Below are 144,179 nucleotides of genomic sequence, written 5' to 3'. Positions count from 1 at the left end.
GACTTTGGGAGGGAAGGGGGAGGGAGGAATTGAAAAGGCTGGCGTATGCTTAAAACAGATGTTAGCCTTTTTCTGTGTGTGTGATACGGACGACTTCAAATCGCAAGCTGCATTTTTAACAGCATCATCCTACCTGGGCACGGCTCGAAGCAGAATTCAACATCACACCGCAACGTTGCGCCTATCTTAAAACATCCACCTGTCCATGTATAGAAAACAGCCTTATTACCTGCTGGAGGGGATCGAGAACCCCTGCTTACTCCTTCCAAACTCATTTTGGATATGAAAAGGTCTCGGGGGAAACTGTTTACTTTAGAATGTTTTTTCTCCAGGAAAACAAGGAAGAACTCGATTGATCTTCGATTTGCATAATCCATTTGCGATTTTACACGCCTCATTTTCACCTAGGGGTCTACTGTGGATCGTCAAACTTTGATATACCCAAAACCTGCAACTTATAAATATGTATCGAACTAACTGAGTCCAATTTCAAACAGGGAACATCTCATGGCATGTTGTGCAAGTTAGAAATGTAAGCATGTCTACCGGTAGATGCCAGAAATGACATTGAGGTCAATATTTATAATGTTAAGTGCATACATTCTGATTCCTCTAGGCCCTGTCTGTTGCGAGCAAATAAAGAAAATGACCAGATACTCTTCTATACACTACCGCCCATCCCTACACCCATCGGACTGCCATAAGCCTTTAACACAATGAAGACCTCTTCATAGTGCCAGAGACCCCTTACCGTCCACCACTTCACCTACATGCAGCTAGTCTTTTAGGGAGATTGAGTTCTCTCTGTGTGCATTAAGTGATGAAAGTCAGGTGCTGCCATATTAGTTGTCACTGAGGGATTCCGCAGGTGAGCCTTGAAGCCCTCCTCCTGCTTTGACCGGAGAGAAATAAGAGGAAGGGTAATGCCACTTTGGCAACACCAAGGCAGCGCAGGAGCTAAGATAGAGTGGGCGGCCTGAGGCATGACGCTGCATACAAGTCTATAGGCTGCATTTACACACAACACACACACACACACACACACATCCCGAAGAACCAAGCCCGTGGACACAAAGCGCTGTCTCCCAAATCATTTCTAATTACCGAACCCTGGAACGGTGGGCGCGAAGCGGGACTGGAATCGATACTAAAGACTAACACCAAGCTAATTAATATCAAGGTGATCCAAATAGATTTCCATAAACAGGTAGATGAGTTGGACAGACCTTTTGTGGGGTTGGCTTCATTGTCATTCTGCTGCTGGTGGCAGCTGGTGTTTGAGATTCCGCCATCGTGTCCCTTATGTAACGACTACAATGACATGACTAATACAGTGAAAATACTGAGAGAGAAGAAGAAAACTAACAGAACTCTGTGTAGAGGACTCCCGCATAGAGATTACACTACTTGAAGTAATACGTCAAATAAATAAAAGCTGAAGTGAAATGCTTGGAGGCGGAATGCATAATGCCGGGAGATTTGTCGGCAGAGTAAATAACACCACAAGGTTGGAGGGTTGGATGTACGGCGGCGAGGTGGCAGCAAACAAACCGCAAACAGCGTTTCACGCTGAGGAGCTGTCAAAGCCTGTTCGCAGAGGCTGACTTATTCAATAGGTTACAAGGGCTGACCAAACAAGAGGTTCACTTCGCATGCAGCCCTAACATTGGGCACTTACTGTTGCAGTGTTCTTGCTTATGATTGATCACGTGAGAAGAAAAAGTGTTTCACTTGGAGGCTGAGTGTATGCATGCATACAATCCAAAACATTTATCTTCATGTAGTCACTGGTTCCTTGTAAAGATGTCATGCATGTCATTTAAAAAACAAGGTTGAATGGCGTGCGGTGATGAACCGAAATGTGATCGAACGGACACGTGCTTGCATAAAAAGCAGCTCAGCATCCCTTCTAAAGGTTCTCCCTTCCATACGGTTATCAAAAGCCCTTTTCAAAATGTAACTGTCACACAACGGCTTATGTGGTGCACATCTCTGAACCGATCAAGTTATACATAAACATTCCCCTAGCAGACCTAGATAAGCTAAGCTATAGACATGCAGAGGGTGGAGGAGGAGAGGGAGAGTTATCAGGGGTCAGGTCGACCCTGTCCATTCAAACTCCCCTCTCCCTCGCTGGCATTTTATCCTAATTATAAGATTTACTCCGTAATCCTGAGCAAAGCCTAAATCTGTCATATCGAAAAAATATTTATACGCTGGCCAAAGGGGAAGCTCATAGACATTCTCTGCGCTTCATGGCTTCTGGTATCCTTTTTTACCCCCTGCTCCGCAGGAGGTCAGATACCTACGTGGCAACACAGACTTATGCAAATAGAGCCAGCACACCTGCAGTGTTTGTGTGTGAGGAGACGCACGTAGCATGGAATCATGATCCCCGCTGGGGGTCTAGAGACCACAATGGAAGTTTAGCTCCCAGCGGGGAGGGTTAAATACGTAAACCATTATGAAGGTCAGGCGTTCGGACTGTTTTGTTTTACTGGGGTTCACTGGATCTAGTACACCAAGGGTTGGCCTTGACATCAACAGAGCATGACTTAGCCCTAATGGACTTATCCTTCTTTGCAACACTTGATTGAACAGAAAACGCAGAACACAGTTTTTTTTATTTTTAAAAGGTCGTAATGAGTTGCTGATATTAGCTGAAAACCAGGAAATTAAGAATACCTCGAGGACTGGAACCACCAGCCAAAACATCACAGCTTTAGAAGCTTTGAGACGGCGGGGGGAGTCCTTCGGCAGTCACGCAGGGGTTAAACGCGGCGCCTCCTCTGACAGCCAAGGTTGGGGACCACCAGCTAATCGCGTGCCACTACAATTAGAGGTGACAGGGAGGAGGGTCCTGACTCCTGACCCCCATAAACCTTGTCTGCAGAGAGTTGTCAATCAGCTGCGAACCAGGGAGGCGAAGGGGGAGAGACCAGTGGCGTGGCCGTTATTGGCGTGATGGGCGACCGGGAGTCTGTCGGAGATATGAGGCAGTATCAGGGGGAGTGGGGAGATGGGGGGGGGGGGGGGGTCATTAAATGACAGCCATATCAGTTGAGGTCATGATGAGGGGGTTAATAGCTGGCATTCACACATAGGGGTCACACAGCTGTTTCCCATTGTCGTTATGCACGTGAGTGTCCTTATCCAGGATAAGGTCTCCAACAAGGGCTTTGTTCCACCATATATGTCATGTAAGACATTGTGAGAGAGAATGTTACTGTACATGTGGTTCCACACATTTCATAAACAGTAGCAGCAGTAGCAGTAGAAGTAGTAGTAGGTTTTAAATATACTTAAGTATCAAAAGTAAAAGTAATTTCAAAAATATACTTAAGTTTCAAAAGTAAAAGTATAAATAATTTCATTGCTTATATTAAGCAAACCAAAACAGTACATTTGATCAAAATTAAAAGTCTAAATCTAATCAAATTGCTTATATTAAGCAAATCAAAGGGCACAATTTATTTATAAAAATATTTTTACAGATGTTGGAGTGTGCCAGGGGCACAAACACTCAGACATAATTAACAAACAAAGCATTTGTGTTTAGTGAGTCCACCAGATCAGAGGCAGAGGATGACCAGGGATGTTCTCTTGATAAGTGCGGGAATTTGACCATTTTCCTGTCCTGCTAAGCATTCAAAATGGTATGGGTACTTTTGAGTGTTAGGATAAATGTATGGAGTAAAAAGTACATTATTTTCTTTAGGAATGTAGTGAAGTAAAAGTTGCTAAAAATATAAATAAAAGTAAAGTACAGATAAAAAAATACTTAAGTAGTACTTTAAAGTATTTTTACTTAAGTACTTTACACCACTGGCAGTAGCAGCAGTAGAAGCAGTAGCAGCAGTAGTAGTAGCAGTAGCAGAAATGCATGGTAGTAGTAACACGTTCAAATGTACAATTTGAAATGTATAAATGCTTGAAAGCAAAGCAACAAATCTCATATGTATGCATAAGGTACTACAGTGAGATCCTGTTTAGATTTCATCAAGATGGACTTTTCAATACAAGTGAATAGAAATTTAGTAAAGATAACGCTTCTGAAATACATAGGGACTCGCATGTTTGTTAATATTCTCCAAACAACAAGATTAAACAAAATATGAATGCTAACTACAGCAAATAAGTGGCAAAGGGTGTTCTGGTGAATACCTAATCACGCATATAGTTAAAATGGCAGTGAAAGGAAAAATAATAATTAGTTCCAATACCCCGAGGGCTGGGATTTTATGGCTGGGATGCAGAGGTGATCCCCAATTCCCACACAATATAAAATTCACATTTACCAAAAAGAAAAGGGCATTTTACGAGCTTTCAACAAGAACATGTTTTCCTTCGTCCCATTTTGCCTGAGAAGGAAGAGAGAGCGAGAGAGAGAAAGAGAGAGAGATGGAGAAACAGAGAAAGAAAGAGAGCAATGGCTGTATTTAGAACTCTGGGCTGCTAAAATAATATCACACTCATTGTTATCCCAGCCCGGCACCACATTTTTCTGTTGCTCTAATGCACTCAGACATACTGTTGTCCTGACAACACAGGCCGCCTCCCCCGCAATCCCCACTTCAGACAGATTTGGAGATACCTTGACACTGACGACAATACAGGCAATGTCATGACAACCTGTTAGTAGGGTAGAGTGTTTCCACATGGGGCGGGTGATGGAGTAATGATGGAGAGGGAGAAAGGTACCGAGAGACACACAGTCCTAGTCGCTGTTATTTTAGAGAGGGTGTGATGAAGTTAGTAGCACCAGCTAGTTTTGCCTTTAGCTCTTTGCTGGTGGCCTTGTTCCTCCTCCTAACCGTGCCTTCCCCTCAAAAGCCCAGCACAATACATCATCAGGAGCACCAGGCAGCAGCGCTGTAATAACTCTGCGATCTCTAGAGCAAACAACCAGTCCCACCGACCGCATTAGAAACTTTTTTATTTTTTCTTGTTATCAGCTGAATGCGTCAACGACACACCGGCAAGCGCCATGGAACAGAAAAGCTGCACGGGCTGAAGGAAGAGTGATACACAAACACACAACTAAATCACCAACTCAATACAGATTCAGCGAGAGAATAAAAAACAGAGGGAGAGAGAGAAAAAGGGAGAGTACAGACACGCTCTCAATCAGTAAATGATGCCCATTCAAATTTTGTTCCCTTCCATCACTTTAAGAATTAGTTATTTTATCACTACAGAAAGACCAATTGTCCCTAAAGCTGTATTTTACATTAGCGGAGTATGTGGAGAGCAAACGACTTTCAATAAGCTGACTGACTAGCTTTTATACTCAAAAGAGAGAGAGAGCGAGAGAGAGAGACAGACAGAGAGACAGAGAGCGAGAGACAGAGAGAGGGGTAAAGATGGATGTGAGGAGGGAATATCAGTTCACATGCACAATGGATACAATTCATCTTTGGCGGTGTAATTTCTTATTAGAAGATTATTTTGAGAAGGGGGCTGGTGAGATGGGAGGGAGGCTGAGGCTAAAGTGATAGATAGCGAGTGTTCGACACAGCTAGCAGAGGTAGGGTCTTCCACCAGCGGCGGGATGGAAGGAAACGGGACATTGCAGCAAATATTTCCCCCAACAATCACGGCCGATGACAGGCCGAATCAACTATGACATCCCCTAGTCAATATTTTAGACGGCTACAAATTGAGATGGTTGGGGATAAAAATACAGCCTGACAGCAGAACTAATATGCCTTTCTTGTGTTGTTTCTGCCTCTGGTATTTTTCTCTGACTGTGCTGTCGGGTTTGGAGGGTTGGCAGTACCAGCATGCCTTGACCTTGGTGCCTGATGCCCGTAGTTGTTGCTGCCTCACATTACTACAGTGATATAATAATATTATAATAATAATAATAATAATATATGCCATTTAGCAGACACTTTTATCCCAAGTGATTTACAGGCATGCCTGCAAACATACAGAAGAGGTAGGGAATCCGCTAACTTTAACGGGCCAAAACCTTTGAAATGTCCTCTCGAACGATCTGCATCACTGCATCTGTTTTCCAACTAAGACTTACTACTGTGAGAAGGCCTATATTCCCCTCATATAACCACAATATAATGCAGCATGGTCATGGCACCAGAGTTATCCTGCAAAACTTCATTATTAAACCTCAGGATGACAGAGCAATACCTTAAGTCTGGGTAGGGTGATACGGACAAACGACAAGCTATTATGGGAAGATGTGTTTGACATTTTAAGTCTGGGAGACTTGGAAAGGCATCACGTGCAGCATGGAGATCATTGCACCGTGGGTTCATTTCTGGTGGCTCACACGGCCACGATGAGCACTGTGTTAATCTCACCAGCCAGAAAAATCAACCCAGGCACAGCCCTGCTAATACCAAGCCCCTCTGGAACTGCTGGCTTTTTTTTTCTCTTCACTATGTTTCACCATCAATAAGAGATCAAGTACCCCTCGCTAATGATTCTGCCGCTAATATTGATGCCCTGTACTTAGAGGGAGGCCAAGCCTCCAAAATGTCAACAGTGGCATTTTTATGCACTAATGCCATATGGGTGCAGTGAGCTGGTAAAAAGCTTTTCCTCACATCGTGCCACGCTCAAATGCTAATACCTTCTGTGCTCGCAGGTCTTCGCTTCATTTTCAGGCGCCGTTCGGCTAGATTAGCCATCGGTGAGCGTGGGTCTCACGGTGAGCGGTCAGCCCTTGCTGTTACAAAGGAAGTTAGCGGCGGGGGGGGGGGGGGGGGGGGGTTATGACTCAAACCCAACAGATTGGTGTGGCGCTGAATGAGGACGCACAGTGCGTCGCCCAACCCGACGTCCCAGTATTCCTCTGGTTAAGGACCTTGCCACTCCAGCTCGCCATTAGAGAGAAGCGGGACAATAATATCCCCCAAAATTCCAGGGAATAACAGTCTTTGCATGGGCGCTATAATAGGTGACCGTGCATGACAGTGCTCAGAAAGTGTGACAAACAAAACAGTGGGAGATATCACTCAAGCCCATTTTAGGCTATCACTGTTATTCAAATGTGCTTTCTCTGTGTCCACAGCCCCATGCCCGCGGTGCTCATTTCTGTTTTTGCACCTTCACACCCTATTTTAGTTTTCTTTCACATCAGGGTTATTTTGAATAATCTTAGGCAAACTGCCATCCTACCAGGGGTCTCCAAATAGTATCCGGCAGCAAAAGCCTGTGCCGACAGGCAGGCCGAATCACGCATTGTGAATGGATTTACTTGGAAATCGAGAGGAGGGTTTTTTACTACAATATTTCCACTCGCACGTCAAAAAAGCAATTGCGGTTTTAAAAAATGAACATTTAATTGCCTAGGTATGCATAATCATTAAGATCTCTCAGGATCATTAGTTTATATTTCTCCTCAGAAATCACAGTAGTATGCGGTGAAAGATGCTGAATGTTTTCTAAGCTGGAGTCCAGGAGAGAGCATGGGGTTCCTTTCTCTGAGACAGACCGATACAACGCCATCCTCAATTTGACAGGCCTGCAGGCCACTCTCCTTCTCCCCCGCCACACTCCACAACCCACTCACTCCTCTCCCCCACAATGGCTGCCATTGCCTTCTTTTTTGCCTCGTCAACCAGACTCGCTCTAAATTATGTTTTTTTTTGTATCTCTCTGTACAGAAGGGGATAGGGAGAGAGAGACAGGGCTTTACTCACGGAACAGGTTTCAAAAATGAGGTAGATAACCTCTGGAGCGCTTCCCTCTCTTGCACACTTGTTACAACTCGCAGATGTTGCCACCCCTCCTCACCTCCTTTGCGGTGAAGCAGAGGCCTATACACTGGATGTTGGTACATTGCAAAAAAGCGCTGAGGCCAGGAGAACTGCAATGTTTATCTGTTGTGGAGATCTCGAGATGAGCTGACTTGATCTAAAGCAAGCAGGGCTCGGGGGGGGAAAAAGGAGATTTCTAATCCTAAACAAAGGAGAGGAGAGATGGGAGCCGCTTCACCTGATTTACATACACTGGCATCACAAGCACAAAGTGACGGGGTTGCAATCCTTGCAAAAATGTCACCCTCATTTGAGTGACCTCCATGACTGGCATAATCTGCCATTTAGATAGCAAGGAGTAATCCAAGAGATGTAGATTATTTGGCCTGCTGAGCCATTTAGGAGATAGTGTCACGATGCTGACCGAGCAATCCAAGATGATATGCACTGCCTGCGCATTTCCAAAGCATTGTGTTGAATCAAAGCTTTAACAGCGATGTATCGTCTATGGCATTTGTGTGCCCAACATCAACACCTCTTCCCCATCTCACCTGGAGCAAAGGAAATTGCTGATGCAGTTGCCAAAATCGGGTCTCTCAATCTATATGTGCATATCTTATTAGCCAGCTTATTGTTCCTAAGCAATTGGCTAGCTTCTCGCCCGTGTCTTGCTCTCCATTCAGCCAAAAAAAGCAATGCATAAAGGACAGCTTATGGGGGGGCTACTGCTCAAAGATTTTACATCTGCCTATTAAATGGCAAAGATGACCTCTGCGTAAAAACTCATTCTGGGCAACCAACCATATCTGCCCATTCAAAACTGTGCAAAAATAGTCTCATAATTCCCATTTCAAGCTCTCTATTGCGAAATTAATTATAAAATAACAGATCTATAATAAATTAATTAGCCGAAGCGAGGGAATGCATCAAACGCCGGGCCAACCGGCTCTGGAATCAGAGATAGTCTTTAATCATCTGTTGTTCTTCAATGGCGAACAGAATGAAAATGGTTCCTCAAATTAAAATGTCCGGTCATTTTTGGCCACCATTTGAAGCCAGCAGCTGTGGAACAAAAGGCCTAATGCGGTGTTCTTCCCAGTTTGTTGCCGGGTTCCTTGCTGCTTCCTCCCTATCATGCCGAGATAGACCGCTCTGGCTTTTCTCGGTGAACACACTTTCCCGCCAAGGGAACCCAATCTCCATGCAGAGATTAAATGCATGTCGATTTTAATAAGCATTTACAGGGGCACGTATCGATGTGTGCACACTTCCGCTATAAATAGATTATATTTAAACCAACAACGCAACGGTCTATATGCATGCATGTGTGGGGGAAAAAACGGGAGGATGAGACAATCCTGGTGAAATGTGATTTACCTTTAATAATGTACTGATATTCGGCTTGCTCGGGGGAGTGTGTGTGTGTGTGTGTGTTTGCATGTAGGACAGGACATTATCTCATGAAAACTGGCAGCCGCAGCAGTCAATTAATAAAAAATGGCAGGGAGCATTCACAAGAAGCTGGTCCATGAGATCGGCACTATTCTTGGGAAGCATAATCATTCCACCTCCCTCCGACTGTGCGTTCCTTCGCCACTGTGTGACGTCAGGCGCAGCAGTTATTGTAGGTAGGACAGGGGTGCTCCATTACAGCACAGACATCTGAAACACTACTGACACACATATCCCGGCCGTGCAATGTGGAGGAGGGGTTAGTGGGGCTAGGGGTAGAGAGCTCCACACACGACAATGGTACTGCAACGGTCGACATACCGCACCTGATGCTTACATTAGCAATTGTCCAAACGAGGGCAATTCTTTGATCCCCTCGTCTCAACCCCCTTGCTTTATTAAAACAAGCTGCAGAGAGCTTGCCATTTGCATGCTGGATGGTGGGTTGGCACCGGGCCCACACCACGAGACCCTGGCACAGGCCAACGTAGCGCCACGCGCCTGCCCAAAGCTGGCGCCAGCCTCTCCCTCTCAACCTACGTCCAGGGCCAGGCGTGACGTAAGCCAGAGATGGGGATATTTTGGGGCGATGGAGGCATACACGATCTCGCTGAACGTAGCAGGATAATTTTAGACAGATAGGCGAGATTCCTTCCTAGCACTACGCTTTATGAGGCAACAGCCCCAGTGGAAAGAAATACCACACAGGGGGAAAGAAAGACAGGAAATAGCTGACACCATTTACAGGCCAAAACACATCGTTGGCTGCTACACTGACTTTTGACCGTCTTCTAGTTACAGTCATGTGAATAGCATGCAGGCTTCTGGCAGGATGCCACGTCTAATTTAGTGTGCCTTATCATGACGATATGGAGCTAAAAACAGCAGTCCTGACATCTTTAGATGGTAACCTTGGTATTCAGACCTCATTTCGGGTATCCCATTAACTGAAACGCAGTCCTTTTGCTAGCCAAAGTCGTTTTCCAGTGATGTTGTTATGCCAGTGATATTCGTTTCAACAAACCCATGCAGTGAAAAATGTGTGGGGGTATATTCATGTAACGTCTTCAAAAATAAAACACTTTTGGAGGAAAGGTATTTTGCACAATGAAAGGACAACAAGGGTTTAAAAACCAAGTAAGCCATCTGAATTAAACAAGCAGCAGCTTCTCCGGGCTTAGAAAAGTGCTGCATCGCAAATAGTACAGCCGCAGCACTTTATCTTCGGTAATTCATATACATGTCTGCACAGATACTCATATTACATTGTCACTGCCTGGCCTCCCTGTGTGTATTTCCGTGTCCCAGATTCAGTGCACACCCTGCGCCTTTACATCATGTGCTCCGAAGAAATGAGAAATGCGAACATCCTTATAATAGTGGCGAACAAGGTGCTTTGACTGGGTACACAGGCTTCCGCTTTCCGGGCTTCCTGTTGCACAACTTTGTGTGGACGTTGCAATTTCCCTTTCCCAGGCCTAGTGTAAAGCGATACTACCATCTCTCAGAGCGGACCTCCGTTCCGGACAATCGTGAGTGATCCATTGCTCAGCGATGCCAAATGCACCCTTTTAAGTCCTCGTTCTTCTAGCCCTGGCAGCATCTCTCCTCGTGCTGACCAACAATCAGCAGTTTCATCCTGGCTGTGTTGCGCTCAACCAACGTCTCACACAACCCACGCACACACCTGGTAGAACAGGTCAATGCCTTGGAGCCTGTGATGTGTCTCCTTATTAATAGGCAAATAAAATGCTTGAGTACCCACTTTTTCTGTATGTTCCCTCTCAGTTCTATGCTCTTACAGTACAGTTGGATTTACCAGCATCCCATGGGCGCCCGAACCACATTTCAACAAAAACGGCACATGGTCACTAAAACTACAACAACTACTGGTATATTAGGTAGCAATTCCTCTTCTTAAAGGTTTCACTGGCAAGTACAATGGTAACACTAAAGTTCAGTGTTACCATTGTACTTGCCTGACTGAAGCACAAATAGTGTGACAATAGTTCCAGCAGCGGATTGACTATGAAATGCTGTTTCTAAACAACGCTCTAGGGTCACGTTCATTCTTCAGAATAATGTTTACAAATGGAGGCATTGCTCTACAGTGTTCCAGAAAACACTGCTTGAAGTCTGGGCCCAAAGGTGAAAGTCATTTTGTGCACATTCATACTACCCATTAAATTTCCTATATCTCCTTTGAATGACAGCATTGTAAAAGCAACTTTCCAGCCTGAGCTGTTCAGTGCATCTCACCTATTATAAAGAATGTCATTAAAAATGGGTAGGCAAATTAAACATACATTTTTTTTCTAAATTCCTATCAACTTGCCCTCCGGCTACACAGCACAAAGCCAGTAAAGCCTGATTGCATTCATGATGATTCCTACTCAGACGAAAGTAAATATGGCACACCTAGTTCACCATACCTTATGCAATAATTAGCTCCCGGAACAACCAATAAAAGAGGGAATGAATGTTTAGTAGCAAGGAAATACAAGTCATGAGTGGGAATGAGAGAGGGTAAAAGATGGGGGGGGGGTGAGACACAGCTGTGTGTAATCTCGGTGACATTGCGCTTGTTCAGCAATTAGCGGCCGGGGAGAGAACATACGAAGAAGTGACAAATGAGAACCCACTACCAGCTCTAAAAATAAAATCACACACAAGAAAAAAAGTATTGAAAATTACAAGGAAACAAAACGAGCAGATGTAAAATTACAAACAGTGTCGACATTCTTCTGGAGTGTCCGTGTGTTTAGTAGGTCTCCGACTGAGTGGTGAAAACTTGGCCCTTTCCACGGCTCGTTCCGCTAATCGCACGGAAACTCAGACTACTTACAGGAGCAATAATGAGAAAGTAATTTTTTTACTAATTTCTGCTGGCTCCGCTTCCATTCAGTTTGATTGTGTGAGCCTTCTGCATCATTACGGAAACATCTGCAGTGACTCACAGAGCATAAGCCACCGAGAAAAAGAGTTAAGATGGAGAAGAGAGAGAGGGAGGGATGGAGAAGAGACAGGGAGCGGGGCATTAGAGAGAGAAAAACCACAAGCCGGAGGGAAAAGATTGGGTTTTAATGCTGCTCGAACAGAACATGGCGTTACTTCATGTGCATACCGCCTCCTATTGTCCAGATTTCTGATATGGAAACAGACAAGAGCTTGGATACCATGGCCAACGATAGAGATGTTTCCAAACTTCCACCTCCAAGCAGCTGCTTGCTAATCTCCTCTACCAGAACACACTAAAAAGCTGACGACCCCGTAATCTGATCCCAGTGCAGTCATTAACTCTGGAGCCAAGAGTGGGTGTCTTCCCAATATGCAGTCGCGTAAACAAATGAAACCCGATTTATGTCCATTGTCTGTCATTCGACTGGGCCTTTCATGTAATCTCATTTGAATATGCTTGTTAGGCCAAATTCACTATCATTTCATCAAGCTGTCCCGCGGCTCGTTACATAGGCGGCTCAATGTTTACGCAGTCTGTCTGCTTGTGTGTGTGTTGTTATCCTTCTTCAGTATGAAATGGCTGGGCTATAGGGTTCAACTGTCTTGCTTGTTTATGTCGTGGTTTAAAAAAAATACAAAATAAACAAGTTCTATTTTAAAACTGCGACCTGGTCAAGATAAAGCAAAGCAGTGCGACACAAACAACAGCACAGAGTTACACATGGAATAAACAAACATACAGTCAATAATACAATAGAAAAAGTCTATATACAGTGTGTGCAAATGAGGTAAGATAAGGGAGGTAAGGCAATAAATAGGCCATAGTGGCGAAATAATTACAATATAGCAATTAAACACTGGAGTGATAGATGTGCAGAAGATGAGTGTGCAAGTAGCGGTACTGGGGTGCAAAGGAGCAAAATAAATCAAATAAATAACAGTATGGGGATGAGGTAGTTGGATGGGCTATGTACAGGTGCAGTGATCTGTGAGCTGCTCTGAGAGCTGGTGCGTAAAGCTAGTGAGGGAGATATGAGTCTCCAGCTTCAGTGATTTTGCAGTTCGTTCCAGTCATTGGCAGCAGAGAACTGGAAGGAAAGGCGGCCGAGGTAGGAATTGGCTTTGGAGTGACCAGTGAAATATACCTGCTGGAGCACATGCTACGGGTGGATGCTGCTATGGTGACCAGTGAGCTGAGATAAGGCGGGGCTTTAGCCAGTGGGTTTGGCGACGAATATGAAGCGAGTTCCAGCCAACGAGCGCATACAGGTCGCAGTGGTGGGTAGTATATGGGGCTTTGGTGACAAAACGGATGGCACTGTGATAGACTGCATCCAATTTGCTGAGTAGTGTTGGAGGCTATTTTGTAAATGACATCGCCAAAGTCAAGGATCGGTAGGATAGTCAGTTTTAAGAGGGTATGTTTGGCAGCATGAGTGAAGGATGCTTTGTTGCGAAATAAAATGCAGATTCTAGATTTAATTTGGGATTGGAGATGCTTAATGTGAGTCTGGAAGGAGAGTTTACAGTCTAACCAGACACCTAGGTATTTGTAGTTGTCCACATATTCTAAGTCAGAGCCGTCCAGAGTTTTGATGCTGGACGGGCGGGCAGGTGTGGTCAGCGATCGGTTGAATAGCATGCATTTAGTTTTACTTGCATTTAAGAGCAGTTGGAGGCCATGGAAGGAGAGTTGTATGGCATTGAAGCTCGTCTGGAGGTTAGTTAACACAGTGTCCAAAGAAGGGCCAGAAGTATACAGAATGGTGTCGTCTGCGTAGAGGTGGATCAGAGAATCACCAGCAGCAAGAGCAACATCATTAATGTATACAGAGAAAAGAGTTGACCCGAGGATTGAACCCTGTGGCACCCCTACTGAGACTGCCTGTCTGAGAAGTAGTTGGTGAACCAGGCGAGGCAGTCATTTGAGAAACAAAGGCTGTTGAGTCTGCCAATAAGAATGTGGTGACTGACAGAGTCAAAAGCCTTGGCCAGGTCGATGAATACAGCTGCACAGTATTGTCTCTTATCAATGGCAGTTATATCGTTTAGGACCTTGAGCGTGGCTGATGTGCACCCATGACCAGCTCGGAAACCAGATTGCATAGCGGAGAAGGTACGGTGGGATTCTAAATGGTCGGTGATCTGTTTGTTAACTTGGCTTTCGAAGACCTTAGAAAGACAGGGTAGGATAGATATAGGTCTGTAGCAGTTTGGGTCTAGAGTGTCTCCCCCTTTGAAGAGGGGGATGACCTCGGCAGCTTTCCAATCTTTGGGGATCTTAGACGATACGAAAGAGAGGTTGAACAGGCTAGTAATAGAGGTTGCAACAATTTCGGCGGATAATTTTAGAAAGAGAGGGTCCAGATTGTCTAGCCCGGCTGATTTATAGGGGTCCAGATTTTGCAGCTCTTTCAGAACATCAGCTATCTGATTGTTTCTCGCTCGGTCCAAACACCATCTTCTGTCTGCCTTTAAACACAGAGAGACACTCAAAACACACATACAGTGCCTTCAGAAAGTATTCATACCCCTGGACTTATTCCCCCTAGAAAATGTATAGCCTGAATTAAAAATAGATTAAAAATGTTTTTTTCCTCATCCATCTACACACAAAACCCCAATTAAAAACATGTTAAGAAATGCTTGCAAATGTATTGAAAATGAAACATATAAATCTCAATTACATCGGTCAAATCAAATTTTATTGGTCACATACACATATTTAGCAGATGTTATTGCGGGTGTAGCAAAATGCTTGTATTCACACCCCTGAGTCAAAACTTTGTAGAAGCACCTTTGGCAGCGATTACAGTTGTGAGTCTTTCTGGGTAAGTCTAAGAGCTTTCCACACCTGGATAGTGCAACATTTGCCCATTATTCTTTTCAAGATTCTTCAAGCTCTGTCAAAATGGTTGTTGATCATTGCTAGACAACCATTTTCAGGTCTTGACATAGATTTTCAAGTAGATTTAAGTCAAAACTGTAACTCGCCTACTCACTGTCTTCTTGGTAAGTAACTCCGGTGCAGATTTGGCCTTGGGTTTGTCCTGCTGAAAGGTGAATTCATCTCCCAGTGTCTGGTGGTAAGCAGACTGAACCTGGTTTTCCTTTAGGATTTTGCCTGTGCTTAGCTCCATTCCATTTATTTTTTATCCTGAAAAACTCCCCAGTCCTTGACGATTACAAGCATACCCATAACATGATGGAGCCACCACTATGCTTGAAAATATGGAGAGTGGTTCTCAGTAATGTGTTGTATTGTATTTGCCCCAAACACAACATGTAGTGTTCAAAACAAAAAGTGAATTGCTTTGTCACATTTTCTTCAGTGTTACTTTAGTGCCTTGTTGCAAACAGGATCCATATTTTGGAATATTTTTTATTCTGTACAGGCTTCCTTTTTTCCCACCTCTGTCAATTAGGTTAGTATTGTGGAGTAACTACAATGTCGTTGATCCATCCTCAGTTTTATCCTATCACAGACATTAAACTCTGTTTTAAAGTCACCATTGGCCTCATGGTGAAATCCCTGAGAGGTGTCCTTCCTCTCCGGCAATTGAGTTAGGAAGGACGCCTGTATCTTCGTAGAGACTGGGTGTATTGATACACCATCCAAAGTGTAATTAATATTTTCACCATGCTCAAAGGGATATTCAATGTCTGCTCTTTTTTTACCCATCTACCAATAGGTGCCCTTCTGGCATTGGAAAACCTCCCTGGTCTTTGTGGTTGAATACAGATTAAGATACGGTTTCAAATTCACTGCTTGACTGAGGGACCTTACAGATAATTGTATGTGTGGGGTACAGAGATGAGGTAGTCATTCAAAAATCATGTTCAACACTATTATCGCACAGAGTCCATGGTAGTTATTGTGTGACTTGTTGAGCACATTTGTACTCCTAAACTTATTTAGGCCTGCCATAACAAAGGGGTTGAATACTTATCAACTCATGACGTTTCAGCTTTTCATTTTTTATTCATTTGTAAAAATTTGAAATTAATTATGGGGTATTGTTTTAAGGCCAGTGACAAAAAAAATGTCAATTGAATCCATTTTAAATTCAGAATGTAACACAAAAAAATGTGAAACAGGTCAAGGGGTGAGAATACTTTCTGAAGGCACTGTACACACACATACACACTCTCAAATACATACAGAGACACTCAAATACATTCCAGCCATGACTCTGATACCCTACAACCGACCCCATCAACTTTCCAGTGGCCTTTGTGAATACAAGGCCAGGACAGTTGGGAGGGAGACTTCTGCTTGCTTTTATCATTTGGATCATGTCTGCACATTAAACTTACAGAAACCGAGCGGCCCCTTCAGATGGCAGCCGCGTCCGCCTCCTCCGTTTGCCAATCTGTCAGTGTGAACACGACTGCACATGTAATCAACGGTGAGCCCATCAGAGTAGAGAACGCCTTGCTTTTTTTTTTCCACGGCAGAGCTTCCTGGCTCGGTCCCAGTGGTTTTAGAAGAATGGGATTCGACTCCTCTCTCCCGCTGAACGTGGAGGAACAGGTGCCCGTGAAATTAAAGTTTGGCTGTTCAGACGTGTGGCAGGAAATATGAAAAAAAAAGAGCCAGCGTTGCAGACAGAAGATTACCTTGTGAGGGCGCGAGGGCCAAAAATGATAGCAGAAATGTCCATAGTCAGGGTTTCCACAGAGTGAAGACAACCCGTAACAGTACAGAGGCCAAGAAATCCCCTATGAATTGGGCAATAACGTCTGGATATTTTCTTCCTTCTCTCTTGGTTTGGTCTCCGGAGAAAAAAAACTGGACCTGCCCACAGAGCTTTGGCTGGGTCCCGACTGCTTGCTTCCAGCCTGAAGTGCTATCCAGAGATACTGTGGCATTCTATCTTTGTGCCCCTCTGCTTATTATAGATTGCATTAAGATGCCTCTAAATTGGACTTCTCTGGCAGCTTTCGAGCACCTTGTTTGTTTTAGTCTTCTTGACGCTGTGAGTCAGAGTTGTATTATTAAGCCTTTCAGAGATAAAGGATGAATTAAAGGGACAATCAAACAAAAGGCTTACTTCTATCACGTATTGCTTTTCTGTCAGCAAGACACAAATGCACTTAAATGCTAAATACTTAATGAAGACAAAATAACAGAGTGGACAACACTTCCTTGCCTTTTAAACAGTATGAGCTCATCTCTTGCTGGGGTACTATGAGGAACAACACCCCCCCCCCCCCCCCCACACACACACACACCCCCTGCCTCTGCAGAGGTCACTGTTCTAAAATACGAGCCAGTTTATTACCCCCATTTCCTGCATGATGTCTGTTGAAATGACGACTGTTGAGAGGCCATCTCCTTCACCAGCGCACTACACAAGGGTTCAGAAAACCGCCACACACAAAACAGAACTGAATAGGAAGGGATAGTGGTAGGACAATAATCTGCTGATTGTCTCCACAGTGCTCAATTCTACACTGTAAGACATTTTCCTCGGTTGGCTGGGGATGGAGCACAATGTAAATGAACGATTACATTTTGCTACATTATGAAGAGGTTCCCCTCTTAGGTTAGGCTGATTTGTGGGCCCATTTGGTTATATTTCCAACACAGCTCACTCCGTAATGGTTGTACCGGGCCTGGAATGGTTGTGTGGTGGAAGCAGTTCAATTAATACCGTGCCACCATAAAATAACTATTGAACTGACAAGCGGCTGAATGGATGAGCGTAGACGCCCCGGGCAAGGGGGGGATGTTTGACTGGTTGAAATGTACACCAGCAAAGCATGCACTTTTGGGGAAGATGTCTATCACTAAATATTAAACTCTCACTATCTCGTAGCAGAAGAGACAGGTGAAAGATGAGCCAGTTATTTCTCAAGGCATCGACAAAAAGTTGGCTCATTTGAATATGTATGTCCGCCACTAAGGCTCGTAAATGATCGCTGGTGATTAGGCCGCAGCCCTTCAGTGAGGCGATGAGATGGATCAACAATGGCAGCTGTGGAGGTGAGCCATATGAAGGTATGAAAAAGCTGCCAGAGGTGAGAGCATTCAGAGCTAACCCAATCTCCCAAACAGTGAGAGAAGAGGGGGAGAAGAAGCACAAGGAATCAGAACCACCTTTATGTACAGGAATTTGACTCTGAAATGGCGCTGCTACAGAGTTACAGACAGACAATAACAGACAGACAAACAGACTAAATATATAGGCGCAGAATATACACAATCCGTACACTATATGCACTGAAGCCAAAAATGACAGACTATAAACACTATAAGCTACATTATGTGTAAAGATGGAGGACTGAAAACAAATTAAAAGAGAACAATTTAACAGGATGATGTGCAATGGGGGAAATATATACAGTATGTGGGAGTCAGTCCACAGACAAAACGGATGCAGCAGGGAGAGAGGGAATCTGGGGGAGGCCGGAGAACACTCACACAGCAGTCAATAGGGAGAGAACTCCTGGCCGCACTCAAGCCCACAATGTTCCCTGCATGCTGATTAATCACTCGAGAGCGCGGATGACTAAGTCAGGTTCAGACAACTGCGGGGCACATGGGACTTTTTAATTGACACTTTTTCCACATCCAGGAAGTAGTCTTGTCTTAGTCACGGCTGCCATCTCTGATTGCAGTCCATCAGACTGAGATAAGTTTTGACTGTACTCACAGCAGGTGTTATTGCTCGTGATGGTGCCACAGTGAGTCGTGAGATTAACATTTCGCCGTGGTTGTCTACTTTTGCAGTTTCCAGGGAGGCTGAACTTTGACAACAGCTTTCATTAAAAAAGATGAGCTTCCAGGAGAAGGAAAGAAGTAAAAAACAGTACCAAGTAAATTCATTCAGATTGTTCGGGCATTAGAATAGTGACAGAACTCCTGAGAGCTGTCTTTTTTTATACACATCCCATGCAACAAAAAAAATGGTTGGTGTCATAACATGGTTCACATTAGATTCAATTAGCGTTTGTCTAAATGAATTAAGAGGCTTTAATGCTGTTGCTGTCTCAGTGGTGGTATTAACCTGGTGGCTCTCATTAGACACCCCTGGCTGATAAAGAGAGTAGGGAGCGGCAGTGCAGACAGACACCTCGCGCTGACAGGGGTGACAGAGTGGATCAAGCCAGCTCATGAATAGTAATGGCCGCCGCCATGTCCCCGCCGCTCTCCCTCATGTGAGGAGTGACTGACTCCGTGTCGACAGAGCCCAGGGCTGCGGGGAAAGGGAATGGCGACTCAGACTGAGAGACGTTGTGGAGACAAGGCGAGAGGGGAAGGAAAAGAAGAAGAAAAACACCAAGCCACCACGACATGAAGGCAACGTCATAACGTTCTTTGAGCTGTCAAAGTTGCTGCCGTCATCTCCTGGAGATAGGCAAATAAACACAGTAAGAAGGGAGGTCGGACTAGATTTCCGGTCTGTGCCCTTTGGGGGAATAGGGAAGGCACTGGAGCATCTCAATAAATCAGGCCGAGGTGCCGTTCTTAATGCACTCCCCAGAACTATCGATAAGGGAAGAGAAGGCAAACACTGCCATTCGGAGGAGTGATGTCACTGATAACCTGCCGTGCCCGTACTCTTCCCAGCTCGCCGGGCCTGGGCCAATCGATCGCGGCACAATGCTTCACTTGGCAAATGCATAGGTGAGCAGAATGTGAAATAAAGAGTGTAGAGAGGGAGTGGAACAAAGCCCCGCTCTTCAATAGATCTGGGTATGAGAGCTCACTGCAACATACAGTCCTGTATCGACAGACGCCAGGGCTGCTCTCCTGTTCTCCTACTGAGCAGAATGGACGTCACACTCCAGTCGACTTTAAAGCCTTGAAAGAGTGGAGCGAAAAGGAGCAGCACCTCCGCTCCCAATGTGTTTTAAATGTCTTGTCTGTTGTTCTCCTCTCTCCTGTTCCATTTATCTCAGGGAAGAGGATGACGACTAGAAGTGGAGAGCACAGCTGGATCCCTGAAATGTTCATTTGTTCCCAGTGAACCCCCCTGGCCCACGGAGAGATCTCGCTTACGGCCCTTCCTTTTAGCCCCAAAAAAGGTCATACTGCCAGCCAGCTCTTTCACGGGAACATGCAGTTCCTCTCATTTAAAAAAATCTGGACTGCCTCTAACAGCATCTCTCTCTCTCTCTTTCTCTCTCAGGCTTTTTTATTCAACTGTAATGGAACGTTATTTTCCTGCAATTTCTTGTTAAAGGTCAAATGCAGCTGTTTTTATCTCAATGTCAAATAATTTCTGGTTAACAATTAAGTGCCTTACTGTGATTGTTTTCAACTTTGCTAAGACTGTCTGGGAGTGGTCTGAGTTGGGAGGGGAGAACTCAAAATGTGCTGTTATACGCAGAGCGCTTTGGAACTGTCTTTCTTATTGGTCTACTAACTAATTTACTGCCTGACTGCCAACATTTCAGGGAGTCAGTCTTATGAAACAGCTCTTACACTTAAAAGGGCAATGTCATAATTTTCACAATTCCACAGTATTATTCCAACCTCACAGTGTGGAAATACATAAAACACAGGGAAATCACGTTTTGTACTGCACTGACCCTTTAAGGTGTGCTATGTGGCATCGAAAGCTAGGTGGGTGTCCAAATAGAAAGACACATGGTGGCAGGTGAAATCTAAAAGACACATGGTGGCAGGTGAAATCTGATTTGATGGAATGTTGTTGCTTAGATACAGGCTTCTACTGGCATATATGAGCAATTGGAGGGTGTATTATTTAATATGACTTAATTCTGACTAACAACAGAATAATAGGCTGCATGTTAGCACATTTACTGAGTCCTATGGCAATTCATTTTTCTATTTCAGCTAGTATACTAATACTAACTTTCAAAAAGGGTCAACACTCTGCTACTAGTAACGTGACCTTATGTACTTCATGCTGTTTCGCACTCTTTGGCATAACTGTGTTTGTTTCCTTCACTAGTTAATCCATTCAGTGGGTAGAGGTAAATGTTCCTTTGACTTCGACCTCACCTCAAGAAACTGAGAGTTAATGAGAGTTAATCTAAACTTTAAAGACCCACTTTCAAGCAGGCAGTAGGGCATTAACGAGACAGGTCGGGTATAATCACAAGCTTAATTCTTTGGGTGGCATAACTTTAGTTTCCTTTTTGTTCAATCGCAAAGTATTAGCTAAATGAATCATTCTGTTTTCATAGTGTTGGATCACAGAGGGGCACATTGAATGATGGGGAGGGGGGCAGGTTTCATTCATTATGGAGTCTGAGAAAGCTGAACATAATTTCCGGCATCCATTATTCACACAGCCTGTTTCTTTGATAGCGCTCCCATTGTCCCCTAAACGTCCCAAATCACCACAGAGTCGACGGGGAAGACTGAGTGCACACTCAGCAGGAAGTGAGGGGATAGGGTTTCCTATTGGTGGGAGCTGAACTGGAATCCAGGAAGTATCAAACTGTGGACCACCACCTACACAAGTTCATATATATTTAGTCATCTGTCACAACCAGAAAGATACCTAGCCTTTACCTAAATTAATCAGGAAAAAGGGGTCATTTTTTATTGAAAATTTGTGACGAGCAAAATCAATGCAGCCACTTCCTACCTCTACATTTTGGGGTATTTTCTGCTGTTGTGGAGCGCTATTCTCTGAAATCAACTAGATACTCTCTCCACTGAAGGTGAAAGATGCCATTTTCACTCATGAATATCTTTTCCCTGTGGACTAAGTCTCTAGGTGAAAATATGAAAATTAGGTATGTATTGACTTTCAGAGACAAACTTTATTCCTGCTGATAAATAACACATACAGTGGGGAGAAGAAGTATTTGATACACTGCCGATTTTTGCAGGTTTTCCTACTTACAAAGCATGTTGAGGTCTGTAATTTTTTTAATCATAGGTACACTTCAACTGTGAGAGACGGAATCTAAAACAAAAATCCAGAAAATCACATTGTATGATTTTTAAGTAATTAATTTGCATTTTATTGCATGACATAAGTATTTGATACATCAGAAAAGCAGAACTTAATATTTGGACCGATAACCTTTGTTTGCAATTACAGAGATCATACGTTTCCTGTAGTTCTTGACCAGGTTTGCACACACTGAAGCAGGGATTTTGGCCCACTCCTCCATACAGACCTTCTCCAGATCCTTCAGGTTCCGGGGCTGTCGCTGGGCAATACGGACTTTCAGCTCCCTCCAAAAATGTTCTATTGGGTTCAGGTCTGGAGACTGGCTAGGCCACTCCAGGACCTTGAGATGCTTCTTACGGAGCCACTCTTTAGATGCCCTGGCTGTGTGTTTCGGGTCATTGTCATGCTGGAAGACCCAGCCACGATCCATCTTCAATGCTCTTACTGAGGGAAGGAGGTTGTTGGCCAAGATCTCGCGATACATGGCCCCATCCATCCTCCCCTCAATACAGTGCAGTCGTCCTGTCCCCTTTGCAGAAAAGCATCCCCAAAGAATGATGTTTCCACCTCCATGCTTCACGGTTGGGATGGTGATCTTGGTGTTGTACTCATCCTTCTTCTTCCTCCAAACACGGCGAGTGGAGTTTAGACCAAAAAGCTCTATTTTTGTCTCATCAGACCACATGACCTTCTCCCATTCCTCCTCTGGATCATCCAGATGGTCATTGGCAAACTTCAGACGGGCCTGGACATGCGCTGGCTTGAGCAGGGGGACTTTGCGTGCGCTGCAGGATTTTAATCCATGACGGCGTAGTGTGTTACTAATGGTTTTCTTTGAGACTGTGGTCCCAGCTCTCTTCAGGTCATTGACCAGGTCCTGCCGTGTAGTTCTGGGCTGATCCCTCACCTTCCTCATGATCATTGATGCCCCACGAGGTGAGATCTTGCATGGAGCCCCAGACCGAGGGTGATTGACTGTCATCTTGAACTTCTTCCATTTTCTAATAATTGCGCCAACAGTTGTTGCCTTCTCACTAAGCTGCTTGCCTATTGTCCTGTAGCCCATCCCAGCCTTGTGCAGGTCTACAATTTTAGCCCTGATGTCCTTACACAGCTCTCTGGTCTTGGCCATTGTGGAGAGGTTGGAGTCTGTTTGATTGAGTGTGTGGACAGGTGTCTTTTATACAGGCAAAGAGTTCAAACAGGTGCAGTTAATACAGGTAATTGTAACGGGCTTCCTCCTTCTCCTCATCCGAAGAGGAGTAGCAAGGATTAGACCAAAATGCAGCGTTGGAGTTAGACATAATATTTATTTACAAGAACCAGACGAAGACGGAAAACTCTTGAACAAATTACAAAACAACAAACGAAGTAGACAGACCTGGACTACGAACTTACACGTAACGAAGAACGAACGAACAAGTACTGACTACAAACAAAACGAACTCACGATACAGTCCCGTATGGTGCAACAAACACTGACACAGGAAACAACCACCCACAAACCAACAGTGTGAAAACACCTACCTTAATATGGCTCTCAATCAGAGGAAATGAAAACCACCTGCCTCTAATTGAGAGCCATATCAGGTCACCCTTAAACCAACACAGAAACACATAACATAGACTACCCACCCAAACTCACGCCCTGACCGTCAAACACATACAAAACAACAGAAAACAGGTCAGGAACGTGACAGTAATGAGTGGAGAACAGGAGGGCTTCTTAAAGAAAAACTAACAGGTCTGTGAGAGCCGGAAGTCTTACTGGTTGGTAGGTGATCAAATACTTATGTCATGCAATAAAATGCTAATTAATTACTTAAAAATCATACAATGTGATTTTCTGGATTTTTGTTTTAGATTCCGTCTCTCACAGTTGAAGTGTACCTATGATACAAATTAAAGATCTCTACATGCTTTGTAAGTAGGAAAACCTGCAAAAATCAGCAGTGTATCAAATACTTGTTCTCCCCACTGTATATATTGTAAACCAATGTTGCTTCTTTTTGGCCCGCCAGCCATACATAAGTCCATGAAAATGCCCTCAGCCCTCAGGTTTGGGATGTACAGTATGTATTAAGGAGTACATTTTCTGAAGTAGAAAAATAGAAAGGTATTTCATTTTTATTAGACAACAAACATCATAGTGGAATAAGGCCTTCTCCAAAGGGAGCTAACTCGACAGCATCATCAATCCTTGAAAAAGTGGTTATTTTTTGGAGAGAGCACCATCATTCAGATAACAAAGGTTTGGTAAAGAGAAACAGCTTAATTACCGACTTCATGGGGTTCACTACATGAATCTAATAATGGCTGGAACTGTACGGTTTAATTATAGTATAATTACACTGTCATTACATTTTCATAGCCACTACAACAAATAATTCAATCAAATTTGGGTTACGAGCAGAACAACTGATGTTTATATCAAAAACACTTACAGTTTTCTCCTGCAGGAATCAACCATTTGCGATGTGTCACATTTAATTTCGTCCCCAGGTTTAGGGTAAACAAACACACGCTCATGGCCTTCTTAGAGGCTCCACCTCCGTTGGGAGTCAGACTGCTCCTTGTTAAGGATCAATTTGTCTGGACAGCCTTACAAATTGCACAAAGAGACAAAGTTGTCTTTGGCGTGAGCTACGTTGATGGATGTCCCCACACCTGGGTCGTAAATCCTCCCGACAGTGTGGAGACAAATCTCTAGCGTGCGTTCTCTCCCTGTCACGGCTCCCTCCCTCCCCCTCCCCTTTCACTTCCTCAACCCCCCGCCCCTCACCCAAACCGAGAAACACCATGCGGTTCAACGTTTTTAATAGATACCCAAAACACACCACTCGCATTTATTCCCCTTTATGTTTTGCATCAAAAATGTGGAAACTAGCACTGGCAATACAAAAATATGCTTATCAGACACTTTATATGTAAATTCGCAGTGAGCAGTGAGTGGCAGTGAGTTTATATTGTGAGGCTGTTACAAAAATTAAAAACGCCATCCTGGTGAATACCAGATGAAGTCATTCCACAATAGTTTTTTTTAATCATCCTTTTTTTTTGTCAGCTTACACGATATCATCGCTATGTGCGAGTGTGCGACGCACAAGAACAAGCAGCCGGCAGGCGCAGTGTTTAAACCCCCAAAGTTATCAGCAGTCGTAGATAAAACAACTTCTCCAGGGGGCTGCCTTGTGAGGGAGAAATCGCAGTCTTCCCAGGGGAGGCCACACCACTGTTTGTTTCTGCTGAAACACTACAGGCTCCATTTTAAAGCCCCCCCCCCCCCCCCCATAATCAAATGTGATCTGCTCACACCAGCCATTCATCCTCCCTCGGGAAGCCCTGTTCTGAAGGAAGTAAACTACATTTTCATGCAGTCCCCACGCACAAGACAAAGTTGTTGCGAGATAAAGAATTAATGAAGATTAAAGTCAATTAAAGAGTGAAAGGACTCTAACAATGCACAAAAAAAGCAGTTGGGAAGATTTGAGAAGAAAATTCTTAACTCTGTGTGGCTGTGAAAATGCAGCAATTCCAAAGATAAACTTAAGCCTGTGTGTAGGCCTATTTTCGAAGTCTATCTGGCTCTGTGTACATGTACGAGAGGGAGAGATGTACAGTATGTGTGTATATGAGAAAGTTTGCTGATCTTTGCGTGGGTATATTTCAGGCAGTGCTTCTGGTGTGTGTGTGTGTACTATGTATGTGTGCATTTCTGTGTGCGTAGGTGTCTGAGTGTGCAAGCAAGTACGAGACAAAATAAGCCATCTGTTCAGGATTCACCTGAGCACTGGCGCTCCACTGATTAACGTGACTTGACAGAGAAAAGGATTTGGAGAGAGCTGAAGTTTAAACTAGGCACACAGGGGGTGAATAGTAGATTTCCTCTGTAGTATGCATGTTAGTGTCCTCACGATTTTCATACCGTAAAGGATAGGTATAAATAATTAAGCAGGCTGTTCCCCCAAATAGCCGCAGAGCAAAAGAAAAGAGGGGGAAAAAAAGGAAGAGCCAGCCTGCTAGCAGGGTTTTAAAGTACCAACAACATCCTCATACAGTAATTAGGTCCTCTTTACAGGAACCGCCAGGAATTTCTTTGAATGCAAAAGAAAATGTAATACTTCCAGGACAAGTTTTTTCCAGTCTCTAGTAATTAAAAGGGAAACCTTGCTGTCATCTAAAATGGAAGGCGACGTCGCAGCACACTCCATATTCCCTGGCACTTTAATGAGAGCAATAAATGCTTTGCTCATTCTGGCTATTTATACATTTTTATGGCACAAATTGCGGCTTAAAGGGCATAAATCACAGGAATGACAGATGAAGGACAGCACAGAGGCCCTCCAATAAGCGATGCAAATGGAAAACTGTGGCCCTGGCAGTTAATTAGCCAAAGAGGGCCTAATCAGCGTTTTGGATGCCCGTCCCTCCCCAGGTGATGCGCTAATAGGAGACGCTTGAACAGGTACGTATGAACTACGGTGATGTGGAAAGGTGGCACCTCATAAGCCCAGTCTGACACCTCTCGAAGAAAGCCAATGGAGGCGAAAAGACCAAAATGTGGAAAACTAACAGACCCACATTTAATGTTGCTACTGTTCAAGGATGGCTAGTATCTAAGCGTTAACGTTGAGTCATTACATGCCATGGTGACAAATCACATACAATAAGATACTGTGAAGTTGGGAATAGGAGGTTGCTGGATCTGCTGTTCGCAATGCCTATAGTTGGGTCTGGCAGTAACCTCACAGAGTGGACAGGGGGCGCTGCAGAGTGCACTGTAGCCAGGAAGGCACAGTATGAGAGCCATCATTAGAGAGCAACAGCCAGCAGACCAGCAAAACACTCGCCGAGATAAAACACAAAACGCCCGCAGCGCTCTGAAGTCAACCAGAACAGTTCCCTATGCATTTCAAATAGACTCCCAAACAAAAACAGGAGGCTCAAGTTTCATAATCTACCACATAATCAGCCAGCAAGCAAAGCCTGCTCCACTGTGGACGAGAAAAGACGAAAGAGGGGGGGGATCAAAGTCAGGTTGTCCTGTGATGCTGTAAACAGGGAATCTTTTTTTCTCCACAATTAAAGAGTGGTGGTTATTGATTTCCAATGGGGTTCTTAGTTGACTCGCTGGCTGGCTGCTGTCACAATGAGTCTCGGGGTAAGGTGACCATGCTCTCCGCGCCTTGCTTCATGCTCCACCAGCCAGCATGATAAACCTCAGATGTCATCAGCCAGGTAGGACGCCCCCCCCCACCACCACACACTCACCGACCCCCCACTTGAACTTCCACTGGCACCGCAGCAGCATACACCCATGGGCTGGTGCCCCGTTGACACGGCCCACTTCATGAACTACTAAAGTCAGCTAGGAGTTACTGTAGCTAGCCTATGTTACATTTACATTTACATTTAAGTCATTTAGCAGACGCTCTTATCCAGAGCGACTTACAAATTGGTGCATTCACCTTATGATATCCAGTGGAACAACCACTTTACAATAGTGCATCTAACTCTTTTAAGGGGGGGGAGGGGGGGGTTAGAAGGATTAATTTATCCTATCCTAGGTATTCCTTAAAGAGGTGGGGTTTCAGGTGTCTCCGGAAGGTGGTGATTGACTCCGCTGACCTGGCGTCGTGAGGGAGTTTGTTCCACCATTGGGGTGCCAGAGCAGCGAACAGTTTTGACTGGGCTGAGCGGGAACTGTACTTCCTCAGAGGTAGGGAGGCGAGCAGGCCAGAGGTGGATGAACGCAGTGCCCTTGTTTGGGTGTAGGGCCTGATCAGAGCCTGAAGGTACGGAGGTGCCGTTCCCCTCACAGCTCCGTAGGCAAGCACCATGGTCTTGTAGCGGATGCGAGCTTCAACTGGAAGCCAGTGGTATGTTATAACCAGAAATGCTAAAGTCAATGTGAAGAGCTTATTATGTTGTCCAAGAAGACCCAGGTGGTTTAAAACACACAAATGAAACATACGTACGCTCACCATAAAACAGACCCTTGTTTCAGATCAAAAGGTGAAGTAATGCAATAAGAAGAGTAATGGAATAGCATGACAAGCATTATGTGAGCTGGCTGCAGCTACAGACAGAGATGAGCTTATGGGCCAACTCCTCTGGAAAACAACCATAAATCAGAGACAAGCCGTCAAGAGGAACAGATCCATCAGAACGGACCTGCAACAACCCCTGACATTGACCCGTGTCAAAGATAAATGGAGGGGGGGGGGGCTATGCAGATTGATTCAATGTTGAAATGAGCGCTCTGTTTGTCATGTTTATCGATCCCATGGATAATTTACTGATTCCAATGTTGTTTCTTCCCCAAGTAATGACTACACGTCAGGGTTGTAATAATTTGACAGGCTGCGGGGCACTAAGCACGGCAGCTGGTTTATGTGCACGACAGTGACCCGAGGCTATGGAGGAAGCATCATGCTCGACGCACATGTAGGAGCACACATTGTACATGTAAATATTGTTAGAGCCTTGATTTGTTCCATTTATTGTAAAGTAACTGATTCAAGGATTCAGCACTAAACATTCGCTGATCAGTAGGAGTATAATCTTGTATGGCTACAAGCTAAATCGCAGCATGATTAAAGTCTACAATTAAAGCTCTTGATGATGCACTGCAAACAGCATACACACGGCAAAATCCTTACACTGTCATTTGTCAGTGCAGATTGCTTTTCGCAAGGAGTATTGTACCCACATTCTGGCACAAAGTATTCATTATGGATTCTGCGCCTACTATTCCTATGGATAGACAATTTGTTTTCAGAGGATGAAATGTCACGGAGGCCAAATAAGCAGTTTTCCTGGACAGAACAACCCAGAACGGCCTGGAACAACAAAGCACATGTATTCATTACATCACCTTATAAACCTTGCTGCACTGAATGCACTAGGCCGTGATACAAATATGCTCGGCAATAGCGGTCAGCAAATGTATTCAACCCATCATTCTGACAGACAGAATGACATAACAGAGACAACATTAGCAGCCCATATCAATGTATAAAAACAAATGTATTGACTGTCAAGCCACTGGATGCCTGGGGCAGCTTGTTCTTGTCTTGGACTCTTGAACCCGTGCCACAGGCCAAGATTCCATGGTGTCGGAGACAGGTGGGGATGATATTACAGTGTCAAACGCAACCTTGTGTTCCCTGGGTCCCGTTAGGGGGACATGTCTGGGTGAAAGGGGTCATGGAAAGTTCTGTTGCCGAGCGGCGATAGGTGAGAAAGCCTGCAGAAGAACTTCCAGAGCAAAGAGAGGAAAGAGACTGAGAGAGCGTTTCCTTCCCTCAACGGTAAAATAGACACAATCTGGCTGCATGATGAGGGCAAAATTAAGTCCAAGGAGCGACTCTGATGAATAGAAGACGGAACCAGCATTAGTTACTCTGGAGAAGGAAAAGCAGAGCCCTTGGCTTGTTTACTACTTTGCCAGGAAACAACTTTTCATGATTGCTTTGTAATTATCTCCCTGATAATGTAAAACGCTTTTCTCGCGCTCTTTCCCTCTCTCACTCTCTGTTGGTAGTGGACCATGAAAATTAATAAAGGATTAGCCCAAATGTTTAACTTTTTATTGGATGGGGTGGGAGCTTGGTGGGCCGGTAAGGCGTGCCCCAGCAGATAATCGACTAATAACACTAAAATGCTTGTGCCAGGGCATGAGAACGATTGTACATAAGGATACCTATTGTTTTGTGCACCAGCAACCTTTCCCGTTCTTACGAGGTGCTACTTTGACCAAAAAGTCTATAACTCCCTCTATTGTGCGGCTTAACGAGACATTAGCCGTGCTAACAACCAGGCAGCCGATGTTGGACAGCTGAAACCCGAATGTGACTTTCTGTGTAAAAGGCGTTTTTTTTTAGACACTCACCACTCCCTGAGTGCAGGTTACAATGAAAAACAACTCTCTGGGTCGCCATCTCAACAGCTTGTGATGGCTTTTACAATGGGACCCCCAGGGGCTACGGAACACCATAAAATGTCTTGCTACCCTCAAATAGATCGGGTTAAATCTGCCTCTGTTGTTTGCCGTTGCTCCCAGATATAGAAAATGCAGAACAGCAGCCAATTTAATCTCCAAGCTTGTAATGCTGTTTTATAAAGATTACTGCCTAAAAAAGTAGTTTCCTGTTCTATGAGAGCCGCTATCTGTTTGTGTGGATAAGGATGATGGTGGATTAGCTGTTTGTTTGTACCTTCCTTTAGAACTAAGTTTAAAAAATGAAAATATATCTGTAGGGAACTACTTTTTCCAAATTCTAAAGGATGAAACATACATCAGAAATTATGCATGGCCACAGTAATTGTTAAAATTTGTATTTGTGTAGTTTCATACCAATCCCTATCCCTAGGGGCGGCAGGTAGCCTAGTGGTTAGAGTGTTGGACTAGTAACCGAAAGGTTGCAAGAGCAAATGCCCGAGCTGACAAGGTAAAACCCACTGTTCCTCGGCTGTCATTGAAAATAAGAATTTATTCTTAACTGACTTGCCTAGTTAAATAAAGGTTAAAAAAAAAAGTATGTATGTTTCACATATTCCCAATGCATTTAACAATTGTATTTCTTTTTGGTATGGGCGGGACAGGTTTGGGCTGTGTTGGAAGTTTGGGTCTCAGTGGCACAGCAGTGTTTGCAGAGAGAGAGAGGAAGTGACGTGGAGGGTCTACTCTGTGGAGGGCCCACTCCCCCGCCGGGCCTCCCATCTCAATTAGCTCAGCTCAGCCAGGCTTTCTGCTGATAGGGGAAAATCAGCAAGCTGAAGAGGGAGAGGGGGGCAACCCTCCTCACGCACATGTAATATACAGCCCAGGGAGTCTACTTGCCTCTCTCTCGCTCTGTGTCTGTGTGTGTAGCTCTCATCTCTCCACTCTGATGGATTGGAGCCCCATGGTACTTTCCTTAACAAGCACCTGGACTACACTAGGGCCGTACTTGCTGAAATGCCGAAAGTCCACTGATATTAATTGATGTGCATAGTCATAGTGAAAGTTAATAAGCACAAGAGAGACTTATGAAAAGGTGAAATTAGTTCATCTGTCTGCACTGTTGGCGCAGATACAACCGACTAGCGCTAGATAACACTACCTAGCAAAATGTGTGTATATATAATGACAATGGGAAAACAGGTTTTTAGAAATGTTAGCAAATGTATAAAAAATTAAAAACAGAAAAACCTTATTAACATTAGTATTCAGACCCTTTGCTATGAGACTCGAAATTGAGCTCATCCTGTTTCCATTGATCATCGTTGAGTTGTTTCTAAAACTTAGAGTACACCTGTGGTAAATTCAATTGATTGGACATGATTTGGAAAGGCACACACCTGTCTATATAAGGCCCCACAGTTAACAATGCATGCATTGCATGCATTTCTGCAGCATTGAAGGTCCCCAAGAACACAGTGGCCTCCATCATTCTTAAATGAAAGAAGTTTGGAACCACCAAGACTCTTCCTAGAGCTGGCAGCCCAGACAAACTGAGGAGGGCCTTGGTCAGGGAGGTGACCAAGAACCCGATGGTCACTCTGACAGAGCTCCAGAGTTCCTCTGTGGAGATGGTAGAACCTTCCAGAAGGACAACATCTCTGCAGCACTCAACCAATCACACCTTTATTGTAGAGTGACCAGACGGAAGCCACTCCTCAGTAAAAGGCACATGACAGCCCACTTGGAGTTAACCAAAAGGCACGTAAAGGACTCACAGACCATGAAAAACAATATTCAGAGCGCTCATGACCTCAGACTGGGACAAAGGTTCACCTTCCAAAAAGACAATGACCCTAAGCACACTGCCGAGACAACACAGGAGTGGATTCGGGACAAGTCTCTGAATGTCCTTGAGCTTGAAAGGATAAAAATGGGAGATATATAGGTAGGTGTACAGGTGTGCCAAACTTGTAGTGTCATACCCAAGAAGAATCGAGGCTGTAATCGCTACCAAAGGTGCTTCAACAAAGTACTGAGTAAAGGGTCTGAATACTTTCCGAATGCACTGTATGTATGTACAGCACCAGCCAAAAGTTTGGACACACCTACTCATTCATGGGTTTTTCTTTATTTCTACATTAAAGAATAGCGAAGACATCAAAACTATGAAATAACACATATGGAATCGTGTAGTAATCAAAAGTATTAAACAAATCAAAATATACAGTGGGGCAAAAAGTATTTAGTCAGCCACCAATTGTGCAAGTTCTCCCACTTAAAAAGATGAGAGAGGCCTGTAATTTTCATCATAGGTACACTTCAAATATGACAGACAAAATGAGGGGAAAAAAATCCAGAAAATCACATTGTAGGATTTTTTATGAATTTATTTGCAAATTATGGTGATTTTATTATGGTGATCAATTTATTGCCCTGGCCACATCTGCAGTCCTCATGCCTCCTTGCAGCATGCCTAAGGCACGTTCTCGCAGATGAGCAGGTACTTCCGGCGCCGACAGAGATGGCCACCTCGCTTCGCGTTCCTAGGATACTATGCAGTATTTTGTGTTTTTTATGTGTTATTTCTTACATTGTTACCCCAGGAAATCTTAGGTTTTATTACATACAGTCGGGAGTAACTGTTGGATATAAGAGCAACATCAACTCACCAACATTACGACCAGGAATATTACTTTCCCGAAGCGGATCCTCTGTTTGGTCCACCACCCAGGACAATGGATTGGATCCCAGCCGGCGACCCAAAACAACGGCGCCGCAGAAGGGGCTGACGGAGCGGTCTTCTGGTCAGGCTCCGTAGACGGGCACATCGCGCACCTCTCCCGAGCATACTACTCGCCAATGTCCAGTCTCTTGACAACAAGGTAGACGAAATCCGAGCAAGGGTTGCCTTCCAGAGAGACATTAGAGATTGTAACATTCTCTGTTTCCCGGAAACATGGCTCACTCGGGATACGTCATCAGAGTCGGTACAGCCACCTGGCTTCTTCACGCATCACGCCGACAGAAACAAACATCTCTCTGGTAAGAAGAAGGGCGGTGGTGTATGCCTTAAGATTAACGAGACGTGGTGTGATCATAACAACATACAGGAACTAAAGTCCTTTTGTTCACCTGACCTAGAATTCCTTACAATCAAATGCCGACCGCATTATCTACCAAGAGAATTCTCTTCAATCATAATCACAGTTGTGTATATCCACACCCAAGCAGACACATCGACAGCCCTGAAAGAACTTAATTGGAAACCACATATCCTGAGACTGCATTTATTGTAGCTGGGGATTTTAAAGGCTAATCTGAAAACAAGGCTCCCTAAATTTTTATCAGCATATCGAATGCGCGACCCGGGCTGGCAAAACCCTGGATCATTGTTATTCTAACTTCCGCGATGCATATAAAGCCCTCACCCGGCCTTCTCTCGGAAAATCTGACCACGACTCCATTGTGTTGCTCCCAGCCTATAGACAAAAACTAAAACAGGAAACGCCCGTGCTCAGGTCTGTTCAAAGCTGGTCCGACCAATCCGATTCCACGCTTCAAGATTGCTTCGATCACGTGGACTGGGATATGTAGCGTCGGACAATAACATTGATGAATACGCTGATTCGGTGAGCGAGTTAATTAGCAAGTGCATTGGTGATGTTGTACCCACAGCATCTATTAAAACATTCCCCAACCACAAACCGTGGATTGATGGGTACCTTTCGCGCAAAACTGAAAACGCGAACCACAGCTTTTAATCGGGGCAAGGTGACCGGTAACATGACTGAATACAAACAGTGTAGCTATTCCCTCTGCAAGGCAATCAAACAAGCTAAGCGTCATTATAGAGACAAAGTAGAGTCGCAATTCAACGGCTCAGACACGAGAGGTATGTGACAGGGTCTACAGTCAATCACGGACTACAAAGGAAAACCAGCCACGTCGCGGAACACGATGTCTTGCTCCCAGACAAACTAAACAACTTCTTTGCTCGCTTTGAGGACAATACAGTGCCACTGACACGGCCTGCTACCAAAACCTGCGGGCTCTTCTTCACTGCAGCCAACGTGAGTAAAACATTTAAACGTGTTAACCCTCGCAAGGCTGCCGGCCCAGACGGCATCCCCAGCCGCATCCTCAGAGCATGCGCAGACCAGCTGGCTGGTGTGTTTACAGACATATTCAATCAATCCTTATCCCAGTCTGCTGTTCCCACATGCTTCAAGAGGGCCACCATTGTTCCTGTTCCCAAGAAAGCGAAGGTAACTGAGCTAAATGACTATCGCCCCGTAGCACTCACTTCTGTCATCATGAAGTGCTTTGAGAGACTAGTCAAGGACCATATCACCTCCACCCTACCTGACACCCTAGACCCACTCCAATTTGCTTACCGCCCCAATAGGTCCACAGACGACGCAATCGCAATCACACTGCACACTGCCCCAACCCATCTGTACAAGAGGAATACCTATGTATGAATGCTGTTCATCGACTAAAGCTCAGCATTTAACACCATAGCACCCTCCAAACTCGTCATTAAGCTCGAGACCCTGGGTCTCGACCCCGCCCTGTGCAACTGGGTCCTGGACTTCCTGAGGGGCCGCTGCCAGGTGGTGAGGGTAGGTAACAACATCTCCACCCCGCTGATCCTCAACACTGGGGCCCCACAAGGTTGCGTTCTCAGCCCTCTCCTGTACTCCCTGTTCACCCATGACTGCGTGGCCATGCACACCAACTCAATCATCAAGTTTGCATTTGATTTGGAACCTGGGCATCTTTCTTTTGGTGTTTTTCAGAGTCAGTAGAAAGGCCTCTTTAGTGTTGTAAGTTTTCGTAACTGTGACCTTAATTGCCTACCGTCTGTAAGCTGTTAGTGTCTTAACGACCGTTCCACAGGTGCATGTTGCTTGTTCAATGAACCATAAACAATTAATCATGGGAAACAGTGTTTAAACCCTTTACAATGAAGATCTGTGAAGTTATTTGGATTTTTACGAATTATCTTTTAAAGATAGGGTCCTGAAAAAGGGACATTACTTTTTTGGCTGAGTTTATACACACACCACACACCACACACCACACACCACACACCACACACACACACACACACACACACACAGCCTTCAGAAAGTATTCAAACCCCTTGATGTTTCTTCTTTGTTATTTTTTTCTTTACAACACTATACTTGGAGTATCGATATAATATCATCCAAAATAATATTGTGATATGTAACTGTATCGATTTTTTTCTCCACCATCACTCTGTTCTGCTCTTGGATCATCATATGATACATACTACCCATTTTTTACTCTATGGGTCTTATATGCAGTTGGTGTGAAACCAGGGCCAAAAATAGGTTCCAAGCTATGGACTGGAATCTCCTGGCAGATAAAGAAAGTTCCAACAGCTCAGGCAGAAACTCTCAGCTAACAAGCCTTTTACATCTGATTATAGCATGACTTCAACTCCCACACAAAGTGAACAGCCAAACGGATGGGCTCAGCAGCACTGAGTCTCATACAAAAACACAAATTCAAACTTTTTTTCTACTTTCAAACCAACTCTCCGTCCTCCACTAGATGACTTTACGACAGGGCGGTCCAATCTGAAAGCAGGTGGTCCACATTTCAGATGCAGCGCATAAATCATTGAGATGGGCAGCGGTCAGACGTGCTTCCAGGATGTCCTAAAAAGTCCAAGGTCTGGGGAGGCGAGCCGTCGCCACGGTGCAGCCTCCCTCCCACCCACAGCAGGGGAGCAGTCCTATCAGGGGTAAGCACGATGCACATGCATGTTTGAAAGGCAAAGTGGAAGAAAAAAAAAGCTCACGGAGGAAGAAAGATGAAAAAGAGAGAAAGTGCTTGGGCAGCAGAACTCAAGGCCAAAATCTATTTAATCACAGAATAAGGACAGTTCAAGAAGTGGCAATGTAATAATCCACCGCCTCTCCCAGTGACCCTGCAGCCGGCGCGTTTTATGACAGTGAATACATTTATGTGCGAACCCGCGCCCACCAAGCTCATTTCATCCGGTCTAGAAACGGGCCTAGAAATTAATAAACCTTTTCAACCACACCCAGCCTAGGTGCTTGAACACCCAGCCCACCTCCTATGAAATTCAACCCAGCTGCCGCAGTGAGCAAAGTAACCGAATAAACAAACCAACTAAACTGATAATGACGATAAGTAATAACCCGGGCGAAATGAAAGGATGAAGGTCAGTAATTGCGAGGCGGTGAGAGATAGGAGGGTGGTGTGTTTTGTTTTTCTGCTGTGGCAGAGTGCGGCCAGGGGTCCCTGTGAGCATGTGCGGTGGGCTCCCGGGCGGTGTAGGAACACGTTTGCAGATGTTAAGAAAAGCAATTAATCGGCAGTTGAGATAATCAGAGAGAGAGAGAGAGAGAGATGGGTAAACACTTGTTTACAGCCCTGCAAGCACAATCAAAAGCTCAGAGGCTCAGTGCTGACACAGAGGCCCTCCTTTTCAGGTGAAATTGCCAACACTTCAGATGCACAGCTCAATGTTTGCTTGCTTACTTCCCAGTGAGAGAGCAAGCAAGCCTTACCTACCTTCAGCTGAACTTCCTTTCATCTCGACATTGCATAGAATATCACTGTATCACGAGTGGCAGGCGGCATTTCTCGCCACATATTTACCAATGGTCCGAGCGCCATTGATAACGAGTACAACATAAGTCGCTTTAGATTCCACCTCAGAGTACGAAAACAAACGTTGAATTTACATGACAATCATCAGCAGAACTGTGAGATAACTAGGTTATGTCAACGAACAACTATAATAACCCATTTGTGATGTACATAGAAGTGTAAACAAACAGAACCCCCTTACTGGGAAACTAACCCAAATTCTCTTTGAAAACCATGTTTGGGAGATTTTTTTTAAATTATCTGACAGCAACCCCCCCCCCCCCCCCCAAAAAAAACAGGCTAGTCTTTTCATTTGATCTTTGCAGACCAATTAAAGCAGGTAAGTTATCAGCTACATGTTCTTCTCTGGGTTCTGTTGCACTGCCAGGATTGTCAGTAATATCTTGTAAAAGATCTTCAGCGATACTTGTTATGTGTTCAGGCAAACGATGTTGCCTATACATAGCGAGGTATTAAAGGCAGACAGTCATTTAGCAGGCCAGTGTTGAGTAAGTAGCGTCACTTTCATTAAGTCTGATGAGATAATTATCCATCCATATCATGGCAATATGTTGCAAAGTAAAGAAGCGGTTAGCTCATTAAACCACTAACGTGCCTTATTCCTGTGGGCTTATATCAAAGGAAAGATACTGGGAAAGCACTATACTTATTGACAGAAATGGGTCTGCTAACTTACAATCTAGTAATAAGACAATTTAATTAAAGTGGGAATATTAGCAGGGACAGTTCTAGCTGAATTGCTAGACAATGCATCGCAATAATGAGGGAAAGCATGCACAGTTTGGACAGACATTCAAAAGTGAAACAAAAAGATTTTTGTGGGATATCTTTTTTTTCATGACATGTACTGAATGTAGGAAGAAATTCACAGCAGCTTAGCTATGATACTTCAACTACATGATATACGATAAGAGGGTCTGGTCTGTCTATCTCCAATCTTCCAGCAGTGTTATTAGCACTATGGGAATCAAATACTAACTGTCAAACCTATAGGTCCTTTCCAATACACCCCCGCCCCTAGATAATCATTTGATACACGCTGCACAGTACAAATGTACCTTTGCATGGAGTGAATAAGGTGGCATTTTAATTTAACTCAACTGCAGTGTAGCAACCCAACCTGAACCCACCTGTGATACAATATGCTGAAGGGGAAACAGGCTAAAAAATGCATGAGTCCTCAGAAACTACTCTGAGACCGGGGATGTGGTACCTGCAGGTTTTTGAAGCCTCTGAATGGTAGGCATCACGCTTTACAGCCCAGGCAGAGAGTGCTTGTGTGCTTTGTCAAGACAAACTGAATACATCGCTTTTGAAGAGCGAAGGGGCCAAACAGCGACCGAGTGTGGAATTTTTAAAGGCATGCAGCGCAAATGTCTGATGAAACTTTCAGCACCTTGGACAGCTGTCTGAAGAACCCCCAGACAAAGGGAGACATGTGTGCTGCTTTCTCTTCACATAGATAGACACAGGGACCATAGAGTTGATTTGGTAAATTAAGTGGACATGTCAACCCATTTTCCTCATGCAGCTCAGTGGTCTCGCTGTCTGCTCTTTTAGAATTGGAGGCAGTCACCCCACCACAACAGACACACACAAATAGCCTACCCTACACACACACTCTCTCTAACCCCCGGCAGGAGCCAGCGATTCCACAGTTTTCCCCAGGCCTCCGTGTCTCAGACTGAATAATGTAGAGCCTTTACCCAGTACTCAAGCATGAGTGGATAATCTAGCCACAAGGACAGAATGTGTCAACATTTCCTTTATTTATTTATTTATTTACCCCCACACCCCTACACCGGGAGCTGGGAAGGGAGAGGCAATGTTTTCATCTCAATATCAAATCATTTCTGGGTAACAATTAAATCCCTACTGTGATTGTTTTCAATTAAAATGGTCAAAAATAAGAAAAAAAATTGCCTTTTAGCAAATAGCAATTTCTCAAGCAAAAATTTTGCTAGGACGGTCTGGGAGTGGCCTGAGTGGGGAGGGGAAGACTGAAAACAAGCAGTTATTGGCAGAGAGGTTTGGAACTCTCTTTCTTATTGGTCTATTAACTAATTTACCACCTGGTTATTTGTGTTAGTATTTATTATGGATCCCCATTAGCTGCTACCAAGGCAGCAGTTACTCTTCGTGGGTTCCAGCAAAATTAAGGCAGATACAATTTTAAAAACATTACAATACATTCACAACAGATTTCACCACATATCTACAACACAAAATCCAAATAAAATCAAATTGTATTAAACACATGCGCCGAATATAACAGGTGTAGACCTTACAGTGAAATGCTTACTTACGAGCCCCTAACCAACAGTGCAGTTTAAAAAATATATAAGAATAAGATATAAAAGTAATTAAAGAGCAGCAGTAAAAAATAACAATATATACAGGGGGGTGCCGGTACAAGGTCAATGTGCGGAGGCACCGGTTAGTTGAGGTAGTATGTAGGGCGGCAGGTAGCCTAGTGGTTAGAGCATTGTACTAGTAACCGAAAGGTTGCAAGATCAAATCCCTGAGCTGACAAGGTAAAAATCTGTCGTTCTGCCCCTGAACAAGGCAGTTAACCCACTGTTCCTAGACCGTCATTGAAAATAAGAATTTGTTCTTAACGGACTTGCCTAGTTAAATAAAGGTAAAAATATAAATGTAGGTAGAGTTATTAAAGTGACTATACATAGATGAGTGGGGAATGCATGTTTCTGTGCCTATGTTTGTGTTGCTTCACTGTTCCATAAGGTGTATTTTTAATCCGTTTTTTTTTTTTTAATCAAATTTTACTGCTGGCATGAGTTACTTGATGTGGAATAGAGTTCCACGTAGTCATGGCTCTATGTAGTACTGTGTACCTCCCATAGTCTGTTCCATGTCACCAGCAGGCCAAAACGCTATCCCATCAAAACAGGCTGAAATTTCAGGGGGCCTTTTCAAACAGCTCTTACACAAAAAAAGGGGCATTATCATCCTTTTCACAGTATTATTCCAACCTCAGTGTAGAAATATACACTGATTGTACAAAACATCAAGAACACCTGCTCTTTCCATGACATAAACTGACCAGGTGAATCCAAGTGAAAGCTATGGTCCCTTACTGATGTCACTTGTTAAATCCACTTCAATCAGTATAGATCACAGGTCTCATTCCACGGATGGCCAAGTGGCTGAGGGTTTTCGCTCCTGCCTTGTACTTGATTGATGAATTAAGATCACTAATTAGTAAGGAATTCCCTACACCTGGTTGTCTAGGTCTGAATTGAAAGGAAAAAACAAAACCTGCATACCCTCCATGGAATGAGTTTGACACCCCTGGTGTAGATGAAGGGGAGAAGACAGGTTAAAGAAGGATTTTCAAGCCTTGAAACAATTGAGACATGGATTGTGTATATGACATTCGGAGGGTGAATGGGCAAGACAAAATATTTAAGTGCCTTTGAACAGTGTTGCCAGGCGCACCGGTTTATGTCAAGAACTGCAACGCTGCTGCGTTTTTCACGATCAACAGTTTCCCGTGTGTATCAAGAATGGTCCACCACTCATGGGACATCCATCCATTACGTGCAGGCCAGTGACCAAAAAAAATCGAATTTTCAATTTAATCCATTTTATATTCAGGATGTAACACAAAAAAATTTGGAAAACGTCACGAGGTGTGAATACTTTCTGAAGGCACTGTACATATTCCCACAGTATCCATATCAGTCTTTTTTTGTTCTCATAATAACATTTTCTTCCTCATTTTGTATCCTTTGGATATTTTTTGTGCTTGTAATAATTTATGTCATATGGCTTCAAATTGTGCAATTTTGTTTCTCTCTGTAGCCCACATTTTTTTTTAAATATTTGAATAAAGCATTTGATTCATCCACTGTCTTAACGATGGAGGATCATTTGATTTCAAGTAAAATGTTTTTTCAAATGATTAATGAGAAAAGTATGGTCCAACCCATTGGGTATCTCACCGCACCCCCATATGCCATGTCTTGAAATATGTAGACAGACAGATTAAAAAGAAATGTACATTGTAAAATGTAGGATAGCCAACTTTCTAAATCCCTTTGAAAACAGGCTATCTGGCATCGATTCTAAACAGTTATTCTAGTGTAAAAAATTGACTACAAAGTGCAAATAGGATCATTTTGGTCATAAAGTCAGTCCCATCTAAAATGGAGTTTGGAAGGTTTGGTTTTGATTTGACCATGTACATTTCACACACTTAACTGTGGGTGAACAGCTGCTGTGATTGCGCTCTATACAATAGCATAGACAGTGAGACAGACCTGCCCAGAAGGTCTGACTTCTTTTTAATGAGACAACACCTTGCACATTTTTGAACTTGAGAAATACAGCACCACACACTTTAGTTAGATGTAAAATTACACAACTAAAACATCCTCGGCAAAAACGTCAAAATTAAATCCACATTTCTTAAATGATCTTAGATTCATTCTGGTTACTGAGGAAGTGAAATAGGCTTGGGGGACAAACATCATTAACCAAATGGAATCGGTCAAGAAACACACGTTTTTGGTACCCTTCCTCAGATCTGTGCCTCGACACAATCCCGTCTCTGAGCTCTATGGACAATTCCTTCGACCTCATGGCTTGGTTTTTGATCTGACATGCACTGTCAACTGTGGAGCCTTATATAGACAGGTGTGTGCCTTTCCAAATCATGTCCAATCAATTGAATTTACCACAGGTGGACTCCAATCAAGTTGTAGAAACATCTCAAGGATGATCAATGGAAACAGGATGCACCTGAGCCCAATATCGAGTCTCATTGCAAATGGTCTGAATACTTATGCAAATAAGGTATCTGTTTTTCAATATGTCTAAAAACCTGTTTTCACTTTGTCATTATGGGGTATTGTGTGTAGATTGATGAGAAACATTTTTTTAAATCCATTTTAGAATACGGCTGTAACGTAACAAAATGTGGGAAAAGGGGTCTGAATACCTTCCGAATGCAGCCGATATGCAGCCCATATGTAGTAGTAAGCACACTGGTACTTTGTATGATCTGTATGGTAAATGTGTGAAATTATGTGGCTCAGTTTTTAATTACATCGCTTAGTTTCTGTTGCCCCACTCATTTGCACATGTGGATTGAGAGTTTTTGCTTGGGTTTCACTATGCAATCGGCAAAGTCTTAATGGTGGCACAATTATATGGCATTCACAATGACATTAATAATGTTTGGGATGCCTTTTGTTTTCCCTGCCTAAATACTGTTGCAATAGGATTTTTTTTAGCATTGCCAATTAAAAGCCTGGTTTAAGCACCTAATCCGCTTTAATTCGCAATTGCTTGTAATTCAAAACAGTTCTCCATGCTAAACAGCAAGTGTTTTGTTTCAATGTGTCCTCCTGCTACAGTATTGCAACTGACCTGAATACAATTACATAAAAGCAACCTTTCCAAGAAATGTATCTTTAACCCAGGAGACGCCATCCAAGTAAATTTAAATCAAGGAATTCAAGAAACATACCCTTTATTTTGGCATCAATCAAGCGGAACGATTTGCTAAATAGTAGTGAGCCCTCATAACACTCACAGCAAATACATTCACTCCCATTCTTGTTAGGGAGATGATTATAGCTCACACGTTCGCAAATTACAATCCTTGGAAATCGATGAAGACAGATTTCATACGTCAACATTAGTTTTTAAAGCCGAATGATTGGGCTTAAAAAAAGTATGAAGGTAATTATCTCCAGACACTATACGGCTGTTCTGTAGAAGCAGTTGTAGGCCTAGTGCTGCAGGATGAAAACATGGCAATACTGCTCATCATCAGGTAGCTTTGTTTGAAAACCAATAACTTGTATATCACTTCAAATTGCCTCACATATACAGGCATTGCATCCAATTGGTAGTTACAGCCTTGTCTCATAGCTGCAACTCACGTACGGACTCGGGAGAGGCGAAGGTCGAGAGCCGTGTGTCCTCCAAAACACAACCCAACCAAGCCGCACTGCTTCTTGACACAATGCCCACTTAACCCGGAAGCCAGCCGCACCAATGTGTCGGAGGAAACTACGTACACCTGGCGACCGTGTCAGCGTGCACTGCGCCCGGCCGCCACAGGAGTCGCTAGTGCACGATGGAACGAGGACATCCCTGCCGGCCATACCCTCCCCTAACCCGGACGACGCTGGGCCAATTGTGCGCCACCCCATGGGTCTCCCAGTCGCGGCCGGCTGTGACAGAGCCTGGACTCGAACACAGAATCTCTCTCACTGCGATGCAGTGCCTTAGACCACTGCGCCAGTCGGGAGGCCCCGACTCACTTATGCTTTTAATGCAAAATGTAGTTTATCTATGGAGCATGCAGCAAGTAGATATGAAATATCAAATTTGAGTTCCTTCAAAGCAATGTTGTGTTCCTGTTGGTTCTGATTTATTGATAGGACTTCTGGCATAAGATTTATTCTCTCTATTGGGTTAATTCATTATTGATTTTGAGGGCGTGCAGTAGTTGTTTGATCCCTTGCCCAAAGCTGTGTAACTTTAGAATGGTAGCCTATCTGAGTTATGGGGGTTGCTGTTTCCTGGAGAGTATAGGGCAGGCACTTAGCCGATGCATTTCAATTCCATCAGCATATCACAAGTAGAAAAGTTATATCCAGACTGAAACAAAAGGTTCACAATGCCTGAAGATGGAAATTTAAAACTATGTTGAGTGGTACAGAGGCATTCTGATGTAATGGAAAGTCAAATTAGTAAGATATGGCAGTGAGTTTGTATTTAAACCTATAATTATTGCAATTTTAAATTATGTTATGTATGATATTATAAACTGGATGGTTCGAGCCCTGAATACTGATTGTCTGACAGCCGTTGTATATCAGACCATATAGCACGGGTATGACAAAACATTTATTTTTTATCGCTCTAATTACGTTGGTAACCAATTTATAATAGCAATAAATCACCCTGGGGGGGTGTGATATATGGCCAATATACCATGGCCAAGGGCTGTGTCCAGGCACTCCGTGTTGCGTCGTGATTAAGAACAGCCCTTAGCCGTGGTATATTGGCCGTATACAACACCCCCCCAGGCTTTATTGCTTAAGTAGCCTACAGGTCAGGATATATTGAATGGGTGATGTCACCTCACATGTCATGATAAGCCTATCAAGTTTCCAAAGGTTTATTTGGTGGGATGCCCCAGCATGGGGACAGTGATGTAGCCATAGTGCAGTAAAGTAGCATAGTGTGACACCGCCATAGGAATTAGGCTAAATTTAAATAAAGACAACTCTTCTTAAAGTGGGAATCAGGAGTTCAAATAATATCAAAGCTTTTCCCGCCCATGTTTCAAGGATGGGGCTGGAGAAATTTAACCACTCAAGTTCATAGACAGGGATGTGGATGCAAGGGCTGACCATCCATGATATCAACATTCTTGTTTTAACCATGTCTTGAGGCTATAAAATGTTTTATATTTACTTTGTTTTCAAACATTGTAATAAACCAAGCTTATATGTTGGGTTTTTATGGGGTACAACTGTTGAACTAAGCTCATGAGGCATTTCTAAATGATATTCTTCAAGAATCAAATGGGTACATATTTAATTCATTTATAATTCAAAAAATGTATGTAGCAACTGCTGATTGCCCCTTTAACTGAATTGTCGCCATCATCACGTTGCATCTGCCAGACATGGTTAAATTGCTTTGCACGATTTCCTAAACTTCATTTATGTCTACCTCGGTTATTAAAATGATACATAGCAGCCTAGACTACGAGCTATTCACTGCTGCGCTTCTCAATGGGTTTGAATAAATCCTAAAGCATGCACCTGCTCGCGGCCAAGGACAGGATGGATACTTTCATAGAGTCGGCGAGGAAGAGTGGAGTCACGTTCCTACCTGCTCATATGAATTCTCCCAGGTGAGGTTCAGGAGGCAGGAGGAAAACAGCTCATCTTCTGTCAGCGCATAACCGTCCATGGTCTGTTGTGTCGCGACGAGTGAGTAGAATTTTTGTTCGGAAAGGTTTTATTTCTTCCCACGACGAGTATTTCTGCCCCGCTTGCTGCTCTGGCGCCGTGTATTAAAACGAACGACCGCTGTATTGCTTGCTGGCTCCGTCACGTGGGCACCTTCTCCCCAAAACCGGGGATGCAGGACGCCTTCACTGGACCAAGATTCTAGCAAGTTCGTTTTTTTTTGTTTTTTTTCATTCCCTGACGACAGTCAATGGCCTGTCAGCACAATAATTGAACCAACGTTTGGCAAACTTTTTACAAACTTATTTGCAATTGTTGCCTTGCAGTCAGACGTTGTGCTGGTGACTTGGCATAAACTTCAACAGGTAGCCAGCCTAGTTAACGTTACCTCATGGGGTCTTTTCTCCATAATGTTGCCTTAGAAACTAGGCTACATCAGGTACTCTTGATTTCATACAGAGACTGAAATAACTGAAATGTATATTTTTTTAATGTAGTGAAATCAAGTCCAGTACCCATAGATTAGAGTGCCATCCCATTTATATGGTACACATAGCCTACCTGTTGTGTGCATAATGGGGAAAAGTATAACATCTATAGTATGTGATTCATTGACCATACTTCTAAAATGTCTGCATGGGAATTTGCTCTGCATTTCATCATTGGGAAGCCATTGATTGGTCAAGCTAATGCTGCATTGTATGTCAGGGATTCACACGTACTCTCCCCTACTTATTTACTTGGACAGTGAATCTATTACTTTTAACTTGGCACTATAGTCCAGCATTTTTTATTTAAGATCAAATGTTTGAGGAAACAGTACATAATGTCACATATAATAAGACATACATAATGTCTCTTTTACCGTTTCGAAATGAATGCACTTTGTGTGTCTAGTCCTGGCATGTAATGGTGTTCTACACAAAACATTAAGAACACCTGCTCTTTCTATGACACTAACCTGGTGAATCCAGGTAAAAAAAACTATTATCCATTATTGATGTCACTTGTTAAATCCACTTCAATCAGTGTCGATGAAGGGGAGGAGACAGGTTAAAGAAGGATTTTATTTAAAGTCTTGAGACATGCATTGTGTATGTGTGCCTTTCAGAGGGTGAATGGGCAAGACAAAATATTTAAGTGCATTTGAACGGGGTATGGTAGTAGGTGCCAGGCGTACCGGTTTGTGTCAAGAACTGCAACACTGCTGGGTTTTTCCACGCTCAACAGTTTCCCGTGTGTATCAGGAATGGTCCACCAAGGACATGCAGCCAACTTGACACAACTGTGGGAAGCATTGGAGTCTACATGGGCCAGCATCCCTATGGAACGCTTTCAACACCTTGTAGAGGCCATACCCAAACAAATTGAGGATGTTCTGAGGGCAAAAGAGGTAGGGGGCACTCACTTTGTACACTCAGGCAGTATCAGCCTCTCTCCAAATGGGAGTCCAGCAAGCAGCCCATGTATTAAACTATTGTAAGATTTTTGTTTTTAGACAATACCCAATAGACTACTTAGCATTTCACAGACATGGATCCACTAAACTGGACATGACAATGGCTGGGACTTAATACCCAACCTTCAACATAAAGTAAAAAGATGTAAAAAGTCTAGACAAAAACACCAACTCAAACATACATACATTTCAATAAACATTTATGGGGAGTGCAACTCAATATTAGAAAGGTGTTCCTAATGTTTTGTATACTCAGTATAATTATTTGGACAAATTAAATTATTTAATCAAAATGTATTTGTTCCCATATTCCAAGCTAGCCATTACTACCTCAAGCTTGTTACTACAAACTTGTTGGATGCATTTGCAGTTTGCGTTGGTTGTTTCGGTTTGTTGTACACAATAGAAATGAATGTAAATAATGTATGGTGTCATTTTGGAGTCACTTTTATTTTAAATAAGAATAGAATGTCTCTAAACATGTCTACATTAATTAAGGTTATTCATGAATGAATCGTGAATAACGATGAGTGAGAGTTACAGATGCACAAAGATCATGCCCCCAAGACATGCTAACCTCTCAGCATTACAGTAACAGGGGTGGTTAGCATTTTATATCATACCCCCAAGACATGCTAACCTCTCAGCATTACAGTAACAGGGGAGGTTAGCATTTTATATCATACCCCCAAGACATGCTAATCTCTCAGCATTACAGGGGAGGTTAGCATTTTATATCATACCCCCAAGACATGCTAACCTCTCACCATTACAATAACAGGGGAGGTTAGCATTTTATATCATACCCCCAAGACATGCTAACCTCTCAGCATTACAATAACAGGGGAGGTTAGTCTTGAGACATGCATTGTGTATGTGTGCCTTTCAGAGGGTGAATGGGCAAGACAAAATATTTAAGTGCATTTGAACGGGGTATGGTAGTAGGTGCCAGGCGTACCGGTTTGTGTCAAGAACTGCAACACTGCTGGGTTTTTCCACGCTCAACAGTTTCCCGTGTGTATCAGGAATGGTCCACCAAGGACATCCAGCCAACTTGACACAACTGTGGGAAGCATTGGAGTCTACATGGGCCAGCATCCCTATGGAACGCTTTCAACACCTTGTAGAGGCCATACCCAGACAAATTGAGGATGTTGTGAGGGCAAAAGAGGTAGGGGGCACTCACTTTGTACACTCAGGCAGTATCAGCCTCTCTCCAAATTGGAGATGCTAACCTCTCAGCATTACAATAACAGGGGAGGTTAGCATTTTATATCATACCCCCAAGACATGCTAACCTCTCACCATTACAATAACAGGGAGGTTAGCATTTTATATCATACCCCCAAGACATGCTAACCTCTCACCATTACAATAACAGGGGAGGTTAGCATTTTGGGGGGTATGATATTTATCCTTCTGTAATTTTCTCACTCATCATTATTCACAATTAATTCATAATTATCCATAAACATAGTGGCATCCACAATGTAGAAGTGTTCAGAAACATTCTATTGTTATTTGCAATGTGATTCCAAAATGACAAAGTATTTTCCATTAATTTCTATTCGGCAAAACAAACTGCAAATGCATCCAACAAGTTTGTAGAGTCACAAGCATGATGTAGTCATCGCGTGCTAGGAATGTGGGACCAAATACTAAACCTTTGACTAGATGTAATACACAAAGTGAATTTGTCCAAATACTTAAGACACCTTCAAATGGGGGGACTAGATACATAAAGTGCATTAATTTCTAAACGGTAAAAGAGATTTGGATTTAAAAAATGTTTTCATCAATCTACACACAATACCCCATAATTAATTGGAGTCCACCTGTGGTAAATTCAATTGATTGGACATGATTTGGTAAGGCACACACCTGTCTATATACAGTTGAAGTTTACATACGCTTAGGTTGGAGTCATTAAAACTAGTTTTTCAACCACTCCACAAATTTCTTGTTAACAAACTAGTTTTGTCAAGTCGGTTAGGACATCTACTTTGTGCATGACACAAGTCATTTTTCCAACAATTGTTTACAGACAGATTATTTAACTTAATTCACTGTATCACAATTCCAGTGGGTAAGAAGTTTACATACACAAAGTTGACTGTGCCTTTAAACAGCTTGGAAAATTCCAGAAAATGATGTCATGGCTTTAGAAGCTTCTAATAGGCTAATTGACATCATTTGAGTCAATTGGAGGTCTACCTGTGGATGTATTTCAAGGCCTACCATCAAACTCAGTGCCTCTTTGCTTGACAACATGGGAAAATCAAAAGAAATCAGCCAAGACGTCAGAAAAAGAATTGCAGACTTCCACAAGTCTGGTTCATCATTGGGAGCAAATTCCAAACACCTGAAGGTACCAAGTTCATCTATACAAACAATAGTATGCAAGTATAAACACCATGGGACCACGCAGCTGTCATACCGCTCAGGAAGGAGACGCATTCTGTCTCCTAGAAATGTACGTTTTTTGGTGCGAAAAGTGCAACTCAATCCCAGAACATCAGCAAAGGATCGTGTGAAGATGCTGGAGGAAACAGGTACAAAAGTATCTATATCCACAGTAAAACGAGTCCTATATCAACATAACCTGAAAGGCCACTCAGCAAGGAAGAAGCCACTGCTCCAAAACCACATAAAAAAGCCAGACTACAGTTTGCAACTGCACATGGGGACAAAGATCCAACTTTTTGGAGAAATGTCCTCTGGTCTGATGAAACAAAAATAGAACTGTTTGGCCATAATGCCCATTATGTTTGGAGGAAAACGGGGAGGTTTGCAAGCCGAATAGAACACCATCCCAACCGTGGAGCACGGGGGTGGCAGCATCATGTTGTGGGGGTGCTTTGCTGCAGAAGAGACTGGTGCACTTCACAAAATAAATAGCATCATGAGGAAGGAAAATTATGTGGATATATTGAAGCAACATCTGAAGACATCAGTCAAGAAGTTAAAGCTTGGTCGCAAATGGGTCTTCCAAATGGACAATGACCCCAAGCATACTTCCAAAGTTGTGGAAAAATGGCTTAAGGACAACAAAGTCAAGGTATTGGAGTGGCCATCACAAAGCCCTGACCTCAATCCTATAGAAAATTTGTGGGCAGAACTGAAAAAGCGTGTGCGAGCAAGGAGGCCTACAAACCTGACTCAGTTACACCAGCTCTATCAGGAGGAATGGGCCAAAACCCAAGTTATTGTGGGAGGCTTGTGGAAGGCTACCCAAAACATTTGAACCAAGTTAAACAATTTAAAGGCAATGCTACCAAATATTAATTGAGTGTATGTAAACTTCTGACCCACTGGGAATGTGATGAAAGAAATCAAATCTGAAATAAATCCCTCTCTCTACTATTATTCTGACATTTCCCACTCTTAAAATAAAGTGGTGATCCTAACTGACCTAAGACAGGGAATTTTTACAAGGATTAAATGTCAAGAATTGTGAAACGGAGTTTAAATGTACTTCGCTAAGGTGTATGTAAACTTCTGACTTCAACTGTAAGGTCCCACAGTTGACAGTGCATGTCAGAGCAAAAACCAAGCCATGAGGTCTAAGGAACTGTCCGTAAAGCTACGAGACAGGCTTGTGTCGAGGCACAGATCTGAGGAAGGGTAACAAAACATTTCTGCAGCATTGAAGATTCCCAAGAACAGAGTAGCCTCCATCATTCTTAAATGGAAGAAGTTTGGAACCACCAAGACTCTTCCTAGAGCTGGCCGCCCGACCAAATTGAGCAATTGGGGGAGAAGGGCCTCTGACAGAGCTCTAGAGTTCCTCTGTGGAGATGGGAGAAACTTCCAGAAAGACAACCATCTCTGCAGCACTCCACCAATCAGGCCTTTATGGTAGAGTGACCAGAGGGAAGCCACTCCTCAGTAAGACGCACATGACAACCCCCCTGGAGTTTGCCAAAAAGGCACCTAAAGACTCTCAAACGATGAGAAACAAGATTATCTGGTCTGATGAAACCAAGATTGAACTCTTTGGCCTGAATGCCAAGCATCACGTCTGGAGGAAACCTGGCACCATCCTTACGGTGAAGCATGGTGGTGACAGCATCATGCTGTGGGGATGATTTTCAGCGGCAGGGACAGGGAGACTAGTCAGGATCGAGGGAAAGATGAACAGAACAAAGTACAGAGAGATCCTTGATGAAAACCTGCTCCAGAGCGCTCAGGGCCTCATACTGGGGCAAAGTTTCAGCTTCCAACAAGACAACGACCCTAAGCACACAGCCAAGACAACGCAGGAGTGGCTTCGTGACAAGTCTCTGAATGTCCTTGAGTGGCCCAGCCAGAGTCCGGACTTGAACCCGATCTAACATCTCTGGCGAGACCTGAAAATGGCTGTGCAGCGACGCTCCCCATCCAACCTGATACAGCTTGAGAGGATCTGCAGAGAAGAATGGGAGAAACTCCCCAAATACAGGTGTGCCAAGCTTATTGCGTCATACCCAAGAAGACTCAAGGCTATCATCGCTGCCAAAGGTGCTTTAACAGAGTAGTGAGTAAAGTGTCTGAATACTTATGTAAATGTGATATTTCCCTTATTTTTAATACATTTTGCTTTGTCATTATGGGGTATTGTGTGTAGATTGAGGGGGGAAAAAACAATTAAATACATTTTTGAATATGGCTGTAACATAACAATGTGGACAGTGAAAGAAAAAAAAGAAGTCAAGGGGTCTGAATACTTTCCGAATGGACTGTATGAAAATACCCTCAAATAAAAGGTGACATTCTGTACTATCGCCTAATATAAGACATTTGATCTCAAATCCAAAATGCTGGAGTAGAGCTAAAGAAAAGTTTTAGCTTCACTGTCCAATTAAATACGTAGGGGAGTGTACATGTGCAAGAGAAGAGACATAACAACAAGATGTCAGATTGACCCAGAAAAATTTCAGAGGAGGGGGTGTGTCAGCTACCAAAGAGAGTCCACCCTGGTTCCTGAACTCCCACTAGGCCAAACATCTACGTTTTTCCCCCAAATTCAAATCGTATATCTTCCCGGAGGCCAGCGCTCACGCAGTTTGGTTTTGGGTTGTTGAGATTAAAGCAGTGGTTCCCAAATGGTTTTGCCTCGCGACCCAATATTCACATTGCGGAAGTCGCCAAAATGTAATCTGGAAAAATATTTTTAATGCTATATTGATAGAAGTAGCAATTACATGACAAAGGAAAATAGTAAATAATTACATTTTGTCCATATTCTTCATTAAGAACATTAATAAGATCACTATTTTGAGACCATAAAATCTACCAAATCCGCTAAATAGCGCTGCTAATAGCTCTATATTAAAAATACTGTGATTGAAGAAAAATTGTTAAGCGATTAAATTATTTAATCACTTTCTACCTGGGTTTTTAGTTGTTTAAATTCAGACTGGAGTATTTCTCAACCCAAAAAAATATATAAATATATTTTTTCCCCAGACACCTGCGACCCATTCAAAACCTCACAACCCAACAGTAGAGAATCACTGGATTAAAGGATACCAAACATTGCTCATCAAACAAGCCTGATTCTCTTGCCTTTACTCTTGACTCACCAACAGAGCTTGTTTGGAAGGCTGTCTTTCGCCTGTTATCATGACTTGTAGCTGAGGACTACAAAGCAGCCAGAGCCTTTCATTCTCTCCCTGTATCTCTCTTTGCTCTCCTCCTCGTTTGATTTGACGTGTGTTTGTTACGCATCAGCTGTGACCTTTTTGAATTTTGGTTGAGTGGCTCAATGTTGTGCATTTTCATTCACACACAACTTGTCATACACTTCACTGGCTAGAGTAATGTAAAAATGAAATGGACACTGATGGTATTAACATGGAAGGAGAAACTGTGTTCACTGTAAAAGGCTTTTCATACAGCAATCAGATTTCAGCATGGTCACTTGGTTTGGAGGAAGATAAGAAAAACACATGTTTAATGTGTCACAGTTAATGTGGCCTATAGGGAATTCATGTATCATGCAAATTTCACATCAAAATGCATACTGTAATTGTATTTAATTTGTCAATTAAATATGATCAAATTGTCTTAATTGGGATTTACCACCAAGGATCATTAGTGTCATGTTTCCACTATAATTTCTCCTACACATTCCTCCTATATTTCTCCTGACTAGTGATTGCTAATGACCTTTCCTATTAAGGTCATTAGTTAGAATTCCCAAGTGTGGTACTGCCTTATAGAATGTCTGTAAATAGCCTAAACCTTGTTTCTATGGGTAGAAAAAAATAGGTTAACCAATTAAGTAGTAAGAGTAAGGAGGCCTAGATGAAAGAATAGAGATTGGGGGGTGACGCACGCAATATGAACACTGGGGGGGAGCGTGGTTTGTGCTTTATCTCTGTCATAATCTACCATAATCTGTCCTCTACTGTAGATTAATTTAAAGATTGCAGAGCACCATGCATTTACACAGCACAGGGGAGCTGCACAGCGAGAGAAATCCCAATAGTCTGAGCAAGCTTTTTAAAAACAAATGTAGTACGGCACACGCTACCCTTCAGGGTCCATTGCAATGTACTGAATCTTTGCTTTCTCTGATCTCCCTTTCTTATTACATCTAATTCTAGGGGCATATTTGTTTTTCAGAGAAATCACATTGACAGGTAGTAATAATCCACTGTGACAATCATGTGTGCCATTTCAATACTGGTATATTTTAATAATTTACATGTTTTTTTCATAAGGGGACCACACCAGTGAACTGGTTAGGTGATATGTCAGTATATCCATCTACTGAGCTTGAGGAAATAGATGAAGTCACAAATGATGCAAATATTGTTTTTCATTTCCTGCCAGCACGTTTCTGCATAGATCCCTCTAGTTGGGGGGCGAGATTAATTTCCAATTGGCAGCTCAATTTTAAACATGCAGACTACCACCCACCTCCCCCTATATAGCCAATCTATCAAGCCTAACCCGGTGGTTCATGCATATATACCATATCACATAAAGGGCTGGCAAGCGACTGTCAGAGATGGCATGATTGAATTGTTCCGTTGCACTGTCACCAGAGAGGCTATTACTTCAAATTAGCATACAAATTCAAACCAGGACAGATGGATTTGTCACATTCCAGTCGCCATCTTCCTGTGAGATTGGCTACTCTTGTGCTGCGTGATGGAGATAAGACACCTGTCTGGGCTCGTATCGGGAGGAAAGTCTGGTGCAGGATGGTAGGGGGCTAGATGGGTTAGATGGTGGAAAGGGTTTGTGAAACACTGAGGTGTCTTGCAATAACCCCCTCCCAAACTGATGAGGCCTCCATCCAGCGCCCCATGGGTGGTCCAGAGATGCAGTCGTTCCCATACAAAGTGGTGATTTGTGTGCCGGTTGGCTAGCCATTTCCTCGTCCTTTTGTCTCAGAATTTGTGGTTTTGGTAAGTTATGTTCACAGACCGCTGTTGAATGGTCCCTTGTGTTGTCCTCTGTCACATTCAAAGGGGGGCACATCAGCAAAGGCTGAGAATGACCGTGTCAGCAGGTGAGGGTTGGGTGAACAGTGATGATCTGAGGTTACTCTGGTTCAGGCAATCTCCTTCCTCGACATAATAATGTATCCATGGCCTTTTATCACCCAGGACTAAAGGTTCCTCTAAAATAGAATGCATTTGCTGAAATTATACAACTCCTTTATACTGAAGCATGAGATTACTAAACTTCGATCATGACTGCTTAGGCATAAAAGAATGCCATTTAAAAATGGGGAAATATCAGCTAGTATGTTCAGACACAGAGGACATTATGTTTACATAACACACATTTCACCATGCCACCGAAATTAACTGTACTACACACCATTGTCTTCCGACAGATGGAGACACTAACGCAGCAAACGTTGTCAGTGCAGACGGCCGTCGTAATTCCAAAGGATATATGGTGGATGGGTCTAAAAAGGACATTTTGTTAAATATATGTTATGCTTTCACTGTGTGTCATTAGCCACTCACTAATAACATAACAAAAAAAGGAGTGATTTTTCTTTTGTAATTATGTATGACAGAATGGATCGATTGGAAATATTGAGCACGACAATTTCCCAATCATCTCAAACCTATGGGTTTTCCGTCGGCTTCAGTTAGGGGTGCTAATCTCCCTGGCACCATCTCGTGGTTACATTCATGTTCCTGTGCAAAAAGTAGTCGATTTAAAAACTTGGGCTGAAAAACTTGCCTCCCAACAGTCTGGAAATATAAAATAAACATACTAATCTCCTGACTTTGCATACTGCGCAAACCATAGCCTTAATACTCCCTCAGTAGTATAGGGTGCCACATTCCCCTCCTCTCTCTCCTCTCGCTACTAAAGACCGCACTGAACACACTTTAACTTCCCCTCCCCACTTGGCTGACTTGCCTTTGAAACTTCAATCAGGGGGCAAATGCTAAGTTAAGGGTCGCTTTTGAAGTTCGTCTTCCTCAGTCGTGTCTCTTAGCATAAGACTCAACACTTCTCAGGCACACGGGTGAGATATATTACGCCATAGGTGGAGAAAAAAATGATTTGGTCCTCATGTAAGACTAATGGATCATCACGGAGCTAAAACAAAAAGACCCCTTGGGTGCCGTGGCAAACTGCGTTCTCGCCCACGTAGTCAGCTGCAGAAACATGAACCGTGCTGCTGCAAATGCTTCAGTTTTTGCCCAGCAACACAAGGGCAGTCATTTTTAAAAGAAATGGACATAAAGTACCTGCAATGGCAGAGGTGTCCCAGACACAGGCTGCCATTCAGGTGAGATGAACTGGACCACCTTCACAGCCTTACTGAGAATATACAATGAGGTAGAGAAAGAGGGGAAAAAAGAGAAATGTCACAACAGGGAAAAACCAACAGAATTACCCCGCAACGGTCAGAGTGTATAAAGCACCATATATTAGGGAATAAGCACTAAATCTCAAAGAACTGCATCCACAGCCATTGACATTTTTCTTAAGGCATGATCCACCATAGGGGGGACTAAAACGCCAGAGTTCATATAACTGTCAGGAGGCTTTAACTCTGAATAATATAGAGATTTTATGGAAGTTGCCGAGCCTCAAAAAGAGCCAGCTGAAGCTGCCTTGGACACACACTGCGAAACCCCCTCAACCCGAGGGAGCCTTGAGGGGTGGAAGGACCCAAGATGCTCCACCAGTTGGGCTAGTCTTCTTTGGGACCTGGGCTGACCTGAGCCTGGGGAACAGCCCTGTCTTCAAGGCTCTCATCTCTAAGGAGTCCTGCGTCCAATTTCCTGTGGCTTCACGCACCGCCTCACACAGCGATGTGTTTCATTTGGGCTACTGACCCATCGGATGACAGGGGAGCTCTCTAAGAAACTTCTCCAGGGCTCATCAAACTTTCTTGGCTAGAGAAGCAAATAAATATTAAATTCCTTTGTTCAAAGTTTGATAAGAAGTAGCTGTCCAATCCTGATGACAAATTAGGAAGTGTACTGAAGAACGTTTAGAATGTTATTGGGTCCTGTTTCAAATTATTATGCAGCCTCATCAGTGGCTTGACAAAAGCTTGAGCAATTTTATGCAACTAAAGACCCTACCACTCCAACAGATCCAGGCAAAGAGATTTCCACATCTTTTTAACCCTCGTCTATGATTACTTTCAGACTAAATGTGATATATGGAATTTTCCTGAAATGTGCAGACTTCAAGTTATTGGCTGATATACACTGAATAAAAATATTTTTAAAACGCAACATGTAAAGCATTGGTCCCATGTTTCATGAGCTGAAATAAAAGATCCCAGAAATGTTCCATACGCACAAAAAGCTTATTTCTCTCAAATTTCTGTGCACTAATTTGTTTACATCCCTGTTAGTGAGCATTTCTCCTTTGCCAAGATAATCCATCCACCTGACAGGTGTAGCATATCAAGAATCTGATTAAACAGCATGTTCATTGCACAGGTGCACCTTGAGCTGGGGACAATAAAAGGCCATTCTAAAATATGCAGTTTTGTCAAATCCCACAGACGTCTCAGGTTGAGGGAGCGTGCAATTGGCATGCTGACTGCAGGAATGTCCACCAGAGCTGTTGCCAGAGAATTGAAGGTTAATTTCATTACCATAAGCCACCTCCAACGTAGTTTTAGAGAATTTAACAGTACGTCCAACCGGCCACACAACCACAGACCACATGTATGGTGTCGTGTGGGCGAGTGGTTTGCTGATGTCGACGTTGTGAACAGAGTGCTCCATGGTGGCGGTGGGGTTATGGTATGAGCCGGCAGATGGTACGGACAACAAACACAATTGCATTTTATCGATGGCAATTTGAATGCACAGAGATACTGAGACGAGATCCTGAGGCCCATTGTCGTGCCATTCATCCGCCTCCATCACCTCATGTTTCAGCATGAAAATGCATGGCCCCATGTCGCCCCATGTCTGTACACAATTCCTGGAAGCTGAAAATGTCACAGTTCTTCCATGGCATGCATACTCACCAGAAATGTCACCCATTGCGCATGTTTGGGATGCTCTGGATCGACGTGTACGACAGCGTTTTCCAGTTCCAGCTAATATCCAGCAACTTCACACAGCCATTGAAGAGCAGTGGAACAACATTCCGCAATCAACAGCCTGATCAACTCTATGCGAAGGAGATATGTCGTGCTAAATGAGGCAAATGGTGGTCACACCAGATACTGACTGGTTTTCTGACCAAATGTATGTGGACATCTGCTCGTCGAACATCTCATTCCAAAATCATGGGCAATATGGAGTTGTTCCCCCCTTTGCTGCTATAACAGCCTCCACTCTTCTGGGAAGGCTTTCCACTAGATGTTGGAACATTGCTGCGGGGACTTGCTTCCATTCAGCCACGAGCATTAGTGACGTCGTGCACGGATGTTGGGCAATTAGGCCTGGCTCGCAGTCTGCGTTCCAATTCATCCCAAAGGAGTTCGATGGGGTTGAGGTTAGGGCTCTGTGCAGGCCAATGAAGGCCGTCCCCAAACTGTTGCCACAAAGTTGGAATAACAGAATCGTTTAGAATGTCATTGTATGCTGTAGCGTTAAGATTTCCCTGGCATCCGCCAAACCCAGATTCGTCCGTTGGACTGCCATATGGTGAAGCATGATTCATCACCCCAGAGAACGCGTTTCCAGAGTCCAATGGCGGCGAGCTTTACGCCACTCCAGCCACGCTTGGCATTGCGCATGGTGATCTTAGGCTTGTGTGCAGCTGCTCAGCCATGGAAACCCCATGAAGCTCCCGACAAACAGTTCTTATGCTGACGCTGCTTCCAGAGGCCGTTTGAAACCTGGTAGTGAGTGTTGCAACCAAGGACAGATGATTTTTATGCGCTACACGCTTCATCACTCGGCAGTCCGATTCTATGAGCTTTTGTGGCCTACCACTTCGCGGCTGAGCCGTTGTTGCTCCGAGTAGTTTCCACTTCACAATAACAGCACTTGCAGTTGACCGGGGCAGCTTTAGCATGGCAAAGAAATGTGACAAACTGACTTGTTGGAAAGGTGGCATCCTACGACGGTGCCATGTTGAAAGTCACTGAGCTCTTCAGTAAGGCCATTCTACTGCCAATGTTTGTCTATGGAGATTGCATAGCTGTGTGCTCAATTTTATACACCTGTCAGCTATGGGTGTGGCTGAAATAACCGAATCCACTAATTTGAAGGTATGTCCACATACACTATATATACAAAAGTATCTGTGACCAACAGATGCATATCTGTATTCCCAGTCATGTGAAATCCATAGATTAGGACCTAATGATTTTTTAAAAAATTGACTGCTTTCCTTATATGAACTCAGTAAAATCTTTGAAATTGTTGCATGTTGCGTTTATATTTTTGTTCAGTATACAGAGTACATATCTATATACACAAAAAATAACTAATTGATTTCCAAGGCCAAGCTTGAAAAGCCAAAAAAATGCAAAGACCTTCATTACAAATTATTACAGTTTATTCATGTAATTTAAAATGGATGACCAGGTGATTTCCCAGTCCGCACACCACTATAATCTCACATTTGTTCACACAAGGGGAGCGCCCTTGTGTCCATTAACATTAAAATACATTAAAGGCCCAATGCATCTGTTTTTATATCAATATCAAACCTTTCTTGTTAACTAAGTACCTTACTGTGATAGTTTTCAATTAAAATGGTCAAAAAGAAAGCAATTTCTCAAGCAAGAACTTAGCTTGGACTGTCTGGGAGTGGTTTGAGTGGCGAGGGGAAAACGAAAAACTAGCTGTAATTGGCAGAGGTGTGGAACTCTTTCTTATTGGTCTATCAACTAATTTACAAAAGTCCATCCCATCAAAACAGGCTGAAATGTCAGGCTCTTTTCAAACAGCTCTTACACTAAAAGGGCATTATGATTTTCACAGTATTATTCCAACCTCAAAAACAATATATAAAACACAAGACAATTACGTTGTTAACATTTCAACCTATTGAGCCCCTCCCCCTAACATAACACCAAAGTCTGTTAGCTATACAAGCAAGACGGTGGGTGCTAAACCGTCCACGCTGGTATTTTTCCTTAAATTGAAGTCAAAGTTTGTTCAATGAATTAGCATGCAATGTCTCTACCTAAGTACATTTCAGTAAGAGTTCACACTTTCTAAAAAGGAATGTCAACATCTACATAAATGGTCATGCTTTACCATGGTCAATGGCAGTAATTGTGTTGACCGCTAACTCCCACCCGGATCAGCCGCAGTGCCAACCACCTGTTACTCACAAATGACTACAGGTGGTCAAAATAAGGAAGACCCAAACAAAAAGTATGAAAATAATACATTATGAACCAATGAGAAGAAAATGCTTTTGAAGAAAATGAAGAGTGCTCAGATAAAGAGTTCAGATTTCCTTAGTGCTGGTGGTGATGGTATTGTTCTCATACACACTTGTAGTGTTAGTACGGAGAGTATTCCTTGGTTGAGTTTTTAGCAACGATGCGCTCCAACTGTCTCTTGGCTTCACAGTTGGGGAAGTTACCCATCTCATAGTACTGCGGGGCGATTTTCACCAGCCTGGGAAAGGACACAAATAAACAGTCATGAAATGTGTCAGGATTGTGTTTGTGTGTATGAGAGAAAGAGAAGGAAGGCTTTCTCTTCCAGGTAGACAGACAGAGAGAGAGAGAGATTGGTGCAGACATGTAAACCAACACCAACGCGCACAGTCTCACAAACACATAAGGAGCGGGCTGACTGCTTTTTTTACACACGCTACTCACATTCTCACCAGTCTAGAAGGAAACATGAACACTAGAAGCTGTAGTCTCTCTCTGGAATATGGATCTAGGAGCAGGCGGGTTGACTGCAGGCAAACACATACACAGACGCCTAGAAGAATCTAGGAGAGGACCGACTATAGTCAGGAGCACACGTACTAGACATGATGGACCTGGGGCTAGGCAGGCAGTGAGCTTACCACTCTGGTTTGATGTCGGTGCAGGTGCGGATGTAGTTCTTGGTGGTCAGCACAAACTCATTGTACATCACCCACTCCGGCTTGTGGTCCAGCACAGTGGAGGGGTGCAGCTGGACCACCTGGTTGTCCTTCACAGTCAGGTAGTGGCCTGTACGCTCCAAATGGGCTACCTGTCAATCACATACAGAGACAGGAATAAGTAGGCTAGATATTAGCTGCACAGGGCACATGTTCACACAAGACTAACTACATTTCAAGAGGGCTTCCATTGACATGTATTAACAAAATCTCACTAATGCATACAGTATCAACTAATTTAAAGTCCATACACGAGGGATATGCATCTTTCTCTTTCAAGACGATTCGATATGTATCTAGATACAGAAACAATCCGTTTTAGTTTGAAATTATTTTGTGCGATTCGGTTTGATTAGAGGAATGAATCGATGCGGTTCGGTGGGATACGATTCGATGCTCTAACATCTGTTGCATAAACACATACATTTTCCATTTTCAATTAAAATCTGCTGAGCTGACTTGTGTGTGTGTGTGTGTGTGTGTGTGTGTGTGTGTGTGTGTGTGTGTGTGTGTGTGTGTGTGTGTGTGTGTGTGTAAATTATGTACAGTATATGTCTATGGTGTATGTAGTCACCTGAGCCACTGTCAGATTGGGTGGCAATGTATGATTTTCTCTTTTGATCTGAATTAAACATGTTTTAGCTAGTAATGTATCAAATAATTAGCTATGGCAATTAATAAATAGCACAACTTTGGATTTCACCCCGTCTCAAAATTTATGGTTTTGATCGTTATGTAATTATCAACTTGACCCTGTATATCTAAAACTGACCATATACACAGATTATTTAAAGCAAAACTACCAAAACTATTGCTGATGGGGAACCTGAACAATCGTAATAAAATCCAATATAAGCCCCGATCAGCAGGTATAGGCTATAGCCAGATGAAAGTTGTCTCCGGTAGCTTACTTTTATTCCGGTAAAACACATTTTTCAACTGCACAATAACCTATGAAATTACATTGGTTTTCACTCAACTAATAAAGCCTAATATTGTGCAAGCCAGTTTACAAGCATTTAAATGCTGAAGGTGCCGTGCAGATGTGCAAGATCAGGAATAGTCCGCCTACATCTTGTTGGTCACCGCACGAAGCAGCACAGTGAGCAGTTTGACTAGGCTACTGATATTGCCTGGGGTGTTTCAGCATGAAAAATGACTTGTAGATCAAAGACGTTCAACACAGTTACATGCTTAGTTTGACACTGAAGAAGAGGACGTATCAGTTGTCACAAAAGAGTAGGTATTTTCAGAAGGTAGAAAAAAGTAATATGAGCAAAACATTTTAGTGAACCGGCGATTCATAACGTTTGAATCTATTTTCTGACCGATGCATGCAACGTTTGGATCGGTTTGAGGTCCCACAGACCGATGCACTCAAATCTTAAACATTTGAACCAGGGACCGATGCATATCAAACGTTACATCCCTACCATACACGCACAGAAACACAGTATCAAAGGGTTACTGATCAGGCCCTCGTGGTTTTTTAAAAATCCTGAGGCGATTTAACATAGTTTTTTTTACCATCTATAATCCCTGCAGCCGAATCGGCCTATTCAAGTTTGAACTAGACTGACCCCATGGAATGTAGTGTACATCTTAAAGTACAATGAACACAATCAATTACACAGAAAAGGGAAGAAGAGGCAGCTCTGGGCTGAGGCGTTTTAACTTCAGCAGAATTTGCCAAGTTAAGGAGGGCGGTTCATTTTTGGTTTCCGTTCGGGGTACTTCAATATGCAGACGATGGCTGCTGTGATTAACGAGGCCAATCAATCAGTCTCAATAAAGACCTCTCCAGACAAAGACGTGCGCTCAAACGCCTCTAAACTGCAATATGAGCTACAAATGTGTCTTTGCGATAAAAGGTTAATGTTGACAAATATTTTTATATTAACGGCGTAATTCAACTTGTCAGGTCGCTTGTTTTCAGGTTCCCCCAGAAATGGACTTTCAACAAAATGTCATTTATTTTCCCTTAGCAGGCAGCAAATTGCCTTGAATTCTTATTATGTGTTTAACTGGTAGTGCGCCTGTGTGCGCACACTTAGGGGAGGCGATCCATTACAATAAGTATCTTGACGTGTTGTGTTTTAAGCAACAGTGTAAACACCTGTTAACTAAACAGACATGGTGAGTTCGAGAAAAGAACACCAAGGTGAAGCACAAAAGCAGCGCTGCATCTTACTTCAGTCTTAAAAGGGCAATCTGCAGTTGCTACAAAGAATTTAACTTCTGTCTCATGAGTTTAGTTCAACTGTCGTACCCCATCAGAACCCAAAATATAAGCTTGTTTTACACCAATGTTTGTTAAAGTAAATTTAAAACTACAGCCTCAAAACATGGTTAAAACTATCATTTTTAGATCAGTCCTTGCATCCATAGCTGTGTACGAATTTGAGAGCGGTTACATTTCTCCAGCCCCATCCCTCAGCTTTTTACTGAAACAGAGGCGTGGAGTACGCTTTGTTATTGTTTCAACTGTTGATTGCTACTTTAAGGGATGGCATTAGTTTGACAAGCTAACAAGCTTATATTGAAGACACTGACTAGGGTTAACTGACTAACCCACATACTCTACTCTGGCCTGTGACATTTTTGGAACATGTACAAGGGACTAGCCAACTACCCAAAGGTCAAAACCAAGTGCTGTGTTGTTGGGGGACAATATGGCGCCATAGAGCATGACAACACATTCCGAGAGAGAACCCTCTGGGGGCCCTTCCTTTCTCTGTTTGGCCAGTGAGCACTGACCTGCATGAAGAATCCTGTGACCAGCGCTCTGCGAATGTTGATGTAGTAGTCTCTGCTGGTGAACTCTGTGCTGCGGCGGGGCAGGCTGAAGCGGTCCATGATCCGGGACAGCTGCTGGCGCACGTTGTCGGCCGACATCAGCGACCTGTAGTTCACAAAGTTGTCGTAGCACCACTGTGTCGACTCATGGTCTGTGAGAGGTGAGATATAGATTTACAGTGCCTTCAGAAAGTATTCACACCCCTTCATTTTTCCATATTTTGTTGTGTTAAAGCCCGAATTTTAAATGGATTAAATTTAGATTTTGAGTCACTGGCCTACAAACACACAATACCCCATAATGTGTAATTATGTTTTTAGAAAGGTCTACAAATTAATGAGTCAATAAGTATTACACCTCTTTGTTATGGCAAGCCTAAATAAGTTCAGGAGTAAAAATTTGCTTAACAAGTCACATAATAAGTTGCAAGGACTGTGTTCAATAAATAGCGTTTAACATGATTTTTGAATGACTACCTCATCTCATATCTCACATACACTTATCCCTCAGTCGAGCAGTGAATTTCAAACACAGATTCAACCACAAAGACCAGGGAGGTTTTCCAATGCCTCGCAAAGAAGGGCATCTATTAATAGACGGGTAAAAAAATTTAAAGATATTGAATATTCCTTTGAGCATGGTGAAGTTATTAATTACACTATCAACACACCCAGTCACTACAAAGAAACAGGCGTCCTTCCTAACTCAGTTGCCGGATAGGAAGGAAACCACTCAGGGATTTCACCATGAGGCCGGTGGTGACTTTAAAACATTTACAGAGTTTAATGGCTGTAATAGGCAAAAACTGTAGTTACTCCACAATACTAACCTAAATGACAGAGTGAAAAGAAGGAAGCCTGTACATGCATCCTGATTGCAACAAGACACTAAAATAAAACTACAAAAAATTTGACGAAGAAATTAACTTTTTGTCCTGAATACAAAGCGTTATGATTGGGGCATATCCAACACAACACATGAGTAGCACTTCATATTTTCAAGCATGATGGAGGCTGCATCATGTTATGGGTATGCTTGTCATCTGCAAGGACTAGGGAGTTTATGATAAAAAAAATAATGAAATAGAGCTAAGCAGAGGCAAAATCCTACAGGAAAACCTGTTTCAGTCTGCTTTCCAACAGACATTGAGAGACAAATTCACCTTTCAGCAGGACAATACCTTAAAACACAAGGCCAAATATACACTGGACCTGCTTACCAAGACAACATTGAATGTTCCTAGTTACAGTTTAGACTTAAACTCGTCTTGAAAATCTCTGGCAAGCAATGATTAACAACCAACTTGACAAGAGCTTGAAGAATTTTTTAAAGAATAATGTGCAAATGTTGTACAATCCAGGTGTGCAAAGCTCTTAGACTTACCCAGAAAGACTCACAGCTGCAATTGCTGCCAAAGGTGATTCTAACATGTACAGACTCAGGGGGTTGAATACTTATGGAATCAAGATAGTGTTTTATGTTTTACAAAAGTTAGAATTTTTCTTCCACTTTGACATTGCAGAGAATTGTGTGTAGATTGTTGACAAAAAGGCACTGTATGTTAGGTGACATTAAGGTTGGCTTACCGGACACAGATTAAGCCTAGTCCTGAATTCTAATAAAGCATGCTCAATTGACATTCTGTGGGACACGTACTCTGTTTGAAGGCGTGGTAGACATTGAGGAGGGTCAGGTGGTCTCCGTCAATATGGGCGAAACGCATCTTGGACTCGTCGGCCGCCTTCCTAGCCTCCGTGGGTCGTACGAAGCACTGTGGGACTAAACAAGGTTGGTATGGGCCCCAACACAGCCGCCCATAGGGATGAGTTAAGCAATTCCCACAGAGAAGAACAAGGCCTCGGGTCAGAGAGGCCAGAGAGAGAGAGCACTTCACAGGGCACAGAGCATTGCCACAGGTGCGTGTCAGAAGAAGGGGGTGAAGGGGGGTTGGGAGAAGGCAAAGGGGGGTTGGCTTTCTCCTGCTTTGCGCAGGATTGAGTTTAGCTGTTTTACGAGCTGCATACTGTAAGACCTAACCTCAACCAGGGTATGAGAGGGGCATAGAAAGGGGCTCCAACCCCCAAAAAATTATCTTTACTCAAACTGTTTGGCTAAAGGGCATTTATGAGGCTAGCCTGCATCTGACTCATAAGCTCTTTAAGCGGTGGTGCAGAGGGACACCAAAGAAAGTGTCCTCTTAACCACTCAATCTTTGCCTGAGCACTTTAGAGGGAAGACTGTGGTCTTGCATCCACGCGGAAAAGCACTTGTACATCAAAAGGCTGTATCAAACACCTCCCGCCTTCCCAAAACTTGTTGTGAGCAGCCTAACGTTAAAACATGCTCCATCGTGGGCTTAACGGGTGAAAGCTGAGTGTTTATCGATTCGAACCCATACACTTGGTTGCCTGGGCGATGCGAGGCCTAGTATCCACTGCTGACTCGGTAATGAACTCAGCAGAAAACCGGGTTCCTTGACACACCAGTTATAGATGTGCAGCGTGTCCAAACAGCTAGTTAAATTCCCTTTCCCTCTGTTCAAAAGCATCGGATTCATCTCAATGAGCAGCACTCTGCTTTGGCAAGCCTAAAGTGCAATTACTGCCGCAGCACATTGGTGCTGCTTAGACTATAAACTCATTAATTTACTGTAGACACGCATTTTTCCTGCCTGACAAATATTAACTGACTGACACCACCAACTCCTTCTGCTCTACTCTTTCTACCTCACTGTGTTCAGTGGGGTCGTGTGCAAAGTTAAGGCCCATTAGAGATTAAATTTGCTATCAGCCGCAAGTCAAATCACATTCATCAACATCGTTATGGAAATTCACAGTTGCAGAGATGGAGTTCAGATTACACCTCCTATACACAGCTCTTTTTAGAGCTCCATGTACTGCATCAGTCCTAGAGTGATGCCATTGCTACAATGACAGAGAGGCATGGTTTTATGTTCTTTCCCGGACAAATATGTTTTTCTAACGAACCAGGTGTGAAATGCTCGGACCAGCTCTAGACACCAAACAAATCTAATGTCAACAACTGCATATCAAAGGCTAGAGGTGGGTCTTCATGTTGTGTCTGCAGACCCAATCACATAAAAGTCTTGAGTTTCAGGAGAAGTTCATGACTTTTTTATTTTACTTAACTAGGCAAGTTCATGACTTTAAACATATCATCTAATTATCTCCAAAACCTGTCTGGTGAAATAGACTAAACAAGAAAGGGGTCAAGGGTGAAGGGATCTAGACAACTAAGAGAAAAAAAAGTTGCAGATGCAGGGCACTGAATCCATCTTTTGTGGAGGATGAAGGGCAAATTTGTCATGAACATACAACTTTCACAGGAAAATTAGTGTGCACAATAATGACAGTGGCTTGTGATGGGCATACCACACTTTTCTCCCTGAGTATTACCTGACAGCATGGCTGTGATGGACAGGATCTCATTGGAGCAGTTGAACTCGCAGGAGGCAATCACCATCTTGGCTAGCTGCGGGTCTAGGGGGAACTCGGCCATCATGGAGCCGAGCTCCGTCAAGTCGCCGTCATCGTTGAGCGCCGCCACGTAGTTGAGCAGCTCCAGGGCCCGCATCAGGGTTTCCGGTGCTAGAGGGAGACGAGAGAGGGAGACGAGGGTAAGAACATATTTGTACTATTGTCAACCGCTGCCATCTTGGACCAGGTCTTTTCACACAAAAACTACATTTTATATCAAATGAGAGTAACCTGGATAAATAAGGTTTAAATAAGAAATTGAAGAGAAGCACAGGAAGCGCAAGGGATGGCATAAGAGGAAAGAGAAAAAAGAAACTGCAGAGGAAGAAGATGGAAAGAACAGAACACAAGGGGAGATTAAAACAAGCACCTCTATATGTGATGGCCGGTTACCCCGGACGGAAACTTTAATGGTGGTGGGGAGGCTCATTTTTCATCTTCCGCTCCGCTGATTCAAAACAACTCTAATGCAATTACAGGGGAACCCTTCACTTAATGCATCAAAACAGGGCTCCCACCGTTTGGTTAAAAGATTTCCCCCAAGATGCAATTATTGACCTTCGGCTCGGTAGAACTGAAGCCTAATGACCAGTTGCATGTCAACTGAAAATTTGCTTCGGCTTCAGCTGAGGGCCGTGTTGTTCACTTTAATTTCTCTCAAATAAGGAATAAAAAAAGCCTTTTTCAAAATGCAAGCAGGTATTTTCTTATGACGAACAAATCGATTCAGGGCATCAAACCTACTTTTGTTATAGAAAAATGAGATCTAGCCACATTACTTACTATATCAATGGCTTGTGGCGGACGCACTCCTTTTGGAGGAAAATCTGATTTTGCAGTATCTGTAACATGATGAACAAGTGTGGAAATGCAATCTATACATGACGCACCTCATCAGAAATAAACTATTGACCGCCTCAATACATGAGAATCCAATATATTAACCAAGGGCCAAATCAATGGGACTAAAGGCTAAAAGGTACATTAAACTCACATTGGCTTTGAAATGTACTACTCTGCAAATGTCAAGAGGCAAATGAATCCCACCTAAGGCTGGTCCTTCCTGTAAATCGCTACTGATTTCTCTTGGACTTTCCATGTGATTTGGTGAGCCGCTTCTCGCCACTGCCACTGTGCTTATTGAGCGGGAGCGAGGCAGGTTGACAGAGAAATAGACTGGCCGCTCGTGTGCTCCCTGGATTACAGGGTGGAAACCAATGTTCTCCATTAAGATTCAGGCCCAACTCAAATGCAACACAGACTAAAAGCCAATGGCCTCCATGCCTGGGTTCTTTGGTTAACCTTAAAATATATGGACCCCTCCAATCCTTGCCCACTCCGAGGTATCACCCTGCCTGTACCTTTTCATTGCATACAGCCACAGAGGAGAGCAGCAGCTCAATGACAATGTCCCCACTTGCCTTAATGACAGCATCACAAACCCAAGTCGTGATTAAATCCTTTTAATGTGCCCAAATTGATGATAAATGAAAACAAATGGCTGATAGGACGCATCCCCCCACCATCATAGCGGCAGAGGTTTTCAATCGTCTCAAGGTAGCATCCCATCTCTCAAGCCCTTTGAGGAGCTGACATTTTATTCATTGGGTTGTGTGGCCTCATCAGTCAGATGACGGTGTGTGGACAATCCAAATGGCTACAGGCTAAGGCAGGGGTTCCCAAACCTTTTTTGGTCCGCAACCCCATTTGTGATCCCAAAAAATCAAAGCCCAATATTTACTTTTTTAATTGGGGCTATGCCAGTCTATTACAAATTGGGACTAGCGCTCTGGCCTATCGGTTAGAGCGTTGGGCCAGTATTTCAGAGTTTCTCTCATGACCCCATTTTTCTAAATCAGGCGACCCCTAGTTTGGGAAACGCTGGGCTAAGGAGCAAAACATGTTCCAATCATGCCCCTCTACCTGGAGACCCAAATCCATTGCTCTCTTTAACCAGTTCCAGAGATCCACTTGGCTGAACCGAAAAGTCTGGCGTAGCCATCCTGGGAGTGGTTCTTCTGCACCGCATGTCAAATTGACCTGTGCGCCGGCGAGATACAAAGACTTTTCTTGGAGGAGAAGCATTGAAGTGCGTTGGAGCGAGGGCACAGCATACTCCGGCTATTCATCTTTCTAGTCCAATCAGCTCCTGTTCCCGGGGCGCTAAGCAGCTAGTTAGACGGACCCAGTGCCTCCACTGACAGCGTGTAGAACTTCCAGGGACAGCCTTTTTTTCTAAGTGGATGAATAAGGTAATCATTCCTTCCCCTCATTCCCAGTTAGACTAAATGGACAAGGCTTGAGTGGACCAGGCGGGGGGCTAACCCTTAAGTGCTAGGAGACGTATAGTTGTGGGAGAGAACTGAAGGGGGTGGAGGTTGGGGGAATAGGTCAGTCACGTTTCACCGGCGGAATATAAAGAGAAGGCAATAGCCAAGGTGATACCGGGGCTATTGATGTAACCAATTTCATTCTCAAAATGGTGTTTGGCGCCGTGGATGGGGAGAGATGGGTTTAATCTCGGAGGTGAGATGAAAACTGTATTAAGGTGGAGGGGGTGGGGGAGTCTGGGGTTAAGGCTATGGACAGAGACCGGGGGAGGGGGGGGGGGGGTTCTCCTTGGGGAGAGTAAGAACACACGCATGGTGTGTTGGCTCCGGGGCTGCTGGGAAGGGAAGTAAGTGACATTGGGACGAGACAAGGCACCTCTTGTGCGTTTTGGCCAGGCTCCAGCCCAGTGCAGATGAACAGTGGGAATAGGGAGCGCCTGGAGAAGCGACAGCCCAAACACACATCGACTGACCAGCCAAACTACTCCTCCCTAGTCACTACACCATGTCCACCCACAGCGGATAGAAACAGACTTGTTTTGACAGTGCAGTTTAACTACCTATTCCGGCAAAGGAGCAAAGAACCACAAGGTCCAATGTGGCCATTATGCTCAACTTCCAAGACAGAACAATTATTTTTGTCTCTAAAAACACTCCACATTTTCTCTTTTTCATTTTTCTAGGCTCATAGCTGACCCAGATTGGGTGTCATACATCAAACATTTTCAGTTCAACAAAAAGGTTTTGTGGACCTGAGAGCAACAGTTTATACCTGTCCATGTCTATTCATTAGCCCTTAACAGATGATTCTGTGATTGAAATGAGACAGAAATTCACCATGATGTTATCTATCAAAGCCTAAACTTTACAACTTGAGGCCCCATTCAATCAATCTCCGTAACTGGGTTTCCAGGATAAGTCAAGAACATTAATCTCTTTTAAGTAAAAAGTCATGTTTGGCTTTGTGATTTACACTGTGAAACAAAGAAAAACTCAGCAGCATATACAATCACACTGTGTACACACACTGTGCAGAAAGAAATTAATTTAGCCTTGACTGAGATTGACTGAATAGTGCCTCTAGTAACACAAAAACAAGATAGTAACACAACAAGAAGATCTATCCCTTTTGTCAAAATGCAATACAAGAGCTCTTACCTGGTGGGTCCATGAAGTCGAAATGTACCAAGTCGTCGATACCTAGCTTCTTGAGCTGCAGCACGACCGAACCCAGGTTGGACCTCAAAATCTCTGGATACGTGTTGTCCTGTGACAGAAGAAAGGGAGGGGAAACCGGAGGAGACGGTTTCAAATCAAAACAAATTAGTAAGGGTGCTGATTATCTCGTCACATGCACTCGTACGTCAAAGTGAACAGAAAATAGAAGTCTAGGGACGTTTGAAGGGCTATTTAACTTGTTTTAAAATGCCCTCTGCCAGTCGGTGTGACGTGAAAGAATTACCCTGTTAAAGTGGAGGACTGGGTCTTTCACGTGTTCATTTGTCACAGGGGGGATCCGTGTCACTGGCGCAGGTTATTAAAAAGGGCTGTGGGTGATTGGTGGGGAATCCAGCTGTCAGAGTGAAAAGGGCTGAATAAGGAATAGGCGACTTGTGTTCTAAGTGGAAATACTGGATAGCTGGGAAATGGAGATATTTATTTTCAGTGTACAGGTATAATTAAGCCTCATATGCCTTTTCTCTGTATAGTCTAGAGGTACAAGTGCACTGCACTTATAAGAATCACAGATACAAGTAAGCAATGAACGACGATGCTCTGTACACTCTCTGGAAATAATGTAAGACCTAGGTATGTCTCAACCTCGGGACATTAGCGTTCCTAAGCAGCTTCAAATAATCAAATCGGTTATAGACAACAATTCATCTGGGATTAAATAATTCTTATAGCAGTACCACTACTAACCTGCATCTCGGTCTTGTAGGCCTTCTCTGTGTAGAGGCGGAAGCACTTCCCTGGGCGTGTCCTCCCGGCGCGCCCCGCCCTCTGCTGGGCCGAGGCTTTGCTGATGGCCGTCACCAGGAGGGACTCCACTCTGATACGAGGGTTATATACCTGGAAGGAACAGCAAGGGGGACAGGTGTGATATTGAGAGGATTCAAATCACTCTTTTCACATACAAACACAGGTATACAATCATTTACAAAAGGGATGAGGCATAGGGGGCATCATGGTTGAGAAATAGACCAGCATTTATATGCAGGTTACAGGGGGAAATTGAGTTTCACACATACACAAGAGACACGTACACACATATTCCCAAATCACATACACACACAAGCACATGTGCACACACAAGCACACACAATCCAACCAGGAAAATATATCATCTCTGATTGAGCCACGTGTATGACTTGGCTCTGGGCTGGAGAAATGTCAGAGGAATAAATAACAGGCTTTTCCATCTCTGCCGCTGTCAGGTGCAGCGCTGCTCTGTTTATCTGGGGATTTTCAGGCAACAGAGGCAGATGATCGGAGAAGATTAGGCTGAGGGGGGGTGGATGGGGGGGTGACGCAGGGGAGGAAGGACAGCGGCAAACCTTTTGCTTGGCAAATCCGGGATCAATTACAAACACCACGCCGTCGATGGTCAGGGATGTCTCGGCGATGTTTGTTGAAACCACGACCTGCGGAAATTAGTACAGCTGGGTTTAGAGTCAGTCGTTAAGGAGGAGTTGTGGGAAAGGGAGAGTAACATGGGTCGCGGCCCTGTAATGGAATGGCACTATTCAATCACTCACTCATTCCGGTATTTGGTCATTTGATAGTTTAATAATTCAGTCATTTACATATTCATGAATTCTCAATTTTGACACAGAGTCTAGTCATGAGGTGTTGAATCTGTGAGGGAAATGATTGGGTCATAGGTCAAAACCTACTGCCATTGGGGGAGGTCAAAATATCTTAGTATGAGAGAGAGACGGAGCAAATGTTTTAATAAAAGGAAAAATGACCAATAGTTAATTTGTGGCCCCATACAAATCCCCCTTTAGTGGAGACACTGCTCAACACTCAAGTCACTACACTTCTACAGCGAGCACGTATCAACATCTGAATGAATTAGGTTCTGCAGACACTTCCATGGCCCATCGCAGACACACTGTCTAATAGGACCCAACAGGGCAGTACTGCAACAGTTGTTGCAATCAAGTCGAATGAGGCGTCTGCAAACTGCAGCGGGCTGCCTCGCCGCTGAGTGTGCCTTCCACATGTATTAACACTGCTCTTTTTGGAGGGGGTGCCGCTGTCAGCTCGCAGCACGCTACCAGTCTCCACGAGACGTCATCTTCTCTCTTACAAAAAGCCCCTCCCACAGGTCTTCAAAATTACAACAAATAATTGATGTAATAGTTCCTTTTCCAGCGGGTGGCCTGCATTTAAAATGCAGTTCTTTCAGAATCACTGTGTACGTTGACGTTCATCCTCCGAGATTATAGTTTGACAAGACTGGAGGAATTTGTTTTAGATTAAAATGAAAGTTGCGGTGAAAAAATGAAAGGAAATCAAATTCTGACTTGCTTTCTGAGTAATGGAGCCTGTCGCCTTCAACAAACAAAGCAACACGCGGATGTTTCATGCGCCCCAAGGTGCAGGCGTCGTGTGGCAGCAAGAGAGCGCCCACCAAATTAAAATCACTCACTCCGGCAATCAGAGATGTGCTCAAAACCCACCTCAAAATAGAAGCGAAGTTGCATTAAAATTAATAAGCTCGGAGGATTGCGGCAATTATGTTTAGAGTCACAAAAAATGAGTCACGGCAAAATGAGGCTCTAAACTAGAGCAGGTGATGAGAACAGAGATTTGTTTTCAACTGCTTCAAAGCCAAGGAGGGGTTTTCTTTTCCTATGATTCCCCATTTCCAAGTATAATGTTAGAAACATTACAGCTGTTTTTCTTTAACTGAAATTCATCCGAGGTACCACATAGTAATACTTAGAAGAAGCAGAGGGGAGACGAGGAGGAAAAAAAGCCCACTCCTCAGCTGTCAGAAGGGTGCGTCGGTTGATCAAAGCATCAGGGCCCGGCTGCAACATTTATTTTCCCTAAAATTTAATAGGGTGCAGACAAATACTGCGTAAGGGAGGGGAGAGAAATAACTGAAATGAAAAGCCGTTTGGGTTGTGGTATCAACGCAAACGGGGAAGCTGCTGTGGAGTTGCACGTTTCCCAGTCCCAGATCTTTTTCTATTACAATTATCCCCTATAGCAAGGCTGTCTATGAGCAATGACAGCTGAATCGGAGCACCGAAATCAAATGAGTCACATCACCCTATGGGTCTCTCTCTGTCAGCGTTTACACAAACAGGAGAGGAGGGGAGGAAGGCAGATCTGCAGCTGCTCTCACGCGAGCCTTGACCGCCGCTGGGGGGGTTATGTAACGGCGGAGCCTGATTGGCCCCAGAACCCTTCGAACTACGTTGTGCACCATGGCACTGAAGACTGAGTCAGACAGGCAGAAACCTGCTGTACTGGGAACTTCCACTCCCACTCCAATGTCTCAGCATAATGTAGGGGGGTGGTAATAAAATTGCTTCATTGCATATTCTGTCCACTGCCACTTCTTTCATATAGAAAAGTAATACCAGTTCAACTGCAAGCACAGGAAAGATGCTAATAATGAGTTATCCATTTGCATTAAATCTCCAAAAGCATTGAACAGACACTTCCTTGCAACGAATGACAGGCGTGAGAAACATTCTCCCAAGGAAAAAGACAGCATCACTTTCCTCTTAACAAATCTGCCAATCATGTACTTAATTTGTTAGTGTACATGTGACTTGTATGTGAATGCATTTTGTTAATGCTTTCACATCTCTTGATCAAACATTTGCCGGTGCAAAAATCCTATTGTGAGTTATCATGAGTTATCATCCATCGATATGGGTCCAAAACAGATTCTGAGCACTTGCCGCCCATCCTGCGTAGCTCCGTTTCGTTTGGCTGTCTAAAGCTGTGAGCCTTAAAGGCTTTTCAAAATCCTACCTTTTAAGCGAGGATTTCTCTCCAGCCAGAGAATGCCTGACTGTTTAGTTATTAATGCCTTGAACATTTTTATGGGGCCCAGCCCTTGGCCTTGTGTAATTCTGCCGTCAGAAGTAGAAGCATTCTGCTTTCTATTCATGCTGAGGAGAGAGGCTGCAGCCAAAGACGACCCATTTTAAACCTGTCAGAAGGCAGCCTGGCCAAGCCAACGGTCACTTCGATTAGTTTACACCTCCCCCTCGGGAGGGATGTACATCTTGATCGGATTGAACACTAAAGGTGCATTGCAAGAATCAATGGTGGCAGGTATCACTTCACAATACATCTGAGGGGATATCTTTGAACTAAGAGGAATCAACCACCTTTTAATACAAAATTGAATGCTGACAACTAGAGCAAAACTGTAATTAAACCAAAGCCAATTGCTTGGCAAAGAGTTCAAGACATTAAGAACGCCCAGCCACATTCAGTGACCCGTAGGTGTGGAGAAATTGTGTCTTCTTTGAGTCAATGACCCAGCTGATAAGCAATCTTGAACAAAGTTGGCTAGCCTAGCATGGACCGGCAGGTTGGGCCATCATCTCTGGAAAACAACAATGTCGGCCAACATTTCCCAAGAGGAACGGGTGGCAAGGAGCACCTCGTGTCCTGTTCAAAGGGAGCTGTGAAAGGTTCAATGGGATGACTCCCACCAGTTTAGGCCAATGACCTGTACGTCAGGGAAGAGTCAGTCAGTGCTTTAGCAGCTGCCACGGTAGCTAGCCTGTCTCCTCACATTTCATAACCATATAGGAGGGCCTCTCATTGACTGCATTGATTTAGAATGCGTCTGGAGGCTGGGGCCTGTTACACAGAGAAGCACAGTGCGGCTCCTTCCTGTCTGTCTGTCAGCTGTATTGAGCGTTCCAGACTTTTCATCAGTAATATCATTAGAGCATCATCTCTGCGCATTATTTCTGGGTTATTAACCTGCAGGGGGCGAGCACTGTGGCTAACAGGGGCCATCTTTCACTCCAACCCTCCGGGAGGAACTGCCTGTTGAAAAATAAAACCTTCCCTTGATTGGTAAAAATGGAGGGCGCCTCGAACAATTTGGGCCCTGCCACATCAGTGACTTACTGGAATGGATCCCAACGGGCGTGCGTCGCTGACTATTGAAGGGATATCCACACACGTGGGGATGATAGAAAACAAACCTAACGCTAAACAAGAGCCCATTTGTCAAAAGCGCATAACGATGATACTTTGAAAGGGAGAGGGGGGATTAAAGTCTTTGCTAGTAATCACAGTGAATTGAAGCTCCAACACTAAATCATTAAAATGTTCTAAAATGGGAGATCAGTGGCTTTTCTGAGGAGACATGACGGGCAAGCAAGTTATGTTAATGGAGGGAGTGCTTAATGCAACCATTAGCATGCGGGACAGCAGAGGCTGGTAGCCTTAATTCTTTCATTGCCTCTCCTTGGACTTGCTTGGGTGACATCTCACCTCACCTAAGACTCAGCCACTGACGGCGTCAGACTGACAACAGAAGGCCAAACTCACTCTGTGCATGCTTTTGTCCATTCAAGACAAATGCCATTGGCGGCCACTGCTACATTCAAGACCCTTGACCAATTGAGCTTAGTGAAAGACCAGAATTGATGATATTCATCAACCTGGACATTGAGTGAAAGCAAGTCATATAGGGTGTTCAATGATCACTGCGACCTACACGGTCATTCTAGCCTCACTCTCCCTGTTTGCAATGTAAGTTCAGACACCAGCACACCTCCATGTGACAGTCCCTTCAGGCCAGGTATGGGGGACAACATGAAAAAAAACTACCTGAGAGGTAGCACGCTGTTGAGACAGTCTGTAAACACCAGGAGTCTGGCACTGCTGAGAGTGCATGTTGGGAAGAGGTTCAGTGTTCAAAGAATTGTTGAATGCAAATTTACAGCCACTTACCAATTCTCCCAACCACCCAAAACACCCCGCCCCAATCTACAAAGATGTGGAGGTGGCGTCTCCTGGGACCAGGCATCCAAACCACTCCCTGTGCTGCCCGTGTCCTTCTTTCATGACAACATCCCTTTGAACACCGCAAGCAAACACAGGGATGATGTTTGAACTTTGGAAAGATCCCAGGCCCTGGCTTAGGCCAAACTGTTGAGCCTCCTTTACACAAAACACACACACACGTGGAGAAGAGAGATAAAATAATGTCACACCGGGAGGGTGAGCGAGGGAGGCCGGAGCAAGCATTTCATCCGACTCGTCTTGAACAACAGGAAAAGAGGGGTCTGTCAAACTGCTGTGGATCAAACTGCAGCGGTAGAAAGGAACGTGATGACAGCAGCCTGCCTAGAATTGCCTTCGGAAAGTACTCAGACCCCTCGACTTTTCCCACATTTTGTTACGTTACAGCCTTATTCTAAAACTGATTAAATATATGTTTTTTTCCCCTCAGAAATCTACACACAACACCCCATAACGACAAAGTGAAAACAGGTTTTTAGAAATGTTTGCAAATGTATTAAAAACAAAAAACAGAAATACCTTATTTACATAAGAATTCAGACCCTTTGCTTTGAGACTCGAAATTGAGCTCAGGTGCATCCTGTTTCCATTGATCATCCTTGAGATGTTTTTACAACTTCATTGGAGTCTACCTGTGGTAAATTCAATTGATTGGACATGACTTGGAAAGGCACACCTGTCTATATAAGGTCCCACAGTTGACTGTGCATGTCAGAGCAAAAACCAAGTCATGAGGTTGAAGGAATTGTCCGTAGAGCTCCGAGACAGGATTATGTCGAGGCACAGATCTGGGGAAGGCTACCAAAAAATGTCTGTAGCATTGAACATCCCCAAGAACACACTGGGTTCCATCATTCTTAAATGGAAGAAGTTTGGAACCACCAAGACTCTTCCTAGAGCAGGCCGCCCGGCCAAACCGAGCAATCGGGGGAGAAGGGCCTTGGTCAGGGAAGTGACCAAGAACCCAAGAGTCACTCTGACAGAGCTATCGAGTTCCTCTGTGGAGATGGGAGAACCATCTCCACCAATCAGGCTTTTATGGTAGAGTGGCCAGATGGAAGCCACTCCTCAGTAAAAGGCACATGACAGCCTACTTGGAGTTTGCCAAAATACACCTAAAGACCCTCAAACGATGAGAAACAAGATTCTCTGGTCTGATGAAACCAAGATTGAACTCTTTGGCCTGAATGCCAAGCGTCATGTCTTGAGGAAACCTGGCACCATACCTACAGTGAAGCATGGTGCTGTGGGGATGTTTTTCAGTGGCAGGGACCGGGAGACTAGTCAGGATTGAGGGAAAGATGAACGTAGCAAAGAACAGAGAGATACTTGATGAAAACCTGCTCCAGAGCACTCAGGACCTCAGACTGGGGCCAAGGTTCACCTTCCAACAAGACAACGACCCTAAGCACACAGCCAAGACAACGGAGGAGTGGCTTTAGGACAAGTCTCTGAATGTCCTTGCGTGGTCCAGCCAGAGCCCAGACTTGAACCCGATCGAACATCTCGGGAGAAATCTGAAAATAGCCGTGCAGCAATGCTCCCCATCCAACCTGACAGAGCTTGAGAGGATTTGCAGAGAGGAATGGGAGAAACTCCCCAAATACAGGTTGGATGAAGGGTCCCTTGGTTAAAGGGTCATACCCAAGAAGACTCGCGGCTATAATCGCTGCCAAAGGTGCTGAGTAAAGGGTCTGAATACTAATGTAAATGTGATAGTTTTTAATTTTTAATACATTTGCAAAATAAATATGGGGTATTGTGTGTAGATTGATGAGGGGAGGGAAAAAACAATTACACCAATTTTAGAACAAGGCTTTAATGTAACAAAATGTGGAAAAAGTCAAGGGGTCTGAATACTTTCCGAATGCAGTGTATATATAAAAATTATCAGGCGGTGACTTCATTATTCCAAATAAGTCATCAATAATCTTTTGGGGCTCCAATGACAGCCAAATCAGCCTCGATTGGGTAGGCAGCACACAATGAGTCATTCATCAAATCCCAGTCAGATGTTGGGGCAAATGTTCGCAAATTACTGGCGGTGTGACAGGGTTTTGATATTCCATCAGAATCCTTGCCAACAGCGTGGCCGTCCAGGTGGTTCCACTGCTGTGATTATAGTGCGCTCGTTTGAACACTGAGCCATAAACAAAACGCTGGACAGGTTTGCGGTCCGTGTTAATAATGGAACATGAAGTCGAAGGGCCGTACATTGCTCTGTGGGACCAGTTCAGGACAAGGGAACAAGAAGAGGGGAATGTTCACACATTCTTTTGTAGATGAGCAAAGTTCCGGTAATGCATGCTGCCTTTCCCTGGCACTGAGAAGACCAGATGATTGTGGCCTCTGTTCTCTGAGAGAGAGGCTGTGCAAAACCAATAGAGGAGTGCAAGAGATTAAAAGACTGTGGCTTCAGTGCTTTCCTCAGGCATGGAGGGAGTGAGTAATACCCCAGTTATATTTTAGAGCAGGGAATCATATGCTGACAAAAGCAGCATATGTTGTGTGAGTCAGTCCTGCACCAAAGCTGAAGCGGGAAAACAGTTTTTCTAACCCCCCCCCCCACTCCTCCCTCTCCATATCCACCCACCTACTTCCCTGTCTCTCTGCCACTCTGCATTTCTCGCTTCCTTTAGCCCTCTCACTTTCTCCCACTTTCACTCCCTCCCTCTCTGGAAGGGAGATATTGAGTTGCTGGGATGCCCTGTGCTGCTGAGGAGTGAATCGAGTGGCATTAACCTTCCTCCCGATGGCTCCGCTGGGCTTGCGGGGTGGTGGCGGCTCAAAGATCCTTTGTTGCTGCTGGGGCGGCAGCGTCGAGTACAACGGGATGATTTTGATGTCCCCCGCGTCGTGTCCCAGGTCGTCGATGTCCCTCTTGATGCGCTTGCAGGCCTCGTCGATTTCCTGAAAGATGAAGCGGAAAAAGTAAATGGGCAGGCAGGTGAAGAAGGGTGGCTGACGAGGATCAAGCATTTGGGCACACAGTAACCTGGGGCTTGGTTTGAATAACACCTTGAGAGACAATGGGGAGAAAAAGGTCTGAAGAGGAGAGGCGGGGTTAGAAGGAGAACATTTGTTCTGCCCATCTCTCCATCTGACTGAGGAAATTAAACCTGGACTGCCGCGTGCTTGGTTGAGCTCCCCATGGCTGTGTTGTCAAATGCAGCAATCAGGAGAACACAGACACACACGGTTCATTATTCCATACCGCAATATTGTAGGGGAAATGTGAAATGAGAATGCTGCACTGATGCATAACCAGCGGCAAATCATGGCAGATCAGTTTAGTGGAGCTGAACATTATAGAGCCAGTGGGCTCCCAGACAGAGAAACTTAACAACCAGGGGAATAAGAAAACATGACAGACGACAAAAGGCTAGGACTCCGACTGAACTAGGCAGCCTGAATATAATAAACCAACATGGTACGGACTGCAATAATGTGACGTTAGCAAATGCAACATATCAAATCGGTAAACGGCCCATGAATAATTAAGACTATTACTTTGCAATCGACCATGCCCACGAGAACCCTAAGTGACAAGCTTATATACAGCCTACATAATACTGTATAGCCTGATAAGTGTCTATGATTCCTGGAATATCTACACTAAACACCACACTTGTTTTTTCCCCCATCTCCAGACATAGGACAATGTTAGCTATGAAAAGACCAGAAAACGTACTGAAGCGATAGCCACTGCCTGATTAAGTCCATTTTCATGTCCATACTTAAAGGAAAGGTTGCACGAGATATATATATATTCCACAAATCTAACAGCTAAACAGTCTTCATGCAAAAACATTTTTTTTTTAATTATACACTTCTATTTTCGCAATTTGAATTAAATGTATTAACTCATACCAACAACACATTGCGGCTTTGACGTCAAGAGAGGAACAGCCTACTGGTGGCTTCGGTGATAGAGGCGAATCGGGGAAAGTAGGTACTAAAGTGCCCAAAGTGTTTTGTCATGTTATGTTGCTAGTAGATTATTTAAAAAACTGCACTTCACAAAATAGATGGCATCACGAGGAAAGGAAATGATGTGGATATAATGAAGCAACATTTCAAGACATCAGTCAGGAAGTTAAAGCTTGGTCGCAAATGGGTCTTCCAAATGGACAATGACCCCAAGCATACTTCCAAAGTTGTGGCAAAATGGCTTAAGGACAACAAAGTCAAGGTATTGGAGTGGCCATCACAAAGCCCTGACCTCAATACTATAGAACATTTGTGGGCAGAACTGAAAAAGCATGTGCGAGCAAGGAGGCCTACATACCTGACTCAGTTACACAAGCTCTGTCAGGAGGAATGGGCCAAAATTCACCCAATTTATTGTGGGAAGCTTGTGGAAGGCTACCCGAAACATTTGACCCAAGTTAAACAATTTAAAGGAAATGCTACCAAATACTAATTGAGTGTATGTAAACTTCTGACCCACTGGGAATGTGATGAAAGTAATAAAAGCTGAAATAAATCATTCTCTCTACTATTATTCTGACATTTCACATTCTTAAAATAAAGTGGTGATCCTAACTGACCTAAGACAGGGAATTTTTACTGGATTAAATGTCCGGAATTGTGAAAAATTGAGTTAGAATGTATTTGGCTAAGGTGCATGTAAACTTCCGACTTCAACTGTAACTTGCAGGATATCATGGTGTCTGATGTTTGTGTTAGCTATTACACCTGGATTTACTGTTACTACTGCTAGTAACGTTAGTACTCAGGTTAGAATGTGGCTAGCTATAGCTACCATCACCCAACAACAGTTTGGTTATAGATGTTCAATGTCTACTATGATGGTAAAGGTTTATTTTGATTTTGTGTAACAGTACAATAAATGTTGATGTGCTGAACTGCTAATACAGTGCATTTGTAAAGTATTCAGACACCTTGACTTATGCTACATTTTGTTAAATTCCAGCCTTATTCTAAAATGGAATTAATTGTTTTTCCCCCTTATCAAATCTACGCACAATACCCCATAATGACAAAGCAGCAAAAATCAGGTAAAATAGCAAATTTACATAGGTATTCAGACCCTTTAATCAGTACTTTGTTGAAGCACCTTTGGCAGCGATTACAGCCTCAAGTCTTCTTGGGTATGACGCTACAAGCTTGGCACACCTGTATTTGGGGAGTTTCTCCCATTCCTCTCTGCAGACCCTCTCAAGCTCTGTCAGGTTGGATGGGGAGCTTCGCTGCAAAGCTATCTTTAGGTCTCTCCAAAGATGTTCGATCAGGTTCAAGTCCAGGCTCTGGCTGGGCCCCTCAAGGACATTGAGACTTGTCCCAAAGCCACTCCGTTGTTGTCTTGGCTGTGTGCTTAGGGTTGTTGTTCTGTTGGAAGGTGAACCTTGGCCCCGGTCTGAGGTCCTGAGCGCTCTGGAGAAGGTTTTCATCAAGGATCTCTCTGTACTTTGCTCCTTTCCCTCAATCCTGATTAGTCTCCCAGTCACTGCAGCTGAAAAACATCCCCACAGCATGATGCTGCCACCACCATGCTTCACCGTAGGGCTGGTGACAGGTTTCCTCCAGACGTGACGCTTGGCATTCAGGCCAAAGAGTTCAATCTTTCACCAGACTAGAGAATCTGTTTTTTCATGGTCTGAGAGTCCTTTAGCTGCCTTTTGGCAAACTCCAAGTGGGCTGTCATGTGCCTTTTACTGAGGAGTGGCTTCCGTCTGGCCACTCTACAATAAAGGCCTGATTGGTGGAGTGTTTCAAAGATGGTTGTCCTTCTGGAAGGTTCTCCACAGAAACTCTGTCAGAGTGACCATCGGGTTCTTGGTCACCTCCCTGACCAAGGCCCTTCTCCCCCGATTGCTCAGTTTGGTGGTTCCAAAGAGTCTTGGTGGTTCCAAACTTCTTCCATTTAAGAATGATGGAGGCCACTGTGTTCATGGGGACCTTCAATGCTGAAGAAAAAAAATTGGTAGCCTTCCCCAGATCTGGGCCTCGACACAATCCTGTCTCGGAGCTCTACAGACAATTCCTTCAACCTCATGGTTTGGGTTTTGTTCTGACATGCACAGTCAACTGTGGGAACTTTTATAGACAGGTATGTGTCTTTCCAAATCATGTCCAATCAATTGAATTTACCACAGGTGGACTCCAAGTTGTATAAACATCTCAAGAATCATCAATGGAAACTGGATGCACCGGAACTCAATTTCGAGTCTCATAGCAAAGTTTTTTTATACATTTGCAAACATTTCTAAAAACCTGTTTCTAAAAACCTGTTTTTGCTTTGTCAATATGGGGTGTGTAGATTGATGAGGATAATGTTCTACTTAATTCATTTTAGAATATGGCTGTAATGCAACAAAATGTGGAAAAAGTGAAGGGATCTGAATACTTTGATGTTTCAAAGCTGTTAGTGGGTAGGTAATATGGGTGTAAAAGGGGCCATGCTAAAAGCCTGTGTGCTGTAAAAGTGATTAAAAAAAACGTTTTTTTATCTGATATAGAATAAAGAAATCACAGGATATGGTCAGATGATAAGTTGGCTTTATTCAGAGTGCCAAAATATTTTTTCAAAAACAATGTCGACTCTATGATGTGGGTCTTTACCGTCTTATGTGGACAGTGGCTTCACTCCTGTTGTGTGTTCTTCTCTTGACATCACTTTTTCAAAACACTTAAAATTGATATGTCGTATTGGGACTTTTAGTTGGAAGGATGAAACCAATCAGAATGTTTAAAAGATACCTAATTCTGCAATCTTCCCTTTAAACAAGAACACCAACATGTAAACGGCCACAGCCTGTGCTGTTGCTCCACCTTCAGGCCCTAGGGAGCTGTGCAGCTCCTTCTATAGTTTGGTTGAGGGTCACGTGACAATTAGCACTTACAGATTAAAATAAATGTTTTATTGGAGTGCGAAGGAGAAGGGGGCTGGGGCAGAAAGGGGTATAGCGGCTTGGTGTATTCTGAAATTATGGGAACCATATTTGATAGTAATACCAAAGCCACAATGTGACACTGACTGCAACCTAGAGATACCCAGTAGAACAGATGCTCTCCTTTGACCTGGAGCGTTTACTCTTTACGTGGCATTTACTTTACTCAGGGTAAGCACTAGCCAGGCTTTGCCCCGATTGAGTAAAACACAAAAACATAGGGAGCCTCAGCTAGGATTTCTCTGTGTGTTTGTGGACTTTGTTTGCAGACAGTAATGCATTCCTAGCCCAATTTTTCCCTGCAGTGTTCACTCACTACACAAGTCAAATCCATCCCACCGATGGCCATGTAATCAACACGTTGACAAGTTAGAGTGGAAAAGAGTAATGAATAGATTGGTAAAATTAGCCTGGGTATTAATAGACCATCAACCCTCTGGATGCAGCAGCTGTCATGAAAAGTGGACGCCGTTGCCAAGGCGCCGGGATTGAGCTGGTGTGCCAGTGCCTGAAGAGAAATGGAGCGCGTGCACAGCGGGGCGGCCAGCCAACTGTGAGAACCTGCACACCAGCCGGCCCACGCGACCCCAGGAGCGATGCGGTGGAGCACCAGGCACCTAACCAGACTCAATTAGGCACTCGCCTCGGTCCACTTAATTAGCAGAGGCCCGGGCGAATCTTTACGTTTTGAAGTGAACCGCTGAGGGGGCAGCTTAAATGGTGGGACTTATCAGGGCGAGGCAGCTGTGATAAGTTTTGCCTCTCTTTTTTGGGGAGTTTGAGTTTGTCCCTGCCGCGAACCATTAAAAAACAGACAATCTCCCCCAAATACTTGGGAGGGAAAGAAATCTGCCCCCTTCGCTTTTCATTTGTCATAAATGAAAACAGCTTTACCTCAAATCTACTACGTTGTAGATTTGCGTACCCGATCATAAGTCAACATCAAAGTTGCGGGACGACGAGAGGTTGAGATGCGCTCCGGGGAGGCACTATTTTAACGCCCATCTCCTCCAGAGCTACCTCACATTGACTTCTTTAACCCAATTAGGAAAGTGTTAAAGAACTCGCCGTGGGAGTGCTCGCTGACGGCACTGCTTGCTTTGCCTCGGTAGCTTGACACCTCGACGCGTTCAGCGTTATTGAGCTAGGGGAGGTGGGAATGGGGGTGGATACTCAGCAAGAGACGTTGTCCACCTCTAAACAATGTTTAACGCATTTCCCGCAAAGATTCTCTTCTCCTCTGCACATTCAAAGAGGGGAGGCCAATGCTGTTCCCTGGCTGTTCGAGTGGCTGGAACACCACTAATCTAATCTGAAGGATACCACTTCAGATACAATGCTCCTCCGTGACTTCATCCCTAACATAACGAACCAGGCATCGATCCGGCATCTGCAAATGAAAACGGATGTAGGTGCGCGCTAGTGCCGTCCCGCCGATGAATGACAAATGACTGCCGTTAATGAATAGGCTGCCATATTATCTGACTGGGTGAGCCCTCGGCAGATATGATTTATTTTTAAAGATGGCTAAGCTGGATGATGACGTGGCGCTAACGTAAGGGAATCCATACATTCAAAATGAGAAGCTCCAGGCACATTAACATTCACGCTCGGTCATAAAGGATACTTAGAGATTTATCTAGCCTACTTCCCCAGAGTCAGATGAACTTGTGGATACCATTTGTATTTCTCTGCATGCAGTTTGAAGAAAGTTGCTAAGTAGCGTTAGCGCAATTGCTAACTAACTGTTCCCATAGACTTCCAGTCATTGTGCTATTGCTAGTTAGCCTTGGCTCGCAAAACTACCTCTAACTTCGTTCAAACTGGACACAGAGACATCTTTTTTTATTTAACTAGGCAAGTCAGTTAAGAACAAATTCTTATTTACAATGAGTGCCTACCCCGGCCAAACCCGGACGACGCTGGGCCAATTGGGCGCCTCCCTATGGGACTCCCAATCACGGCCGGATATGATTCACCCTGGATTCGAACCAGGGACTGTAGTGACGCCTCTTGCACGGAGATGCAATGCCTTTGACCGCTGCACCACTCGGGAGCCGTGACATACAATTGGTATCCACAAGTTAATCTGACTCTGAGGAAGTAGATAAAGGGTTTCCTTGCCAAAATGTCCAAGTATCCCTTTAAACTCAGTCTAGGGTTGCAATCATACAAACCTCACTTAATTAGTTCTCATGTCACAACCATAAGCTACACGAACTGTTACATTACGTAGGGAGAGAATGGTGAGAATAATAGTGTGGCACTGCTGAGCCCTGAGACAGTCTGCCTCTCCCACTCGTGAACTGGGAGGCAGACAGATGTTTCTGGGGGAAGGCAGGCAGGCGTGTGCCCGCCCAGCTGTGACCAAATTCATCATTATGGGCATAAACCTCACCCTCCATTACACATTAGTATACAACATTTTTAGGAGTAAAATTTCAAGGATTCATGGGGCAGGCAAAATCTGGGACATTGTCTTTTTTTCCCTCTTACCAGGGTAATGTTCCAAACAGGAAAGGCCACATGCATTCAATATCTCTATTCATCTAAGCTTTGATCATCTCGGTCGTGTGCGTGCGAAAAGCTGGAATGGTGGCAGAAAAGGGCCTACCTCTTGTCCAGTGAGGAAGAGCAGACAGTCGCCCTCCTCCTCTTCACACATGTGGATCTGGATAACGGTGCGGATGGCTGCCTCCAGGTAGTCCCTCTCGGGCTCCGGCGTGTAGAAGATCTCTACCGGGTGCGTGCGTCCCGGGATGGTCAGCAGTGGACAGCTGTCAAAGTACACCTGGAACTTGCCGGCATCCAGCGTGGCGCTCATGACGATGACCTGATGAGACAAAGGACAGGGTGGTGAGAGGTGGACTGGGAAGAGAAAACGGCTGCCGATGGGGTTATATGATGCTATAGGATGAAGTTGCCCCTAGACACTGATCAGAGTTCTAGATTATAGTTTGGCCTAATGGTTCAGATTCTGATTAGCGTTATCTTAGATCAGTGTCTAAGGGCAACCTGAAACAGCAGCTTTTAGCAGGAGCAATACTGTGAAGAGAGGAGCTTACATATAACCAGGGGACAGCGACGATAGTATAGTGTAGGTAGATAAAGGTTAAGGTAGGAGTATTTAGGAGTTGACGAATGGTAGGGTCTGGTGTAGTCTCACCACAGGGTAGTTAAGAGTGACAGTCGACACATGTGACTGATGAAATGGATAAGGCCTAGGAGGTAGAACATACAGTACATTGGGAAAGTATTCAGACCCCTGGACTTTCCCCACATTTTGTTATGTTACAGCCTTATTCTAAAATGTATTAAATAAACAATAATGATCATCAATCTACACACAATCCCCCTTAATGACAAGGCAAAAACCGTTAAAAAAACAAATAGGAAACGTAATAGATACCCTCTATGCAGGAGAATAGGAAGTGGGCGTGAGCCAAAAAGAGAGTGTAGATTGGACCCTGGCCAAGTGAGAGGAAACAAAATGGTGGACATATCACAGGAGGACAGAGCCCCTGACCCATGAGGATCACAACGCTCACTGCCCAGATAAGTCTCGCGGGCACACCATGTTCTCCCTTAGGGCCCATTAAGCACATTAAAATTCTGATGGTGGGCGGCGCGCCTCTCTGCTCTCCCATTTTCACTCTCAAATATTTCGGTCCACGTTCTATGCGCTACTTCGCTTTACGCATAACAAGACATTATAATTCCTCTTAATCAAGGCAAATTACACTTCAAATTTGGGAGAGGAGGGAGATTGGGAAGAGGGACATGAGCAGGGCCGGTAAGATCATTGCCACTAACCTAGACCTTATTTAAAAGTCCCTGAACACGTGTGTAACCTTTGATGCCGTCCCTGACAACAACTAGTCATTACCCATCTGTTTTATGAGAATTGTGTCCGGCACATTCGGCCTATAAAAACTGAACCCCCACCCCACCCATCCCTGTCTGATTCTCTTAAATGGGCTGACCCGGGCAGCAATCTCAGTGCTGCCGCAGAGGAGACTCGCCGTGCATTTCTGAGCTGAATGGCTGACGTTTGTCTTTTCCTCAATAGACACACAGCAGTCAGCCCGTGGAGAGACTGCCACACTGAGGATTTTTAGGGTGGGGGGTGGAGTAATAATTGAGTGTGTGTGTACACAACCAGGTGTGTGCACACAGAGAGGCAGGCTCTCGTGTAGGATAGAGGACTAGGTCGGAGGTAGGATTTGATTCTAGGAGAGTGAGCTGAGGAGAAGACATGAGGATCAGACGGTACAGGGCTTTGAGAAGCAGTAAAGAACACAGCAGAAACTGCTTCTCCAATAGAAATCCCTGATCGCTTGTAGGCGATGTCATGGTGACGTTAGTTAGCTAGCTAAGCTCATGCGCAGAAACACGTCATAGGTCTGCAGGTTGTGTCGAACTGCGGCCGTTAAATCAAAGGCACTCTTCCGATATAAAGTTGTTTTTGATTCAAATGAAAACGTGTCAATTTGTCACTTTCACAAGGTTGTAGTAACGACAGGTTCAGCTACTTGAGACATTGGCTCGAATATAGGTTCTGCCTTTAGAAATCGAGAAAATGAACAAATAAGGAAGAATTTTTCACTTCTCTCATTGACTTCTCAAACCATAAAAACGTTTTTTCCACCTTTGGATTTAGAAACTCTGTGGCATGACTCTATGAGATGCTGTGGAATGTAGACTGGCGAGTGGAAACTGTTGGCAAGGCCAGGGTTGCATTCACCTGGCACGGATCAGATCGCTTTCAAGTGGTGCACAAAGTTAGGAAACATTTAGATAGAAACACACCATAGAACTGACATGCTCCTCTGACAAGTAAAGTCAAGTACAAATAAGGTCAGCTCTGTTCAGGACATTTCTACCTGCAAGGTTCAGTACATTGCACCCAGGGGTATGGGGATTTGACGTGTACCTTGAGGTCTGACCTCTGTCGGACCACCTCTTTGAGGACACCCATGAGGATGTCTGTGGCAAGCGTTCTCTCGTGGGCCTCGTCCAGGATGACGACGCCGTAGCGCTCCAGTAGAGGGTCGTTCATGGCCTCCCGCAGCAACATACCGTCTGTCATGTACCTGCACCGAGGGAGGAAACACAATGGGTAAGTCTTTAAAGTGGACATTTTCATCGAACAATTTAACTACTAACTGTGTACTGCCAAATTAGCCAGTTCTCTCTTGTAAAGAATATTTGAAATCTAACTTTTTTTTGCTAACAGCGAAAAACAGGGAGGTACTATCTGAACATGCTAAATGTTCAGATAGCAATACATTTTTCAACGGAAAACATATCCTACGAAGCGCCCCACTAAACCCCAGTGAAATAAAACAGTTTTTTTGGCAGTTCAACTTCAGTAGAGACTGGCACTTACTTGAGGAAGGTCTTGGCCGAGCTGCAGTCCTCAAATCGAATGGAGTAACCGACCTCCTGGCCCAGCATTACGTCCATCTCGTCGGCCACCCTCTGGGCCACGCTCATGGCTGCCACCCTCCTGGGCTGGGTACAGGCCACTGCCTTCTTAGGTCCGCCCAACCCCTTCACCATGTCCACACACCACTGCGGGATCTAAGGAGGGAGAGGGGGAGATGGAGAGAGGAAGAAGTTACTCAACCACACTCACTTTTACAACCCCTTGCCCTTACACAAATCAGCAACCAAACCAATACCACTCAAAAGCGCTTTATAAAATGGCACTGAAGATAGCTTTGAGTCAAAAAAATGAATGATAACATGGATGTTTTGGAGAGCAAAGAATAAAACTGCCAGTTCCTGTCTGTAAACCCCATGCCACCATCCCCGATCACTTCCACTCTCTGATAATCAACTGCGAGCTCCAGAGAAGTTGAGATGATAGCTTGTGTTAGACAGTCTGCCAGCTTTCTGCTGATAGGCACTCCCGGTGGGGATCCCCCCGCTCACTGTTCAAAAGACGAGGGGACCTGCTAAGAGCAGCCTAAAGTTAGAAACTGTTTCTTCTGCCGGATTAGCCTTGTGCTCGGATGAGTGCCCGTTAGTGGCAACCAACCTCTTTGCTACGGGGAAGGGAAACACACTCTGCATTTAACATTTCAACAAATCAAGATGGGGGGAAAAGGAGATGAGTCACAGCAGCAGGATTATTTTGAAAATAACGGGAGAGTGTGTGAGGGCAACAAGGCATCTCATAGGAAACAGTATTGAGTTATCAGTTGTCTTTTCTCGGCTGTGTTACTGTTTGTTCGTGAATACAATGATTTATTGCTTGGAGAACAATGAATAGATACATTCCGTCTCACCACATTAATGTAAAGCCTCTACCCCTTGTCCAGCTTACCTGCGTGGTCTTGCCGGAGCCCGTCTCTCCGACGAGCACGAAGCTCTGGTGGCGTCCCAGGATGTCGTTGAAGCGCTCCTTGTACTCCCACACTGGCAGCTGCAGCCTCTTCTTCAGGATCTCGTAGTAACGCGGCGTGTGGGGCAGGTTGGTGAACGGGTTGATCTGCTGCTGCATGGCCGTCTGCTTGTGGGAGAGGCCTGCGCTGCCAACAGCCGGGTTCAGGGCCATGCCAGAGGGCTTGACATCCCGGTCTCTGTGCCTGTCCTTCGACCGCTCGTCGCGGTCCCTGTCGCGGTCTCGCCTGTGGTTGAGGCATGAATGTGAGTAGTGTGACAGACTAGACAAAGCTTATTTTTTTTTATATATCGGCCAGGCCCCATTCCCTTCTCTTTTCCCATCACCATTCCAAAATGGAATGAACCCAACAACCAACACAGAAATAGGACAGCTCAGATCCTACAATGTGCCGCGGTTCGGCTATGTCATGTCCTTTTCCTCAAATAACATGAAAAGGTTACTGCGCATTTCCCTTTCACGCTGCAGAAGGATGTAATCAAGTGCTGCATGCAAAGGTCACATTAATAAAGAAATTAATAGGCTAAAATATCAAAAGTCAAAAGGGGAACACTTTCCTTTTACAAATGGGTGATATCTTTATTTCCTTTTTATTATGCTACAACACGTCTGCACCCCAGAACCAAAGTATTGAATTTCCTTCTTTGACCAGACCAATGTTGAAGACTCCATTTGAAGAATTGGCAAAAAGCTAAAACTGGTCTTAGCAATGTAGCCGGTGTCATGAGCACCTGCACTATTTCCTAGGACATCATGTTGGCTTGGGTACATACATACAAACACCAGTTGACCCTTCAGAACTCATGTCATGTTCTTATGGGCCTAGAATGTTGACATTTCAGTACCCAATTATTGCAAAGGACTTAATTAATGAATGAATCTTGTTCTGACAAAGTTGGCCATGTGTTTCAGCACCACGTTGATGTCCACTGACAACTGAATCATCAGATGATATACAAATGAGACATTTTATATAGCTAGGGATTATATAAACTATTATAGAAATGTATCAAGTCTGTGACTTAGCTAGTTAACAGTGTGTTATGTTTCTTTAACCCATATTTTACCAGGTAAGTCGACTGAGAACACATTCTCATTTACAGCAACGACCTTGGGAATAGTTACAGGGGAGAGGAGGTGGATGAATGAGCCAATTGTAAACTGGAGATGATGGTATGAAGGCCAAATTGGGCATTTAGCTAGAACACCGGGGTTAACACCCCTACTCTTACAATAAGTGCCATGGGATCTTTAGTGACCGAAAAGAGTCAAGACACCCGTTTAACGTCCCCAATCACTGCCCTGGGGCATTGGGATATTTGTTTTAGACCAGAGGAACGGGTGCCTCCTACTGGGTCTCCAACACCACTTCCAGCAGCATCTGGTCTCCCATCCAGGGACTGACCTGGACCAACCCTGCTTAGCTTCAGAAGTAAGCCAGCAGTGTAATGGATGCAGGGTGGTATGCTGCTGGCATACCCAATGGACAGAAACGGCTTTTCGGCTAGTTTCAATCAAAACAAACCTAAAGCATGTTAGCTAGCCACTTACATTTCTTGTTTAGAAACACAAATAATATAGTTAGCTAATATAACTAGTTAACATTATTAACTTGCCATTATAGCGGTCTAGCTATCATTAGCAATACTACTGACTGGATGCTAACTAGCTATCTACACACCTAAGTTACCTACCTACCTACCTACCTTATGGCCACGCGCAGTAGGCAACCCACGTGCATGAATGATGCATCTTTTGCACTGTTCTGTAACGTTAGCCTGGTTTAGGAGCTTCCTAACTATGTTAGCTTATACTGCGTGTTTATTTAAACTAGATAGCTAACTAGCGTAACTAGGCTAGAATACTTTTTCGCCGCATGCACGACTTGTCCATTCGCCATTTACATTTTATCTAGCTAGATAGCATGCGAACGACGTTAGCTGTAGCCAAAAAACCTTCTGCACTGCAGTGCCCATGAAACACGAAAACAAAGGATCCTCTCCCTATTATTCCTTATACACACCCATCAGAAGACTCTCTTTTTACTCAATGAATAACAATAATCAACCAAACCCAACCGATGTCGTTTAGACATACTTTTTTCCCTACACATAAATAGCTATCCACAATAAGGAACAAAAGTAGGTCAATGCCATACAATTTCTGCACACTTCTGCCAAATATATTTAGAAATCGGTCCTATCCAATCGTTCTATCTGTGCTGCTGCTATTGTTAAGCACCACAAGTATGGCGACCGGAAGCACTTACCTCATCATTAATATCTCTGCGTAAATGACAGAAAAACAGCAATTTAGCGTGAGTTTCGTCGAGCCAGATACATTAAATAACGTTTTTATATTAGCAAAATATTGCGACTTAAATATTTGCGTCACGGGGAACTGTAAAGGACAGCTGCTGCCGTGGACGTGGAGTCAGTTGTTAGCTGTCTGGGGGATGTTGTGGCTTGCACCAAACTCAGCCTCCACCTAATACATTAAAAAAAAGAGGGTCCATGTGCAATACCAACATTGACCGATTCCGATGGTGAAACTCAGTTGTAGAATTCATCCCAAAGCCAAACATTTTATAAATAACATTATACGACAAATATGTATAGAGGGCTGTCAAAGTGTTTGTTATTGCAAGACAGCCACATTATGCACATTCTGGATGTAAGTGATTATTTCAAGCCATGTCAATCTTTCAAGAACATTTAACAAACATTTTCAATGTATACACCTCTCTTCCAAGAGATTTCTTAAATGTTTCAACCTATAAGATTATGTAGTGATGAATCAGCTGACACTGGAGACGATCATTGCCGTTGACACAGGTAATTACACAGCCTGGACATTCCTAACAAGCTTTGTAATGGCAAATGGCTCATTGCTTGTAACCAGGGATTAATGGTGATAGGGAAGGAGAAGTCAACGTTATAACAAAGCCTTACTAATGCTCTTTATCCAAGGCTAATTTAAAATATCAGGTCTTTTTCTCCCTTTCTTTCACAGGCAATTAAATAACAGTCCAATTGTGTGTGAAATAGGTCTGCCAAACAGAGCTGCTGACAGACAGAGGACCAACACCGACACAGGAAAGAATAGCCCTGTTATCTCACTGTGAAAAGGGACAATAGCATGCAACCTGAATGGAAACAACCTCTCAATAATATCAAGATGAATGGATTGCAGAGCTGCACTTGAAACATCAAGTAATCAAGTAACTGTATAAGCTATGAATAATTATTATTTCCAATCGACAGTAAACAGGTATTGTTTAAAATAGTTATTTCAGATTTTCAAGATCTACAACTTGTTCATAGTTTTGCACCACAGCCGTTTAGTCATTCACCCACATTTTTGACTTTGACCTCACAGAATAGAATCAATAAAAAGTCAAGTAGAGGAGGTAAATGCCATGTGCACATCGAATAGTGTAACTTGAAGTAGAAGTAAGTTGATCTAATATTTTCTCATTTAGAAAAAGTTATATACACTACCGTTCAAAAGTTTGTGGTCATTTAGAAATGTTCTTTTTTTCCATGAAAACATACATGAAATGAGTCACAAAATTAATAGGAAATATAGTCAAGACGTTGACAAGGTTATAAATAACGATTTTTAATTGAAATAGTAGTGTCCTTCAAATGTTGCTTTCGTCAAAGAATCCTCCATTTGCAGCAATTACAGCCTTGCAGACCTTTGGCATTCTAGTTGTCAATTTGTTGAGATAATCTGAAGAGATTTCACCCCATGCTTCCTGAAGCACCTCCCACAAATTGGATTGGCTTGATGGGCACTTCTTATGGTCAAACTGCTCCCACAACAGCTCAATAGGGTTGAGATCCGGTGACTATTATGGCCACTCCATTATAGACAGAATACCAACTGACTGCTTCTTCCCTAAATAGTTCTTGCATAGTTTGAAGCTGTGCTTTGGGTCATTGTCCTGTTGTAGGAGGAAATTGGCTCCAATTAAGAGCCGTCCACAGGGTATGGCATGGCGTTGCAAAAAAGTGATAGCCTTCCTTCGTCAAGATCCCTTTTACCCTGTACAAATCTCCTACTTTACCACCACCAAAGCACCCCCAGACCATCACATTGCCTCCACCATGCTTGACAGATGGCATCAAGCACTCCTCCAGCACCTTTTCATTTTATCTGCGTCTCACTAATGTTCTTTTTTGTGATCCAAACACCTCAAACTTAGATTAATCTGTCCATAACAATTTTTTCCAATCTTCCTCTGTCCAGTGTCTGTGTTCTTTTGCCCATCTTAATCTTTTCTTTTTAGTGGCCAGTCTGAGATATGTCTTTTTCTTTGCAACTCTGCTTAGAAGGCCAATATCCCAGAGTCGCCTCTTCGCTGTTGATGTTGAGACTGGTGTTATGCGGGTACCATTTAATGAAACTGCCAGTTGAGGACTTGTGAGGCGTCTGTTTCTCAAACTAGACACTCTAATGTACTTGTCCTCTTGCTCAGTTGTGCACCGGGGCCTCCCACTCTATTCTGGTTAGAGACAGTTTGCGCTGTTCTGTGAAGGGAGTAGTACACAGCGTTCTACGAGATCTTCAGTTTCTTGGCAATTTCTCGCATGGAATAGCCTTCATTTATCAGAACAAGAATAGACTGACGAGTTTCAGAAGAAAGCTCTTTGTTTCTGGCTATTTTGAGCCTGTAATCGAACCCACAATTGCTGATGCTCCAGATACTCAACTAGTCTAAAGAAGGCCAGTTTTATTGCTTCTTTAATCAGAACAACAGTTTTCAGCTGTGCTAACATAATTGCAAAAGGGTTTTCTATGATCAATTAGCTTTTTAAAATGATAAACTTGGATTAGCTAACACATCGTGCCATTGGAACACAGGAGTGCTGGTTGCTGACAATGGGCCTCTGTACGCCTATGTAGATATTCCATTAAAAAAAAGCAGTTTCCACCGACAATAGTCATTTACAACATTAACAATGTCAACACTGTATTTCTGATCAATTTTATGTTATTTTAATAGACAAAAAATGTGCTTTCCTTTAAAAAACAAGGACATTTCTAGGTGACCCCAAACTTTTGAACGGTAGAGTAAGTATTCACACCCTTCACTCAGTACTTTGTTGAAGCACCTTTGTCAGCGATTACAGCCTCAAGTCTTCTTGACGCTACAAACTTGGCACACCTGTATTTGGAGAGTTTCTGCCATTCTTCTCTGCAGATTCTCTCAAGCTCTGTCAGGTTGGATGGGAAGTGTCGCTGCACAGCTAATTTAAGGTCTCTCCAGAGATGTTTGATCGGGTTCTAGTCCGGGCTCTGTCTGTGCTACTCAAGGACATTTAGAGACTTGCCCCGAAGCCACTCCTGTGTTGTCTTGGCTGTGTAATTAGGGTCGTTGTCCTGTTGGAATGTGAACCTTAGCCCCAGTCTGAGGTCCTGAGCATCCTGGCACAGGTTTTCATCAAGGATCTCTCTATACTTTGCTCCGTTCATGTTTCCCTCAATCCTGACTAGTCTCCCAGTCCCTGCCACTGAAAAACATCCCCACAGCATGCTGCCACCAACATGCTTCACTGTAGGGATGGTGCCAGGTTTCCTCCAGACGTGACACTTGGCATTCAGACTACAGAGTTCAATCTTGTTTTTTTCAGACCAAATTATCTTGTTTCTCATGGTCTGAGAGTCCTTGAGCGGCCTTTTGGCAAACTCCAAGTGGGCTGTCATGTGCCTTTTACTGAGGAGTGGCTTCCGTCTGGCCACTCTATTTTTTTGTACACTTCCCCAGATCTGTGCCTTGACACAATCCTGTCTCGAAGCTCTACAGACAATTCCTTCTACCTCATGGCTTGTTTTTTTCTCTGACATGCATTGTAAACTCTGGGACCTTATATAGACAGGTGTGTGTCTTTCCAAATCATGTCCAATCAATTGAATTTACCACAGGTGGAATCCAATAAAGTTGTAGAAACATCTCAAGGTTGATAAATGGAAACAGGATGAGCTCAATTTCAAGTCTCATAATAAATGTGCAAACATTTCTAAAAATCTATTTTCGTTATGGGGTATTGCGTGTAGATTGATGACAGACAAAAATAACTTAATCTATTTTGGAATAAGGCTGTAACGTAACAAAATGTGGAAACAGCTAAGGGATCTGAATACTTTCCGAATACACTGTATATACCATTAGGAGAGACTAAAGATAAATAATATACTTCATTAGAGATCAATTTTTAATAAAGCAGTACAATCTAAGGTGAGTGTGTTGGGGTCAATGAGAGGTGTTGCATAGAATTAAAAAGGTATGTCGGATATTATTCATCCTAATCAGACATGTTTTTTACATGGATGATACATTGGAGATAATAAGACAAGTACTCCAAACAATAGAACACTATGAAAAATCTGGGAAACCAGACCTGGTATTCATAGCGGACTTTGCAAAGGCTTTTGATAAAGTACAACTGGAATTTATATAGAAATGCCTGGAATATTTACATTTTGGGGAATCTCTTATACAATGGGTTAACGTTATGTATAGTAACTCTAGATGTAAAATAGTAAATAATGGCTACTAGAAAGTTTTAAACTGTCAAGAGGCGTAAAACAAGGTTGTCCATTATCGACATATCTATTTATTATGGCCATTGAAATGTTAGCTGTTAAAATCAGATCCAACAATAATATCAAGGGGCTAGAAATCCAGGGCTTAAAAACAAAAGGTGTCATTTTCTGCTGATGGTTCATGTGTTCTTTTAAATCCACAATTTGGATCCCTCCACAGCCTCAGAGGATCTCCATCTTGTTTCATCGCTGCAACTCCCCAATGTGCTCGGGAGGCAAAGGTGGAGTACAATGGGTCGGAAACACTGTTCACCTCATGACCGAGGTCAGCCTGATGGTATTTAAATTGCCATTGATAAAATGAAATTGTGTTCATTGCCCGTAGCTTATACCTGCCCATACCATAACCCCACCACCACGTGGCACTCTGTCCAGAACATTGACATCAGCAAACTGCTCACCCACACAAGACCAGACATGTGGTCTGTGGTTGTAAGGCCGGTTGGACATACTGCTAAATTCTCTAAAACAACGTTGGCGGCGACTTATGGTAGAGAAATTAACATTCAATTCTCTGGCAAAAGCTCTGGTGGACATTCCTGCAGTCAGCAAGCCAAATTCACCCTCCCTCAACTTGAGATCTGTGGCATTGTGTTGTGTGACAAAACTGCACATTTTAGTGGCCTTTTATTATCCCCGGCACAAGGTTCATCTGTGTAATGATCATGCTGTTTAATCAGCTTCTTGATATGCCACACCAGTCAGGTGGATGGGTTATCATGGCGAATAAGAAATACTCACGAACAGGATGTAAACAAATTTCTGCACAAAATTTGAGAGAAATAAGCTTTTTGTGCGTATGGAACATTTCTGTGATCTTTTATTTCAGCTCATGAAACATGGGACAAACACTTTACATGTTGTGTTTATACACTATTTTTGTTCAGTGTACATTCATGAAATAAACATTTATTTAAAGCGTCACTCAGCAGTTGAAACAATGCGACCTCACCCGTTTCGGTAAAAAGTTAAAGGATAGGGCTGGAGAAATGTAGCCACTCTCAAATGTATAGGCAGGGCTATGGATGCAAGGACTGACCATCCGTGAAATCAAAATTATAGTTTGAACCATGTTGAGGCTATATAGTGTCTGTTTACGTTTACAAACATTGGAGTGAAGCAAGCTTATATTCTAGGTTCTGGTGGGGTACGACATTTGAACTAAGCTCATGAGACATTTATAAGTTATATTCTTCAAGAATCAATAGGTTTATTTCATTAATTCAGAAGTCCAAAAATAGATGAACAACTGCAGATTGCTCCTTTAATGTAAACATATTGTATTTTGTTAATGTCTAGTCCTGATATGTCTATTTAGAATCTGAATGCATTCATACACTGAAAAGAAACAAAATATCTGCATAATATACAATTAAATAACAAGAACACCATCACATTGTACAGGACCACTGTAGGAGACAGACAGCTTTGGGAAACGACAAATCTCCAAATTACACAGTTAAACAGCTGCCCTACTCACCTTACAATAAAAACTTTTTTTTGTACATAGGGCAAGTTAAAGCACTTATTTAGCCACAAGTTAAAGCACTTATTTAGCCAATCATAAGTTATAAACATTCAAAGGGATAGTGTGACATTTTGGAAATTAAGCCTTTTTTTTTTTACCCAGAGTCCAATGAACTCATGGATACCATTGTTATGTCTCTGCTTGCAGTTTGAAGGAAGTGGAAGGCAGTTTCTGGAGCCATTACTAACTAGTGTTAGCGCAATACCTGGAAGTCTACAGGAACAGCTAGCATGCTAGTTGTTCCTGAAGACTTCCAGTAGAAAAAAAGGGCTTAATTGCCAAAATGTCACAGTATTCCTTTATTAAAGGACAATCACTGTGGAAAATAAGTCACCCTATGCCCATGCATGAATTGCAGCATTATTTCATAAAGTGGCAGCAATATCCATGGTTTAATCACAAAGTTAGCCACATTTGAAATGTTAAAGGTCAGTGCTGATGAGCACCTTAGATGGGGAAACCACATAAATATCAAAATTATATATTAGGATTTTCACCCCTTATCCTTTCAGATATAGATAGAAAAGGTTTTATATGCCGGTGTCCCAACTTCAATCATTCTAACTATAGACACACAAATTGATGTGGATATGTCTGCTTGTTGTCACATTACATTAAGCGAGCTAAAGCTGGTTGACTCATCAGCACTGTGTGAGCTAACGCTAACTCTCCTACATCCACTGTATACATCTCTCTTGGCAACTGTGTGGTCTGGAATGATGTGTTAGCTCAATGTGATGCCCTAACCTGCTTTTAAAGGCTTAATGCGTGACTTTGCTCATGCAGGTGTGTCATTTCATTTGACAGAAATAGCTCAACCATTACTCACACTAGAAAAATAAGTGTTTTTTCCCCCTTCAACATTTAGCTCTAGTCATCCCGATCTCATTTTAAAACACCAGCCATAACAAAGCGAGTGACTAACCAGGTTGTTGGATGGCTCATTTTGCCTGAGTGAGACAGTGTTGCAATGATCAAGAGGGAGTGTGTGGGAGTTCTAGATGACAAAGCTGGCAGTTTCTAAAGATGGTTGTCACACACTGGAGTAATGGCGGCCCTACAGGTAGTGATGCCCTGAGGCGATGCACTGGAGCAGCCAACTCTAGGTAGGGTGGGCATTGAAACGCTCTGACAACAATGTGCCAATGTGCATGATGGGGCTTCTCTCAGCAAGGAGAGGGCACACAGACAGGCACAACACACATTTTCAATAGTTATGCCAAAGATTGAGTAGGGGGGGGTTGAAGGATACTCAATAACACATGTCAATTGACTATCCTGTAGAAGCTCCAAACATATCAGTCAAACTCATTCCTATCCAGACCTGGGTAGAATATGTATTCAAAATATCGTAGTTGCACTTGATTTAGCTCATCAGGCACAACGGCACTAACAGAATAGTCATGCAGGACAGGATTAGCTGGTCTGTCCCCTTACTGCATGGGCTAGATCTGTGGTTCATGTCTCCTCTTATAGCTCCAGCCCACCCTCTTATCTTAATAGAGATCACACTGTAGGACTACACCTTGACAGTGTGCTGACCCCCCGGCGTGGCCTCTGCTTATCGGCCCACCACAACTCCCCCTCCATCCATAACGTCATCTGACGCCGGCCTCACTGGGGCCCTTGGAGCCATTTAGGTGCCGCGGTCGCTCGTTTCCAGAAAGAAAAAGCGGAAACTGCAAGGTAGGTCACAATGGATAAAGAACCCCCGTCAACAAATGTAGAAGAGTGACGGGGTTGGAAGTGTCTAAAGTCGAGCGAGGCGCCACTCGACACGACGCGATTAGCTACTCAACTTGGGTGATTTACAAAAATAATTTGCATAACTGCCCACGGATTCTCCAACTCAATTCCCTGTGCATAAACAAATCAAATTGAATATAAATAAGGCCATAAAAAGCAGCAACCCGAGCGGTTCCGCGTGTTGTCTCCCTGGGACTTTGCCCTTGTGGGGAAGCACGACACATGTAATTGAATGTAATAAATAACAGTGGAGAGACGTAACTCTACAGTATATCTAGGACATTCGTGGAGGTTGATGTTGGGTTTGGGTGATTGATGCTAATGTTAATGCTAACGGGCGGCTGCTTTATTTGCTTCTTTAATCAAGGACAGTATCATCGAAGCCATTGCACTGACGTATAGGGATCCGAGCGAATAGACGTAATGTAATAATCACAACATTGTTCAATAACCAGTTGCTCGCACAAGGGTGGGAACGAGGCGTATGGCTCATCCATGCGTGGGTGACAAACAAGCAGGAAAAAAGATCTGACAAGACATTTCACATTGTTTTTCCACCTCCCCATGAGAGATAATGACAGACCCGTCATCCACCGAGCAGAAAGTTACACTTTTCACATCACCAGGTGACAACCTGGTGGGCTCGCTCGGTGCACTCTGATTGGTTCCCTCTCTCAGGGATTGTTGACAGAAGTCAGGTAGCATAAAGAAGAGAGAACTGAATGAAGCGCAGGACATAGACACAGCCATTGGTCATCAGTGGCCAGGGCACCTGGCTGGTAAAGTAATTAACCCCGCTGAGTGGTTGGCGTGGAAACCGCTGACTCCAAGTGTCCCACCCCCTCCCCTATCCCCCTAGTTCCCTTGGCGATGATGGGGTGTCAATTCCCCCCACATCCAGCTGCCTCCTGCCTCCTCAAATCACACCTATTAGAGCCAGCAGGCCCCGTGGTGACCCGGCTGGGCCACTGCGTCTGGCTGTCCAGGGTAGTGTGTGTGGGTGTGTGTGTGTCCAGGGTAGGAGGAGAGGGGGGCAGGTGGCTGAAGCATTTGGAGCAAAGCATCTCACCACCACTCCCTGTGAGAATGTGATTAGATTGCAGTGCTGCCAAAATCACCACACTGGATCTCACACACTCACTGAGGCACATATAATAAAGGCACAGCTGTGCACACACACACACAGTGTTAACAAATACTATTATAAACGAAACTACATTACTATTCTAAACAAATTCATACTAACATAAGGGTGGGGTATGGGTCGGGGATGTCTCTGTCAGAGATGTGGGGCTGAGATTAGTTTTGGCAGGGGCTGCACAGTGGTGACCATGGCCTAATTCTACCTGCTGTGGCAGAGACCCCACTCACAAGGGGCAACAGCAAGCTAGGCTGGCAGCGCTCTGCTCTGAGACAACCACTTAACAACCAAAAATAGCATATATATATATATATATATATATATATATATATATATATATATATATATATATATATATATATATATATATGCATACACACACACACACACACAGTTGAAGTCGTAAGTTAGGTTGGAGTCATTAAAACTTGTTTTTCAACCACTCCACAAATTTCTTGTTAACAAACTATAGTTTTGACAATTCGGTTAGGACATCAACTTTATGCATGACACAAGTAATGTTTCCAACAACTGTTTACAGATTATTTCACTTTATCACAATTCCAGTGGGTCAGAAGTTTACATACACTAAGTTGACTGCCTTTAAACAGCTTGGAAAATTCCAGAAAATGATGTCATGGCTTTAGAAGCGTCTGATAGGCTAATTGACATTTCAGTCAATTGGAGGTGTACCTGTGGATGTATTTCAAGGCCTACCTTCAAATCATGGGAAAATCAAAAGAAATCAGCCAAGACCTCAGAAATAAAATTGTAGACCTCCACAAGTGTGGGTCATCCTTGGGAGCAATTTCCAAACGCCTGAAGGTACCACGTTCATCTGTACAAACAATAGTATACTAGTATAAACACCATGGGACCACGCAGCAGTCACACCGCTCAGGAAGGAGACGTGTTCTGTCTCCTAGAGATGAACGTACTTTGGTGCGAAAAGTGCAAATCAATCCCAGAACAGCAGCAAAGGACCCTGTGAAGATGCGGGAGAAAACAGGTACAAAAGTATCTACATCCACAGTAAAACGAGTCCTATATCGACATAACCCGAAAGGCCGCTCAGCAAGCAAGAAGCCACTGCTCCAAAACCCTCATAAAAAAGCCAGACTACGGTTTGCAACTACACATGGGGACAAAGATCATACTTTTTGGAGAAACGTCCTCTAGTCTGATGAAACAAAAATAGAACTGTTTGGCCATAATGACCATCGTTATGTTTGGAGGAAAAAGGGGAACGCTTGCAAGCCGAAGAACACCATCCCAAACGTGAAGCACTAGGGGTGGCAGCATCATGTTGTGGGGGTGCTTTGCTGCAGGAGGAACTGGTGCACTTCACAAAATAGATGGCATCATGATGCAGGAAAATTATGTGGATATATTGAAGCAACATCTCAAGACATCAGTCAGGAAGTTAAAGCTTGCTCGCAAATGGGTCTTCCAAATGGACAATGACCACAAGCATACTTCCAAAGTTGTGGCAAAATGGCTTAAGGACAACAAAGTCAAGGTATTGGAGTGGCCATCACAAAGCCCTGACCTGAATCCTATTGAAAACTTGTGGGCAAAACTGAAAAAGCATGTGCGAGCAAGGAGGCCTAGAAACCTGACTCAGTTACACAAGCTCTGTCAGGAGGAATGGGCCAAAATTCACCCAACTTATTCTACCCGAAACATTTGACCCAAGTTAAACAATTTAAAGGCAATGCTACCAAATACTAATTGAGTGTATGTAAACTTCTGACCCACTGGGAATGTGATGAAAGAAATAAAAGATGAAATAAATCATTCTCTCTACTATTATTCTGACATTTCACATTCTTAAAATAAAGTGGTGATCTAACTGACCTAGGACAGGGAATTTATACTAGGTTTAAATGTCAGGAATTGTGAAAAACTGAGTTTAAATGTATTTGGCGTATGTAAACTTCCGACTTCAACTATATATATATATATATATATAATGAGCCTCCCAGGTAATCCTGTCATAGGGAGAGGAGCAAAAGTAACCTTAGATGTCAATCAATCCGTGAAATAAGATTGTCTTTAATAATTATATTGTTGAGGCTAGATGTGTTTTTTATTCTTCTAGATCATGGATGGTCAAGCCTCCTTCTGTAAAGCTATTGGGTGTGCAGACTTTTGCACCAGTCATGCTCTAACACATTTGGTTCAACTGCAGGACATTGATTCGCTGATGTGTTAGAGCAGGGCTGGAGCAAAAGCCTCCACACCCAATAGCTCTCCAGGAAGGGTTGGCCACCTCTGCTTTGGATATTGGAATGTCACGTCTGATACAAAGGAATTGGATAATAAAGTCAAGCCATATCTAATCAGTGAGTCTTAATGCAATTTGTTGTACAGACCTGAAGAGTTAAACAATGAGCATAGCTACTTTCCTTTGCAAATGAGAATAGAAATTCCTCTAAGAGAATATAAAAGTATACTGGTAGTGAGACGCGGGAGGATTCTGACTTCCCACAGTGCAAGCGGCAGGCTGTGACAGACCATCAGGGATCGGTGCAGGGAGGGGAGGGGAGGGGGAAAAAGTGAATTGTCAACTTCAATCCATGTCACAACTTGAGCAACCCAGCGAGAGCAGCTGAAATTGCTCACTTCTTCAATGCCCAGGGCTCTCTGAGCGGCAGTCCGTTTTGGTTGACTAGTACAGGGCAGGTCACGCATTGTAACCTAGGTTACAGTCTCACTTCTACAAAACGACAACTACCAGCTCCACGCCACTGCTCAGAAAATAACAAATGTGTAGTTCTACTGTTTACCCCTTTGAGTAGTTAAATTTCACACAGACATTAAAGTCAAATTAGGCAAGATACCGGAGGATGAGGAACCCCCTTATCGTGGTGAATTGGCACGCAGGTTAGGCATTTCGCTAAAGCCCAAGGCACCACGTCGTTTCACAATTTCATTAGCAGCAAATCCCATCTGCTTTATAAAGTCATCAGATTCCTCGAAACGCCTCGCCAATATGCCAAATAAGCTGGCTGGCAGCGGGCCTACTCTGTGTGTGTGTGTGTGTGAGTGTGTGTGTGCGTACTGCGTACACACCATGGCTTCCCGGAATTCTATATTTTTTTCTTCCTCTATTTTGTGTCAAAGAGTAAAAATAGCAAGCAGCCTTCTGCAGAATAAGCACTTCATGGATTCTGGCTTTGATGCCGTTTGCTTGGAGAGGCCAGCTGCCACCTGAATGTGGGAAAAACTGAATCTGAATACCTTAGCAGGGCCTGGACTTTGGCTGTAAGTGTCTGTGTGTGTGTGTGTGTGTGTGTGTGTGTGTCAGAATTTTGGGGCAAGTACATGGAACTTTGTGTGACAAAATTAGTCAATGTGTTTACGTACAAAAGTGTAGTAAGACTGTGTGTGTGTGTGTGTGGTTATGCAGCTGGTAAACAAAGCTTTATAAGAGTAGACAACCATGACAATCAGTTGGTTGTGAAAACAAGGACATTGACATTCCTCAGGCAGCACTGAGGCCCATATTGATTATACGTCTGTGCTCCTATGCAACAAGTTAGACATGTGACACTGCAAGATATGACATTCAAAAAGTCAGTCAAGCTCATTCAAATGGATTTTAAAATGTAAAATGATTTAAATATTCCAGTGTATATAAGGCACATGCAGTCACAAGCTATCATCTACTTTTCCATTAGAAACAGAATAAGAAAATGGCTCCATAATTGATTAGTGACTGTAACTATAATCTATATACATAAAGCTACAATAATACAAATACATTACAAACTCTCGAACAATGTTCTTCACAGATTTCCATGCAAATCTAATACATTCATCACACTAACTCACAGTGGCTCCTGTATGTGGGCAACGGAAAAAAATAAAACAGCTCTCATTTAACTAGCAACCCTTAGGAATAAACAGGAAGCAAACAGCTGGGATTATCCTACCATGGAGGCAGTTTGCAGGGGGACTTTGCTATCTTTGCTATTTTCTTTGCTAAATTACTCCTGTAGGACATTAGACTTGCAAGTGGATTGATTTCAAGATTGTCTGCTCTTTTCAGAGCAACAACACTATCTAGATGCAAAGTACACTTCAGGCACTGACTGTCAATGGGAGGCTGAGAAAGTGTTCTCTCTATCCATTCTATAGACTCACGCAAAGAATGGCTGGGAGCACAAAAGGGGTGTTGGTCTACATTGTGGAAATTTTGCTAGTGAGTAGTAATGCAACCAAGACAAACATCACTTTTCAATGATTGTCGCTATGGCAACTGTCACTCTGTCCTGATTGACAGTGCAGGTCCCACCCATCTGTGCCACCCCAGTCTGGGGTCTTGAATATGGAAGCTGGCTTAGAGGCATCTTCTGTGTCAGGGAGTCCTGTGCTTGATCATGGCAGGTCGAATGACCCGCCTCAAGGGTGTCATCTATGGTAGCTTGCCTTACAGGCAGCTGTGGGAGTTCACCCAAGTCTGACTCCGCCTCTAAGGGTGGGGCATCGAGCGCCAGGGCCGCCTCCTCTCCCTCCTCCACTGTGGAGCCCAGCTCCTCGTCCACTTTCACCTCATGCCCCTCCTCCTCCACGGGACTCTGCCCCTCTTCCAGCTCCGCGGCAGCCTGCTCCTCCGACAGCGTCACAATCTCCACTCCCCGCCTGTCACTCAGGCAGATGCAGTTAGCCTCCGCCCCGTCACTGGGCTCGGGTGCGCCCTCCCCGCCGACGCCATCTGTGCCAAAGTCACCGCCAGCTGTGGCCCGTTCCCACGACGATGCTCCCATTCTGTCGTCTAGTCACATTGGGAGAGAGGAGAAGAGTTCATTGTGAGAGGGTAGTTATAATGAAGCTGTAACTCCCTCTAAACTCTACCTAGTGGTAAACTGTCCTCCCGGAGAGCTTCTGCTCCTCCTAATCTGCTATAACACAGCTGGTTCAGCTAATCAAGGTTTTGATAAGCAGCTGAAGCATAGTCGAGTTTTAAATCAGGTGTGTTTGAGCAGGACTGGAACAAAAGTTCCCCAAAGCCCATTAGTAAGCTAGGTTGAGTTTTTCCTTCTACATATACAGTACCTTAACAGTCCTATCAGGGCCAGTTTCATAATGCGCCTCAGAGTAGGAGTACTGATCTAGGATCAGTTTTGCTTTTCAGATCATAATGAACAAGCTCGTATGGACAAAGGGGCCTGATCCTAGATCAGCACTTCAAAACACCAACGTGTTCGGTGCTAGGGGACGCAGTCTGCTGATATTTGCATGTTGCTGTAATGCTTGATAGTGGTCAAAAGACAGTGGTGACCCAACCAAATTCCTGTCGGTCCTTAATCTGCATGCTATATCCAACCAGCCTGGGTGTATGTAGAGCTGTGTAAATGGATTATGCATGAGTGTAAGCTATGTAAAATCAACCAAGTTAAGTGAGTGAATATGCAGTGTGAACGTTACAGACATTGAAAACAACTCCACACCACATTACTCTGAGCACCTGTAAAGAGTTGATAGTCAAATCCTCCCTTTAAAATTGACAGAGAATTAAGATGCCATTACAGGATTAAATAACTAGCCACCCCTACTTCTCTTTGGAGTTGGAGGCTATTTCAATAACTTGTGACTCAAGCACTTCCACGACAAAGGGCTAAAAATAGCGACGCCCCTAAGTTCTGCTTCCTCTCCAAAATATTTCTCCCATTCCGCGGATTACTGACCCATATTTGTGAATGTTCAGTCAAAAAGGTTAAAGACAGACCACAGAGAACACTTGCCCCCACAAAAGAGAAGGAAAGAAAATTCACACCAGCATCCATATTTATAGGGCCCCCCTTCCAAAAACACACCAACTTTTTGAATGTCAGCGGGCGAGAATTGTGCTCACATTTCCAAAATGCCATGGCATTTGAGGAGCATCAGGTACTTAGCCGTCAGCACCAATGAGAGGCCAGCGTTGGAGGAGAGGCGGGAAAGGGGACTGGGCGCAAAATGAAGAAGGGTGTGCGGGGAGAGGGGGCTGGAGCTAATTACAGAGTTTCAGCCTCTGCCCGGGGGGGCGACGTTTAACGAACGGCGAAGCCCAGTTACACACAATTACACACTCACCTTTAGGTGGCTGCGTTGCTGCGTGCGTGTGTGGCTGAGGTGGGCACGGCATGATGCTGGGCGATAGGAGCTCGGGTCGCTGGCTCTCGCTCAGCATAATGTTGTCTCGTCCCCCTGTTAACCCAACAAACCCACAGGGGAACAAGAGTTACCTTCTGGGGGAGTTTTCCCCCACCCAGTCAGAAAATAAAAACACCCAACAGACACAGATGCTAAAAACATGAGGGTGGTTTTCAAAAAAGGTGCGTGTGTAAGCAGGTAAGGACTGCGCGTGCTCCTACACACAGATAAAGTCATACTCATCCAAAATGCACACACACACACAAAACTGTGCTCATAGGAAGTGGCTGCAGTTCCTTGTCATCAGTCTTCATTAGTGATGGCTGCACGCCTCCTGGGCTGACGCCATATGCTACTCACAGGGGACCGTGCACCGTATACCAGACATCACACACATACCCACGCAAGCACAAACACACTCGACACAAACTAGGGTCACTCAAGTGTGAATTACGAACTAAAACATTAAAACAAACATAAACAAAAGCAGAAGAATGCTAAACATGGATGTCAGCATGTGAAACATGTTGACTATCAAGCATGAATGGCACAAACACTTATGTTATGAATGCAGGGCACTGCTCATCTTTTCTATAGTACACCAGGGGTTGGGGTCAATTCCTCTTCACGTTAATCTATGGCAATGGATGAACACTGTACTTTGATTGTCCTGTGAAGTTTCCCCTTTTACTTTCCTCGAAAGCTGTTTATGAAAAAGGACTCTGCAACTTAGTTTCTGTACACCTCATTTCACACATTAGCATATTCATCTTAAATAAATGCCCATTGGGATACATGCACTGGCAAGGCTAAGTAATACTTCAAACTTTCATCTGGACGCTAGCCCTCATACAGGCTGAGAGCCTTGCTCGTTCGGAGTTGAGAGGGCCTTTGGTGACTTGAGTTTCTCAGGCTGCTTTTTAAAGCCAGTATTAAAGTGGTGATTATGTATGCAGAGCAGGGCCTGGGCTGAACGCAGCAGGTTTCAGCCCACGCCGTGCTCAGGAGGAGGTATGGAGGAGTGGGTTTATACCCTCCTGACAGCTGCCCATCCATCCGTCCATTCCTCCTCTCACAGACGTGCGCGCACACACACACATTAATAACTGCACACACTCTAAGAGACAGACACCCCAACTCGCACACACATATGCATGCATGAATGCATTAATCCTGAAGCCTATTTCTGCCAAAACATATCCTACATACATGCTAAAACAAAGAAGTACTACCTCCATGAATAGAACTGCTTCTACCTTTACACTGACACCCAAACGATAACACCCCATACTGTAGGCCTATCTCCCTCATCCAAAACAGACATCTGACATCTCTCTGGTACCCAGCTTCTCTAGTCCCTACACCAATCTGGTGTCTTATTTTGACAACGAGGCAGGTCTGTCACACCCAATACACCGTCTGTATGAGATGCCGGCCCGCGCCCTCACGGACGTTGATCCGCGGAGAGGTGGCAACAACGGCAGGGAAGAGTTTGGGAGAGAAAATAGAGAAATCTTTGTTTAAAAATACCTGGGTAATACCATGTCTATCTATCAGGCCATTGCACAATGTATCTTCTTCTCCAGTGTAGTAGGCTACTGTATATGCGAGTCTCACCCCGTTTGCTATTGAGTGTGGCTGATGCGCCCAGACAGGCTTTCAGTCTGCGTGTATTCCAGCGCTCATTGAACAGGGGATCGCTCCCAGGGGGGGTTTGGGTAGTCGAGTAAATCACAAGTCTATTTGAGTGAGTCGCTTTTTTTACTCTCCCTTTTAACTTGTCGTTCGGGAACAACAACGCATGGCATCTCCAATGTTTTGACTCGGGGCCTGCCCCCAAATCAGCCCCTCTTTTTTTCACCCCGTCGTGTCTGTCCATCTTGACAAGGCCACTCTCTCTCTCAATCTCCATCTCACCCTCTCCCTCGGCCCTACGCCGATTGTGGTGGACAGAGTCATGAGGCACTTTGGGCCTCGTCTACAAATCCCCTAATAACAGCACATTCCCCTAAATGTGTTTGTAATGTGGGCAATCATTTTCAGTAATGGATGCTTGTCAGTTTTATGGCGGAGAATGACAGTCTCATGACAGGCGAGCTTCATCGAGCAACAGCTCGCCACCTAAATCCCACCAATGCACTTTAAACACAGCACAACACCCCCCTCTGGTGCACACTGGAGAAACTGTTCTATAATCTCAACGTCTGACTGGCATGTCTGTGCATTATACATTTGCTGTTCTTTCCATTAGATTGAGGGAAGCTGTTAAACTAGTTCAGATATTTACTAAATCATACGCTTAAAAAGTTAGTCTATTTCAGTATTTGAAAGCAGTAGGAATTGCCCATTTCGCAGGACTCTTATGTGACAGCATCAAGCTCCCCAAATTACCTGTCACTCATTAACCAGTAGTTTTGGAACACATATATTTGTCCTGTTTCACTGCATGTACAAGTGGGTAACCTGTACGAGTGTGAGGTGTGAAATGGAAATGCGTTTTTTTGCATATCCCAACTCCCCCCCCCGAAACATCGGAGAGTGGGGTCACGGCCAGGGATCAGCCATTATTTACGGCGACCCTGGTTAAGTGCAGAGCGACAGATTTTTCACCTTGTGGGCACGAGGATTCGAATTATATAAATATAAAAACGCAACATGTATAGTGTTGGTCCCATGTTTCATGAGCTGAAAAGATCCCAGAAATGTTCCATGCGCACAAAAGCTTATTTCTCACAAATTTGTTTTCAACGCCGTTAGTCAGAATTTCTCCTTTGCCTAGATAATCCAGCCAGGTGTGGCATATCAAGAAGCTGATTAAACAGCATCATCATTACACAGGTGCACGTTGTGCTGGGGACAAAAGGCCACTCTAAAAATGTGCAATTGTGTCACACAATGCCACAGATGTGTCAAGTATTGAGGGATCAGGCAATCGGCATGAATGTCCACCAGAGCTGTTGCCAGATAATTACTCTACCATAAGCTGCCGCCAACGTCGTTTAAGAGAATTTGGTAGTACGTCCAAACAGCCTCACAACCACAGACCACGTGCAACCACGCCATCCCAGGACCTCCACATCCGGTTTCTTCACCTGAGGGATCTTCTGAGACTAGCCAGCCGGACAGCTGATGAAACTGTGGGTTTGCACAACCAAAGAATTTCTGCACAAACTGTCATCAACAGTATCAGGGAAGCTCATCTGCATGCTCATCGTCCTCACCAGGGTCTTGACCTGACTGCAGTTTATCGTCGTAACAGACTTCAGTAGGCAAATGCTCACATTCGATGGCCACTGGCACGCTGAAGAAGTGTGCTCTTCAAGGATGAATTCTGGTTTCAACTGTACGGGGAAGATGGCAGACAGCATGTATGGCGTCGTGTGGGCGAGTGGTTTGCTGATGTCAACGTTGTGAACAGAGTGCCCCATGGTGGCAGTGGGGTTATGGTATTGGCAAGAATAAGCTACAGACAATGAACGCAATTGCATTTTATCAATGTCAATTTGAATGCACAGAGATACCGTGCCGAGATCCCAAGGCCCATTGTTGTGCCATTCATCCGCTGCCATCACCTCATGTCTCAGCATGATAATGCATGGCCCCATGGCGCAAGGATCTGTACACAATTCCTGGATGCTGAAAATGTCCCAGTTATTCCATAGCCTGCATACTCACCAGACATGTTACCTATTGAGCTAGTTTGGGATGCTCTGGATCGCCGTGTACAACAGCGTGTTACAGTTCTCGCCAATATCCAGCAACTTCGCACAGCCGTTGAAGAGGAGTGGGACAACATTCCACAGGCCACAATCAACACCCTGATCAACTCTATGTGAAGGAGATGTGTCGCGCTGCATGAGGCAAATGGTGGCCACACCAGATACTGACTGGTTTCTGATCCACGCCCCTGCCTTTTTATTTTTAGGTATCTGTGACCAGATGGATATCTGTATTCCCAGTCATGTGAAATCCATAGCTTGGGCCTAATGAACTTATTTCAATTCACTGATTTCCTTATATGAACTGTAACTCACTAAAATCTATGAAATTGTTGCATATTGCGTTTATATTGGTGTTCAGTGTAGCAACCTTTCGGTTCCTGGCCCAACGCTCTAACCGCTAGGTTACTTACCTGTAGTTGTACCGACATTCAAATATATACAAAAGACGGACTCACCTTTTATTCTGATAAACGGAGCAGTAAGTAGTCTCTCAGGAGAGACTGCTAACACAAATGTTATGAATCGAGTAACCAAACTGAGTAGGTGGCCATTGTGCAAGTGGGATTTAGCTCTGGGTTCCGAGGTTAAGCCGTAAGTGACTACATACAGCAGGTGAGAAGATCCCAACAGGTGACATGAATGCACAAGGAGTGGCCTTGGGCTGGAATGGAGGTAGCATTAGGGCGATGGATATGAGATGGCAGTTTTGGGGATGATGCCAAGGTGGCATGACACAATGGAAGGCATGGGCTAAGAAGGGCGGTATATACAGAACACATACTCCCTATTCCCAGAGAAACGTGGTAGGTCAGGCCTGTAGGCAGCCGCAGCCAGGGAGGAGATACCCAGTTAATAACACAGCATTTCATTGGACTGTTCACCACCAATTGGTCCGTTCATTGGTAAATTGAAGTATCAATAAAAAAATTCTCAATAGATAAAGCTGGGTAACATTTCATCATACAGTCCCATTGGAGCTAGCATTAACCAGATATTTGCAAAGAAATGTTGGTAGACAGTGTGTTTGCTAATGGTGTGGTGCATTGCTCTCTGTAGTGTTATTTAGCTGCAAGAATTAGTATTATCCACCCAACTAAAACCCCACTGTCTATGATTTACACTCATGTCAATAACAGTCAATGCGTTCGAACAACATTATTGGAACCAACCTGGAAGACTCCACAAGCCGGACACCTCTAATGTCTTCAACTTCCTCTCCAGCTCAGCAACTCTATTCCCCAGAATCCTGTGTGGAGAAGGTAAACTGGATGGTGAGTCACAAGGTCCCTTATGGCCCAGTGGCCAGACTGTAAACTAAGTGTGTCTCCACTGTTTGACTAGTAGGAGTGGAGAACAATGTGTGGCGAGGTTTATGAACTTACTATGGGTAAAGGTCAATGGAGACAAAGCACACCAGACGTAAATAAAGGATATGAAAGAATAAGAAAGGGAATGTGTGGGCTGTGTGTGTGCGCGCGCATGTGTGTGTGTAGGCCTGTGTGTACTGTAGAAATGTGTGTGCCAGTGTGTATACCGGTTGGTGTGTCTCTGGTGCTGAATGACCAGGTTCTTCTCATGGATGGTCTCCAGCAGGGCTGTGGCCAGGGACTTTAGGTCAGAGATGGACTGGGGCGTGGCCGGGAGACTGCAGCCCTGCTCCTCAGACAACAACTCCTGCACTACAGACACACAGACAGATGAGCGAGCGAGAAGATAGCAGGAAGAGGGATAAAGAAAGGGGGAAGAGTAGTAAGTCGTTGAGAAGAAAAAAATAAAAAGACAGGAAGGGAGAGAGGAGGGGGAGAAGAAAGGGGAGGACATAAGTGAAACAGAGTGAGGGAGATGAAAACAGATAGCGAGACTGACAAAAATAGGAGAGAAACAGTATATAGACAGGAGCGACACACAGGGTAGATGAGAGGGATAAAGAAAGAAAGAAAAAGCGAGAGAGTGAGTGAAAGAGTGACAGAGCGATAGAAACAGCTGTCTGTACAATAGGTTACCTCCCTGCTTCCTCTAGCTTGAACTGCTGCCCTACTGTGCTGGCTCTGCCGAGAACTGTCAATCAAGACCTATGCTTTGTATGTCTGCCAGAACTCTGAATACAAATTAGGACGAGTCTCAGGTGTTTCAAAAGTTAGGCACTGGAGACTAACATAACTCTAATGAAGAAATAATGTCTACTTCAGACAGAATGGGCATTACAGGTACTTATTTTATTATCTGGAACCCTGGTGGTGTAGAATAAATATGATAGGCTTTTACAAGAGCTGAAAATAGCTTCTACACGTCAGTGTGCTACTGTAGCTTGATTTCTTCAAGTAAATAATGTAATGCAACTCGCACTGCCACAATACAGGTTCTAGAATAGATCCTTCAAATCTCAGGGAAGGTTAAATCATTGCAGTGGGCTTGCACTCACTAGCTAGTTAGTTCACATCTTCTATACTTATGCGTCACTGGGCTATGCATTACCTAGATTCAATGACAGAGGAGCTCACTTAGAAAGTTCCTAACTGCTCTTCTCAGATCAGTTGCTCCGACCAGCATCCTTATCTTACTCACTACAGAGCTACCAGTCTGAATTGGGACCTGCCATGTGGTAGCTGGACGCATCTGTATGCGATGGTGGTGTACCTTGTTTGGCAGAGAGGACTCCTGTTAGAGCACTGCTGTTGGACTTCCCAGACAATTTAGAGCTCTTCCTCCTCTCCAACGCAGTCTGCAAAACAAATACACCCACCTCTATCAGCTGTCATCTCTAACTCTCTTTGGGACTGTCAAGAGACACTGGCTAGAATTCAATGTAATTGCAATGCAATGTTGACACAGCGCCTTTGTTTACTGCATGCACACACACACACCTTATTCTGAAGTATCTAAACGTGAGGAGAGTCTGACGGTAAAGAAAGTTACTTGTTACTGCAATGCGGGTATTGAGCCCACTCTCACAGACAGACAGAATGACAGAGACAGACAGACACCTCTCTACCTTGTATTTCATGATGTTAGACTTCAGCAAGTTCACCTCCTCTTGGACTTGGTTGAACCTCTCATGTAAATACCTGACAGAGGGAAAAAATAGTTTTAGATTAATCTTTCTGGGCAAAAGAAGAAACAAAAGCAGCAGCAAACAACAATTCTTCAACTAGAAACACACACAGAACACCCTATGCCTACCTGGAATAGCAAGACATTGAAATAGTGCCAACCTCACAGTGTATGAAAATGTCTCCTATGGTGTACAGAAGTAAAAATAAATTGTGCGTGCATAGCCTAATATACATTGGGGGGTATTTAATTGTGTTGAACATTGTGTGGCATGTCATTTTTTTACCTACCATAATTGAATGCACTGACTGTAAGTTACTCTTAATAGGAGCTTCTGCTAAATTACTCAACTGTAATGTAAAATGTAATACTAGCAGAGAAAAGTCCACCCCCCCTCACCTGTTCTCCATACAGAGGGCATCCACGTCGATGATCCGGGTCTCGTGGCCACCCAGGATATGGTTGAGCTCCAGGTTGAGGCGCTCAGCCTTCTCACTGAACACGCCACGCTCTGCCTTAACATCCTCCAGCTCATCAGTCAGTGCCTTAACACTGTTCTCCAGCTCCTCCATCTGAACACACAGGGAGACAGTGGGCGAGAGAAACAGCGAGAAAGCGAACGAGAGAAACAAAGAAAGCGAATAGGACACGGTTGTCTCCTATCTTCCATTTTTGCACTATTCTGAAAGTGCTGAAGAAGAAGAGGCACTGGGTCGTGTTCATTAGGGCACAATGTACCATAGAAAAAGAGCATTCCCATTGGACAAGATCCCTTCCCACCTGTAGCCCTGCCTTCTCCAGTTGGTGGACCAGGTCTTCTCTCTCATGGGCGGGGAAGTGGCGTGCCCCCACCTCCTCATCCCCCAGCCTCTGTCTAGTGATTGTCATCCTCAGCAGCTGTGGACCAGGGAGAGACGGGTCAAATAGAGGAACAGATTCACTGAGTTAGTATGAAAGATGTAGGTTTGTGTGTGTGTGTGTGTGTGTGTGTGTGTGTGTGTTTGATGCCCTACCTTGTTATCCCCCTGGGCCTCTGCCAGTCTCTGATTCAGCTCCTTCACCTCCTCGACTAGCTGTTTCCCTCGCTCCCTTGCGTTTCTCAACAGCTGAGCCAAGTTCACCTGGGGAGAGGTCAGAGAAATAGAAGAATGCTTTTACTAATTCATACGAGACATAAATGTCGTCTTCTGCTGTACCCAACCCCTCAGACACACAAGGTTGGCGATTGAAAGAGCAGGATCAAGTCAAGTCAAACTGGGAAAGCGTCAGATAAAGCTTTGTCCATCATATAAACATTGTGATAAAAGTATAACATATGTAACAGTTTGAGGGATATAGAGTAGAAGTCGGAAGTTTACATACACTTAGGTTGGAGTCATTAAAACTCATTTTTCAACCACTACACAAATTTCTTGTTAGCAAACTATAGTTTTGGCAAGTCAGTTAGGACATCTACTTTGTGCTTGACAAAGTAATTTTTCCAACAATTGTTTACAGACAGATTATTTCAATTATAATTCACTGTATCACAATTCCAGTGGGTCAGAAGTTTACATACACTAAGTTGACTGTGCCTTTAAACAGCTTGGAAAAATTACAGAAAATTATGTTATGGCTTTAGAAGCTTCTGATAGGCTAATTGACATCATTTGAGTCAATTGGAGGTGTACCTGTGGATGTATTTCAAGGCCTACCTTCAATCTCTGCTTTGCTTGACATCATGGGAAAATCAAAAGAAATCAGCCAAGACCTCAGAAATAAAATTGTAGACCTCCACAAGTCTGGTTCATCCTTGGGAGCAATTTCCAAACGCCTGAAGGTACCACATTCATCTGTACAAACAATAGTACGCAAGTATAAACACCACGCAGCCGTCATACCGCTCAGGAAGGAGACGCGTTCTGTCTCCTAGAGATGAACGTACTTTTGTGCGAAAAGTGAAAATCAATCCCAGAACAACAGCAAAGGACCTTGAAGATGCTGGAGGAACAGGTACAAAAGTATCTATATCCACAGTAAAACAAGTCCTATATCGACATAACCTGAAAGGCCGCTCAGCAAGGAAGAAGCCACTGCTCCAAAACCGCCATTAAAAAAAAGCCAGACTACGGTTTGCAACTACACATGGGGACAAAGATCATACTTCTTGGAGAAATGTTCTCTGGTCTGATGAAACAAAAATAAAACTGTTTGGCCATAATGACCATCTTTATGTTTGGAGGAAAAAGGGGGAGGATTGCAAGCCGAAGAACACCATCCCAACTGTGAAGCACGGGGGTGGCAGCATCATGTTGTGGGGGTGCTTTGCTGCAGGAGGGACTGGTGCACTTCACAAAATAGATGGCATCATGAGGAAGTAAAATTATGTGGATATATTGAAGCAACATCAAGACATCAGTCAGGAAGTTAAAGCTTGCTCGCAAATGGGTCTTCCAAATGGACAATGACCACAAGCATACTTCCAAAGTTGTGGCAAAATGGCTTAAGGACAACAAAGTCAAGGTATTGGAGTGGCCATCACAAAGCCCTGACCTCAATCCTATAGAAAATGTGTGGGTAGAACTGAAAAAGTGTGCGAGCAAGGAGGCCTACATACCTGACTCAGTTACACCAGTTCTGTCAGGAGGAATGGGCCAAAATTCACCCAACTTATTGTGGGAAGCTTGTGGAAGGCTACTCGAAACGTTTGACCCAAGTTAAACAATTTAAAGGCAATGCTACCAAATACTAATTGAGTGTATGTAAACTTCGGACCCAAAATTCACCCAACTTATTGTGGGAAGCTTGTGGAAGGCTACCCGAAACGTTTGACCCAAGTTAAACAATTTAAAGGCAATGCTACCAAATACTAATTGAGTGTATGTAAACTTCGGACCTACTGGGAATGTGATGAAATAAATAAAAGCTGAAATAAATCACTCTATTATTATTCTAACATTTCACATTCTTAAAATAAAGTGGTGATCCTAACTGACCTAAGACAGGGAATTTTTACTGGGATTAAATGTGAGGAATTGTGAAAAACTGAGTTTAAATGTATTTGGCTAAGGTGTATGTAAACTTCCGACTTCAACTGTAGCATGGGCATTAGAGACAGCTTAACTTACCTGGTTGCGTTTTTCAGGTGGTAAAGAAGGATCTCCATCCTGAAAGAAATAAACATTTTACTAAAAGTTGATTCAGAGCATGAACAGTGGTCCCATTGTTTTGCCCTCAAAATACTAATGCTAAGCTCTATCAAATTTAAACAAACATTCATGGGTCACTGATTTTCCAGGTCCATAAACCACTTTTTAGAAACCATAAAACAAAGTCAAAGTAGTCATTTGGCCGGATTATCACTTTAAGGCAAATCATTACAGATAAAGAAGATTTCTAAACATTGAACATAAATCCTATAGACAGACTCACAATGAGCTCCCTGTACTTCTTCTTGAGTCCTTGGTGGTGTTCTCGCAGCTGGTTGGCCATCAGCTTGTACTGGTCTCTCTCCTGTTGACAGGTGTCCAGCTCTTTGGACAGGATCAGGAGGGCCTCCTTCTTGCTGTCCAGCTTACGCTTACACACCAGGAACTAAGAAACAATATAGGGGAGGGTACGGAATGGGAAGTAACACTGGTTCCTACTGTGGATGCTCAAGTTACATGTTCGGATGTCAAAGGAAAAAACTATTGCTCCCATTGTGATAAAGTGTAAGGACAGGTTTGTATTTCAGAAAGTGTGGGCTTTGCACCAATCGTGTTGAATAGCTTTCATTTCATTCAAAGCTTTGAAAGGTGAAAATAATATGGTGAAAAACTAAATCAAGGCCCTTTCATTAAGTTAACAGGAAAAATAAAATGAGGAAACTAAACAGTTAAGCGGTTACAACCACGGTACTACTTTCCAATTAATGTCATCCTCACTTTTGCATACACAGTTTACTGACAATTCAAGACCTTGGGACTATAAAAAGGTTCTATCTGCGCAAAGCATTGTTCTGAGATATTCAGCGGGGGGGGGGGGGGGGGGGGGGGGGGTGCAATCGCAGACAGAACCGTATGGCTCTGAAATGTCATTCTTGGTTCAGCCAAAACGTTTTATCTGGCCCAGAAAGTTACAATTATTTCAAATTCAATTGAAAAACTCCAGACATTTAATGAATAACGACAACACCCTTCCTTCTTTCTAATCACATCATCAAATTAATGTTCATCACACATTTGTTAAAGCAATATTTCCCTAAAATGATAAATACACCTTATCATATGGATAACTAGCAACATTGCTAAAGTTTAGCTCTGGATGAGTAAACTGATATATTTGTCTGGTCTCTGACATCCAAAGTCAGTAAATTACTTGCTAGTTATCAATAAAATGTTAGTAATTTTAGTGAAATACCTCATCCATGGAGCTTTTCGTATTGATATAGAACAAGACAAAAACAGCAATGCCTCTAAGGGCCTTAAACGTGCTCTAAAGCACCTGTATTTATTTGTTTGGGTTTTTACCATAAAGAGCTTCTTCTTCAGAAAGGGTGATATAAAAATTAATTCTAAGTAATTACAAAAGAGGACCAGAACCTATGATATTAAAAATAAAGGACTTGAGACTATACGGTTCTATCTGCAAAATGCATAGTTTTGAGATTGAGTATTTTTCAAGTCCCAGATCTCAGAACTGTTGTGACATCTTCCTCTTTCGTGACTCAATAAGTATATCACTTTACATACAAGTACAGTGCATTTGGAAAATATTCAGACCCCTTGATTTCCCCCCCACTTTGTTACATTACAGCCTTTTTCAATCTACACACAATACCCCATAATGACAAAGCAAAACCAAATGTAGAAATTTGTGCAAATGTTTTATAAAATAAAATAAAAAATGTACATAAGTATTCACAGCCTTTACTCAGTACTTTGTTGAAGCACCTTTGGCAGCGAGATAACAGCCTCGAAACATCTTGGGTATGACGCTACAAGCTTGGCACACTTGTATTTGGGGAGTTTCTCACATTCTTCTCTGCAGAGCCTCTCAAGCTCTGTCAGGTTGGATGGGGAGTGTTGCTGCACAGCTATTTTCAGTTCTCTGCAGAGATGTTCGATCGGGTTCAAGTCCGGCCTCTGGCTGGGCAACTCAAGGACGTTCAGACACCTGTCCCGAAGCCACTCCTGCATTGTCTTGGCTATGTGCTAAGGGTCGTTGTCCTGTAGGAAGGTGAATCTTGGCCCCAGTCTGAGGTCCTGAGCAGGTTTTCATCAAGGATCTCTCTGTACTTTGCTCCGTTCATCTTTCCCTTGATCCTGATTGGTCTCCCAGTCCCTGAAAAACATCCCCACAGCATGATGCTGCACCGTAGGGATGGTGCCAGGTTCCTTCCAGACGTTACGCTTGGCATTCAGGCCAAAGAGTTCAATCTTGGTTTCATCAGACCAGAGAATCTTGTTTCTCATGGTCTAAGAGTCCTTTAGCAAACTCCAAGCGGGCTGTCATGTGCCTTTTACTGAGGAGTGGCTTCCGTCTGGCCACTCTACCATAAAGGCCTGATTGGTGGAGTGCTGCAGAGATGGTTGTCCTTCTGAAAGGTCCCGGACCTGCTGTGTTCGATCTGTCTGTCGAACTCTGAATGCTCGGCTATGAAAAGCCAACTGACATTTACTCCTGAGGTGCTGACCTGTTGCACCCCTCTACAACCACAGTGATTGTTATAATTTTTCTAGTCACCGTGCTTCTGCATTGCTTGCAGTTTGGGGTTTTAGGCTTGGTTTCTGTATAGCACTGTGACATCGGCAGATGTTAAAAGGGCTTTATAGGCACTGGAGGAACTCTGGAGCTCTGTCAGAGTGACCATCGGGTTCTTGTTCACTTCCCTAACCAATGCCCTTCTCTGATTGCTCAGTTTGGTCAGGCAGCCAGTTTTAGGAAGAGTCTTGGTGGATTCAAACTTCTTCCAGTTAAGAATGATGGAGGCTACTGTGTTCTTTGGGACCTTCAACGCTGCATAAATGTTTTGGTACCCTTCCCCCGAGCTGTGCCTCGACACAATCCTGTCTTGGTGCGCCATGAACAATTCCTTTGACCTCACGGCTCGGTTTTTTCTCTGACATGCGGTGTCAACTGTGGGGCCTTATATAGACAGGTGTGTGCCTATCCAAATCATGTTCAATCAATTGAATTTACCACAGGTGGTTTCCAATCAAGTTGTAGAAACATCAAGGATTATCAATGGAAACAGGATGCACATGAGCTCAATTGTGTCTCATAGCAAACTTAAGGTATTTCTGAAATTTCTAACAACCCGTGTTCACTGTCGTTTTGGGGTATTGTGTGTAAATTGATGAGGGAGAAAAATGATTTCATCAATTTTAGAATAAGTCTAACGTAACAAAATGTGAAAAAAGTCACGGGGTCTGAATACTTTCCGAATGCACTGTTTTGCAGATAGAACCTTATAGCACCAAGTAAAAAGGTGTTTGCGGCCTCCCGAGTGGCGCAGCTGTCTAAGGCAATGCATCGCAGTGCTAGAGATATCACTACAGACCCAGGTTCAATCCCAGACTGTGTTGTAGCCTGCCGCGACCGGGAGACCCATGAGGCGGCGCACAATTGGCCCAGCGTCGTCCGGGTTAGGGAAGGGTTTGGCAGGCCCGGGATGTCCTATTGCACTCTAGCGACTCCTTGTGGCGGGCTGGGCACATGCACGCTGACTGCGGTCACCAATTGGACGGTGTTTCCTCCGAGTTAAGAGAGCAGAGTGTCAAGAAGCAGTGCGGCTTGGCAGGGTTGTGTTTCGGAGGACGCATGTCCCTCGACCTTCGCCTCTCCTGAGTCCGTACGGGACAAGACAAACTACCAATTGGATATCACAAAATTGGGGAGAAAACAGGTGTAAAAAAATGTATAATCTGGAGTTTTCGCAGATAGAACTATCTAATTAAATGTTTATCGTAAATGTACATCTCACATGTAAAGGACCACCTAAAGAGAAACTGTGAATGTAACCGATGTGAAATGGCTAGCTAGTTGGCGGTGGTGCGCGCTAATAGCGTTTCAAATCGGTGACATCACTCGCTTTGAGACCTTGAAGTAGTGGTTCCCCTTGCTCTGCAAGGGCCGCGGCTTTTGTGGAGCGATGGGTAACGATGCTTCGTGGGTGGTGACTGTTGTTGATGTGTGCAGAGGGTCCCTGGTTCGCGCCTGGGTCGGGGCGACGGACTAAAGTTAAAACTGTTACATGAATAACTAATTTTTTTACACCAAAATGTCAGATAGAACCTTATAGTCCCAAGGTCATGAATTAGTACAGAAAAAACAAGTCCAAGAAATGATCAGCCCAATTATTGACTAAAATACATCTCATAGACAGTAACACTTGTCAGCTAACAGTAACAGGTAAATCACTTGTAACTTGACTTACAGTATCACCAGTGTGGCTGCTAGCACAGCACTGATGGAAGAATAAACAGTTGCCTATGCACAGTATGCATTGTGTGAAGATAAGAAACACTGGAATATTCATGTGGAACCTTCCCCCCACCCCACATACAGGTTGTCATGATAACAGGCACTCAGTTATGCAAAGGATATAGAAGTGATAACCAGTAGTAGCAAAGTGTAATATCCGCAGTAAGGACACGACACAGCCTTCTGAATGAATGAACTAACTGTGTTCCCTCAGCCATCATACCTGGTGTGGTCCAAGGAATGACTGTGTGATTGGTACACTTTTTGTGCAAACATTGAGTGTGTGCTCATTCTGAAGCCCAATAACGGGTAGGAGATTACAGGTTATAGCTGATTATTATTAAAATCGAGCCATTTTCAAATTCTAACCCACGGGATAACGACTGCCCCCTCTCATTGAAGCCACGGAAGTTAAAGTCCGACTGCGGTACTGCAGGCATTGTTTGCAGAAAACATGATCTCCCATTATAGTAAATGGAAAAATCACCATCGTTGTGGTCAATCTGTGTAAAAAATATAATTGTTTCTAATACACCAGATGTATATGCTTAAACCAAATATTTTTTATCCTTTTTGTTTGTTTGTTTAAATCACACACATAGGAAGTTAAGGATAATTGGGTTGGTAATAGCAGCCTGCAGTACCCTGGTCGGCCTTCAACTTGAGTTAAAGGTGCTGCATGGTCAATCTGTTCTCTGCAGTTATAGTGATAAGGCCTCTGCAGAAGTCAGGGCATTCATACTTTTTGCACTTCGCGGTGCAGCGCAGAACTGTTCAGCAGAGCTGTTGTGAAGGACATTTTCAAGGAAGTGAGTTTGTGTTTATACAGGACCTCCCGCCCCCAACTACCGAAAACCAATCATGTTAATGCGGAGATATATGGAGCCCTCTGCACGGTTACAAAAATTGGGATGCGCATGGCTATGCGGTACGGAGCTCAATTTGGCCTCTGCATGCCTCTGGAGGCTCCGCAATTGCGTCACACCCTCCATACGGAACCTCCAACCACATTTTCGGATCAAGCATAAATTAGCTCTTAGTCAATAAGAGGGGGCAGCACTGAGCTAGCCTGCAACGTCACTTCCTGGAGTAAAGCTAGAGGGAGCCCAAAATAGAGCCTAAAATCTGTCTCCTCCAGCAGGTGGTGTTTACATTTTTTTTAAATCATAAATTCACTCACCAAGCGAGAAGTTTTTGTATGAGGTCAATGAGAGTATCGAATTTGGTTAACACATTTTTTTATAGCTTATTTGCTACATGTGGTTTATTTGATCGAATGGAAGTATCATAATGATTAGGTTGTTACGAGTGTAGTGATAAGTAGGACACGTGACATCCCGGCAACTTTGAGAAAAAAGTTTTATCGGAATTGTGCCTGGTAGTTACTAATTACCACAGCCAAAGTTGTAAACCCTGCCTATTTCCATTCTTAAAATGTGATTGACATTAACCTTAACACCGCTAACCTTATCCCTAGCCTTGAATTAAGACCAAAAAGCTAATTGTTGTTTTCATGAATTTTTACAAATATAGCCCATTTTTACTTTGTGGCTGTAGTAACTAGTGGAAACCGTTGTTCCTATTGTTCACACGTATCTGCTCTTTAATTGTCTAGAATGGTCCCATCTGATCTTGCCTCCTCCCGATGGCATTCCAGTTTTGAAGACATTTCTTTTCATTAAAGCAGCCACTAGAGTATCTGGTCAATATAATGGATAATCTGTGGAGTAGTTCAAACTTCAACTTCTTCTTGTTATTGATGGCATGTCTTGTTTTGAGTGGTTTTAAATTGATTTCATGTCAATGCTAATATGGCTCAAATTCTCTAGCTAGCCTAACCATCAACTATGTATTTGAGAAATAAGTGGTCATTGTGCAAATGTATTTATGTTTTCAATAAATATTGTAGACCAAATATAGCTTAAATGTTGTCAACATCATTGTTGTTGCTAAACAACCAACCCGTCTATTCATGGTTTGCATGTTTAGTCACAATATTGTTTTGAATGTTCGTTTTGGACTGATGCCCGACTGAGCATTCTACTCAATGCATCGTCAATGAATGCTGATGAAAATTTCATCAAAAGTGCATTACAGTGGATTGGAAATACAATGACATTAAGAAGTAGGCAAATAATTAGCAGGAAACCTTTTGTCATCATTTTGATGCCGCCATATCGACTTTAGATGCAGCTAAACTAGCTAAGAATAAAGGCACCAGATTTTAGCTAGCTAACATTCGCATTGCTAGCAATTTTTTATGAACTTTAGCAATTTTTTTTTAGGCAAGTCAGTTAAGAACAAATTCTTATTTACAATGACGGCCTGCCGGGGAACAGTGGGTTAACTGCCTTGTTCAGGGGCAGAACGACAGATTTTTAGCTTGTCAGCTCGGGGATTCGATCTAGCAACCTTTCGGTTACTGGCCCAACTAGACTACCTGACGCCCCAGCTAATGACCAGTGGTGTAAAGTACTTAAGTACTTTCATTTTTTTTTTTACCTAAGTCACTTTTTGGGGTAATCTGTACTTTACATTTGACAACTTTTACTTCACTACAATCCTAAAGAAAATAATGTACTTTTTACTCCATACATTTTTCCTGACACCCAAAAGAACTCATTAAAATGTTTATTCTTAGCAGCACAGGAAAATGGTCAAATTCACACACTTAAGAGAATATCCCTGGTCATCTCTACTGCCTCTGATCTGACAGACTCACTAAACACACATGCTTTGTTTGTAAATGATGTCTGAGTGGAGTATGCCTCTGGCTATATCACACACACAGTACCAGTCAAAAGTTGACACACCTACTCATTCCATTTTTGCATTATTATTTTCTACATTGTAGAAAAATAGTGAAGACATCAAAACTATGAAATCATGTAGTAACCCCAAAAAAGTATTGTTAAACAAATGTAAAATATCTATATCAATTACATTCTTCAAAGTGGCCACCCTTTGCCTTAAATGACAGCTTTGCACACTCTTGGCATTCTCTCAACCAGCTTCAAGAGGTAGTCGCCTGGAATGCATTTCAATTAACAGGTGTGCTTTGTTAAAAGTTAATTTGTGGAATTTCACTTCTTAATACGTTTGAGCCAATCAGTTGTGTTCTGACAAGGTAGGGGTGGTATACAGAAGATAGCCCTATTTGGTAAAATACCAAGTCCATATTATGGCAAGAACAGCTCAAATAAGCAGAGAAACAACAGTCCATCATCACTCAAGTACTTTGAAAGTTTCTTCAAGTGGAGTCGCAAGAACCATCAAGCGCTATGATGAAACTGGCCATCACGAGGATCGCCACAGGAAAAGAAGACGCAGAGTTACCTCTGCTGCAGAGGATAAGTTCACTAGAGTTACCAGACTCAGAAATTGCAGCCCAAATAAATGCTTCACGGAGTTCAAGTAACAGACACATCTCAACATCAACTGTTCAGAGGAAACTGCGTGAATCAGGCCTTCGTGGTCGAATTGCTGCAAAGAAACCACTACTTAAGGACACCATTAAGAAGAAGAGACTTGCTTGGGCCAAGAAACACAAGCAATGGACATTAGACCGGTGGAAATCTGTCCTTTGGTCTGATGGGTCCAAATTGGCGATTTTTGGTTCCAACTGCTGTGTCTTTGTGAGACGCAGAGTAGGTGAACGGATGATCTCTGCATGTGTGGTTCCCACCGTGAAGCATGGAGGTGGTGTTGTGATGGTGCTTTGCTGGTGACACTGTCAGTGATTTATTTAGAATTCAAGGCACACTTAACCTGCATGGATACCACAGCATTCTGCAGCAATACGCCATCTCATCTGGGTTGAGCTTAGTGGGACTATCATTTGATTTTCAACAGGATAATGACAAAACACACCTCCAGGCTGTGTAAGGGCTATTTGACCAAGGAGAGTGATGGAGTGCTGCCTCAGATGACCTGGCCTCCACAATCACCCGACCAAAACACAATTGAGATGGTTTGGGATGAGTTAGACCGCAGAGTGAAGGAAAAGCAGTCAAGAAGTGCTCAGCATATGTGGGAACTCCTTCAAGACTGTTGGAAAAGCATTCCAGGTGAAGCTGGTTGAGAGAATGCCAAGAGTGTGCAAAGCTATCAAGGCAAAGGGTGGCTACTACAGTTGAAGTTAGAAGTTTACATACACCTTAGCCAAAAACATTTAAACAGTTTTTCACAATTCCTGACATTTAATCCTTGTAAAAATTCCCTGTCGTAGGTCAGTTAGGATCACCACTTTATTTTAAGAATGTGAAATGTCAGAATAATAGTAGAGAGAAGGATTTATTTCAGCTTTTTTTTCTTTCATCACATTCCCAGAGGGTCAGAAGTTTACACACACTCAATTAGTATTTGGTAGCATTGCCTTTAAATTGTTTAACTTGGGTCAAACCTGTCGGGTAGCCTTCTACAAGCTTCCCACAATAAGTTAGGAATGGGCCAAAATTCACCCTGACAGAGCTGGTGTTACTGAGTCAGGTTTGTAGGCCTCCTTGCTCGCTCATTCTTTTTCAGTTCTGCCCACAAATGTTCTATAATATTGAGGTCAGGGCTTTGTGATGGCCACTCCAATACTTTGACTTTGTTGTCCTTAAGCCATTTTGCCACAACTTTAGAAGTATGCTAGGGGTCATTGTCCATTTGGAAGACCCATTTGCGACCAAGCATGTCAATTAGCCTATCAGAAGCTTCTAAAGCAATGACATAATTTTCTGGAATTTTTTAAGCTGTTTAAAGGCACAGTCAATTTAGTGCATGTAAACTTCTGACCCACTGGAATTATGATAGTGAATTATAAGTGAAATAATCTGTCTGTAAACAATTGTTGAAAAATTACTTGTGACATGCATAAAGTAGATGTCCTAACCGACTTGCCAAAAAACGAGTTAATGAAAAACGAGTTAATGACTCCAACCTAAGTGTATGTAAACTTGACTTCAACTGTACATGATTCCATGTGTTATTTCATAGTTTTGATGTCTTCACTATTATTCTACATTGTAGAAAATAGTAAAAAATAAAAACCCATGAATGAGTAGGTGTCCAAACTTTTGAATGCTACTGTATAACAAGGCAATTAGAAATGGCAGACGGGCTCATTTTTCTAACTTGATCACTAATAATCAGAATAATTTGAGTGCTCGTCGACCAAATCCTGCACCTGCAAACCTATGTGAACTTTCCTCCACATCTAAATGTGATGAGTTCACGGCATAAGATAGCCAGCCTAATGTTTGTTATCAGACAAGCAAGACCTGATGAGAAGTTTGATGATATGTGCCCTAGCCCACCACGCAAAGGCACTATGGATTTATTTTCCCTGGTTGACACAGGCACGCTCAGGAAAGTGACATCACAACTTAAGCCTTCTACCTGCCTTCTCGATCCTATCCCAACCACCTTCAAAACAGTTTTTAATTGCATATTTGAAGAAGTGCAAGCTATTGTTAAAATCGCTCACTATTCACAGGCACTTTCCCCACTGCACTAAAAACTGCTATGGTGACACCCCTTCTGAAGAAAATGTATCTAGATTCTTCAGCTCTTAGCAATTTTAGCCCAATCTCCAACCTTCCATTCTTAAGCAAAATTCTGGAGAAATTGGTTTTCAAACAGCTTAATTACATTAAGTGCCAAGTAACTCATTTAAAAAAAAAAATGTTTTATTCCAATCTGGTTTTCAGGCCCACCACAGCACAGAGACAGCCTTAGTTAAAGTGGTAAATGATCTTGGAGCCAACAGAGTCCAAACAGCTCTCTGTCCTTGTACTCTTGGATTTAAGTGCTGCATTCAACCCTATTGACCATGATGTCCTTCTGGACAGACTGGAGAGGTGTGTTGGCCTCTCCAGTCCAGTTCTAAATTGGTTTAGGACCTATTTAACCGGTCAAGAGTTTGTCATCACCCTTGGTGAACATAACTCAGAGAAAATAGATATCACATGTGGCTTTCCACAAGGTTCGATTTTCGTTACGGTACTGTTCAGTATATATACACACACGTTATCCCTTGGCAGTGTTATCAGAAAGGTCAGCATTGATTTTCAATGCTACGCAAACGATACACAACTTTACATTTCTGTGTCCGAGTATTTTAGCTCCACAGAAATTATTAGACCCTATTAGTGATTTAAATATCATGGCGCACAACTTCATCTAGCTAAATCAAGACAAAAGCAAGGTACTTATTGTTGGGGCCAAAGCACAGAGAGAATACTGCCACATTTTAATTCACGGGCAATAAAGATAAAATCCCAGGTAAAAAAAACCTAGGTGTTATTTCAGATTCTGAACTCAATTTCAAATCACACATTAGGAATGTGACCAAATTAGCTTTTTACCGCCTGAGGAACATCGCCATTGTGTGGCCGTTTCTCTCTCAGGCTGATACAGAGAGACTCATCCATGATTTTATTACAAGCAGGCTTGACTACTGTAATGCTCTCGTCTGGTCTACCCAAGAAAGCCATTGGTCAACTGCAAAATGTACAGAATACTGCAGCACAGGTGTTTACCAAGACCAGACGGAGAGCACACAATACATCGGTTTTAAGGTCTCTGCACTGGCTGCCTGTCAGTTTTCGAATTCATTTTAAGATTTTATTGGTTTTTAAAATCAATCTATGATTGTGCACCCCAATACATGTCAGACATGCTTTTAAGTTAGACTACATGACCAAAAGTATGTAGACACCTGCTCGTCGAACATCTCATTCCAAAAACATGGGCATTAATATGGAGTTGGTCCCACCTTTGCTACTATAACAGCCTCCACTCTTCTGGAAAGGCTTTCTACTAGATGTTGGAACATTGTTGCGGGGACTTGCTTCCATTCAGCCTCAAGAGCATTACTGATGTAGGGCGATTAGGCCTGGCACGCAGTCGACGTTCCAATTAATCCCAAAGGTATTCGATGGGGTTGAGTTCAGGGCTCTGTGCAGGCCAGTCAAGTTCTTCCACACTGACCTCAACAAACCATTTCTCTATGTGTAACAGTTTAACTTTACGGGCGTCCCCTCGCCCCGACCCAGGCGCGAACCAGGGACCTTCTGCACACATCAACAACAGTCACCCACGAAGCATCGTTACCCATCGCTCCACAAAGGCCGCGGCCCTTGCAGAGCAAGGGGAACCACTACTTCAAGGTCTCAAAGCGAGTGACGTAACCGATTGAAACGCTATTAGCGCGCACCACCGCTAACTAGCTAGCCATTTCACATCCGTTACATATGGACATCGCTTTGTGCACTGGGGGGAAAAGGCCTTAGCCAATCTGTTGCCACAAAGTTGGAAGCATAGAATTATCTAGAATGTCATTGTATGCTGTAGCATTAAGATTTCCCTTCACTGGAACTAAGGGGCCAGCCCAAACCATGAAAAACAGCCCCTGACAATTATTCCTCCTCCACCAAACTTTACAGTTGGCACTACGCATTCGGGCAGGTAGTGTTCTCCTTGCATCCGCCAAACCCAGATTCGCCCGTCGGACTGCCAGATGGTGAAGCGTGATTCATCACTCCAGAGAATGCGTTTCCACTGCTCCAGAGTCCAACGGCGGTGAGCTTTACACCACTCCAGCCGACTCTTGGCATTGCGCATGGTGTTCTTAGGCTTGTGTGTGGCTGCTCGGCCATGGAAACCCACTTCATGAAGCTCCTGACTAACAGTTATTGTGCTGACGTTGCTTCCAGAGGCAATTTGGAACTCGTAGTGAGTGTTGCAAACGAGGACAGACAATTTTAATACTTGGCGGTCCCGTTCTGTGAGCTTGTGTGGCCTACCACTTCACAGCTGAGCCGTTGTTGTTTATAGATGTTTCCACTTGACAATAACAGCACTTACAGTTGACTGTGGCAGCTCTAGCAGATTTGGAGGATTAGTGTTAAAAATACGTTGTGATAGGCAATATGCGCACACACAACCATATAATTATTCAAATTGGCTAGATAATAGTAACAAAATACGTATCTCGAAGTAGACATTTAATTTCTCTTTCCATATGGCTAACCAATTCTATATGCTAAGCATCACTGATGGCTCACGCAACCGATTGTCACAGTGTTTTTGCAGCGCACTCACCTCGCTCACCAGGCCTTGCCAGTCACTTTCACTCCTTTTCGAAGAATTCATAATTTCACAGCCTCTTCCAACACGCAAATTTCACGGTTTTCCTGTATTAGTTGGTACGCTACTGTCTTCAGCAAGGTGACTTCTCTTCTTTTGACTCCTCCTCCGCTTCGCTGCATCTATGGCAGTTCTATTAAGCTGGCCCGCACTGAACCAGCCTCTGGCCCATCACGTGACCGGGCGAAGTCGGTGAGGGAGGAGCGCCAATCAAATCGAATAGCAATCTGAGCCGCTTGGTTATGTTGTCAACCAGGCAGCATGGTCAAGCGTTCAGATACATATACATATTTTTTACATAAAATATATGTTCTCATTTTTGTTTTGAGCTGTCGGACAGAGCGGGATACCTGCCTCAAGTCTGGGAGACAGCCTAGTTCCATATCGAATGCAATCAACTTTCAGCCGGTGCAAAACACGCCATCACGGGCGTCCGGGCGAGATTAATCGAATCCCCTCTGTTATTACTCATGTCAGCTGTTGCAGGTGGGCGGGGATGTCCGGGTGGGTTGGCAGAGGATGGATATAATACATTTCTATTTTATCCTCGGCCTATTGTATTGAGAGAGGTGGTCAGTTTATATAACAGTGAGCAGAGATGGAACATTTTGTCTAAGAGGATATGAGAAAGTCCCTGTAAGATATTTGATTTACCTTAGAATTAACGAGACTACAGGGACTTGCTCTGGGGTTGTTCTAGCTGACTAAATTACACTCACTGGTGAAGGACGTTTTTGATGAACTCCAATGTAGTGGAGCTGAGATCAGGCTTAGTGGAATTCAGCTCTGACGACATCGATTCGCCCAAGATAATACTTTAAAAAATATTATGAAACGCTAACATTGTACCTATGTTTGCCCTTTGTAGTTGCATGTCTTTCTTTGTTTGCTGAAATCCATACTTTATCAATACATGTTAATCAAATACAACCACCGACTGTTTCTATATTGGGATTCCATTGTCACATGCCCATTTGCGCTGAGTTTCATTTTACAGCAATGAGCAGTCACAGATTGTGATTAAAGTTTATTGAAAAAGTATGGCTTTCAGCAAACAAAGTGAGGCACGCAACTACAGAGGACAAACATAGGTACAAGGTTAGCGTTTCATAATTATTATAAAGTATTGATCTTGGATGAATCGATGTAGTTGGAGCTGAATTCCACAAAGCCTGGTCTCTGCTCCACTCTGTTGTAGAGTTCATCAGAAACTTTCTTCACCGTGGAGTTTAGTCTGAACCAGTATCTGGGCAGAGGAGGAGACTATGAATTTGATGAGTCTCCTCTCTAAGCCCAGTTAGAAACCATTAATTCTCACATTAGACAAATTTGAAAGCGTAATGTCAAAATACATTTGTTACTCACTAAATATGGAGTTTCGCTGAGCAACTATCATAATTTACTGCCATCAGCCCGGTATGTACTTCCCAATTTTTTCTTTCTTTTTTACAAGCAACCCGAAAAATTGTCTTGTCTCAAAAGTGCCTTCAGAAAGTTATTACACCCCTTTTCTTTTTCCACATTTTGTTGTGTTACAGCCTGAATTAAAATTGGATGAAATTGAGATTGTGTGTAGATCCATGACAAACAATACCCCATAATGTCAAAGTGGAATTATGTTTTTAGAAATGTTTACAAATTAATACAAAATGAAGAGTTGAAATGTCTTGAGTCAAGAAGTATTCAACCATTTTGTTATTGCAAGTCTTAAGTCACATAAGTTGCATGGACTCACTGTGTGCAATAATAGTGTTTAACATGATTTTTAAATGACTACCCCATCTCTGTACCCAACACATACAATTGTCTGTAAAGTCCCGCAGTAGAGCAGTGAATTTCAATCACAGATTCAACCATAAAGACCAGGGAGGTTTTCCAATGGTTCGCAAAGAAGGGCACCTATTGGTAGATGGGTAAAAAAACAAAAGCAGACATTGAATATCCCTTTGAGGATGGTTCAGTTATTAATTACACTTTGGATGGTGTATTAATACACCTAGTCACTACAAAGATACAGGCGTCCTTCCTAACTAGGAAGGACATTTCTCCATGAGGCCAATTAGGATTTTAAAACAGTTACAGAGTTTAATGGCTGTGATAGGAGATAACTGACGACAGATCAACAACATTGTTGCTCCACAATACTAACATACATGACTGAGTGAAAAGAAGGAAGCCTGTGCTGAATACAAATATTCCTAAACATGTATAGTGCAAGAAATGTGGCAAAGAAATATTTGTTTTTGTCCTGAATACAAAGAGGGGGGGGGGGGGGGGGTAATATCCAGCACAACACATCACTGAGTACCACTCTTCATATTTTCAAGCATAGTGGTGGCTGCATCATGTTATGGTTATGGAATTGAGCTAAGTACAGGCAAAATCATAGAGGAAAACTTGGTTCAATGTTAATTCCGTCAATGGATGAATGAGACCAAAGCGCAGCGTGGAAAGTGTTCATGATAATTTAATACTAAAACACTGACAAAACAACAAAATATAAAACGAACGTAAAGTTCTGCAGGGCTGTACAGCAACTGTGCAAAAACAAGATCCCACAACTGAAGGTGGGAAAAAGGGCTGCCTAAGTATGATCCCAATCAGAGACAACGAATGACAGCTGCCTCTGATTGGGAACCATACCGGGCAACAAAGAAATATACAAACTAGAATGCCCACCCAAATCACACCCTGACCTAACCAAATAGAGAAATAAAAAGGCTCTCTAAGGTCAGGGCGTGACATTCAATCTGCTTTCCAACAGACACTGGGAGACATTCACATTTCAGCAGGACACTTAGTTAAAATACAAGGCCAAATATACACTGGAGTTTCTTCCCAAGACAACATTGAATGTTCCTGTGTAACCTAGTTACAGTTTTGACTTAAATCAGCTTGAAAATCTATGGCAAGATTTGAAAATGGCAGTCTAGCAATGATCAACAACTACCTTGACAGAGCTTAAAGAATTTTTTAAAGAATAATAGGCAAATATTGTACAATTCTATATACAATATTGTACACCATTCTGTATACATCTGGCCCTTCTTTGGACACTGTGCTAACAAACCTCCAAATGAGCTTCAACACCATACAACACTCCTTCCGTGGCCTCCAACTGCTTTTAAATGCTAGTAAAACTAAGGACATGCTCTTCAACCGATTGCTGCTCGCACCCTCCCGCCCGACTAGCACCACTACTCTGGAAGGTTCTGACCTAGAATATGTGGACAACTACAAATACCTAGGTGTCTGGTTAGACTGTAAACTCTCCTTCCAGACTCACATCTCCAATCCAAAATTAAATCTAGAATCGGCTTCCTATTTCGCAACAAAGCCTCCTTCACTCATGCTGCCAAACATACCCTTGTAAAACTGACTATCCTACCGATCCTTGACTTAGGCGATGTAATTTACAAAATAGTCCCCAACACTCAACAAACTGGATGTAGTCTATCACAGTGCCATCCGTTTTGTCACCAAAGCCCCATATACTACCCACCCCTGCGACCTGTATGCTCTCGTTGACTGGCCCTCACTACATATCCGTCGCCAAACCCACTGGCTCCAGGTCATCTATAAGTCTTTGCTAGGTAAAGCCCCGCCTTATCTCAGCTCACTGGTCACCATAGCAACACCCACCAGTAGCATGCGCTCCAGCAGGTATATTGCACTGGTCATCCCCAAAGCCAACACTTACTTTGGCCGCCTTTCCTCCCAGTTCTCTGCTGGAAAGAATTTCAAAAATCTCTGAAGGTGGAGTCTTATATCTCCCTCTCTAACTTTAATCATCAGCTGTCAGAGCAGCTTACCGATCACTGTACCTGTACACAGCCAATCTGTAAATAGCACACCCAACTACCTCATCCCCACACCCAACTACCTCATCCCCACACCCAACTACCTCATCGGCCTCGGCCTCCTCATCGGCCTCCCCACACCCAACTACCTCATCGGCCTCTATGGCAAAGGGGTCCTTGAATTACCTCTTACAAGTCTAACAGAGGAGTACAAGTGCTCTAAAGTAAGACTTCAGATGACATTGAAGGACTCCAAAGACCAGACCATTAGCAAGGCTGCACCTCCCCTACAAACTGGACGGAAATGGACATCATCCAAGGCTGTGCAGCAAGCAACATCAGCCCTGAGACACCAAGACATTGTGGGGAATATCCAGCATGGAAGAGGAGGCTTTGGCCTGGCAGCAAGCAAACCAACGTTCCATAAGGCAACAACATCTGAACGCAGGAAGCTGGTGGTCGAGGAGGTGCGCAGACAGGAGGAGACTGCAAGAAGTGCAAAGGCTGTCTCTCTTGCTAAACAAGGGCAATGGACGCGGTGGGAAGGCCTGGAGAGGAGAAAGATCAACTGGAGTTAGCTTTGGCAAATGGAGGCAAGCAACATCAGCTTCATCATGAGAGCTGTTTATGATGTGCTTCCATCACCAAAAAACCTACATCAATGGTATGGCGAGGACTCGACCTGCCCCCTCTGCCCAGCTCCAGCGACTCTCAGGCATATAATGACAGGTTGCAAGACCAGCCTCTCACAAGGCCGCTACACCTGGAGGCACAATCAGGTCCGCAAGAGCCTGGCTGCAGCACTTGAGACGAAGAGGAGTGCAACCAATTCATTACCTCCAAAAACAAGCAATCCCGTCAAAACAACAACATTCATCTGGGAGGGACAGAAAAGGCCCAAGCATCCTCCTACGAAGCCAGAAACTGGACACCTAGCCATGGCCCGGGACTGGAAGATGCTTGTCGATATTGGCCAGCAACTAATTTTTCCACCTGAGATTGCTTCTACCAACCTTAGGCCAGACATGGTACTCTGGTCCCCTTCACGAAAGGCTGTGTACATCATAGAGCTCACAGTCCCGTGGGAAAACTCTGTTGAAGAGGCCTACGAGCGTAAGAAACTGCGTTACACAGAGTTGGCAGCAGACGCAACTCAGCGTGGCTGGAATGCAAAAGTCTGGCTAGTTGAAGTGGGATGCAGAGGATTCGTGGCTTCTTCCACCATCAGGTTGCTGAAAGAACTTGGAATCCATGGACTGTCTCTGCGGCAGACCACCAGAGCAGTTTCTCAAGCAGCTGAAAGAGGCAGCCAGTGGATCTGGATCAAACGGAAGGACCCTTGCTGGGCTATAACTTCATGACCCCCCACCCCCACCTGAGAACCCAATTCAGATCCCTCCAACTTGAGGAGGGCATATGAGGTATGCGGTCAGCTGTAGGGCGGGCTCAGGGAAGAGGACGCCCCTGCCTTGCATAGTCCCGTGGGAAATCTTAATTGGGCATGGGACACAAGCTAAGGCTTGATCACCCTTTAGCTGGCCACCTTTGATGAGGGTGTTTAGTGATTAAAGGCCGAAACACCCACTGATTCGAAGGCACACTACTGATGATGTAACGGTTGTCCTCCTCCTCTTCGGAAGAAGACCAAAGCGCAGCATATGTTGAATCCATAATTACGTTTATTAAAGAAAAGACGAAACACGAAGAACACTTGAAATGATTACAAAATAACAAAACGAACGTAGACAGACCTGAACTATGAGAACTTACAAAATGACGAAGAACGCACGAACAGGTACAGACTACAACAAACGAACGAACAAACCGAAACAGTCCCGTGTGGTGCAACATACACAGACACAGAAGACAATCACCCACAAACAAACAGTGTGAACAGCCTACCTTTATATGGTTCTCAATCAGAGGAAACGTAAAACACCTGTCCCTGATTGAGAACCATATACGGCTAATTACAAATGACCTAAACATAGAAACACAAAACATAGAATGCCCACCCCAACTCACACCCTGACCAACTAAACACATACAAAAATAACAGAAAACAGGTCAGGAACGTGACAGAGGATGTGTCCCAAAATTGACATCTTAACCCAGTCTAAGAAATAAACCGCCCATGCCACTCTGTCAACATCACGGCAAATCTCATGTGAGTGCATACCATCTATTGGCACAATGGACAGTTTTAACATCTCGTCCCGTGTTTTATGATTCCCCATATTATTACTTACCCTCTTGCTCTTTTGCACCCCAGTATCTCTACTTGCACATCATCATCTGCACATCTATCACTCCAGTGTTAATGCTAAATAGTAATTATTTCACCCCTATAGCCTATTTATTACCTACCTCCCTACTCTTCTACATTTGCACACACTACATAGATGTTTCTATTTTTCTTTTCTATTGTGTTATTGATTGTATGTTTGTTTATGTGTAACTCTGTGTTGTTGTTTTTGTTGCACTGCTTTGCTTTATCTTGGCCAGGTTGCAGTTCTCAACTGGCCTCCCTGGTTAAATAAAGGTGAAATAAAATGAAATAAATAAATAAATACAGGTGAGCAAAGCTCTTAGAGACTTACCCAGAAAGACTAATCCCTGCCAAAGTTGATTCTAACATTTATTGTCTCAGGGGGTTGAATTAATACTTATCTAATCAAGATATATTACTGTTTTATTTTCCATAAAAAAAATGTTTATTCACTTTGATATTACAGAGTATTTTGTGTAAATCCATTTTAATTACACGTTGTAACACAACAAAATGTGGAAAAAGTCACGAGGTGTGAATACTTTCTGAAAGCAGTATTGTTTTTGACCGAATTCTCTTTGATTTTCACCTCTCGGTGAAGTTAAATGTGGAATGCCTGTCATTAGACAGCCAACCCTTCCTGTCCCTTCAAAATACGAGTTCAACCTTCGAACCAATAGCTGCCTATACCGTGCCACAGTGTCAAGGTGAGATTTCTAAATTTTACTTCAGATTTTATTAAATAAATGAAAACTACACTTTACAGCTGTGTTCGAATACCCATACAAACATACGATTAGTTCATTTTAGTATACTGTAAACGAACAGTATGCTTTCAGTTGAGTGTACTAGCTCGTCGCCAAGCTACCGGAAGTTGATGCTGTTGCTATGCAACCTCTTGCTAGCTAGTTAACGTAACAAATGACTAGTTAGACATTTTACGACTTCGGGTGTGTTCTTAAATTCAATGTGGAGTGCGCTCCTAAATTCTGAGCATTGTCGGATTGTGTGTTTGTAAATTCTGAGCGTTTTGCTCTCAAAGCACACTGGACGCTTGGGACGTTTAGGGTTGATTTGAACATTCTGACCTTACAACTGCAGTCAAGCACCCAAGCTAACGTTGGCTAGCTTGCTAGCTCCTTCCAGACACAAATGAGACCACTGACCATTTTACTCGTCCTAGCAGAGCTGGTTAGGCAGTTTTCATGTTATCAAGAGCGTTGGTGAATGTAATTGTGCTGCTGGCAACAATTTAATTACGCTTTTTTTGCCGATGTTTACGACACCGGCCATATTCAACGGGTGTTGAGCGCTAGTAGATATATTATTCCACGCTCTGAAATCGGAGTAGATAGCCGATATAACTTTTGGCATACTAACTAATATATATACTATGACCAATAAGCATACTATACTCAATTAACGTCACAAATAGTACGGTTAGTATGAGTATTCGAACACAGCATTTGTCTGGAAATAAAATAAACTTCTCAACTGCGTTACCCATTCCAGTCAGCAGATGGCGATGTGCGTCTTTCGGGCGATGCTGCTAATGTGACGTATATTCTAGTGGACGGGACCAGATGCTTCTTCAACAACAACAGCTAACGTTAGTCGACTACCTCGGTAGGTTGATAGCCAATATATAGCTGAAACACTCCAGCGCTTTACTGTCGGTTGTTTTGGTGTAACGTTATATTAATCACAGTGTTTTAAACACACTGCTGTTGTATCTACTTGTTACCCCATTTAATGTCATACTTTGTTGTTAGTACTAATTTAGCTAGCTATTATCCCCGACCATGAGCTCACTAAACTACTCTTCCCCTGCAAAAAAAAGAGGTCTGCTGGACGGAGAAAGAGCCTCTGTGGCTGAACATTGTCGTGAAAGAAGAGAAGGAAGAGGTTGATGTCACAGTGAAAAAAGAAGTAGAGGGCGAGGCTGTTACAGTGAAAGAAGAGGAAGACGCGTTCAGAATTAAAGACGAGGATGTTGCCATAAAAGAGGCTAACGTTACTGCAGTTCATGGAGTGAAGAAGGAAGGGGGAGATCACTGTCACATTGACAGAGGAGACCGGAGATCTGATTAACAATAGTAAGTACCGCCGTAATGGGTTTTTACTTTAGATATTCAGAGTTCGCTCGTCAGTAGCTAGGTTTCCATCCAATTGGCAACAGATTTTCATGCGAGTATAAATAAAATCGGCGCATTTTCCCACCAGAGATGTTTCCATCAAATTCACTTGAGGATAAAAGTCGGTGCGTGATGACGTAGTGCACAAATACCTTTTGCTTGTTAGGTAACGTTAATCAATACAAGGAAAATGAGAATACCATGGCCGAAACCATCAATCTGTTCTTCTGGTGAGATTTTAGGGAGGAATATGGATTTCTGAACCGTTGATGAGCCTCGTCCTCCGACAAAGTAAGCGGCCTTTGCCTCATTTTGTGCTTTCTTGATCGTTGGCCACAACTTGTTCCTTCTTTCTATGTTCTCCGGGCTGAGATGCTCAGCAAAACGCATACCAAGGCTCTGGAGGAAGGCGTTCTTCCTAGCAGCTTTCCAGACAGCATCCCTGTAGAATCTGGCAGTGAAGAGGGTGATACCCCTTGGTCTTGAATCGTTTGCTGTTGCATCTTGCAGAGGCGATGCACAACGTCGATGGTATCGCCAACTTTGTTCTTCTCCTCGCACATCCTCATTCTCCACGCAGTAGAGTCTCAGGTTCCATCTTCTTGTGTATTGTTCCAGATCAGTGAGATGTCTATGGTAGACATTGTTATTCTTTTCCACACTTTTTTCAACTTTTGCCACTCATTTTAACATCCTTGATTTCACCACATGCAAACTCCAGTCTTTTTCAAGCCTTCGATAACCATGGTGTTCACGCCTACCATTTTCTCAATGGCGTCAGACCTGGAGTTGATGAGTAAGCAGATGCCACGATGTCAGAGTTCATGTTGGTTTTTTTTGAGTGTAAAGGTTTGCACGGAGTAACCGGTAAAGAGGGGAATTCGTCATCTTCAACAGCATGATATTATCCATAGGGCAAGCATAGTTATGGCAGTTGTCTATAAGCACGGAAAGCATACAATTTATTAGGCTACTGATGCAATAAGTTATGAACTTCACAGGTTGGTGAAAGTGCAAGGTGATGAGCTTGATGCTCCTTTCCAATAAATACGAGGGTCTTATTCTATTGACATGATGATCGATGCTTGGCTGCCATTTGAAAAATTAATATCGCTCTTTTGTCCATAACGTAATAATCGCTATATAATTATTCGGTACATGGGAATTTAAAGCATCAGGTGACTATTTTTCGGAATACTCAGGTATCTCAATTTATTAGTTTTTTTCTTGTATGACCAGAAGGCCTATTTTGTTTACTAACTTACGAAGAAGACTGAAAGTTGTATTTATTTTTTAATGTATACAGTAACTAAGATACTGTTTTAAAGGGCATTCAGGTCTGCTCTGACTTTACATGGTTATTGTTCTATTTAGTTATTAATACTTATTTCCAAGTGAAAAAGGTCTTAGGAACATGTATATGTAAAAAAAAAATATATATATATATTAAAACATTTTATGATCAGTTTTCATATGCACTTAAAATAGTAGTGTACCCACATTGCTTGCACAAGAAGATGACAATTCTCTGGTGCAGTACTGTATCAACTGCGCCAGCCATGGGTTCCCCTTCACCAGACAGAGGCTGATGAAATACGCTGACGAAATACGCAGGTATTTAGTGTTCTATGTGTCTATGTATGTAGAATGCTGGACTGACTGTTCTCAATGTTTGTGATGTAAATATGGATGTGTGTGGTGATGCCAAATTAACTTTTTCATCCTGGATGGACAATTTCATATTCTATTATATTGTAGGTTTCGACACCCAGGGGGAAACAATCCCACCACTGAGGAAGAGGTGGTGGGAAATGTTCAGGAGGAGGCACAAGAACCTGAGCATAAGGAGGCTGGACACCCTAGACAGGGGGAGAGCTCAGTGTGCCACACATCCGACAATGGACACCTTCTTCACTTTTTATGAGAAGCACTTAAAGGAGAGTGGGTTGAGGGAGAAACCCAGACAAATCTATAACTGCAGTGAGTCTGGGTTCCGTAGCAACCAGAGCAGGCACAAAGTGCTGGCTCCCCGGGGTGCAAAACACACGTACCAGCAGGCTATGGGGACCAAGGAACACATCACAGTGCTGGCCTGCTTCAACGCAGCTGGGGAGGACGTTCCCCCGTTTATCATCTACCCCAAGTGTTTCCCCGGTGGCCACTATACACTGGGAGGCCCCCCCAAGCCTTGTATGTGCGGTCAAACAGTGGTTACATTGACGGGAACCTGTTCAGGAAGTGGTTTCAGCACAGTGGTGCACCCTCTCCTTCTCTTTGATGGACACAAGAGCCACATGGACCTCGAGGTGCTCGCGGGCGGCACTAAGGGAAGGGGTTATACTTCTTTGTCTTCCACCACACTGCACCCATGTCCTGCAGCCGCTGGACGTGACATACTTTGGCCCTTTAAAGGCTGAGTTCTCCAAGGTAGCTGGAGACCTTAGCCATTTTAACCACTCCAACATGGTAAACAAATCAGAATTTGCCAGAGTATTCTGCTACCCATACCAGCGCTGCAAGGACATGCGCTATGTGGTGGAAGGGTTCAAGAAGTGTGGCCTCTTCCCTTTTGACCCTTCAGCCATTGAAGGGTCCCGTTTAATGCCGTCTCGGTCCCTACCAGGTCCCAGCACTGCCTCTCCTGGAACCAGCAGCACTGTGCCTTCCACCAGCACCGGGGAGGAATACACACGCAAGTGGCAAGAGAGGGGTGAGAAGGAGAGGGCTGAGGCAGAGGAGAAAGAGCGTCGGGCAGCCTTCAGAACACAGGGCACAGGAGATGGCTGCCATGGATGAGACCATCGACGCCGTCGCCTCTGCTGGACCCCCGCTGGAACCACTCCTGACAGCTGCATCACCACTGCCAGTGCCTCCCAGTGTGCAACATCTGTAGGAGCCCCCGAAGTCCCCACTATTTAACTTTTAACAAGGCACACCTGTTAATTGAAATGCATTCCAGGTGATTACCTCATGAACCTGGTTGAGAGAATGCCAAGCATGTGCAAAGCTGTCATAAAGGGTGGCTGCTTTGAAGAATCTAAAATATATTTTGATTTGTATAACACTTTTTGGGTTACTACTAGTGATGCACCGATATGACATTTTTGGCCGATACCAATATCCAATATTTTCCCTGCCAAAAAAAACAATACCGATAACCGATATTTAAAATTTTACCGTCCTTTTAAGCATTCTGGTACAGTTAAATAGTTAACACACACACATGGACGCAGCGGGCTAAGGCACTGCATTTCAGTGCAAGAGGCGTCACTAAAGTCCCTGGTTCGAATCCAGGCTGTTTCACATCCGGCCGTGTTTGGGAGTCCCATAGGGCGGCGCACAATTGGCCCAGCGTTGGCTGGGGTTGGCCGTCATTGTAAATAAGAATTTGTTGTTAACTGACTTGCCTAGTTCAATAAAGGTTACACACACACACACACCACACTGACCAAAAAGTTATTTTGTTGACATTTACGTATGTCCCCATTACCAGTAAAACATAATCAAAACCAATTTCTTTCACTTACTTGCTGTGCTGTTTCGTTGTTCAGTCATTTCATTCTCAACCAGGATTTATATGGAACGCTGTTTGCGTCTGTGTGACAAAAATATGCGTGTCAAATAGATACACGTCAAATAACACTGGTCAACAAGCTTATTAGTGTTAAATAATCAGGACCTGAATATGACTGCACGTCACATAATAATTTAACGCGTTCATACATTTTTTACATAGCTATTACACACTGATTAACTATATAGCTAGGTGTCATCATCTAAAATAACCCTCATTTATAAGACAATAAGGATTAGCCACAATAGTGGACTTTGCGTTTAGCCTTAAATAAAAGTATTTAATTGACAGTGATGCAAATGAATACAAATAGTAGAATTATGCCATAATTGAATAGATCATGCTTAACAAGGTTGGAATGTTGTTGTATAAAATCAACAAATACAATAATTTGTTCATTTGACAAAAATCTGTTGAAATCACACTGGATGTATTATACTTTAGAATTGCATTGGGGGTGTACTTATTTTACTGTACAGCCTTACCTATGGATTGTGGATCAATGACATGGTTGGGTATCAGTCTACTCAGTGACACCCAGAGAACATTAGCGTCATTGCTCTTATTGCGGGACTCTGAAACAACTGAATTGAGCCACATTTATTTTCAACCGATGTGTGTTGAACACTATTCCCGAGGAAAAACAATACTGCGTGGATGTTTTGGAGTTTGATAACTCTGAGGAGGACGTTGGGAAAAAATATCTTTAGTATTGAGTAGACTGATACCCCATTTCATTGATCCCCAATCCTTCGGTAAAGCTGTACAGTGCAATATGAATGTCATTACACACAATAGGCTGACGGGAGGTGATTTCACAGTCACAGTCCCGTGATAGGAGCTACAACGCTAGTATTTGCGTAAACTCTTCACAGTTGTGTTCTGTGGATGTCACCGAATAGACTGATACCCCATTTCATTGCTTCACATTCCAACCTTGTTTAACATGATCTAGTCTAAATATGGCATGATTCCACCAATTGTAACCTTCTGCATCACTTTCAAAGAGGTACTTTTATTTTAAAGGCAAACCACAAATTCCACTATTTATGCCTAATCCTTATTGTGGCTAGCTTCACAACACAAACCGGTCCAATCAAGCCTCACTAGCCAGATGAAGCTAGCTGGCTGCTTATAACGTTAGCTTTCGGAAACAGGGTTTGTGTAGCTGGTTAGCTATTTATTTTCACGAACTGAAGTTCAATGTCAATAGGTGAACAACAAGTGGCTACCGAGCTAATACTTTCTCACAAGAATTCCTAAATCATTGCTAAGAATAATGAAAATGACTGCAGTTTCTATTGGTCATTGTTTTCGGGCTGGTTGTATTGGTGCTAGCTAGGTACCCCAGAAGTTGCAGTCGAACAAATAATGCTTTATTACCAACGCGGTATTGTAAAGACATCGTTCGTGGCCGGTGTTTGCTTGTTTGCAGACTTTTTTGTACAGCTTTGACAGCGCTACTGATAGTAGTGGTTGCACTTGGCTTGCACATGCACATTCAGAATACACAATATTCTGTAATAGAACTGTGTTATTTGACGTGTCAAATTAAAAGCTTATTTTACGCATCAAATAGTTTTATTGTCAAATAACACTATTTGACGTGTCTTTTTTGGCACGCAAGGACCCAAACGGCGTTCCATAGTATGTCGTGAAGCTAATAGCAGTGATGCTATTACTGTGTAACTCCGGTAGGGCAACATCTGAAAAATAGTGCACTTGGTAGTGTGTACCGGTGCTCGATCAGTCGCGAAAGGCAACATCACCCACGACAGAAAACGGTTGATTGTCAAGGGCAATGAATTCCATTATCTTGGCGTTGTCTCGCTGAAATGTTCTTACTCTCTCAAATAACTGCTCTACCTGTTGACTGCTCGATTCACACAGCAGACATTGTGGGCTAGGTTAGGAATGCTGTGTTGCACGTGTAGTGCCAAATTTCACGTGGCGTCATTACGTTATGTAGGTATGCACGTCAGCTTTGACATCAGTTTTGCACATCGGCGTTAAACTAGACATCGGGCCGATACCGATGTTGGCATTTTTAGCTAATATCGTCCGATTCCGATATGTTCACCAATATATCGTGCATCCCTAGTTACTACATGATTCCATATGTGTTATTTCATAGTTTTGATGTCTTCACTATTATTCTACAATGTTGAAAATAGTAAAAAATAAAGAAAAACCCTTGAATGAGTAGGTGTGTCAAAGCTTTTGACCGGTACAGTACATGAGATATTTCTGTATTTAATTTTATCAAACATTTCTAAAAACATTTTTCTCTTTGTCGTTATGGGGTATTGTGTGTAGATGGGTGAGGATACATTTTGCAACACAATGTGGAATATGTGTGAATACTTTCTGAAGGCACTGTAGTTAGTTTAGCAAAAAAAAATTGCCTTGTTTAAGAAATATTGTCTTGTCATTCTATTACAAAAACCCCACATCTTCAAGATATTTTCAAATATATCTCCCTCATGAGGGAGGATAATAAGTTAACCGAAGTCAAAAGTAAAGATAGACCTACCAATTAATTATAATATTTGAAGTGATAACAATTTTGTTTATGAATTTATTAAGTGAATAAAACGTGTACAAAATCCATAACAGAATGTCTGAAAAATCTGTAACAGAATGACTGCAATTGAATTGACTAGAATGGGAAATAAAGGTAGTCACAAACCACAGTTGGGTCACCTGCTGCTGTTCTCCCTTCCACTGGCATGCTGTTACTATATGTTCAGCTCATAATTGTGAAATCTGGAAAATCTCTCCTCTCTTTTGCTCTACTTTGTAATGTTTGGTTCTAATTTTTCAGAGTAAACAACTCATGGACACTAGAGAAGCTAAACCAAGTTTGATTCTTCCCAAAGGGTCGACACAGCTGTATTCAGACAAAATCATGTTTCAACCACCACAAGTATATGGGGCGGCAGGTAGCCTAGTGGTTAGAGCGTTGGGCCAGTAACCGGAAGGTTGCTAGATCGAATCCCAGAGCTGACAAGGTAAAAATATGTCGTTCTGCCACTGAACAAGGCAGTTAACCCACTGTTCCTAGGCCGTCATTGTAAATAAGAATTTCTTCTTAACTGACTCGCCTTGTTAAATAAAAAAATATATATGTTGAAGTCGGAAGTTTACATACACTTAGGTTGGAGTCATTAAAACACATTTTTCAACCACGACTTCAACTGTATATACACTCCGCTTTAGGCACTCCTCCTTCTCTCCAATCCTTACATCTTATGGTTCGACAGGAAGAGGGTAATAGGGTAATGAACCATAATTTCTCCCTTCGGGGGATCTGACCTCAACCACTCCTTCGCCTAATCCACGGATGTCCATCCGCTTCCCCTATAGCAATCCTGTTACTTCCTCCCGTCCACCCAACACATTGCAAAGCCATCTGTCTTTCTATAGAGAACTATTATCTTCTGATGTAAAAACCCGTCTCTTTCACTCCTATGCTTCTGCTTCTGATCTATCATGTCTCTAGTATATCAATGTTCAAAGTTTACCCCGAATCCAACAGTAACAAGTCGAGTTGAGCAGCATGTCCATCTGTGTGTGTACTGTACAGTAATAGTTCAAGAACTTATGTTTCCAACCCAATGCTTTGTGCATAAACGGTCATCTTCATTGAGAAGCAACTTTATGGATAGGCTAGTATGCAAGCCATTCATAGGTTGTGTGCACGCAAGGCATCTTCAGAGGGTTTTCTTTTTTTGGTAACGCAAAGTAATGTAATGAGTTACTTTCCACAGTAAGTAATGTAACAAGTTACTTTAAAAAAGTAACATTCCCCAACACTGCAGCTATATGACATGACACATTGAGTTTTGAAAAATCTATTTTGGTTATTGAACTACAGTAAGTGAAGTGGCTTAACATCCGGTAACATAATTACATAATGTGTCCATGATCTGTACTATACAGAAATTCATAATTATTCATGTCATTATCTTCATGGTGATGTATCCTGAATAGGTACACAAAGGTAGAAAATGTAATATCCTCTTTTGCGTGTTTAGTTATTATTCTACACAATAGCTATTATTCTAATGAACTCCGCCTCTCATAGATGTCTATGTTTCACAAGTTTGGACATCAAAGTACAGATAAGTAGAGTACAGCACAGAAGAGTAGGTTTGAGTTCAGTACAGTAGAATAGAGTAAAGTATTGTATTTTTCATTATAGAAAGTATAGTATAGGACAGTAGAGTAGTGTTCAGTAGAGTATAGTTCAATACAGTACAGTGTACTGAAATCTACTGTACAGGCATTAATAATTGGCATACATTTTAAAGTGAGTCTCAGGGCAATTCAGTTACTGTGGAATTGCCC

The 144,179-nt window shown here is 43.4% G+C and overlaps 2 protein-coding genes across 2 annotated transcripts; both read right to left on the bottom strand.

The window, feature by feature from the left end:
* Window positions 1-57,995: 57,995 nt before the first annotated feature.
* LOC120030677 (pre-mRNA-splicing factor ATP-dependent RNA helicase DHX15) lies at window positions 57,996-89,778 on the bottom strand. Its single transcript, XM_038976120.1, has 13 exons — window positions 88,454-89,778; window positions 87,512-87,705; window positions 87,056-87,215; window positions 84,737-84,955; window positions 77,951-78,118; window positions 70,744-70,830; window positions 70,109-70,258; window positions 69,344-69,452; window positions 65,775-65,966; window positions 64,015-64,137; window positions 62,319-62,509; window positions 59,484-59,653; window positions 57,996-59,080 (listed from the first exon to the last, which is right to left on the bottom strand). Exons 1-13 carry the CDS (start codon window positions 88,682-88,684, stop codon window positions 58,963-58,965), a joined length of 2,112 nt encoding a protein of 703 aa, XP_038832048.1. The 5' UTR covers window positions 88,685-89,778; the 3' UTR covers window positions 57,996-58,962.
* Window positions 89,779-103,196: 13,418 nt separating this feature from the next.
* Window positions 103,197-128,085, bottom strand: LOC120030629 (coiled-coil domain-containing protein 149-like). Its single transcript, XM_038976059.1, has 12 exons — window positions 128,007-128,085; window positions 115,884-116,045; window positions 115,580-115,618; window positions 113,486-113,593; window positions 113,253-113,369; window positions 112,872-113,044; window positions 112,414-112,486; window positions 112,059-112,143; window positions 110,956-111,100; window positions 110,591-110,667; window positions 105,640-105,753; window positions 103,197-104,338 (listed from the first exon to the last, which is right to left on the bottom strand). Exons 1-12 carry the CDS (start codon window positions 128,055-128,057, stop codon window positions 103,794-103,796), a joined length of 1,689 nt encoding a protein of 562 aa, XP_038831987.1. The 5' UTR covers window positions 128,058-128,085; the 3' UTR covers window positions 103,197-103,793.
* Window positions 128,086-144,179: the final 16,094 nt, after the last annotated feature.

Source organism: Salvelinus namaycush, chromosome 36 (genome assembly GCF_016432855.1).
Source record: "Salvelinus namaycush isolate Seneca chromosome 36, SaNama_1.0, whole genome shotgun sequence".
Lineage (NCBI taxonomy): Eukaryota > Metazoa > Chordata > Actinopteri > Salmoniformes > Salmonidae > Salvelinus > Salvelinus namaycush.
Note: the sequence above shows the minus strand (reverse complement) of the source record. Positions and strands in the feature narration are given on the sequence as shown.

What these genes read in the sequence shown, in the direction of transcription:
- LOC120030629 (XM_038976059.1), bottom strand. Translation starts at nt 128,057, where the DNA reads ATGAATTCTTCGAAAAGGAGTGAAAGTGACTGGCAAGGCCTGGTGAGC. An exon ending in TGGAGAAGGCAGGGCTACAG is followed by an intron (nt 113,045 to 113,252) that starts GTGGGAAGGGAT and finishes CTGTGTGTTCAG; the next exon opens with ATGGAGGAGCTGGAGAACAG. An exon ending in AGTCCTCTCTGCCAAACAAG is followed by an intron (nt 111,101 to 112,058) that starts GTACACCACCAT and finishes GTGTGTCTGTAG; the next exon opens with TGCAGGAGTTGTTGTCTGAG.
- LOC120030677 (XM_038976120.1), bottom strand. Translation starts at nt 88,684, where the DNA reads ATGGCCCTGAACCCGGCTGTTGGCAGCGCAGGCCTCTCCCACAAGCAG. An exon ending in GACAGAGGTCAGACCTCAAG is followed by an intron (nt 84,956 to 87,055) that starts GTACACGTCAAA and finishes TTGTCTCATCAG; the next exon opens with GTCATCGTCATGAGCGCCAC. An exon ending in CGACTTCATGGACCCACCAG is followed by an intron (nt 65,967 to 69,343) that starts GTAAGAGCTCTT and finishes GTCTCCCTCTAG; the next exon opens with CACCGGAAACCCTGATGCGG.